This window comes from Rhinichthys klamathensis, unplaced genomic scaffold (genome assembly GCF_029890125.1).
Source record: "Rhinichthys klamathensis goyatoka isolate OS25496 unplaced genomic scaffold, OSU_Roscu_1.1 h1tg000066l_1, whole genome shotgun sequence".
Classification (NCBI taxonomy): Eukaryota; Metazoa; Chordata; class Actinopteri; order Cypriniformes; family Leuciscidae; genus Rhinichthys; species Rhinichthys klamathensis.
Window position 1 is genome coordinate 1,195,425 of NW_026606609.1, and position 121,896 is coordinate 1,317,320.

At 39.0% G+C, this 121,896-nt stretch overlaps 2 protein-coding genes across 4 annotated transcripts; one reads left to right on the forward strand and one right to left on the reverse strand.

Annotated features, from left to right (window-relative positions):
- Positions 1 to 39,647: 39,647 nt before the first annotated feature.
- Positions 39,648 to 89,445, reverse strand: soga1 (suppressor of glucose, autophagy associated 1). Of its 2 annotated transcripts, none has more exons than XM_056250019.1 (14): positions 88,308 to 89,445; positions 86,427 to 86,651; positions 75,747 to 75,905; positions 58,799 to 58,861; positions 56,819 to 58,132; positions 54,178 to 54,306; positions 51,485 to 51,598; positions 51,145 to 51,375; positions 50,249 to 50,395; positions 49,958 to 50,125; positions 43,561 to 43,821; positions 42,182 to 42,252; positions 40,645 to 42,094; positions 39,648 to 40,531 (listed from the first exon to the last, which is right to left on the reverse strand). In XM_056250019.1, the coding sequence occupies exons 1-14, from the start codon at positions 89,157 to 89,159 to the stop codon at positions 40,379 to 40,381; spliced, it is 5,337 nt and encodes a 1,778-aa protein (XP_056105994.1). In that variant the 5' UTR covers positions 89,160 to 89,445; the 3' UTR covers positions 39,648 to 40,378. The 2 variants fall into 2 exon arrangements, with proteins under 2 accessions (XP_056105994.1, XP_056105992.1); XM_056250017.1 differs by having other exon boundaries at positions 49,958 to 50,128.
- Positions 89,446 to 94,122: 4,677 nt separating this feature from the next.
- osbpl2b (oxysterol binding protein-like 2b) lies at positions 94,123 to 120,728 on the forward strand. Of its 2 annotated transcripts, XM_056250020.1 has the most exons (15): positions 94,123 to 94,230; positions 109,963 to 110,072; positions 110,655 to 110,723; positions 111,057 to 111,180; positions 111,433 to 111,508; positions 113,055 to 113,189; positions 113,358 to 113,455; positions 113,639 to 113,821; positions 114,059 to 114,166; positions 114,248 to 114,337; positions 116,902 to 117,028; positions 117,685 to 117,807; positions 118,270 to 118,393; positions 118,502 to 118,592; positions 118,683 to 120,728. In XM_056250020.1, exons 2-15 carry the CDS (start codon positions 110,036 to 110,038, stop codon positions 118,783 to 118,785), a joined length of 1,488 nt encoding a protein of 495 aa, XP_056105995.1. In that variant the 5' UTR covers positions 94,123 to 94,230; positions 109,963 to 110,035; the 3' UTR covers positions 118,786 to 120,728. The 2 variants fall into 2 exon arrangements, with proteins under 2 accessions (XP_056105995.1, XP_056105996.1); XM_056250021.1 differs by lacking the exon at positions 110,655 to 110,723 and having other exon boundaries at positions 94,124 to 94,230.
- Positions 120,729 to 121,896: the final 1,168 nt, after the last annotated feature.

Sequence of the window (121,896 nt, forward strand, 5' to 3'; positions counted from 1 at the left end):
GCATTTCGCGCCGTTTCAGTGTGGATGACAAATTTTTGGAAAACGCTTGAAAACGCTAGTGTGGACAGAGCTTTTTGAAATGAGAACGCCGTTTTCAAATGTATCCGGATTAATGTAGACGTAGCCTTGGATTGTTCCACATTTGGCCAGATCTTACCCACTGGAGTTTTAACTTAACCTGTTATTCTGTTTCAAATACAAACATACGTGGCAGTGAAATGTCTGAGGTCGCGTTGAGAATTTGAGATTTAAAATCTACACTTTGAAAAATTATATGATCAATAAGTTATTACAACATATGTTTTTACATTGCTTTAACTTATCAAAATAATTTAAGTGGGCCCCTTTTATGAAGTCTTGATTTTGATTTTGGGGCATATTAGAATATGTTTTCATGCTTGATTGTTCAAAAAATGCATTATTTTTCACATATTTTACATTATTACAGCTCCTCTCTCCCCAGTCTGGTTGAACGCGTCGTTTTCGATGAAGCTCCTCCTTCTGAAATACGAAATGTGCTGTGTGTTAGCTGGCCCAGTGTGTTTTGAGTGGCAGCGTTTTGCGCGTGTTCGGGAAATGTCCTGCCCCTTCATAACCGCGAGATCTACTCTATTAATATAAATAATAACAATGGCGAATCGATTCAAGCCTGATTCAGACCCTGACAATGTTAACGAACAAGAGGAGCATTCGGAACGGATTTCAAGCACAGACTTTGCAAGCACTTATATCACAGGACGTTTAAGAGTGGTATATTTTCTTTTTCTTTTTTTTTATGGATATGATGTTATCCACCATTTAATCATATTTGTCGGAAAACTATGGTAAAACAAACAGTAATCGATCACAAAATCATGGATAATTTTCCTAAGAGGCGGTGAACAGTCTTACAAAAGCGAGTGCTTACAAAAGCTACAGTAAACACTATATCAATACTGTAATGTTAGTTAGCAGGCTAGCGGAGGCAAAGCTTTACATCATATATATTAACTACATAAAGCTTATAATTGGAACTGTTAATAGAAAACACATCTACAAATAATCAGACATACTTACAAGTTGCGATCCATAAACAACAGATTGTCTTGACAAAATGGGAATGGCTACATCTTTCAGGAGAAGCTTTTGTGCGTATAGCCTGCATTGTGCTCTCTGCTGGAAGCTGTTCTCCATCAAATGTGCAGCACACAGAGAAACGTTGAGGTTATAATGTTCAGGAAAAGTGCTACAAATGAATTTTAACCACTCTAAGTTCGTCAGCCTAAGTACAAATTTTTTCTGGGGTGGAAAATCAACAACAACACTCTTAGGGCCCTTTCATATACCCGGCACAATGCAGCGCCAGGCGCTACGCAAGTGTTTTTTGCTAGTCTCAGCCTGATGCAGTTATCATTTTCATGTCCTGCGCCACATTGTTTAAATAGCAAATGCATTTACACCCATCTGTGCGCCCATGGGCGTGCTAGTCTGAAAAAGAGGTGTGTTCAGGCGGATTGATGCGGCGTGTTGCTATTTTGAAGCAACTGAAATAGACTGCGCCACTTACCAACTGAAACCTGGTCTAAAGTCAATGGCGCAATATTCTTTTTGTTATTTAAAGAGCGCGTTAGTAATGTGCGCCTATAGGCGGGTCCACAACGTGCGTACACTCTGCTTATTAAACACAGGGAAGCGCAGCAGCACACAAACATGCCAAATATTAAAAATAAAAGGATTACAATGTAAAAGATTATTATTGTGTACATAAAGATATGGTGGAATCCGGCTTGTCCAGTAGATTGTCTGCTTTCGCGCTTTAACCTCGCGCACGAGCAGATCCGTTTGCGCTCTGGAGGTGCGTTCGGTCTTTCCACTATCAAATTCTGTCATGTTATCAGCGAATCTGCCATGGTGCGAGCGCAACTGGCATTTAAAGGGAATGGGAGATGAGACTGTGATTGGTTTATTGCACGTAAAGCCCAAAACACACCCATTACTCATTAAGAGACAACCCTTTTCAACCATGCGCCGGGCTCGCCGACCTTTTTTCCCGTCGTTAAACTTGCAAAAGTGGATTCGGACATGCCCTAAGTGCACTTGCGCCATGCGCTTTAGACCATGCACTTAGATCGTTAAAATAGGGCCCTTGATCTCCTCTAGCGCAGCTTAACCAGGCCTCGCCAACTTTTTGGAGTATTAAATATTACGTGGGCGGGGATTATTTAAATGACGAACATTATGACTTCATAAGATCCGGAAAAAGTGTGTTGTAATCCAAACGAGCCATTCGTTGTAGTTCTTGAAAAGTGGATTCTGGTCAATAAAATATCTCCCTTGGAGTGGACTTAGAGCTTTGTAACCTTGGAGATCTTTTTTATGCTCAAACAGCAACATTACAGACCAACTAAAATTGAAGTGGAAAAGCATAATAGGACCCCTTTAAGCAATGTTCCAGTTATACAAGATTCAACACATTTTTTAAGTCAGTTTAATGTAATTTAAGTTGAAATGACTTAAAAATCCGTGTTAATTGTACTTAAAAATTTAAGGCAGCAACATTTTTTACAGTGTAATTTAAACCTGGACATAAATATTAAGTGCTCAATGCTGTCATTAAAGCAAAAGGGAAACATACCAAATATATTTAGAAAATTCACAGAATTTCTTTACATTTGCAATGATTTGATTTTTCTGTTATATTTTTTAAATGTAACACTATTAATGATATCTGCCGCGTCTCCTATCCCTTCTCGCTCTGAAACTGTAAATTATTCTGCAGCTGAAGGGTTGATCTGCCACTGTGGGATGATGGTTTTTTGGGCAATTAGCAGATTGTGTGAGTGTCTGTAGCACAGATGTGATTCCTGAAGCAATGGCCTTTCATTTACGCACATACAGGCTTGTGTGCTGGGTTTGATTCTCTTTCTCTGTGTCTCTCTGTCTCTGTATCTCTTTTCACCAATCTGTAAGACCTTTATGATTGTTTCTAAAGAACAATAATAGGCACAAAAGCAGAGCTGTCATACGATGTGGCGCAGATAGGGGGTGCTGCAGCTCTGAGGTTAAGTTTCTGTGAATGATTTTTCTTTGTGTTTGGTTCAGGGTAAAAGAGAGAGGGAGGGATATGGAGCTTAAATGGTGCCAACTGGATGAAATAACAATGTTTAAAATTATGGGCTGACACTTTGAAGAATTACTTGATAACAGATGCTGCATTTTCCATTTCTCCTCTCTGTCTCTCTTTCTCTCCTCCTGTGTGAAGCGAGAGCATTTTTCACAGGTCAGATCAATCTTTCATCTTTCGGCCCCCTTCAGCGTCTGCACACAACACATTCACAGCAGAAATTCCCAGCAGCAGTGCCAACGGCGCTCATGTGCGCAGATATTGTGTTATGGGTAATCCTTGATATCACATACGAGTCTCTTAGAAACTACAGCATTTATCTCAGTCAAACAAAAGGCAGGGCTGGTGATAGATTGCAGTTAGAGGAGCTCACCCGTGGCAGCATGTCCTTACATGGCTCTTATAAATGCAGCGCTGTTGTTCTTCTCACTCGCAGACAGCTAGAGTGTATGGGGTTTATGCTATTCTGTTGATGTTTTATTATTCTGGAGGTGATGTGAACTCTGTTTTGGCTAGATCTTTGTCTCACTATCTCTTTCCCTCACTGTCTGCTACACACACACACACTCACAAATGCATCAGATCTCCTGCCCTGCGTGTCTAGAGAATGCCAGGCTGTTGCCGTGGCAACCAGGATACGTTTGTGCATCGAGCTCCTCCATCCCTGCTGAGCCCAGCAGTAAAGAAAAAGAGCAAGACTGTATAGCACAACACCGGCGGAAAAACACAGAGAAAGACCCACATGGGAGAGACATGGGAGACCTTCCCTTTTAGACTGACTGCAATTATATGGATTAAATATAATAATTCTCTTCTGCCCATTGCCAATAAATTGTAAATTATATGAATATCATGTGTGCATTTGTTAATGTGTGTGTATATGTTTATCAGACTGCTGTAATTATGATTATAAATATGTTTCTCTCTTTTTATGTGTGTCTAGATACACACACATAAAAATAAATGAGATGTGTATGTATATATGTATATATATATATATATATATAATTTTATAGACAGAGAGAAACATTAACAAATGCACACGTTTATATGAAGAATATATTAGAATATTGAATATTGAACAGCATGACAGTAACAATAGTTGCTTTTATTTACATGGGTTTTTTTTGGGTGATATTTACCATTGCCGGCAATATGCTATTGTTTGAAGAACCTTGCCATGCATGTTCCATCAATATGATCATTTATATGGTATATGGTAATATTTCAAGTTATCCCCATCTTATACCAATAACGTACTTGTATGCTATAGTCAAACTCCAGTAACACGCAAGCCTCCATCTAAAAGATACAAACAAATCACACGCCACCCCCATGATCTGCCCATTTACACTGGAGTGACATTTAGCCCTTATAGCCTGGGGAAAATCATAAAGCTTAATAAACGCTGATGCAATTTCATCCTCTGTCAACTCAGTGCTGCGAGAGTGTTTGGTAAAACACGTCAGCTCCGACTGAACAAATGGCCACGGGCAAAACTCCGAGATGAGAGCCATCTCACAGCATCAATAAAGTACGACACCACCTGTCTGACAGAGATTTATGACATGACAGAACCAAAGCCTGGTAGATCAACACCTTCAACCATTTTACAACTGCTTACATTGTATTTGTGAAGTTGCATTATGGATTTGATCTGAATATGGGCTTTTAAAGACCTCCCAACCGCTCTGTTTATCACAACAGTCTGGAGCCGTCAGCTGAGCCATATGGCTGTGCAAACAGTCTCATCCAGGCGGATGGGACTCGCTATTTCCTATTCAAGTCACTTGTCGCAGTGTCTGTGTGCTATTCAGATGCTGCTTGTTGAGGGGAGGAGGCGGATCCCAGTCTGTCATTTTCAGCATGTCACCTAATTATTATTGCCGTATGAATTGCCATTTGTTTTGATGAGAGGTTTGCTTGAAGTTTCATGTTGTCTTGTATTGGGGATGTCATTGAAATTATGGCAGTCTCACAATCTAAAGCGAGTTGCCATGAGATGTATAACTGTCTCACTGTCCTGCTGCTGGAACTGAATTCTTTAAGGGTTAAATATACAGACACAGTGAGCCTTATAGACCTGTCATGCTGTCCTCTCCTCCCTCTCGCGGCTGTCCTTTTGTGTTCCCTTTAGTCTGCTTTCCTGGAGTGATACAGTGCAAGGTCAGCAAAAATAAAGCTGAATGTTTTACCCTCACTCACCGTCTCTCTCCTCTCTCTTCCTTATTAAACAGCTTTGACTTTCTACTGAAGCTGTGCGTTTTAACATGCACTGGAAGGCTTTTTGCACAGAACCATGGGAAAGTCCTAAAACATATCCAGCATCAGCCCAAAGCTATATTAAACTCAAGTGTGCACTACGCTATGGTGATGATTCATGAAAAGGTGCCTTACTGTAAGGAGTAACACAGAGGAAAAATAACAGTTTGAATGATCAGATGGGTTGGAGTTAGTTAAGTGAGGAGCTCATGCGGGCAGACAAGTTTGAATCTGGCTAGCAACATTTCCTGTACCCTATCATTTCATTTCCTCTCTCTATATTCCTTACATTTACATGAGTGGTTCTCAAACTGGGGTCCGTGAATCACTGGTCATCTGTGAAGGAATCCAAGTTGATTGGAATAAATTATTATAATTGACCTATAAAGGTCAACATTAACTTATTAATCAATTAATTAGCTAATTGTGTTCAGTGTTGTTATCGTTAAAACTATTAAAAGTTGAGAAAAAAAAGCTGAAGTAAAATAAAACATGAATATTAGATGAAAAACGTAAACTTAAAAAAAAAATTTTCTTGGCAGCTAACTAGTAAGTAATTACTAAATGATATATATATATATATATATTTACATTATTAACTTCTTTCTTTATAAATTTCTTTCTCAAAACTGAGTTTTGATTTCTATGTGATCGGTGTTTTCACACATGATCATTGGGTGTAGGTCATCGGTAAATGAGTGTGGCATGTAGAGAACTGTGTTTAGAGTTTTGCAAAAAGTTTGTTTTTCAATTTCAAACTGAGTGTAAAGCGTGTAATGTGCTTGCAGTTTTGCAGACTTGGTCTGAAGATTAGGTACATGAGTGAATGGTTTCACTGATGGGCCTCAAGTTCCACTTTTAGTGTGTAAGCAATTTGAAAAAAACTGTAATGACCTGTATCGTGAGCCTTGCCTTGTGTACCCACAAACATATATTCATGTATGGATATTAATAACCATAATGACGACATTTCAGAACAAATGAACTGCTGCTGCTGATACATTGCTTCTGAGGGAAGATACATTTCCATCCAGTTGTGTCGCTGCATGATATCTTCTGTGAATTCCTTTGGATTCTGTTGGGTGAAACTGGCCAGGCAGTCTGTGGTTTAATTCCTCTCTCAAGCCCTGCCTAGCACTGAGATACTTGTTTTTGTTTCTCTTTACACAATAGTAGAGGTCGGAGAAGTTTACCTCTATATGTTTCCATTTAAGGAATCCACCTTGCATCGTGTAAACGCAGTGTCCTTTGCTGTCAACATCATCATCCATCTTTTTCTAGGAATGTAGGATCCACACAAACTGTCCCTTAGACCTGGTGCAACTATAAATATGAATGCCTCCAAAAACAATTCATGATGAAAAAGTTTTTGGGTGCCTTCCAACCACTAGTAGCTTTGTATTGTTTGAGGAGAATCACACTTTGAACTCTTCCCCAAGTGAACATGAACACAAAGCAGCACGTTTGTTTTGTTTTCGTCTGAACGCAGCTGTGTGTGATTCTGAGGGGCATCAAGGACACATTGATGCTTTCAGCTGCTGAATAGACATGATTTTGCCACACGCTCTCTTACATAACTGAATACAGCAGCTCTTTTGTCTATGGCAGGGGTGAGGTCGATGAGGTCAGTGCTCAACACACACAGGACAGGACACAACGTTATCTGCAAGACAGAAAATAAAGATACAGGCATTGCCCATCAGCAGAGCCAGACGGAAGCTGCGGACTTTTCTTGCATTTTCTGCAAATGTGCAAAAATTGTTCCTTAGGGGTACAGCAGCTTGTCACTGGGGCAATACCCATCTTACACAGTACACATCTTTGTACCTCAGCTGCCCCTAAAGGGTGCATATTAGTATTTTAGAGTAGTAAAATTAGGTATAACTATATGAACCTTTTAGGGGTAAATAAGCTCCATCCACACACAAAATAGGATCAGCCTTTTTAAGCCAGTACATCAACATCTCTCAAAATGGGAGTGGGGGAAGGGATTTCGACAGCTGGATTGTTTGCTGTCGGTTTCTGTTCCCCCCATGTTTCTTACACAGTGAGATTCTAATATTTATCGAACTGATACTGATTAAGTGGTCCTGATAGCCTAGTGGGCACTGGGCAGTGCACTGACATTTGGCACTGATGGGCTTTGGGGCGACCAGAGTTCTAGTCTTGGCTCGTTACTTTTTTTCTTGATCCCATAATGTCCTATCATAATTAAAGGCAAAAAATCCCAAAAAAATATTTTTTAAACTAAGCTCCATCCACACACAAAATAGAATCTTTCTACAGCTGGATTGTTTACCATCAGATTTCTGTTCCCCTCCATGTTTCTTACACAGTGAGCTTATAATATTCATCAAACTGATGTTTATTAATTGGCCCTGATAGCCTAGTGGTCAGTGACATTTGCCACTTTTGGGCTTGGGTGACCCAAGTTCAAATCCTGGCTCATTGTTTTTTCTCTTGATCCCATACTGTCCTATCATAATAAAAGGCAAAAACTCAACAACAAAAAAACATTCTTTAAACTGATGCCAGTTAAGCTCCATCCACACACAAAATCGAATCAGCCTTTTTTTTTAAGCCACTACTTCAACACTCTCATAATGGGAGTGGGGGAACGGATTCCGACAGCTGGACTGTTTGCCGTCGGATTATGTTCCCTCATGTTTCTTACACAAAGAGATTCTAAAAAATGTATCAAACTGATGCTGGTTAAGCTCACATACAGAATAGAATAAACATCCAATAAGCCACTAGATCAACACCTACCATAATGGGAGTGGGGGAACGTATTTCGACAGCTGGTTTGTTTACCGTCAGATTCTGTTCCCCCCATGTTTCTTACACTGTGAGGTTGTAATATTCATCAAACTGATACTTGTTAAATGTCCCTGATAGCCTAGTGGTCAGTGCACTGACATTTGGCACTGATGGGCTTTGGGTGACCCAAGTTCAAATCCTTGCTTGTTTTGTTTTTTTCTTGATCCCATACTGTCCTATCATAATAAAAGGCAAAAACTCAACAACTGATGCCAGTTAAGCTCCATCCACACACAAAATAGTATCAGCCTTTTTTTTTTAGCCACTACATCAACAGCTCTCATAATGGGAGTGGGGGAACGGATTCGGACAGCTGGACTGTTTGCCGTCGGATTCTGTTCCCCCCATGTTTCTTACACAAAGTGATGCTGGTTACCACTAAAGCTGCTGTACCACTAAATGTACAATTGTTGTAAAATCTGTGGAAATAGTTTTGAGCATAGTAACATTGTGCTGAGAGTACTATACATTTATTGGCAGCTGAAATAAAAGGGCTCAGAAACATACTTGAACTTACCATAGGAAATCCGCATGTAAACCTGACCAATAGTGTCTAATTACACTCTCGTCTAGAATCAAGTATTTCCAAATTCTAAAGTTACCTGTTTGTTTTTGGCACAAAATAAACCAGAAGAACAAAACGAAAAACCCATAACAAAGCAGGACAGAAAACCAAAAGAAACACTTCCTGTGTATCTATTTACTGCTCATACAGTAGATGTGCTGATACATTAAAAATTTCTGCATCAGTCACACATAAAACCATCACAAAACCTCAGAATTGCTTGTTTGGGGTTTTGGTAAGTGCTGTTTTAAATGAGTGGGGCTGATGATAGCTCACGTTACTGCTCAAACCACCATCTCTCTCTGTCCTGCTTTAATGTTTGCTTTGTAGTTTTGGTAATGGGTTGTTTGATGCGTGTGTGAACAAGTGCAATTCCCTGTTAATTCAAAACCACGTTAAGAGTTTGACTGGTAATTTATCAATTAATATGTGAGCTTTTCTCTCTCTCATCGCTCTTTATCTCTCATCATCTCTGTCAATTCAATGCAGTACTGGAAGTCACTAACATAAACTTTAGGCAATAGAGAACATATAAAGAACTACATTTGCAGGTTTTCTGAAGAAAACGTCAATGGCACTTACCAGTGTGGTTGCTAAGGTGTTCTGTGTGTTAGCATGTTTCTGTGCGTTTGTGAGGGTGTTCTGCACAACCAGAGGCTGTAGTTCCAGGACCCTAGTTTTCTGTGACAGCGCCACCTACCGAACTGGATCACCAAAAACACTAATTTAACCCCTTTCGCGGCAAAGATCACAGACGGCCCCAGATTATTGTTGTTCAACATTCTTTACTCGTTAAAACATCACACTCTTACTTATTTGATCTGGACAAATTGAGCATCATTAGAAAGATTTAAGCCTCCAGCTTCGATAGTTGACCCCTGTTTATGATAAAACTGGTTTGCAGTGACATTCATTTCTTAATTTATGACAGGAGTGCAAAATTATTAATCTGTAATCTGTGCGTTATTTTGAATAGAAATCATCACTCATAAAGCAGTCATTCACGTCTTCTCCGGTTTATTTGTGTTCACATACATGCAATATACAGCATCCACCAGGGCTCTTAGTCCAATGGTGCGCATATTTGGAGAAATAATGATTTATCATCACGTTTGCTAAATCTTTTGTCATACAGAATAACATTTATATTCATTTTCCACTGAATTATGCGATCTGAAGCTCAAACAGTGAAGTCGAGATCTGTGTCTCCTCTTCCTGATTTGCGTCAGTTCTTCTTCTTTTTCTTTTTCCTGGCGACTTGCAACCGTATGGAGCATTATCGCCACCTACTGTATCTTATTTGCGTCAGTTATGATCCCAGCGCTCTCTCATTTGCTGTACAGCTGTCAATCATCTCACGTGGTACAATAACGTGACAATAATCCTGCCCTTCTGCATTACGCGGTCCTGTGTACACTTCCTCATTCTGACCTTCGTGATAACAAAGCTAAAGACACATCTCTTAACCTGAAACAAGAAGCTAATAAATGCACGTTTTCGAGTATATGTGGTATGTGTGTGATTTTCGTGCGATTTTGGGTATTTTCATATGAATAAAGAATGTTTACAGTATTGCTAAGCAAGGTGTAGCCATTAGCTGCATATAAAATGCTAAATATAACATATTTCAACATCTTTTTTTGACTTAAAACCATTTTAAACTGCGACCGGAATATGATACTCGATGGTGATTTAAAGTGAGCTTTAAGTAAAAGTGTAATATTAATCTTTTAAATTGTGTCATGTAGCTTGATGCTACTTTTCCTGAAACCGCAGCCGCCGCTATATCATCCAGTTCGGTAGGTGGCGCTGTCACAAAAAACTAGGGTCCTGGAACTGCGGTCCTGAAACTGCAGCCTCAGGTTGTGCAGGAACATACTACTGGTTCTGGTGGTTGCTAGATGGATGTGTACTAATTTAAGGCCCTGATATGCAAGCGAAATCGAAGAACAAAAGGATGTGACGTCATTATGAACAGATCCAAGTTTGTTTAGTGTTTGTTTCAGGAATGCAAAACAGCTTGCCAAAGTAAACTTTCCGGAAAAGTATGCTCTGGCTGGTAAGCACCTTCAAACTACCATTGGTCCGTGGCGATTACGTAATAGGTAGGTGTGGCTCTGAGGCTCTGCCTTTTACTTACTTAGCGACTTAACAGATTAGCGACTTTTCAGACACCTTTCATTATTGTTTTAAAGCGACAAATCTAGCGACTTTTTGGTCTGCTGGTTAATGTGTTGTCAGTCACTATATCATACGCTTTCCATTGTCTGGTAGAAAATATGTAAATGAGAACATTTATTGGACATTCGACAATATATTGTATTTAAATAGAGCATGTGAGCACTGATTAGGGGAGAAAAGTGCTGACAGTTGGCGCATTACATCATCTAGCGATATTTAGCTAGTTTTTGAGCAGTCTTTTGCTACTTCCCATTGAAAATAGTTGCCAATAACACTGGTGGAAATCTTCTCCGGGTTCATTTCTTTTGTTCAGTCTGTCGAGGTCAGACGTCCACTATGATCAGATGCTTTCTTTACTGTCGTTTTCTCACTGATGTCATTTTTTTGTTGTGTGATTATTTTGTTATTGAAAGGAAAGCGTGCATTCACTCTCAGCAGTTTGGGTGGCATCGGATGTTCTCTAACAATATACTGGTCACGTATTTAAACTTCTTTTTACCCCGAAGCGAAGAACGAAAAATAACTTTACCGTGAGTGTATTAGGGCCTTCAAGTCAAAAGAGTCAAGTCTCTATGATATTCTGGTTTTTAGATATGGCTTGAGTTCTCCCTCAATGTACAGTGCGTATACAATTTTTTTTTTTTATCTTCAAGGTGAACATTTTAAATGCAATCAATTTGAATTGTAATAGAAGACCTCTCCACAACTACAGACCTCAAGATTTTAATTGCAAATGACATGCTGAACTTTAAAATTTAGCGGATTTGAAATACCCTTAAGCCTACGTGTGAGCAATAGTAGTTGTGATATAAATACCTGAACAAAGTTCAGAGAGGCTATACCTGCAAATAAATCCCACAAACATCAGGACCTGAATGTATCTTTTAGTGAGATGGGTGTAGATCAGTCTGTGTCTCTGGCCTTTCCCCCTGAGATTTTAATATTTAATAGTGTTCTGGCTGATCAGAGAGCAGTCTGCTCCTATAACTCGCCTGATCGTAATGCTGTGAACGTCTGACCAGCTCTGATTGAAACTGAAGCCTGGCTTTAATCCACAACATTTCACCTGTCAGTCTGCACCGTCTAGGCACTCTCTGTGCCTCCCTGGAGCCGTTGAGTTACTTCACGCTGCGCTCTGCTAGATGTCATGGCTCGTCATTTTAGACTGTTTGCGCATTAATCACTTTACGTTTGACTTCCGCTGTGCCAGCCTACAATCACAAGATATTATTTACACAATACTCATTTACACATGCTGTTGTGACGGTTGGATATAATAATCTGTGTTGTTGACACACCTGCCGCTCAGATGATGTCATGAAATGAAATCCAATGAAATCCTGTTTCTAAGATTCTAGTTTGGGACAGATCATTTTTTTCACAAGGGAAGATTTTTAACATCTTTCTCTGGTTTAACTGCAAATTTATGTGATTTCTTTTTATTTTTAGCCTCATTTATCTATTTATTAATGCCTCCCACTCTACTCCATCAAGGAATAAAAAATATATAATTTGAAGAGAATGCCTCTCTACTACAGTAATTTCAGAGTCTTGATGTTAAATGTAATCTTCTCTCATCTTTTAGGTAATTTTTCCATCGAACCTCTTGTTCAAACCTGGAGATATCTGTGGGTCTTCGTGGCACAGTCTTACAGTGGTTTCGTTCTTATCTGACTAACAGATGAGATGGTTCAGAGTCCGTATTGGTCATCATTCCTACTCTAGTATGTCTCTTAATTGTGGAGTCCCACAGGGATCAATCCTCGGGCCGGTATTGTTTACCCTGTACGTGCTACCTTTGGCTCCCATTTTTAATAAGTACAGAGTATCCTTTCATCTATACACTGATGATACCCAGATCTATTTCCCCTTAAAACATAATGATAAAAACAGTTTACAACCACTGTTAGCCTGTTTACTATAACTCAAGCTTTGGGTTTCCTAAATTTAAAATGAAAATAAAACCTTAATTATTCTATTTGGGCCTAAGGAAAACTGTGGTGGATGTTGACCATTGTTCTCTTGCCCCATATGAAACTGATTGCACGAGAAACTAGGCGTTCTGTTTGATCACAACCTAAAATTTGCTAAACAGATCAAAACTGTTGTAAAATCACAGTGGTTTTTTTTTCACCTTCACCAACTCTCTAAAGTAAAACCCTTTTTATCCCAGCATAACTCCCAAACTGTGATGCACGCTTTTGTAACCTCTCGTCTAGATTATTGTAATTCACTTTATTATGGTGTCTCTCAGTCTTCCCTCTTCCGTCTACAGCTAGTGCGGTTTGCAGCTTCTAGACTCCTCACTGGTAAGTTTGAACCGGTAACTCCTATTTTATCTGCACTGCACTGGCTACCTGTCAAATATAAAATCGATTTTAAAATTCTAAAATCTCTGGTTTTCAATACTCCTTGGCCATAGGTTTAAATATTTTTTTTACTATTGTTGTGTGCTTTTTAATTTTGGTAGTTTTATTTTTCTATGTTCTTAGATTTAGTCTTTTCTGTACTGCACTTGGTTGTTTTTAAATGTGCTTTATAAATGATTATTGTATTGTATGTTCCTTTCATTTTCGTTTCAAATCTTTCACTGACACACTAAAGAAGCTGAATCCGAAGCTGAATCATCTGTGTGTTTCAACAGAGGAGCTGCTCTGTGTGTCAGAGGGAAATCTGAAAGAATTGCAACCTATAGAAATGTGCAAACTCTAGAAGCAACCTATGTATCACTCACTCTTTCTTATAAAAATATAACGGCCTAGTTCACTGTAAAGTGCAATAAAAGTAGAAAAGTAGAAGCACCAATCAAGAATAAATGTGTAATTTCTTTATTCAATGACTGTGAAAAGATTTACCGTTTAATAAATCATAAAAATGATTCTTTGGGGTCTCAAAATAGCATCAATTAATCAGTCCCAGTAGTGAAGACACTCTCTCGGCTGAACGGGCACACCACGATTTCCCAGAAACGCCTCTGAAGTTTCAGTCATTAGGTCTGTCTCTGAGTTACAAGCCTGTATCGAACAGCCTGTGTGTTTTCAGCACTTCGTCTGATATTACAGACAAGTGCGCATGGAGGAAGATAGATGTGAGGAGCAGTCCAGCAGTAACATATCTTTACAGACTTATAGCTCCTATTGACTGCTGTGCTGAGTAATGACATTGTTAATGTCCGTGAGGGATAAAAAGCCAGGAAAGGGTCAAATTTACTGTCGAATAGCCGCCTTTCTGAACAGTGATGAAAAACCTAGTATTGATTCTACCTAGTTATCCTATACAGATTTACAGACACGCTGTTGTTTAAAGCACAAGGTGAAATGAGGGTAAGAGATTCTGCGCCTGTAAAAAAATCTCTCAGGATTACAGTATTATAGAGATCGCTTGATTTACAGCATGTTTGATCTCTCTCGCTTTATCCCATTTAACCGGTCGCTGTCTTTTACAGAACATTAGTGGCATTCAGTTCGTGTGAGCTTTTATGTGTTTGTCTTATAAATATTGTGCATTATTTTCTCTTTCTTTTCTGTTTAAAGACCGAGAAAAATAGGCATTAAAGTTTGGGGTAAGGTAAGATTATTATCATTATTATTGTTGAAAGTAATACTTTAATTTAGCAAGGAACCATTATTAAAAGTGACAGTAAGTACATTTATAACGTTACAAAAGATTTTTTATATATATATATATATATATATATACACTCACCGGCCACTTTATTAGGTACCCCATGCTAGTAACGGGTTGGACCCCCTTTTGCCTTCAGAACTGCCTCAATTCTTCGTGGCATAGATTCAACAAGGTGCTGGAAGCATTCCTCAGGGAGTTTGGTCCATATTGACATGATGGCATCACACAGTTGCCGCAGATTTGTCGGCTGCACATCCATGATGCGAATCTCCCGTTCCACCACATCCCAAAGATGCTCTATTGGGTTGAGATCTGGTGACTGTGGAGGCCATTTTAGTACAGTGAACTCATTGTCATGTTCAAGAAACCAATTTGAAATGATTAGAGCTTTGTGACATGGTGGAAGTAGCCATCAGAGGATGGGTACATGGTGGCCATAAAGGGATGGACATGGTCAGAAACAATGCTCAGGTAGGCCGTGGCATTTAAACGATGCCCAATTGGCACTAAGGGGCCTAAAGTGTGCCAGGAAAACATCCCCCACACCATTACACCACCACCACCAGCCTGCACAGTGGTAACAAGGCATGATGGTTCCATGTTCTCATTCTGTTTACGCCAAATTCTGACTCTAACATCTGAATGTCTCAACAGAAATCGAGACTCATCAGACCAGGCAACATTTTTCCAGTCTTCAACTGTTCAATTTTGGTGAGCTCTTGCAAATTGTAGCCTCTTTTTCCTATTTGTAGTGGAGATGAGTGGTACCCGGTGGAGTCTTCTGCTGTTGTAGCCCATCCGCCTCAAGGTTGTGCGTGTTGTGGCTTCACAAATGCTTTGCTGCATACCTCGGTTGTAACGAGTGGTTATTTCAGTCACTGTTGCCCTTCTATCAGCTCGAACCAGTCTGGCCATTCTCCTCTGACCTCTGGCATCAACAAGGCATTTCAGCCCACAGAACTGCCGCTCACTGGATGTTTTTTCTTTTTCGGACCATTCTCTGTAAACCCTAGAGATGGTTGTGCGTGAAAATCCCAGTAGATTAGCAGTTTCTGAAATACTCAGACCAGCCCTTCTGGCACCAACAATCATGCCACGTTCAAAGTCACTCAAATCACCTTTCTTCCCCATACTGATGCTCGGTTTGAACTGCAGGAGATTGTCTTGACCATGTCTACATGCCTAAATGCACTGAGTTGCTGCCATGTGATTGGCTGCTTAGAAATTAAGTGTTAACGAGCAGTTGGACAGGTGTACCTAATAAAGTGGCCGGTGAGTGTATACTGTATATCTAACAAAGAATCCTGAACAAAGGTAGCATGATTTCTACACCAATATTTAGCAGCACATATGTTTTAAACATTGATGATAATCAAATGTTTATTGAGCATCAGATCATCATATTAGAATGATTTCTGAAGGATCATGTGACACTGAAGACTGGAGTAATGATGCTGAAAATTCAGCTTTCTCATCAGAGGAATGAATCATATTTTAAAATATATATAAATTGTAATAATATTTCACAATATCACTGTTTTTACTGTATTTTCAAATAAGCGTCCCATAAATTCAAAATCATAAGTCGAATTTTGGGGAAAATTATATCAAACTAATCTTAACAAGCCACATGATTTGAGGTATCATTCATGTCTGTAACTCAAACGATGTCTGATGAGTTGCAGTGCACGCTCAAGTTTAATACTTAAAGGTTAAGAATAATTAGTAGTAATATTTAAGCTTTCCTTCAAAATAAATTTCCACTAATAAAATCTTGACCTTGACCAATGCAATCAGCTGATCTCAGCTAATTAGAGAGATGTATAAAAGAAAGAGAAAGTGAGTGAGAGGAATATTGATGTACCGGTACAATCTGTCTCTATTCCATAGAAATTCCCTAGTGAGTGTTCAGAGAAAGACAGATGAAATAAAAGAGAACAATTCCAGCTGAGAGATGTCAGTCCAGCTCTTGTGGTTCTGTTCTGTTTGTTGTTTGTCCATGTTGTGGAAGGTTGTACAAGATTTTAAATGCTACACATAAAATGCTAAATTTGAAAACTGCAAATGGTTTACATGCAGTTGAAATCAGGCGACAGTGGGTTTTTAGTCGGACTACAGTGTTTAAATGACATTTAATAAAGACTTCTTGTATTAGCATGACTGAAATCATATGTGAAATCAAAGTGCATAGTGGTGAAGGTCATAGTGACATTGAAACCCATTTGTGTTCACTGTCCATTGATCCTGGTAGAGTAATTAATTATACAGTACGTGTCCTTTTAGTAAAGGACGTATAAAGTAGTATTTGTGATTTTAGAGTGCTATACTGATATTTATAAAAGAAGTCATTAATCTTATAAATATATATATGACATTTTATATTGTCCTGTTGGATTGTGATTTGGTATAACAGTGACTGTGACTTTTTCTTTTTTCTTATCTTTCTTATCTTTCTCACCATCAATGCTTCATCACAGAAGACATACTGTATTTTGTCCTGCACACACACACACACACACATCCCAGAGATAAGGAAGTGCTAATGTTAAATACTGAAGAGCGTGTCTCTCATGTCCAGTGGAATGTCATGCAATCAAAGGTCAGTGACTGTCAGACAGGCCAGCAGACACACACACACAGAGAGAGAGACCTGTCCTCCAATCAGAGCTCTGATCTGACAGCATCACTAGTGTAGTGAGGTCAGGAGGGGTCGTGATTCTTCAGTGCATGCAGATGACAGGAGGATGAGAAAAAACTCTGAAAGAGCAGCTGGGTTTATTTTAGCTTTTTTATTTTGAGCTTTTCACTGCTGGCTGAGGGAATGTGAGAGAAAGGTGTGTGTGTGTTTCAGCAGTGCATTAGCTCAGCCCAGCTGGTGGTGAGGACGCTGTGGGAGGGATCTGAGGGGCGCTTGACATTTTCACTTCCTGTCCTGACTAAAATATGCACTGCGAAAAAGGTGTGCCATCTTATTGAACTTTAGTACAAGTACTACACAAACAAAACACACATGATGATGGCTCCCAAGAGAAAAGGGCAGACTGGGGAGTGTGTATTTTTTTGTCTCAAACCTTGATATAATATTCACATATTTGTCTAAAGTTGTTTAGACATTTACTGTTCAAACATTTGATTTTGATACAAACATTTTTAGTGTTTTTGAAAGAAGTCTCTTCTTTAGAGATTTACCTAGATTTACCTAGGCCACATCGATTTGATCAAAAATACAGTAAAAACAATCATATTGTGAAATATTATTACAATTTAAAATAACTGTTTTCTATTTGATTATATTTTAAAAAGTAATTTATTCCTCTGATGAGAAAGCTGAATTTTCAGCATCATTACTCCAGTCTTCAGTGTCACATGATCCTTCAGAAATCATTCTAATAATTGCTCAAGAAACATTCGTTATTATTATCATAGTTGAAAACAGTTTCATAGTTTTGTTAAAACCGTGAAACATTTTTTTTTTCTGTGATTAATAGAAAGTTCAAAAGAAAAGCATTTGTATTAGAAATATTTCACAACTATGTAAATGTCTTTACTGACAATTTTGTTCAATTTAATGCATCCTTGCTAAATAAAAGTATTAATTTCTCTCAATTTTTTTTACTGACCTCTAAAAATCTTATCCTGTAAATCTTATCCTAAGCTGTGTAAATAAATGAACTAACTCACACCCAGAGTGGATTGTAACACGAATAGAAAACATGGGCAAATTATTCTCATAATCAAATTTACTTTTAAAATATATATATATATATATTTTTTTGGTCCTGTAGAAGTACATTAGCACGTTTTACAACCCTTCCTCTCTGTGTAGTCATGATATTTCTTGGTGTTTTTACCTTGTAAATGAAATGCTAATGATTCATATAATACCAGTTTAACATATTCCCAAATCAAATTATAAACCAGATATGAAATTTGACGTTACAACACTCCCCGCTCTCCCCTACAGGAGTTTAACATGAGCATCTCTTGACAGAGTGAGAATCACACAAAAATAATGTCTTTTACATAAGAGCCTCATCAAGCGTCTAAAACTCTCTTTTCCTTCCCATGCACACCCTCAGATTCTCTTTCTTCTTCAGCCTGTCTTATTCACCTGTCACCTTTTCCACTTTCCTTTTCTTTGAGCTAAAAAGGCTTTCAGCGCCGATGTGTGGGCGATCATTTGATATATAAAAGTGCCAGATTACTAAGACTCTTTAAGGAGACTTCTCTCCTCTCTTATTCACTGTAATAATAAGAGAACAGCCCACACACATCCCATATTTCTAACAGTAAAAGAGTGTGTATACTGTTCCACCTCCTCATTGCTGTGTAGTTGAAGTGATGGTTGTATATTAAATCTCCTCCGGGTATTTTCTTCATCTCTCTTGATAGTCTCAGAGCTTAAACTTGACCATCACTCATGAATTTATAATCAGTCATGATAGAGCCAAGAGATTTCGACTGATACCTGTCTCTATTTTTAATGAGAATGTGGATCTGACGGCACTGGAGTTTGATTGGAGTGTGTATAAGGTTGTTACCCTGTGATTGACCTGTATGGCAATTGATGTTTTCTCTGTTTTATCGACACTTGTTGTATGGCTATACATAAATTAACCCCTTACGTATGGTCCACTTTGTGTTGACATCCTGATCACCTTACATGTACACCACTGTTCGTAAGTTTGGGGTTTTAAAAAAGGTCTCTTATTTGATCAAACATTCCATTTATTTGAACAAAAATACAAAACTGTATTGTGAAATATTGTTATTATTTACAGTAACTTTGTTTGAATATATTTATGTTTTATATTTTTATATTAATTGTATATTTTAATATATTCCTGTAATGGTAAATAATAAGTTTAATAATTTTTAATAATTTTTATTTATATAGCGCCTTTCCAGAGCTCAAGGATGCTTATGTCATGATTCACGTCTGTGTTGCCCTGTCTTGTCCCATGTTAGCAGTTCCCCGTTATGTTTATTAGTCTCTCCAGGTGTTTCTAATTAGCCCCACCCCCTTGTTATCTTGTTTAGCTTGTTTGCCTGTGTTTTTAAATGAAGTTCCTAAACGTAAGTTTGGGAGGAGTGAGCCAATCTAATCTTTCAATCAACAGCCCTGAGTATATAAGCAGCCACTTACCTCTCCCTAGCTAGCATCAGCTGTTCCAGTATCCCTCCACCTCCCCAAACTCCACCTTCATCTTAGGTACCTCGCCCTTTTAATTATCAGGTCAGAGCTTGAGTTAAAGCTGCTTCATTGAGCCCCTCTCCAGTGGACAGCAAGCCAAATAAGTTTAACCTAATATCTTAAAGATTTTATGGGCAAACAAACTCGTTAAACCTCTGTGCTTCAGTTGTTGTTTGTCGGTCGTTGTTACTTATTGCTGTTTGCTGTTCCTGTCCTGAGTTTCTTGTTCCGTTGTTTGCCCTGGATTACCTGTTTGTTTTATTAAAGTAGTGCTTGCATGTGGATTCTCTCTCCGCTTCGTTCCTACCTCATCGTTACAGAACGACCGACCAAAAGATGAATCCAGCAGCACAGATTATGTCTCTCCGTCAGGGAGACCGGTCCATAGAGGAATATATCATGGACTTTGTTGAGCTGGCACATTTGGCATTTTTCGATGAACTATGCCTAATGATATTTTTCCGTGGAGGGCTATCCGAGCCGTTCAGCTCCCTTATGCCACTTCTTCACCCTAGCTGGACTCTGAAACATTATATTGACTTGGCCCTGCAACTGAGCGGCTCAACTTTTTCTGTGAGTTTGGCGTCTGCCGAGCCTGAGCTTCTTCACGTCAGCCCTGCCGATCCAGAGACTGTTACCGTCACGTCTGCCGATCCAGAGACTGTTCACATCACGTCTGCCGATCCAGAGACTGTTCACGTCACGTCTGCCGATCCAGAGACTGGTCACGTCTGCCGATCCAGAGACTGTTCACGTCACGTCTGCCGATCCAGAGACTGTTCACGTCACGTCTGCCGATCCAGAGACTGGTCACGTCACTTCCGCTGAGCCAGTGTCTCCGGGCAAGATGGCCGTCTGTTCCTGTTCCCGAGGCGGTGTCTGTCCCTGTTCCCGAGCTGGTGTCTGTTCTTGTCCATAACCCTAGAGCCGCCTCCAAGAAATTTGACAGGTCCCTTGACAGGACCATGGAACCCACGCTGCCATGGCCTCCCGAACTGTCTGGACCGCCCTGGCCGCCTGAAGGGTTGTCTCCTTCCTGGCCGCCTGAAGGGTCGTCTCCACCCTGGCCGCCTGAAGGGTCGTCTCCTCCCTGGCCGGGGGGCAGTGTGTCCCTTGACAGGACCATGGAGGCCACGCTGCCATGGCCTCCTGAACTGTCTGGACCGCCCTGGCCGCCTGAAGGGTCGTCTCCTCCCTGGCCGCCTGAAGGGACGTCTCCTCCCTGGCCGCCTGAAGGGTCGTCTCCTCCCTGGCCGCCTGAAGGGTCGTCTCCTCCCTGGCCGCCTGAAGGGTCGTCTCCTCCCTGGCCGCCTGAAGGGTCGTCTCCACCCTGGCCGCCTGAAGGGTCGTCTCCTCCCTGGCCGCCTGAAGGGACGTCTCCTCCCTGGCCGCCTGAAGGGTCGTCTCCTCCCTGGCCGCCTGAAGGGTCGTCTCCTCCCTGGCCGCCTGAAGGGTCGTCTCCTCCCTGGCCGCCTGAAGGGTCGTCTCCTCCCTGGCCGCCTGAAGGGTCGTCTCCACCCTGGCCGCCTGAAGGGTCGTCTCCTCCCTGGCCGCCTGAAGGGACGTCTCCTCCCTGGCCGCCTGAAGGGTCGTCTCCTCCCTGGCCGCCTGAAGGGTCGTCTCCTCCCTGGCCGCCTGAAGGGACGTCTCCTCCCTGGCCGCCTGAAGGGTCGTCTCCACCCTGGCCGCCTGAAGGGACGTCTCCTCCCTGGCCGCCTGAAGGGACGTCTCCTCCCTGGCCGCCTGAAGGGTCGTCTCCACCCTGGCCGCCTGAAGGGTCGTCTCCTCCCTGGCCGCCTGAAGGGACGTCTCCTCCCTGGCCGCCTGAAGGGACGTCTCCTCCCTGGCCGCCTGAAGGGACGTCTCCTCCCTGGCCGCCTGAAGGGTCGTCTCCACCCTGGCCGCCTGAAGGGTCGTCTCCTCCCTGGCCGCCTGAAGGGTCGTCTCCTCCCTGGCCGCCTGAAGGGTCGTCTCCACCCTGGCAGCCTGAAGGGTCGTCTCCTCCCTGGCCGCCTGAAGGGTCGTCTCCTCCCTGGCCGCCTGAAGGGTCGTCTCCTCCCTGGCCGCCTGAAGGGTCGTCTCCTCCCTGGCCGCCTGAAGGGTCGTCTCCACCCTGGCCGCCTGAAGGGTCGTCTCCACCCTGGCCGCCTGAAGGGTCGTCTCCTCCCTGGCCGCCTGAAGGGTCGTCTCCTCCCAGTCTAAAACAGTTGTGCTGCTTAATATTTTTTGCGGAAACCTTGATAATTTTTTTCAGGACTCTTTGATGAAAGTTCAAAAGAAAAGCATTTATTTGAAATAGAAATATTTTGCAACAATGTCTTGACTGTCACTTTTGGTCAATTTAAAGTTTTTAAAAAAAATTAATTTCTTTAAAACAAAAACTGACACCAAACTTTTGAATGGCACTGGTTTTTTTTTTTACTTCTAAATAATATTAATAACAAATATGTTCAAAAATCAGCAGGACACGCAGTGTAAAAAGCCAAGGCACTAAAGTGAAGACATGTTCATTTTAATTGTTTCTTTATTTATTCTTATTTTGAATATCTGATGTAGTGTTATTTTGAGAAAAATTTAAAATACAAGGAAATATTAAGGACCGTCAAGGTGTCTTTATTATATGGAAGCATAAATGCCATGCACACTTTAGATTAGGGTTCAATTCTTACTATTAACTAGCTATGACTTCTGCCTCAAACTCATAATTACTGCTTATATAGTAAGCTTGTTAAGTTTAGGTATTGGGTTGGAGGGATGTAGAACATTGTCATGCAGAATAAGACATTAATATGTGATTTATAAGTACTAATAAACAGCCAATATCCTAGTAATATGCATGATAATGAGCAACTAGTTAATAGTGAGAATTGGCCCCTAATCTAAAGTGTTACCGAATAAATTTGCCTTCATCAGCAATGCATTATTCAGTTGTGTTCTTTTCTGTTTCTGTTTGTTATTAATCACTGTGATGTATTCATAATTAAAATCACTGAATGTTTGAGTGACGACAGATAATAGAATAAATAAACGCATTTGAAATTGCGAGTGCTATATTATATTTTGCATTAATGGGTAGAATGTAGTATATTGTACATTCCAGAGTGCTTTGGAAGTGTCAAAATGTTTTTGTGTGTGTGTTTTTATTATTCTGTTAAAAGCAATGTAGGTGTTGCAGATTTTGATGTGTAGGTGATTTTAGGGACATCAGGAGCACACTAGTGTGGAAGGTGACCTGACTCACTCACTTACTCACTCACGGTAATTGCTAAGGTGATGCAGCTATTTATCATATCATAACCACCACCAATGAACAGCCTCGCATGCACAGACGAATCCCATCATGGGATTCTCCTCCATTAGCGCCAGTGCATGCTGGGAAATATCTGCTGTTGTATCCTGCCACGTTGCTCCCTCCACGTTGACAACTGTTTCCATGGAAACAAGGACAGAAGGGAAATAGATGAGGGGTGCACAAAGAGAGAGAGTAGGGCTTATGTTCAGTTTGAGAGAAAGCAATCCATGGGCGGCAGTATTGAACTGTGAAGTGGCCACTTTTGGGTTTTCTTGAACAATAGATGTAATAATGATGAAGTATAGTGTCTGAAGCAGGTCAATGATTAATTATTATAATAATTAATTATTATAGAGTTATAATAATTATAACAGTCGATTCCGGAAGTAAAAAACTCTATTAATTTTCTCCATAGGGAAATTGATTTTGAATGATAACTTTAAACTTTAAAAGCAAAACAAGACAAAGGAGCTCTTTAGCTCCGCCCACTCCCATGAAACACTGTGAATGACGTAGTGTTACATTTTTGCAATAAACTTAGAATATATTGTTTTATCAACATTTGTAAAATGAAAAGTTTTATATTTCTCCGTTTTTAATTCGATTATGCGGTTCACTGCAATGCTTTCTTCGATTTTCAAATATTTCTTTGCTTCAAATCAAAGTCTGTAATGTGATTCACCTTGTAGCTGGTTGCAATGGTTCATGGCTTATAACGCTTTACCAAAGACTTTTTAAAAATCCCTATGGGAAAAAAATGAATGGAAAAAACACTCCCGGAAACCAACGCCGCTGAAAAAGGGGGCAGGACCTGTTGAACTCTATTGATGTTATTATTTTGCTTTATTCTTATTTGTGTATTTATTTATTATCTGAACGGCTCACGTTAAGATGTTCAACTTTATCATCATGAATTATTATCACCCTAAAATGTTTCCTTGTCACAAATGTTTGTAACAAAATGCTTTCTATTCTTCTAAGACTTCTTGTTTTTGTATGCATCAGTGTGCGAGAAAAGAACATGGTCTCTTTGCTCTAAAATTAGTTTTCACATGGGGTTTGGTTTCCACATTCTAATTAACACAGTGTGAATGAAACCGCTGCAGATGAAGGCACCTCCTGCTCGGTTTCCACACAACACACACACAAACACAGAATGGATTCCTGCTGTAAGTGAGAAGCTTGTGATCCTAAAAGTGTTGACACTGTGAATTCTGCTTTACCACGGATAGCTGAAACATCTGCTGCCTCCCTTGTTGGTGCAAACCCAAACAATAAATTTAAAGGGCATGAAAATTAATTACTGTAGAATCATCAGAGTCAGTGCTGTGAAGCAAATGATCTTCATTTTATCTGTAAATTCAAATGAGGTTAATAAGAGATGTTTGCTGAGGGTTAGTAAACAAAACAAGCCTAAACTGAACTTGAACTTGAACTAAACTGAACACAACATTTAATGTAAGATTTCAATCATAAATAGAGAGCAGAATATTATGGGACAGAAGTCCCCAAAGCACCAAAACAGCCTATAGCAACCAACTAGAAATGCAATTTTTTTTTAAAGTGTTGTGCTAAAGATGCTCTCTGTGGAATGTTCCCGGCGGTTTATGACACTGAAGGTGCAAGACAATGAGACGAAGAGTAAGAAAATGCCTGACAGAGAGAGAAACTTGAAATGATGGCTATGTTATGTTGGAAAAGTGTCTGAAACAGATTTGTAAGATACATTTCTGCAAAGCGTTTCTTCTTACGAATGAAATTTGTGTCTGAAGGAAGGGACTGGTACTTTCTCCTTGAATTTGAGTCTATGTACCACAATAACACCTGCAAAACATTATTGTGCTGATGAACATTTGCATGTTTGGAAAAACGTCCAATGCTACAGGAAACACAAATAGGGATTGTGTAAAAGCTTTAGTTAGTGAATGCTGGGTATTCCCCAGTAATGAGCTGTGAAGAGAGTGTGTGTGTGTGATGGATGGGAGAGTCTCCTGTCTCCTCTGCAGAGGTTGAGATTGTCCTACTTTATCAGAACTGTAGCTATCTCTCCTGCTATCTTTCTTCGTCTGTCTCTTTCTGTTATCAGCAATGGGCTTTAGCGTTGCTTGAGGTCAGGGGAGAATGGTGCGTTTTGTCCTGCTCAGAGACAAATACTACATTGACGTGACAATGACTAATGAGATTTCTGTAATGAAGAGAGGTTATTAATCATAGTAGATGACTGCAGGCCTGGTAGATGTTGATATCAGGGTTTCATTTGTTTGTTTTGTATTTGCATGTGTTGATGAAATGGAATTGTAAATGTGAAATTATCTTAAGATTTCACCCAGTACATAATTTTTTTTTTTTTTTTTTTTTTTATTTGCTTTGTCTTAACTTTATCATACACTGTAACAATTGCTTTCCGAAATTTGTGTTTGGGAATTATCTTTGGCCAGTTGCTTTCATAAATCTCTACTGTGATTGTGATTGGCCCACAAACACCTTGCATACCTGTTGTATTTATGGCAAACTCAGTAAACCTGAATTATTAATGAAAGGCCGATCCAAATAAAAAGATTAAATGCTTTTTACTGTCACACAAAAAAATGCTGAGTTGTTTCAAACCATGTTTGGGTCAAATATGGACAAACCCAACCATGGGGTTTACAATTTAATGCAAAAATTTAAACCAATGGGTTTGTCCATATTTGGACAAACATAGTTGTTGAAACAACCCAGCATTTTTTTAGAGTGCAGTGTAAACAGCTTTAAATCTAAATATTGAATGTCAATAATAACATTTTAACTTTTTCTAGATTTATGAAAATATCCAATAATATCCAGCAATGCTGACACAAAGAATAAAACTAGTACAAGGCCAAAGCCTGAAGAACAACATTGTTTTTCATAATTATAACAACGATTATCAAATGTAATACATATCAAAGAGTGGCTGTGTTTGTAACTTGTTCTGAATGACACTGTTAACCAGGTTCCTGTGTTTACAGGGTGTCCCTCAAGGCTCAGTTCTCAGCCCCCACCATTTTTAATTTACAAGCTTCTTATTGGACAAATAATCACATCATGGTTTCAGTTTCCTCGCTATGGTCATGACTCAACTCTACATAATAAATACAAGTTAGGAATATGTTATTATTTAATAAATATATTAGTGTTAATAATATCATAAATTCTAATTTAATATTTGTTTGTTTGTTTATTATTCATTTATCATAAATGCTTTGCAATTTATTGTAATTTAAAAAAACTATTAGCTCAAAACAAAAATCATACACTGAAAAGGCAAACAAAGAATCAAAACAAAAACAAGACACGCCAACAACACAGCGTGACAGAACAAAAGAATCAGCTCCCTCCTTCCTCTGAGCACGTAACAGTTGTGCAGAAAAAATATACTTACACTGTTACTCACCTTGGGTCGATAGTGTCCCTATACGATTTGTTACAAAAAATGAATGGGAATTGTGTTCCCTCATGCCCTTAGGGACGTAACAACAGCAATAATTATATATTCTATAAAAGAATAAGTGCAAAGCACCTTTATTTCGCAAGGTGGCAATGTCTTATACTCAATGATGAAGTGAAGTTTCACTCATAGTTACCGCAGGCAGAAAACAAAAGAATAGGAAGCATCAGTAGCAAAACTTGAAATGGCTCAGTGGTTTATTGCAGAGCAAGTACTGAACACAATCAAATATTACTGTCACTGTCACTTGATGATGGATCTGGTGAAGAAGCTGTCAGCGATCAAAATGTTGAAAATGATAGTTTTGAGAATATGTTTGAGATTGTGAATATGAGCCAGATGCTGAATGTACTGGAAAATGAGCTCTGACAAAAACAGTGATGATGGTATAAAACATCTGCTCAAACTGACCCCTTCCAAGCTCCAAAAGGTATAAATATGCTTTATTTTATTCTTCTGCAATCCTTACACTAATATCAGGAGAGTTTTATAGTATCACGGCAGGTAGAGATCTATCTTTGTTAGATATAGATCCAGGTTTATGTAACAATGCATGGTGAAACATACATTTAAGGGTTATTGTTATTATTGTTATTAATTTAATAGTAACCCAGGGCATATGCCTAGATTGAATGTGTAAGGCTGATTAAACGTATGATTTATGTAAGTGTAGATAAATGACTGGTCAAACTGGCGTGGTTCAGCAAACCATAACCTGGAAATGACAGAGAGATGGATGCATCACACAAGTAGCTTCATATGCCAGGTGGTTTTGTGACATTCTGAATGGATAGAAGGAGAGATGCATGTCTTTGGGGTCAAGGGTGGGTGAGAAATTCACCATCTGAATCCAAAGCTCAATGCTGCACTGTTTTGAAAAGCAGGATCGCAGAGTGAATTTGGCTTTATTTCATTTCAAATCTTTCAAAGGTTATATCTTCATGTCAGAGGTTAGACATGGCATAATGCAATTTGTCCTTCATGCCTGACTGGTTCGATAGAGACTTTGCGCTCATGAAGCTCTTTACACCCACCACTTAGAAAAGGAAAAGCTCTTAGCTACAGCATCACATACAGTGGCGTGCTGCTGTTCACTACTGAAGCATTCAGACCTCAGAAAAGACACTTTAGCAGGAGAATCAGCTTCTCTTTTCACTCTTCTCACTTGTTCTTTCCCTTCCACTCATCTCATATTGCACTCTACTCTTAGTCTTTTTGACTGAGTGGCCTTCACAGCAAATGACCCTTACTCGAATGAAAGGACAGTGTGGATTTGTGGATAATAACAGTTGTGTGTGTTTGTGGCGCTCAGTAATACAGTGCAATTGAAAGCAATTCAAATAGTCCAAAAAATATAGCACTTCCTCTATCGTCTTTAGTTTAATTGCATGCACAAATGGTAGGGGGGTTATTATATCTAATTCTGTATTTGCATATCGCACCTGTGTGTGACTATATTAGTATGTGAGTGACCAGGACAAGGAATGCCTAATGCATGCACAGCCTTGATATTTAAATGCCTGCGTTTACTTGAATTATGTATTTATAAATAACATCATGTCAGTTCATGCTCAAAGAGAGAAAGATATAGAAGAGCATCTGAAAACACATTAGAAAACATTAAAATGCTGTGAGTATTTTCCTTATGACCATTCCCTTTTGTGGATCTCTGCTGCGTTTCAGTCTAAATATGTCCACAGCAAACCTGTGATGAATTAATTATGAGGAACACCTGGCAGATCTCTCTACAGACTGTAGTCGGAGTCAGAAGAGCCAACACCATCACATAATCGCATACAGAAACTGTGCTAAAAAACTGTGGTGGTCAGTAAGTTTGTGTGTGTGTGTGTGTGTGTGTGTGTGTGTGTGTGTGTGTGTGTGTGTGTGTGTGTGTGTGTGTGTGTGTGTGTGTGTGTGTGTGTGTGTGTGTGTGTGTGTGTGTGTGTGTGTGTGTGTGTGTGTGTGTGTGTGTGTGTGTGTGTGCGCGTGTGTGTGTGCGCATGTGTGTTTGAGAGAAATGAGCGCTTGTATTCAGCAATGATGCATTAAATTGAAAAAAAGTAACAGTAAAGACATTTCATTGTTGCAAAATATTTATATTTCAAATAAATGCTGTTCTTTTGAACTTTCTAACTGACCTCCCTCCTTCATAAGAATCCTGAAAAAAAAATTTATAACGGTTTCCACAAAAATATTATGCAGCACAATTGGTAATACATTGGTAATAATAAGACATCTTTCTTGAGCGGCAAATGATCATATTAGAATGATTTCTAAAGAAAATGTTATTTCTGAAGGATTTACTGAGATGATGCAAGAAAAATAACATAAATAAGAAGGTGAGGGATTCCTGAATAAACATATACTGTATTTCATACATTTGTATGATGTCTAGAGATTCCTCTCATCAAATGTTTAGCAGTGCTCTGTTTCTCTAGATAATGTCCTTTCAGTGACTGTATGAAGCACAGGTGGTGTCAGCTAAATGCATTCTTTATGAGGGTCTAATGTACAGACCACCAGCGCTTCAAGATCCAGAATGAGTACCTGAACCAAAGATACTAAAATAGCATACAAACATTGCACGCATACTATTTCTGCAGGAGGTTATATAGTAAAAAATATTGTGAATGTATGCATAGAATACCTGTTTGCCACTTGACCTTTAATTTCCAGTGTGATAAATAAGTCAAATGTAAACTAATCGTTTTTTTATTTTTTATTTCCAAGACTACTGGGTGCCTCTTTAATGCTCACTTGTAACATGATGAGGTCATGTGTCAGTAATGTAGTGTACTACTGTTTAAAACATGTAATAATAGAGTAGAATTCCTACTGTTTATGGTATTCTGGAGGATCGTATTTCATATTTTGAATCCACGACTGAATGTAATGTCTAACATTATTTTGGCATGTAATATACACTTTATGCATATTTTACAACAAGATTACTCTGTGTTGAATATTTAATGCATTACACCGAACAAATGCAGCCATTCCTTGCAATCAATGTGAGGGTGAGATGGAAATAATGTGTTGCCCTATGTGATAATTGCATGAAAAAGTAGATTTCCTAAGATTCCCCTAGAGAGAGCAAAAGATCTGTCTCTTTCTGGTTCTTTCTTTTTTCCTTCTGCCACTTCTGCCATTGACCCAGATTTCCTGGCACAGCATGATGGCATTTTTGGCAAGAAACAGAGAGAGCGAGAACGAGAGGCAGAGACTTGAACACCGACAGAGGTTGCGTGGAGTTCAAACTAGTTTAATCCCTAAAAGTGATGTGGTTAACATGTTTGATGTTGTACCCTAACCTCTGGAGTGTAGTTGTGTAGTCTGTGTAGGGACCGGTCATGTATCTGCTGCACTGTCATCACACAATAAGAGCTTTAATTATGGGTTGATGTTAATTACCATGATTCTGTTTGGTCTTGTGAGGAGCAATGAGTCCTTTTCCTGTCTGGGACTCTCCAGATTTCTTTAAGTCTCTGTGTCTTATCTTTTAAGTCATCTGACCTGATTTACAATTTCAGTTTTATCAGCCTCTTTTACAAATAAAGTCTTAGTGACAACACCCACAGGAAAGACAAGTAGCAAATGTCATCTTTTTATTCTTCTAGACAACAATTACAGTAAATGGAGAGCAAATGGAAGACTCTCAGATTAGACTCTTGTGGTAAAATTCCCTCGTCTCACATCCGTCTTCTCTAAAGTTTCAGAATAGATCTCAACAATGTCTCAAAAAAGGGCTCAGATTTGCCAAAGTATGTGGCCAAAATGACGAATACTGTTATTACAGTATTATTTATATACTATTTTACTATTTGAATTAGCTTTGATTTTTATATTTAAATTTTTGATTTTTTTATTATTTTATAATTTTTATAGTATTTTTTAATATTACTTTTTTAATATTACTATTTCATATATACTATTTAGGTTTAATTTATTTTTATTTCCGTTTAAGTTCTGTTTTCATTTTTATTTAAATTCTAGGTAGTCATTTTAGTGCTTCAACTTTAGTGCCGAAGCGAATTTTTTCATTTATGTTTAGTTCGAATTTTTCATCTAATATTTATATTTTATTTCCAATTTTTTTCAATTAACAATTTTTTTTAATAATAGTTTTAGCTAACGATAACCCTGTCAAACCAACTCAAACATCTGAAATAATCTGAACTATGCTATTTGAATTATTTTATTTGTTGTAAAATAAAAGTACAAATAAAAAAATAAAAGGTTTTAAGTGAAATATCTGAGACTCAGATGTGATTACTAAAATAATAAACCCAATCTCATGAGAAAACGAAAAAATGTTACGAGGTGACAATTTCGTATGAATTTGCACAATGTGATTCATACAAAAAAACATGAATTTTAGAAACAAAGTATAATGAAGCTCCACCCCTAAAGCTACCATCGTATAAGCAGATCGTACTAAAACGTACAAATGAGATCATACAAATTCATACGAATTAGTCACCAATTCGGCAAAACGTGAAATAGTAATGAATTGGCATGAGATTGTGTTGAAATAAACCAACTCAGAACTCAAATGAAATTTAAAAAAATTGTTCCTCTGGGCATTTTTTTACACTTCTGCCTAACAAAACAGTTTTCAGTCCCAGAGTGGTCATGTGGCTATCAAGCTTATGTTTACTGAGTGCAGACTGCAGAACCTGCTTGTTTTCCCCACTTTCACCCTTAGGAAACGCACACCCTTCCTTCACATAGAGCGCTGTGGCCAAAACATACCTCAGTACAATCTCAGCGCACTTTCCCTCAGAGCGACGGGGAACGGAGAACGATATTTCCAGCTCAGGTTCACTCATAATCTGAGGCGACTGTTTGCCTGCATCCTGTGTTTGTATTTTATCCGCCTTCCATCAGTGTGACGGCTGACTGATGTGATCTGGCAGAGTAATTACAGCCGACTGGAACTGTTTCAAACGCACAAAACACACAGGCTTCATTTGATGCCTGCCATTATTTGTCTGCTTAATTCGTTTACCTTGTTGTGTGTGTCATTAATCGTTTGCTTGTGAACATATGTGGACCTCAGATGTAAAGCAGACTGCAGCAGAAACTATTTACTAATCACAGAAATACACAGGCTGCATGCCTGTATGTGCTTCTGCTGCCTCTTTCCTAAGTTTGCTGCAGTCAACAGGGACGCTCTCATTTCCCAGCTTTCCTCCTCCAGGATGACCTCTGCATTAGTGTAGAGTATGATTGATTTGGGTGGAGGGTTTCAGTCTCGTGGGATCTCTGCCTAGCAGGTCAAAGCACTGATAGCACTATAGCGGCTAAGCTTGAGAATTGGGTTTGGTCTTAAGGGGAGGTTTACAGCCTCGGCACTCTGGGATTTCAAGTACTGCTGCCTTAAATACATGATCATTAAGAGGAATCGACAGATATTTTACACAATTTATCTCACAGTTCTGACTTTATTACAATTCTGAGAAGAAATATCTGAACTGAGATATAAACTTACAATTCTCAGACTTGCAAGTTTATATCATGCAGTTATTTTCATAATTGTGAGACAAACTTACAATTTTGAGAAAACATATAGCCTAAAGCAAGTGTTTTTTGCTACTTTCAGCCCAACGCAGTTATCATTTTCACATCCTGCGCCACGTTGTTTCAACACATTCTCATCCCAAGGCGTCATCTAACTGACACTTTTGACCATGCGTCAACATGCCGACGCACATGGTACCCTTTAAGCGTCAATATGAGACGCTCATCCTCGGGCGTCATCTAACTGACGCTTTTGACCATGCGTCTAAATCCGACGCACATGGCACCCTTTAGCGTCAGTTAGATGACGCTTCCGTTATGGGTAGGTTTAGGTCTGGGGTAGGGTTAGACCACTAGGAGGCGCGTCTCATATTGACGCTTAAGGGGTGCCATGTGCGTCGGCATGTTGACGCATGGTCAAAAGCGTCAGTTAGATGACGCCTTGGGATGAGAACGGGCTGGTTGTTTAAATAGCAAATGCATTTGTGCCTATGAGCGTGCTGGTCTGAAAATGAGGTGTGTTCAGGCGCATTGTTGGCACTTTGCTATTTTGAGGCAACTGACATAGACTGGAAACTTATCTGCTCGTGCGCAAGGTTAAAGTGTGCGAATAGACCATCTACGGGACAAAGTGTACGCGTATTGTGGACCCACCTATAGGCGCATTAATAACACGCTCTTTAAATAACAAAAAAGGTTTCAGTTGGTCAATGGCACAATATATATATATGTTTGTTATTTGAAGAGCGTGTTGTGTTTTTGTTGCATTTACACTGTTGCAATTACACTGCCAGCAGGCGTCACCAGCATGTGGCAATTCGAGCACTTTTAAACAGTGAATCATTTTGCAATTAAACTAAAAGCTTCAAATGATTCAGTTTCAAAAAACGTAGCTTCTAGGCCTCTCACATTAGGCCTCTTCTCACCATCCCAACTGTTTCACCCTCCATTTTCCTCATGTTCAGGGACACAAAAATAGCTATTTTCTTGAACAAATAAACAATTAATAGCCAACAGCTTTTAGTTTAATTCGCAGCCTGACAAAACCACACTTGACAGCTTGTACGGAGGTCACTTACTTTGCAACCAGTTGATGGTTAGGAAAGAAAATGAAGGATGAATTTCAGTAAAACGAAGCTCAACTGATGACACACAAACTACAAATGAGTGCATTTGATTGGACAGAAATATGTGTACAACCATGTATCAGTGTGCATATGTTGTATATCTGAAGTTAATTGTGTAAACTTGTAGGGGTAGACTAACATATAGATGACCTCAGAACAAACAAATTGACTACAAGCCAGAATTTTGATAACAGTTTTCATTTGACAGGATCTTTAAGGTACATAAACTGCAGCACAGCTGCTTTATTAAGTATCAGCCATCTCGGAAAAAGCACACGCACATATTCTCCCAGTTAAAGGTGGGACTGTGTGTTATACTGTATCTACCTGATCAATCTGTGCTCTGTGAGAGAGAAAATTCCAGTGCAGGGGTTTACAAGATAAGCAGTATCACTCTCTTCTTGACCTACATATGGCCACCTCAGCCAAGCTACTGATTTCCATCTAATCAGGATGAGCTTACAGAACATCTGACTCAGCATCAGAGCCATTGACGAGCTTCACTTTGCTATTGACGGGTTTGTGCGGGAATTACAATCAGCTTGAGTTTGTATCCATCCTGTTACATTCAAAATAGCGGAAGGCCAGGGTTTCAGATTAATGCAAAATCTCTAAAGCTATCAGATATCATTGCTCCACACCACACAATGTTGTGCAGAGGACAATATTACAATTATTACTATGTTATTTTCTCATAACAGAGTGGAACTATTGAGCTTGTTGAGGCCAATGTTACTCCCTAACTGGTCAGAAAAAAACAAAATATTTTTTTAATTGTTTGATAGTAATAAAAGTATATTTGTGGCAACAACCGAGTCCCCAACTTGATGTAAAAAAAGGACAAATGAAAGTCTAACAATTACTTTGTTTATTAAACTATTATTTTAAAGGAGCAAATGCCACAACATATGGTCCACTTTAGACATGTTACTAACTATAAGTAACGTAGCAACTACATGTCAACTACCAGTCAGTGGAGTATTAGTAGACTCTCTGCTCAATATATGCTACCACTTTATTTTCATGCTCCTCCAAAAGACATTCTACTGACTATAAGTCATTTTGCAACTACATGTCAACTTATTCTACGAACCTGAACCCAAACACCTAACCCTAACCAAAGAGTTTACTAATAATAGTTAGTTGACATGTAGTTACTTATAGTTAGTAGAATGTCTAAACTGGACCATCGAAGTAAAGTGTAACCATAATAATTTAAGCAGAATTCCATGTTTTGAATCAATCTAACCCATTAAAGTAATGGTCTGATGAATGGTGAATGGAAAATAGCTGAAATTCAATAAATAGCATCTAAAAATAACAACATAAAATTCATAAACATTAATTTAACAAAAGCAAATGCCAGATATTAATTGTAAAATGTAAAAATGAACAAACATAACTCACTACACTGTTGTACTGTGAAGTTTGTCTTACGAATTTGTATGGGCAAGACAGCAGTGGTCGCAAAGTACACTATTACACAAAAGTGTGTGTGTGTGAGTGTGTGTTTATGCTCAGTGGAGAATGAAATGGAATGTATTATTGCAGTGCATCATAGCTTAAAAGGAAAAACCCCCATATGACATTCAGAGCCACAGCTTTTCCCTAATGGTTTCTTTTTCCTTTTTCTTCTCTGCCTCCTGCACTGATTCACACTATGCATGTTAATGCCAGTGTCATCCCACTGCGACAGGAAATCAGACTCTTTTTGAATGATGCAACTGTTTGGTCACATCCTGTCTCTCTGAATCTCTCTCCGCACTCACATTCAAATGTAAACTTGATTATTTTCAAAAAAGGAAAATCTTGGCGGACAGGAAAATGACCCTGAAGAAAATCACAGATGTTCTTCTCAAGTAAACCCGACTCCAAACACACATGCAAAAACAGAAATGATCTTGGGTTTGACTTCCATGGTCCTGTTGTCAGTTGGTGTGTGTGTGTGTGTGTGTGTGTGTGTGTGTGTGTGTGTGTGTGTGTGTGTGTGTGTGTGTGTGTGTGTGTGTGTGTGTGTGTGTGTGTGTGTGTGTGTGTGTGTGTGTGTGGGAAGAAGGAATCCAGCTGGACTGAGACTCACAGTCCACAGCTGGACATGAATATAACCTAGAGCTACATTTAACACACCACTCCGTCACTCTCTCTGCTCCAAAGGGGAGAGACAACAGTAATTACCTCAACCAATGATGCATCACTTTAAACACATTTATGCATGTCAAAAGAATGTGCTAGGTTAAAGAGTCGAAAATGAAATAGCTTGATGAGTGCAGATTGAATATGTAAAAAGATGAATCACAAAAAAAATACTCTTAAAGTAGACAATTTATATTTAATTTAAATGAAAACAATCTTTCTTCATAACATTCAATTTCACATTTCAGATAACATATAAAGTTATAGTATTCTCATTATTTATAAGCTAATGTTAACTTGTAAATTATGACAAGTATAAAATAATATTTGTGGCAACACCCACCCAGATGTAAAAAAAGGGACAAAAGAAAGTCTAACAGGAAATTTTCAGCACTTTTATTTTCAAAATGTTTCTATTTACACAAAATGTTCTCATGTTTTTAATTCAGGTGAGGAAAGGTACAGAATTCAAGCTCAAAGTTGGCAGAGACATTCAAAATTTCCTACACAAGGATAGAAAGAGTAAAAATTGCGTATTTATTTACAGTATATTTGATTTCAAGTTAAAACGTTTAGAAATGTTCCTCATTGTCCATCCGACATCATCTTTTTCATTCAAGAGATTTCAAATGGAAACAAAAAAAATATACACACATTCTCTTTATAATAATTTAGCAATTGATATTGACAACGATAAGCGACAAGGTGTTTTATATATTGCTAGGCATTGAAACAGGGTGACGTGATGGAGAACAATATTGTGAATGGAAAGGCCAATTAGAGAGCTGCTCCCATGAAACTCCTTTAAATCTAAAACCACTAACCACATGACCTTTTAAACTTCTGTCAATGGTTTAAGAACAGCTATAAAAGTGTCTAATTGGCTTCATTTACATTCTTCTGCTAAATTTGGGGAAACCATCAGTGGGGTTTGATGTAAGACTTCAGCATTGGAAAAAAATTGACTGGGAGCACTCAAACGAAAAGCTCCTAAACTAAGGTCATTCCCCCTGTTTTTTCAGAGATCATGTGACCAGTCTCAGAAGCGTGAATACCAAGACTAAACAGTTAAGGGACACTTGAAGGGACAGTACACCGTTTGTCTGATATATAAGTGAGCAAAGCCACAACATCAGACTCAATACAGGAAACATTCAAATAGGTTAAAATGGCTTATAAAGAAAGGACGGACTGATTACATTTGCAGATTTCACTTGTAAATATCCTCAAACTGCATTTTGGCTTCTGTAATCAATTACAATATACACAATAGATTGAATTTGCACTTCATTTAACTTTATGAATACAGACTTTGTCATTTTTGTCCTTTTTAAGAAACATGGGTTCTGTAGCTAATAGCAGTCTTCTGAAAACATCTTATTTCATTGCCATCAGTAGATGGTTCCTCAAAAACATACTTCTAACAGATATCTTGTTGCTTTAATTTTAAAAAGGCACTCTAGTGACCTTCAAAATAAAACATGAATGGGCTAAAAATGTAATATAAGATACAGTTTTGAGTTAAGAGGTAGCTGTGGGACATATGGCATGGCTGTGACAGATGAAGAGGTGACACTTTCTGGGATATAATAGGCTGGGTTTTTGTTTGTTTGTTTGTTTGTTTGTTTTTCTAGACACTGAACAATTGAGAAATGTCCGATTTATAAAGAGAGCTGAATCAACAATTCTTATGGCTCGAGAAATGCATACAAAAAATGTTTCCTCTTATGTTCTGTCATCAAAGCTAAGAAAAGCACCAGCAAAAAGGACTAAACTTCAGTTTCTGCAGCACCACTCCAACTGGAGATTTGAAAAAAGAAAAGAAAAAAACCTTACAAAGCAGACTTGACTTGGACGCAGGAGCTGCTACAGGGAGGCACACACTCGTATTTCAGTAACTGCATAGCTTCATGGACAAATGATCAGATTATGGATTATATTTTGGCTTTTGGGATTATCTGATAAAATCTCACTAATCTCAAAATCTCTCTATGGCCAATTAATTAGCATTCAATGTTTCAGTCTTAAACATGTCTGTTCATAAATGTGATATCTGCATAATTAGTATTTTGTGAGGGTTTCAAATGTGTTCTGTTAAATAGGATTATGGGTTTTAGTCAGGGTAGACGACATTCAATTTGGCATGATTGAGGCTGTAAGGGATTGACGTACACTCTGGCTCTGTCCCAAGTGAAACAATGGGGTGTATAGCAGGGATGGGCAATTTTGGTTGTGAAGTGCTGCTGTCCTGCAGCTCCAACCCTAATCAAACACACCTGAACAAGCCAATCAATGTCTTCAGGATTACTTAGGCAACAGGCAGGTGAGTTTTTTATATCAGGGCTGGAGCTAAACTCTGCAGGACAGCAGTACTCCAGGACCGGCGTTGCCCATCCCTGGTGTATAGAATATCCCATTTGTCATTTTAGGTTTCGGAAGGGTGCTCACAAGCTCCCCCTTTAAGCCACTATGCACCTTTTTGCTGAGCCAGCATTGATGCAGACAGACCCAACAGTCTAGTCAGCATTAGTTCAAAAACCATTTGAATCAGAAGACCGCAAGGACTTAGAATGATATTTAAAACAAAGTACAGTAGATTTAAGATTAACATCTCATTTTCCAACACACCCAATAGTAAAATCTATTAAACTGACTATCCCTAATAGTCTTGTTTTCATTCACATCAAATTAAAATTGACATCTACCCTAGGGGTGTAAGAAAAAATCGATACACTTGAGTATCGCGATATTTTATTTTGCAATACTGTATCGATTTTCAAAAACGCAATATCGATTTTTTTTTTTAGTTTACGTGCAAAAATATTCATACTATTGCCGTGGTTCGCGTTTATGTTGTGTTTAAATCCCTACCACTAGATGGCTAGAATGAGACGCACCACTAATGTCCTCGCCTACAGTGTCTATGATTTTGATTAATATGCGCGAGGGAGAGAGAGCAAGACAGCGCGCGTGTTGTTTGAAGACGTGAGAGTGCGCGCGCGCGGCCGGGGCGCTCTCTCTCTGTCTCTCTCTCTCTCTCTCTCTCTCTCTCTCTCTCTCTCTCTCTCTGCTCGTTTGCGTCCTGTTAAATTAATTAACCAATCATTAATACCATTGATCAGCCCTACCTAACGTGGATGTTTTTTCCACTAAGAAACAAACATTGTTATGTTATTTTGATTTATACTGTGAAGCTTTGATACAATTGTGAAAAGCGCTATATAAATATACTTGACTTGACTTGAATTGTGTTCGTGTTTTTGCAACACAACACGTGTTGGATGTACCCTGTGTACTAGGAATAGTGCAAGCATTTATTTATTTTTATTGACATAGACAGATGTCTTTTCTTTTTTCAGATTGCACACATGTGTGTATGTTATGTATTGTGACAGGGGCTATGTATTTTCTTTTATTAAGGCCTACTTGAGCATATACAAATTTGCTCACTAAGAACCTGTGAACCACAATCCCAAACTGGCAGTTTGATATTCTGTGTACTGAATTGTTTATCTAAAGTAAACTTGTTTGAATTTTATGCACATCATGTCTTTTTTTTTAAATAATACTTTCTAAAATTGTAGTCCTACTTTAAAAAAATCGCAATATATCGCCTTATGCACAGTATCGAAATATATCGCAATATATTGAATCGTGACCCATGTATCGCGATACGTATCGTATCGCCAGATTCTTGCCAATACACAGCCCTAATCTACCCTAACTAAGGTCCATTAGGTTTATTCCAGCATGATGATGGAGGATGGCGAGGTAGACAGTGAAAAAAAAGAAGAGGATTGCAGAAGATACACCCAGCAACAGTCTTCCGTAGTAGCAGGGGACGATAATAAAAAGTATAATAAAAATGACCGTTACACTTTAAAATTTATGAGGACATCCTAGCCAAGGAATGGAGATTTACATGTTAGTACTCTAATGTTCAAACACGTATACAGTACAAAGTACCAAAGAAAACAAAACAACTGCTATCCTCCTACTCTACCTCTACCAACGTGCTCTTCGTAGACATCTTCAGACAGCATAATAAGAATATCAAGTTTTAAATGGGACAGATTCATAATGCAATATGATGAATCATATCATCCAGTTCTATTTTAGATAAATCCAGGGGTATATTCTGAGTTTCATATTTTGGCTGGTTTGAAAATGGAACATGGTCCCAAGTAGTTGCAGAGTTTATAAAGTGGTTGAAACAAGCTTTGCTATTTGATGATTGTCTGTGGAGAACATGAACATAAAACCAAATTGAGACCATGTTGGTTTAAGGTGGCAACACTTTCCAGGAAGAAACTTTCTTCTTAACCATCAAAGACAAAAGTGGTCCATTGTAGACTTTTTAAAAAGGTAAGTTGTACATGAACTCGTAGAATCCATCAATTGCTGGTTATGGGACAAATTTACAGCTACTCCAAGCAATACTATTTGTGGGCAAGAGTAAGGGCCACTGGGCAGTTGTGATGATAAGTTTTACTCTTACTGAAGGCCATGTTGAGGTTCTTGGTTTGTGTAGTTCAGCTGCATGCTTTATGTTTCCTTGATATCTACATGAAATTCATTAAGACCTGGTGTCAACTTGGGTTTGGATTACTCAAGTTCTCCCATGGGTATCGAAATGGCTGGCTAAGCTGTCCTGTTGGCTGGATAAAGAACAGAGGAATGGCTGAGTTTAAGGAGAGGCCTGACTAAATGATTGTGGAATTCAAAGTCAGGACTGGCTGGTTTACACTGGAATGACGGACTAACAATGTGAAATCTTGACAGTGGAATGGTGGACCTAAAAGGGAGCTCTACTTTCTCCCCATCCTTGGCATTAAAGTGTGCTGGTTACACTGAGGTCTGGTTTGGAAACTCTCCAGATGCAGGAATTCTCCAAGGTCCCATTGTTGTAACCCTGAAGTTTTTTGTTTGTTTGTTTAAGATATGAAGTATGTGTGTTTGTTTTGTAGGTGTGTCTGTGTGTATTGGCGTATGTGGCAGTGGATTTGTGTGGCAGTTTGTGTGGTGTGACTGTTGATAGTTGTTTATTTTGTATAGTTTTTGGGAAGCGTCAGAAGAGGGTCATCCTCACTCAATACTGGTATCGAATCGTTCTTCAGTTCCCATGGATGACTCTTGCTCTCGGTGCTTGCACTGACCATGGGTATGTCGTGTGGTGGAGCGGGAGTGGCGGGCAAAACAAGAAGTGACGGTTTGTGAGTTGCAGTCACAAACTGAATCCTGCAATAACAAAAAAGAACTCAAAAGTTAAAATATTTACTTGATTCAGGGTTTATGCTTTGGAGGAAGAGGGAGTTTGTCTAACACAATTAGTTGTTCATGATTAAACTCACCTCCAAGGTACTAGAGCTTGTGCTCATTGCATCCTTTCCGGTGGCTACCAAATCGTCTCTTTGTGTTTTCATAAACCTCTTGTTGACGATCTTTGTGATATTGTCTGTGCCAATCAAGGCTCCAGGTAGGTATTCAGGCTTCGGTTCGTCCATTGTGCCCGCTGGCGCAGTCCTGGCGCAAACATTGGAAAGAAACTCCTGGACCATGCCATACTTCTGAGATCCCGCTTCTCCCAGACCGATACCTATACTAGGACAGGAGGGTTTCCCAGCGGCTTGTCTCCCTGGGCACTGATCTGCTTTCCATAATGATTCAACACTTCCGGAGTGTTCCACCACACTGAACAGACTGGTCAAGCCATCATTTAGGCCACTAAGCACTGGGCTGTCACGTGTGGTGGTGGAACGTGCCCAGGCAGAACCAATCTGAGATCCACTACGGTTATGCAGATTCCAGACACTGCGATCCCTTGAGGATGTTGAGGAGGTCTCGAGTTTGGAGGAGGAGGTGGAAACTCTGCGGGTGAGCTTAGGTGAGCCATATTTTGGTGAGCAACAGGGTCTATCTATGCGACTGTGCACTTTATCCAGAGATGAAGAGATCTGTCGGGAGCGTGCAGATGCAAGTGAGGTGGATGGACGAGGAGACCATGTTTTCCCTTGAAGGCCTCTAGTAGTTGAAATGGCATCAGTTTGTAGGCCAATGCTGACAAACTGTGCTGTCTGCGTTCCTGTACTAGAAACACCTACTGTCTGGCTCCCAGAATCTTTGCTGCACTTCCTCTCCAGGGAACTGGAACGAATGGCCTGTCGTACACAGTTTGTCATCTCCTTCATGTCATCGCTAAGGTTGCCTGAAATCTCCAGTCCATGGAAAGGTGCAGAACCTCCTGTCCGCCCTTCAAGCAGGTCTCTATGCTGCTGTGAAAGTGAGCTCAACCACTGCTCATAAGCGGATGAGGAAGTGGTGGATAAGGGTACGGACACAGCAGTCTGACCTGATAGACCTATCATGGCTGCATCCCTAGATGATAGTCCTTGCTGGGGATCCTGGTGGGCCTTTTCTTTGACTGGTCTCCTCTCCATTCTCCGCACTGTTGGAGGGCTGTAATAGATGCGAATGCCCGTCTTATCTGGAGCAGTGTAGCTTCTCTGGATGTACTCCTTGCTTAGCTCCAGTCCTGGGAAGCTGCTGTTCGAGTTGGTGCTTGGGCAGTCCCATGTCTTAAACTGGTCATGCTTTTCCAATATTGCTGAATCGCTGGTCAGGTACTTCCAATTCTTTTTGTTGAGATCACTTAAGTCAGTGCAAGCCAGAATGGAGGCCGGAGCAGTAGATTGGTGCTGTGCAACATTGCACTCTTTTACTCCACTGACCATGTGACCAGGAAGGAACAGACTGGTGTCCAGCAGACTCTTAAATTCAGAGAGGGCAGAAACCGATTTGGTCCTGTGACGAGAGAATGGAGATTATCATAAAACAATCACGTCTGATTAAAATGGGGATGCAATTTAGACCTTATGGAAGTCATTTTACCTTTGCAGTGCTGAACTGCTTGTGGCTACATCTGTTAAGGTTTCCTTCTCAGACATTTTATCATGAAGAGACTGAAAAAGAAATTATCTTTTTTAGTTAAGTTTTACAGCATGCCATGGTCATCCCCCCGCCACAGTACTCCCATTCATTCATGTGGTATTACTGAGTCAGACGATATTCTCTTTAGGAAATGAGGTCATTCAAAACAGCTTGTTTCCTCTGTGGGGGTAATGATAGTGGTGTGGTTCATCAAGTCTTTTTAAATGACCCAATTTCTCCCAATGAGGCATGTTATTAGACTTTTCTCATTCAAGATCTCATATGAAAGAAAGAAATTAGACCACAAAGAGGCAGAGATTGAAAGAAGGGGGGGGGGGGGACTATATTGTCTCATCTCTTTTTCCAGCCTTACTTACAGTCTGGTTAGTACAGACATACTGACCACACTGTTTCAGGCTTATTTCCAATTGGACAGCAAAAGCTGTGCACAGCCACATGGATTTTCTTCATTCTCTCATAACAGTACCAAATTTGTCTATTTTCTTTCTTTATATATATATATAAAATCACACACGTGTCTTATTCACATATATCTTTATTTTTATTTGACTATTTGTGTACTCTTGTTTGCTCTATGTACTGGAAACTGCTTCTGTCACCAAATCAAATTCCTTGTGTGTGCAAACATATTTGACTGATTCTGATATGCAAAACCAGCAATTCCAGCTGCAAGTGATGCAACACACAGGGAGTGTGCATGCCGGCGCTCTGTGGAAATGTTTAGAGATATTGTCATATCCTCCCATTATGTGAGGGGAGCCCTGAGTCAGTGAAGGAAGTGTGGGGATGAACAATGTGCAAAATATGTCATAATAACATTCTCACAGACCTATATAAAACAGATTAAAGGACTCAAAAATATGAAAGAAAAACATGAAAGCAGGGGAACAAGCTTTGGTAATACAAAACAAAGCTTCCCAGGCCTGTAATTCACTTGAAGCTTGACCATAAAAGTTATTGTTCACCCAAAAATAAAAATGCTGTCATCATTTCCTCACCCTCATGTAGTTCCAAACCCAAATAAGTTTCTTCTGTGGAGCACAAAAGGAGAAATTCTGAAAAATCTGATGCTTTCAGAATTTCTCCTTTTGTGTTTAATTGAAGAATTTTCAAAAATGTACAGAAGACTCTTATTCAACTCTTTTTGGTGTTTTCGTGTCTCCTGAAACTTGAAAGTGACCAGCACAATCATAATTTCTTTTCCTTTTGCATTCCACTGAAAAAGCAAGTCATACGGGTTTGGAATGAAGTGAAGGAGGAAAAAAACATGATAGAATTGTAATTTTTAATTTAACAAATCCTTTCAAATGACATCTGACCTGTGCGCCTTTGCTCTGGGAATCTCGCATATGTTGTTCCCATTGGCTTCTTTCCTGGTTGAAGTGCTCCAAAAGCTCTAGCCTCTCTCGGCTCCAGTTCTTCTCACCAATCTGCAGTTGTTTGGTGAGGTCCATCACGGCAGCGTAAGAGTCCGCCAATAAGTGTTGATGCTCCTCTCGCTCCTTCCTTAGTGCCCCCTTGAGGTCTGAAGAATCCTTTTCACTCCCAGCCACAGATGCCTTCCCCATCTTACCCTCCAGCTGATGACAAAGATAAAGTACAAAATGAGAGATTGAGATAAAAAGAGATTACTTGATGTTTCAGAACCAGAAGAGTAACCATAGAAACAGCCCAATAATACATACCCAAGCATTTGCTGATGCTAACAGCAGCACCATTCAGACATCATGATATTTTATAGATATTATACCATTAAAGGAGCTGTATGTAAGATTGTGGCCAAAACTGGTACTGCAATCACTTTCAAATTACTGTAGAGTGGTGTATCCCCTCCCCCTCCCCCTGACTTAAGGTTGCCAGATAGGCTGCAGGATCCAGCCGGAACGTGACGAGCTGCAGCTGTGGTAACTAGAGCAGAGCTGGCAACCCGGATGCCGCAACACTACTGACTTCGTGATTGGTCGATAGGTGGAGGGTGGAGCATCAGACCAAAACACAACATGACAACATCAACATCAGTTGAGGGCTGCAACTGCACTTTTTAAATGACAATATCCTGGCCGGACTACTGTTGTCAGTGATATAAGTATTTGAAATGTACATGATTTCTTAATGTCTAGTGATATATCAGGTCCATTTTATGATTAATTGAAATAAATTTCTTATATACAGCTCCTTTAAATATTCAGATCAAAGAGCAATTATATATGCTTAATTGTAAAAAGCAATAATTACATTTACTATTAAGAATAATTAAAATAGACAATTATTTTTCCGGGTAATATATTTTATTAACTGCGGTTTACAGTTAACATCATGAGTTGTATCAACCCTATATAATTTGCATTGGCAGTTTTACAACAGCTTCAAATGTGAGTCATCCCATTAGATTGTTATGATATTTGGTTATATTTTGTATTATGTTTCTAACAACAGTAATTATGAAGCCGGCACCCATTTATCGTATTTTGAATTCCTTCTGCTCTCTCAGTTGGAGCTGTAAATCTTTAGAAGTCATAAACTGCATGAGCGTATGCCAGTCAGATTATTAAAACACAGCCTGCTGGGAACTCATCAGACAATCAGTGACTAGCTCCTCATGGTAATAATGCCTAATGAGTTTTGATTTTGATGGCAATAAGAGGTTAATGGGTTGATGTGGTTTATTAAAGAGGACGAAAGATAGTTGTTCCAGATACCTTCTCATAAACCCAAATGATTATGAAAAAGAAAAATTATCCAGAAATTCTATTGTTTCTATCAGACTATTAATGTGGCTTTGCAGATTATTTATTTGATTCACCTTTGAATCGCATGATAAATTAACAACTGTGCAGCATCTTAATAATAGACGATGTATAAATTAATAAATGACGATGTGCAGCCTCAACAGAAGACTTCATTGCATTATACTTACAGCATTAATGGTATCAATAACCTTTCTTGTTAATACAGTGATAAATCATTTTCATAAATCAAGTGACAGGTTGTTATTAGTGCCACTGAGGTCACAGCTAATACCAGGGTTCCTACACATTTTCCGTTTCAAAATTCCATACTTTTCCAGACTCAAATTTCCAAACCTCTCTGTAGATTTTCAGACCATATTTAAAGTGCCCCTATTATGCTTTTTCGGATATTCCCTATCATGCAACGTGTAATGCAGCTATCTGCTAAGTTATGAAAACGAAAAAGCACACGTAAAAAAAAAAATTATTGTTTCTCAAAAGAAAGAATCGACTCTGAACCGCCTAAACGAGTCGTCAGGAATTCGAAATCTTACTTCCGTGACGGCTACACGTCACTGGGTAACACATTTGCCTAATGCCCACAACTATATTGTGTAGTTCTCCGGCTAAGTCACGTTAATGTTACATCAGTCATTCGGCTAACGTATGCACTATTATTAATAAAGTTCACACGTGCACCTCAATAAATTAGAAATATCAGTTTGTTGATGGACATACATTTGTTAACGCTGATGGTGAGGAATTACAGCTGCAACATCTCATAATTCTTCCAATGTTTCATCATCGGACAAGCGCTCGGATTGATATGGTAAAATCGACGTCATAGTTACTGTCGTTACAGTGTGTAATCACTGAGGACTGAGGAAGCCTCCGGAGCTGAACTTTAGTTATGGTAATGGTGTTTAGCTTCCGACAAGCCCTGGAAGTAGTAGACCAATCACACCAGACTGGACCGTCTGGCCAATCAGAGCAGAGCAGGCTCGTGGAAAGGAGGGATTTGGAAAGAGACTGAATCATCGGACAATTCGTTTGAGAATCGTTGAAAAATGTGGTGATGTACAATGTATATTATGAGAAAATGAAAGCGTTTGTTGTAGGAGATCTCCAAAGCAAAATTTGTATTTTCACCCCAAAAAAATGGCTTTAAGACAGTTATTTATATATTTTGCTGTAGTGTCAGTAGGAAATATCAGTTTACATTTCCAAACATTTATTTTGCCATTATAATAATCCAGTGAGATTTTTATATGCATAAGGAGTCTGACAACACCCAGTGTTCTCCACACGGAGATCTGATCTCACCATCATCGAGTCCATCTGGGATTACATGAAGAACTGCGGCAACGTCTCCAAGACTCTTGAAGAAATCTTCCTGAAAGCTATATGTGCAAGTGTCCGGACAACAGCTGTTTTAAACACAAAGCGTGGTCACACCAAATATGGTGTGATTCAGTTTATAGAAGCTAATTGATAAATAAAATCTATTTATGACATTATTTTGGAAAGCATCCTCACTTTACAGTGCCTAAAACGTCTCGCAGGACTGTAGCTTTGCAGGAAGGTTTCAAGCATCTTGGAGACGTTGCTGCAGTTCTTCTGGATTTAGTCTGTCTCAGTTTTTTTCTGTTTCTTCATGTAATCACAGACAGGCTCGATGATGGAGAGATCAGATCATATTCATACCGGCTCTTGTCACTCCTTGTGCATACAAAAAAATCTCACTGGATTATTACCATTAATGGCAAAATGAATGTTTGGAAATGCAAGCTGACACACTACAGCAAAATATATAAATAACTGGCTTAAAACTATTTTTTAGGGGTTTGAAAATACTAAAGTGCCAAAGACTTTTGCAGAGTAGTGTATATAGACTTTTGCATGCACACGAGAAACTTTATCGGGCCCTCGAGAAACTATTTACATGCGCACGGGATTTTTTTTTTTTGCATGCTTACAATTACGCATTACAATTTTTAGTTTTATATACTATAACCTAATCTATGTAGAAAAAGAGCAAATGTGCACATGAATTAATAGAAATATAGGCCTATTTGCTCCAAATTTGGCTTTCCTTGGGGTAGTCCTCTAATATCAAGGCCTAATGACCAATTTAATGCATCCTTTGTGGCGGCAGAGAAACCATGACACGAAATGGGCTGATGGCACAATATGGCTGTGTGCATTGTCCTATTTGCCAAGTTCAAGGGTCTATAAAAACACTGGTGCTTAAAAAAAAAAAAAGTAGTCAAAATTTGGCTTTCAATAGGGCAGTACATTATCCTATTTCAAGGCCTTAGGTCTGCTTTAACACATACTCTCTGGCGGCCAAGAAACCACACAGTGAAATGGGCTCATGGTGCAATAGGTGGCTCAGGCCCCGTCCACACTACTGCGTTTTCGTTTAAAAACGGAGACCTTTTGCTACGTTTGCACCTCCCGTCCACACTAAAACGGCAAAAACGGAGACCCAAAACGGAGAAGTTTAGAAACGCTGCCGATCCGTTTTTCGTTTTGAAACTCCGGAGGGCGTTTTAGTGTAGACGGGTCAAAACAGAGGACTTTAGAAACGATGACGTAGTAGAGGCTCCCGCTCGGCTCTATGATTGGGTGTCATCAGTCATGGCGTATATCTTTGCTAGCAGCTGTTGTACAAGTAAATTCTGCATTTTACAACGCTATAACTGCCTACATGCGCCCGAGTCAAGCTATTATTCGAGCGATCTGTGACAATTCCCGTGTGCAGCGGCGGCGTTGACCGTACATGGAGCGTCGGTTTGGGGTTAACCCAGAGCATGGTGGGATAATTTTATCAATGAAGTTGTGTTTACACCGGCACGCGCATGCCCAGTGTTGGTGAATGGTCACGTGATCCGCGTTTTCAGTCGTTTTAATGTGGACGGAGATCAATTCTAATACGCAGCTAAAATGCTGGTGTGGACGGAGATCGTATTCGTTTTAATTATCCGTTTCTAAACTAAAACGCAGTAGTGTGGATGGGGCCTCAGTGTGCATTGTCTACGCTAAGTTTAATGGTTTCTCATGCGCACACGAAAGTCTGCATATTTTTTTATTTTTGCAAAGATCCTTTTAGTGGCTCAAAACGCTTATAACCTGCATTTTTGCATAATGAATAAGTGCACCTTAAATTCATTCAGTCGTTTTTGACAATCGCTAAACAGCTACCATGAAAACACACTTGTATGATACATTTATTTTCATTAAATTCTTAATTTTCTATTATAGAAAACTAAATAGGGTCAATAGTCTGGAAATGCAAATATTTTTCCATACTCTGCTTTCTTTTTTCCATACTTTTCCAGACCTGGAAATTACTTAGATCAAATTCCATACTTTTCCATACTTTTCCAAACTGCGTAGGAACCCTGTAATACTAGAGTGTCAAGTCCCACCTCTTCCATTCCTCCCTTTATCGCTTGGCTTATTCTCTAAACCACAGTCTTAGAAAAACCAAGGAAGTGCAGTCAGAGAGAAAAGCTCTGTAATATCGACCTATCAGAGCAGTAATGGTGAAAGGGGCGGTCTAGTGTCATTAGGTTCTCTGGAGAGCATAGGGCTATTGCTTTAGGAGCAATCTAATGGTGTGTGTGTGTGTGTGTATACTTCTTTTTTTCAGCTGTAACCTTTACAACAATGAAGGGAGGAGAGTGCGTATTTTAGCTAATCTAAACACAACTGATTGCATGCCCCGGATCTCGACGCACTGTTTAAGACATCTACACACACTTGACTTAAAGCTGCAGTACCATTTCTGCTCCATTAGCAGCATCAAACATAATGATTATCCAAACACTCCTCATGTCTTCTATTACATTTGCTTATGTCTATTTTTTTGAGTAGCCTTGTCTAAAATGCACGTGCCACTGTATTATGTGTACCTGCTCTTTAAATATTTGTATTGTTATCGGTATTTTAGGCCTTCCAAAACGGTTTCGGCCAAAACCGGAATTTTTTTTTGGTGCATCACTACTTTATTTCTTATTTGTTTCTCTTCTTTAGCCTCTGTGTTTATCAGACTGATCCACAAACTGTGTCTTAAATCCTGTTCCTCCCCGAGCCCATTAATTAAGCCATTAAGAAGACTGCAGTCATGAATGTGTCTCAGTGCAGAGATATTAAACTCATCTTTCACCATCACGCCCTGCAACAAGCCTGTAAGCACACACTCCCTCTCACCCCCCCCCCCCCCCATTGAAATGCCACATTGCTGATGACACACTGCAAACAGCTCTCTTCCCAGACTACTGGTGCATGTCTTAAACCAACAGATCAAATAAAAAAAAATTACAGGTCACATCCAGCATCCTTCAGCCTGTTTGACAGCAAACTGATCGTGAGAAATCTGGCCTCAGTGTTCAGAATGAATCTCCCAAGAGGAATTACTGTAATCTGTGTATGTTAAATCAATGACTATAGCCCTGAGTGCAGGAGTAAAATTACCCACTGAGATCAATGCTAAAGTAATTACTTTACACATGCAGTGCAAATTACCTATAAAATGATTCACCTCTATGGACTCTTTTAGATTTTATTGGGACAATGTATTTAACAGAATTTTCCCACTCAAGTTTTAAATCCTTAACGGAAAACTCCAGCTGAGATACATTTTCAACAACTGTCCACTATCCTGAAGACACAGATTGATCTACACATGCCATTTACTTTTGGCTACAGGAATATATTGATTTAAAAGTCACTATAAGCTTTTATTACAAATTGATCTTTAAATTCCAAGCCATAAGGCAGGGAACAAACTGTATTTTCAGGCATTTCCTATGTTAAATGAGGACTATGTAAAATCTTGGCCATTTAATTATGGAAAATATGTATATAAATTCAGTCAAGTGAGGCCGAGGTCCAACATTTGCCTAGTTTTTGTTTCAATTGTCTGACTGACGAATGTGTCCCCCATCTATCAGGACCGTCTTGAGCGGACACAGCTGCTCACCTGAGTGATAATGCTCTTGAGTTCCATCCGTTCCACTTCCCATGATGCTTTGGCACGGGCAAACTGCTGTGTTAACTCCTGTGAACTCTGACGCTCCTCGCGCAGCTCAGCGCTCAGATCCTGTAGCGCCACCTTCAGGTCCGACAGAGTACTGCCGAATCCGCTAGGCTGCTGGGGGCAACAGGAGATGGAAATTAACTACTTTTAAATAGCCGTGAAGACTGGATTATTAGGACATCAAATCTAAAGTTGCAGAAGTACGTTGTTCAGCCAATCTCTGTTTTCACCCACCTGTGGGCAGCTTTTCTCTGCCAGGCTGTGCTCTTTGGGTGTAGGGTTGAGGGGTTGCTCCTCAGCAGCAGACATCTTGTTGTCTCCATAGTGGGAGGACAGCCCATCTTCCTCAAGCAGGATACGGAGATCTTTGACACTGTTAACCTGGGAAAACATATCAGCATTTACTTCAATAATATTTACAAAGTGCACTATCATTCAAAATGTTGGGGTCAGTAAGATTTCTTAAATCTTTTTAGTATGCTCACCAAGGCTGTATTTGATTAAAAATGCAGTAATATTGTGAAATATTTTTACAATTTAAAATAATTGTTTTTATTTTAATATATTTTAAATGTAATTTATTCCTGTGATGTTAAAGCTGAATTTTCAGCATCATTACTCCAGTCTCCAGAAATTATTCTAATATGTTGATTTGATGCTCAAGAAACATTTCTGATTATTATCAATGTTGAAAACAGTTGTGCTGCGTAATATTGTTATAGATAACTTGTTTCAAGTTTTTTTGATTAATAGAAAGCATCTATTTCTTTTGTAACATTATTAATGTCTTTACTTGTTCAATTAAACGCATCCTTGCTGAATAAAAGTACTTATTTATTTCCACAAAAAAACGTATTGACCCCAAACTTTTGAACAGTAGTGTACCTGAAGGACCATCAAACCAATTGCACCTTATAAACTAAACAACCACAATCCAGTTTAACCCTGTTCCAAATTTGAATGAATTGTGTCGTGTGGCCTTCAGACTTAGTAAGCATGTTCACATCGTTTCCCGATTTTCATGAAATTCCTTCAGTGAATCAACTGCTAAAACTATACAAACAGTGTGTGTATAAATAAACCTGATTTTGGCACAATCCATTATTGGTGAATTCCCCTTCAGCTCTCACCTCGAGGATATCCTTGCTCTCAGTGTCTAGTTTCTTGCCGAGTCTCCACTGTTTGAGGAGCCAGCGCAGCTTGAGGCTGATGAGGAGCAGGCTCTCTTTGAGCTGCTGTGACTCCTGCACCAGCAGGTTTCTCTCCTGACTCCACAGCTTCTGCTGCAGACGCGTCTGGAGGCTCAGGCTCTGTAGCTGGAAGTCTCTGAGGAGGAGGGCCTTCTGATGCTCTTCCTGAAGCTACAGAGAGAGACATTAAAATGAGTCTACAACCAATCAGATTTTAGGGTTAGGTTTGCTTTATTTGGATGTTCAGTCAGTGTTTGAGAGAGAATTAACATGTTTGCACCTGAGAGAGTTTATGTGTGTCGTTGTGGCGCGCATGTCTCTCCTGTGACAACGCTTCCTGCGCTCCCTGAGCCTTCTCTCTTGCCTCAGACAACTGAGTGTGCAGCTCACCAATCTGGAGAACAACATGAAAACGAGAGAGGGATTGAAAGTAATTGGTAAATTCTGTAGCTGCACGGTATTTGTAATATAAATAGACTGGAACCTTTTAAATGTCAACATTTTTCAGTGGCAATATAATAACAGTCTTTATAACTACATCAATTTAGATTAGAATCTGTCTGACTTCAAGAGTGCAGAGAAAACAGTCTGTATTATTTGTCTTTTTCCAAGAAAATGGATTCGAAGTTCCTAGACTAGTCACCTAGAATTTTTTTCCCCTTTCTAATTGTTTTGATATTTTGCATCCCATTTAAAGCGCCACAACTATTTAAGTCAGCAACAGACGTATCTCAATTGTGTCAAGTTAAAAATAGACCAACTTTTAAAAACAGGACTCAAGGACAAGTGTTGGGTTTGATTCCACCTTAGTCGAGTCAGAGTCATACTAAACAATGCTGTATTTCATTACGTCAATATCTTTTTTTTTTAAACCTTAACTTATAAAAAATGACTTCAATTTTAAATGTAACAAAAGCAAACATCTATTGCATTTTGATTTTTGATTTCACGCCATCTAATAATTGATATCCTGCTCAGCAAACTTAAACTCATGTAATGGAAGTTATGGCCGACTTGATTGTGACATTTCTGAGTGAAACAGCTTTTGAATGTAAAAAGCTATAGGGAGGGCTTGATTTATCCATCGATATTAATGTATGAATTCAAGGCAGAGGTGGTAATAGGGGTCACTTGGTGAATGGGAACAGCCTATTGGGACCTGAAGAGCCGAAAATGCAGTGGTAAGGGGATGGGGAGGGGTCAGACCTACAGTCTTTACAAGAACATCTCAAAATTTGGGTTTAATTTTTGAATGCATCTATGATTAACAAATTACATTAATGGAAGTTTATTGTACGGATCTATGTTTTCAAGTTGATGAATATTATGGCTGTATACACGAGACACACCTGCATATAATTACTGTATATTTCAATATTAACTATAGTAAAAAAATAAAAAAAACTATAGTAATAATTAGTATATAAAACATTAGGGATTTTTTTTGTTATCTCCCATGTAAACTACTGCTTAAAAGATGTTAGAAAAATTATTTTCCTTTGAAACTAGAAGCTGCCGCCATGTTTTAAATAGTAATAATAATTTCATTACAACAGCAAAAACTAATAGTAGCCTAACTCTATCAAGGACCTTGCATTCAACTCAAAAACATGTCTTGTGTAAAGCCCTCTAGGAAACACGTCCAATCTGGGTGAGGTAAGGAAACCAGTCTAAATATACAGGATTTCTTTTACAGAATTAATAGTTTTGAGAAAAAAAAGTTTTTGCATCCCTAGACCATTTCTACTCTAGCAACATCAGTCCAACATTGACAAGCCCTCCCTAAAATTTGAAACATGAGACCAGAGCTTGATCACAAGATCCCAGTTGTTTCTTTTTCTTTGTGAAAACCACATTTGCCAGTTATGGAAATGCTGGGTGATGAATTGTTTGGGTGGAAACTGTTGATGGCTGGAGGTTTCTCTGAAGTGCTGCAAGGGCGTTTAGCACAGCGTGCAGGACACCAAATCACATAATGCAGGCTTTCATGATTTAAAGCTTGGCATAATCGTGTCAATACTTTTTACTGTCTTCAGTTTAAAGACTGCATATTTCTCCGGAGTTTGTACTGTATAAAGTCTTGCACAAATTAAACAAATCACTGGCCATCTAAACTGCACCAAATTGAGGAGAAAAAGTAGGCCGTTACTGGGGAAAATATAGTGTAATGTAAGAGCGTAGTGGGATTAAAGCTAAACCATGTTGGCAGCGAGAACTATATTTGCTCATATCTCTGCATGGGTGAACAAGTCTTGTTTTATTTATGGATGCAACGGTACTTTTATATTTTAACCATATAAACATTCTTTTGAGTCTATGAATGTCCCATTTAATAGACTTTGCTGTCATCACTTAAACCCTAATTTCCCAATTAGGGTTTCAGATTTGAGTGACCAGTATGTAGTCACTAATCCTTCATTGTAGCTTCTGAGATTTTGCAGTTTACCAACCATCCAAAGAGAAACCGAGAGAACACCATTCATGGATGTAATATTTCCTTGAACTTGTTGCTCTACATTCTGAAAATGCCTTAAGGCCCGTCCACAACAAGGAAAATAACTATAAAGATATAGTTCTACAAATCATTCAAAATAAAAAAGAATAGCACACCACAACTATAATGATAACCGCACAGAGAAAAGATATTGTTGGAATCACTTTCAGAATTATTTTTTCCAGCTGATGAACGATAAAAACATTGACAGCCAATCAGAATCCATCTTGCTTTAAATAACTCGACAACAAAACTGCAGCGCGCTTAGATTAAACAGAACAACATCGTCCGCCGGTGTGGATGGATGCTAATATAGTCATCGTTCTTGGTGTGAACGAGCCTTTATCCATAAAAGATGCACAACATGCTGCCTCTGTTTTTGTCCAAAAGTGTTAGCTTATGTTTTGAAACAGAGCTATTGTGTGTACAATTGTAAGATGGTAGAAGAATTTAAATGTGTGTATGTTTTAGTCGCTCACCAGATCAGAGTTTGTTTCCTTTAAGTCAGATTCCTCATCTTTGTTGCTGTCTTTGTGGCTGTTGCTCTCCTCCTCTGCCTTGCATGGGTGAACTTTGACCTCACAGTCTGGCTGATCTCTAGAGTCAGGCTGTTGCATGCATGCATGGGCAAGTTAATGAAGGAAAACAAAAAAAACAACAATAAAAGACGAGCATGATAGAAGACAGACAAGATCAAGAAGAATATGATGAAGGAATAAAAAAAAGTTATGTGTAGTGTGTGTATATAAGACAGTGATGCAAGGACAGAACAGACAAGTGAGAAATGAAACAAGGGGGAAAAAAGAGAAAATGGCTCAATGATACCTATAAAACATCACCAGCAAATAAAAACTCACAAGACAATGAAAAGTATGTATAGGAAAAACAGTTTGGTCATTGTGGTATAAGACAAAATGGCAAAAAGAAACAAAACAACAAGGAGCGAAAGCATCATCTTTGGTTTGAGGAGGAGGAAAAAGTAAATGACATAGGGGGAAACAAAAGAATCATAACGAGAGGGAGAAGAAAAACAAAGAAAGAAATGTAGCAGCGACCACAGGTCATGGTGCCCATGCAGTGAGGAAAAAGAGAGAGAGAAGGAGGGAGGAAAGAGTCTGGATTGGATCTCAAGAGTTGGGCCTCTAATGGAGCCTAAATAAATGCCTGTTAGATTAAACCTCAAATGATTCAAAAAAAGAAAAGAAAAGGAATCTCTCTTTTTTTTTGCCCAATACAACAGTGTTATATTGGACCCCATTGACTTTCATTGTATGGACAAAATATCTTCTTTTATGTTCCACAGAAGAAAGAAAGTCATACAGGTTTGGAACGACGTGAGAGTGAGTAAATAAAGAGGCTAAGCTATTATCTGTCATGGGAAATAACGGTAACACATTATTTTGATGGTACCTTTTGAACATTATGTTGACTATAAGTAACTTTGCAACTACATGTCAACTAACTCTCCGAGTATTAGTAGACTGTCTCTGCTTAATATCTGCTAACTCTTTATCGTGATGGTCCTCCAACAGACATTCTACTGACTATAAGTAACTTTGCAACTACATGTCAACCTATTCTAACCCTACTAGTCTACTAATGCTCTACTAACACTCTAATAAAAGTTAGTAGACATGTAAGTGCAAGTTACTTATAATCAACAGAATGGGTTTAAGGGACCATCAAAATAAAGTGAATGAATGGATTAGCCAACTTCTTGTGATTGCTTAAATCACATGTGTCAGACTCCGCTCATGGAGGGCCACTGTCCCTCAGAGTTTAGCACCAACCAGCTCCAAAACACCTGCCTGGAAGCTTCTAGTAATCCTGAAGACCTTGATTAGCTGGTTCAGGTGTGTTTAGTTAGGGTTGGAGCTAAACTCTTCAGGACTGTTTGACATCCCTGGAAATAGTCTAGTCAAAGATCTATTGGAAACAGCCACATCCAAATTCTATAATACATTATTATACTAGTAAACAAACAAACTTATACTATTCCGTCTCATTTTAATCTAGACATAAAATACTTAGCCAATGCCAAAAAAGCAGATTCTTTAATCAAAATGGAAAGGAAAACTTTCACAACAAAACAGTTCTTATCACAATAATGATGATCTAACTCCATTAGAGGCCTAAATGCTATCCACTATGAAGCCTTATAATGCACTACAAGCATGCATTGTTATAGTGGTCGGTAGAGCTGCACGATTCTGGATAAATTGAGAATCACCTTTTTTTTCAGAGATCATGATTCTCCCACGATTCTGAACAGACAACTAAACAAAATAGCATGTAATTTACTAGAGGTTCTGATAAAATGTTAATTGCTGCAGTCTATTTAAAATGTTTAATTCATATGAATGAATTATTTAAAAAACTGTTTGAATGAATGATTCAATGACTCACTCATAAATACTTCACTTGTTCATTACTGGATGAATCAGTGTTTTTGAACAAATCTCTTGAATGAATGATTCAATGACACATAAATTTTTTAACAGTCACTTGTCACCACAAGTTACTTTCAAAAAGTGATGCTCTATTTTGATCGCTTCTGTAGACATCAGTGTTTATGTCTATAACTATAAACTTTTATCCCAGTACTTCTGATAACATGAATATTTGTAACACAGAAATAACGATACTGTGTGGTAGAAAAAACTGTTTATGACGCTGTTTCATACCTACACAATCATGACAACTGCTTATAAATCATAAAATTATCTCAAAACACCAAAAAAGAAAAGAAAAAATAGTATTGGACAAAAATATATTTCATTGATTTTACTCAAATAAAATGTATCTTAATGCCGCCCTCCGGGTCATTTTTGACACGAAGGTCCTGAGTGTGAGTCTAAAATGAAGTACCCCAGAGGGTTAATAGACGCATGCTAATGAATCATTGTCGTTTAGGAATGACATTGTGTGGATGTTCGAATCGAGATCACAATCTTTTAACGATTAATCGTGCAGCTCTAGTGGTCGACAAACCTTTCTAAGGGAAAGGGCAATGTAAATACAACTCAATCAAGCAAAGCAAAAAAGAAAATTGCTGATAAAAAAGACAAAACTCCAAGCAAAAAGGAAAGAATAAAGATGCAAAGGAGATTGGGCGTGTACCTTCTGTTGGGCCATGTTCTGGTTGAACTGAGCATCTGCAGGGAATGAGCAATTTGCTGCAGGGTCGTCCGCCTCAGACAGCAGGGGCATCAGGGACATCCCTTCCACACACTCCCTCTCTGAGGGCTGCCCCAGGGCATCCACCCTCTCACTGAGGGCCTGTAGCTGAGCCTGGAGGGACTGCAGTCTGCCATGCAGGGCCTCCACCAGGGGCAGCGTGGAGCTCTGGGTCTGGCTCTTCTCCAGCAGATCCGCTTCCGCAGACTCATTTGTTGTAATCTTACGATAGACAGCATCTGGTGTGACACTGGAGGGGTCGGGTGATGTTAGAAGCTGAATGGCTGAGGTAATGATTTGCGCTTGGTCGCGGATAGCGAAAAGGTCTTTTATGCTGAGGCCCTGAGCAGTAGAAGAGTGACTTGTTACTGAAAATGTAGGATTATTTTCCTCCAGAATATCGTGCTGCTCGTCGCCCACCGGGCCTTCGCGGTGCACCTGGCTGGGGACGCACTCAGCTGAGTCCCCTGCTTCGGCATCGGTTTCCAGCGCTGGACGTGCGGAACCCTGGTTGGAGGCCAAGTCACACCGTTGAAGGTTGGACAGGAGCACACGGTTCTCATACTGGAGCTTCTTTACTTTGCCATTCAGCTCTGCGATCTGCAGCCTGGCAGCAAGCAGTTCTTTATGGGTGGTTTCATTTAGACCGGATCCCTCATCTTCAGAAGCACCAGGAATGATTTTGGGTGAATTGATGGTTGTGGACGGCGACAGCTCTATCTCATTGACAGCGGGAAGCTCGGATTTGTAGTGGTTGAGCTCGTTCATCAAGAGCTTGTTCTGCTCTTCCATTTCTATCAGAGACCGCCGCAGCAGATCCGCCTCTTCTTCCACGAACTGTAGATGGCGCTGTAGCTCCATCACATTCTCAGACGTGGAAAGCAGCAGGTGACCCCCAACTCCACCCATGACCCCGACTCCACCCGGGGAATCCTGGATCTTCATGTCATCCATTTCAGCGCGAAGGCCGCGGTTCTCCACCTCCAACTCTACGATCCGTCGGCTTAGAAGGTTCGCCTCCTCTTCCACAAGTTTCAGGTGTACTTTGACCTCGGCCTCTCGGGTGTGAGGAGAGTCAGCGACCTCTTCGACAGTAAGTGTGGCATCAACCTCTCCGTACAAAGAGCGAAACTTTGACAATTCCTCCCTCATGGCCTCATTGTCTTTGACCATCTTGGTGAGTTTCTTGCACATGAGAGCTGACTCTTCTTTGGCGAAGTGAAGCTGGCACTTCAGGTCTGAACTGTCCTCTGGAGGCTGGAAAGGAACATTTGCAGAGACCAAAAAAACTGTTAACTGCTACAATATTGAACAATACGCTGTCCATTTATACCCTGTTTCCACCACCAAGTCTTAGCCAAGTCAATGGCTAAGGTGGGGTCATGTCTTCGCCACATTTGACTCGCCAAACAATTGCGACACACATGTGTCATGTTGCACAGTTACTCCAGACACCTTATTTTATTTATCCACCTGAATTTAGATCAAAATAGTTGTCTACAAAGATTGTGGTGCCTCATGTTTGAGGCAGGTTATGTTGCAGTGGGAAAGATTATGAGAGAAGTTTGCAGAAATCCCAGTATGATCCCTGCACCACTGCAGTGAAAAAAAGGTATAACAAGGGAATAAAGTTCTACATTTATAGCAAGAACAACTCGGGATCTTTGTTGTGATAAATGCATTATGACTGTTCAGTTATCACTATAGCACTGTACAAAGACCACTTTGAGCTTGATCAAGAATGTAAACTACGACCTTGACGGTCTTAAGAAATAATAGAACAATGAAAGCTTTATATCGAAAGCACCTGTTCTAAAAAATACAGTTTGCTATCAATGCTGTACTTTACCAGTTCTCTTTCAGATCATTATAATATTACAATAGAAGCAAAATAATTAATATTGTAGTATTCATGTGTATTACCTGAGGCGATGCTTTTTTGTCAGGTTTGTTGTTTGGTCTGGCACCTCTCTTCTTCTGAGAGTTCTAAAGGGGAAAAAAGGGATAAATTAATTAATATGTGTTACAAAATAAATCACTCTTGTTATCCCCCTCCCAAGCCACTGTACATCCACTCTGATATCACACCATCACTTCTATGTCGCACTCTGTGATATTTTCACTGATAAATCATCATTTGGCAGGAAACCAGCATGAAATTAAACTGATACACATCCAAATGTGAGTTATTGCATTGTTTCCATCAAATAAAAAACTACTACACTGCAGGAAATGGAGATAGGAGGAGAGAGAACAATCGATACATTTTAAAATAAATAGTTTAAATCGTGGATGCTGACTGATTAATACAGGTTTTCAACAATGATAAAATACACATTCACAATATAAAACAGCCTCTCATACATTATAGGAATGGATGAATACAGACAAACTGCTGCGAACAATCCAATTTTCACTTCCTGTCGTATGTGGGCTGACAGAATGGCACAGGTTAATGGAATCGCAGCTTTTAATGGTACTAAACTTCATTAAAATCAATAGATTTGTGCTGAAAGAAAATGAAAGCATTGACTTAGTGTATCGACCATTTTTGTGCCACTGTTTTTTTAATTTACTGCAGTTTGCTGAGTCTGTGGGAAAGAAGACTGAACATAATGAGATTATAGCAACGTCATTTATCCCACCGCTAACTCACACTGGCGCCGTACACAAAAGCTGCACACGTGAAGGCTGTATAGTATGTATATACATGCTATGTGAGGGTGTTATCCTCTGTCATTGACTCTTCCAGCACAAACACACTCACTCACAGTCTGCTCTGACGCTCCAAACAGCCATGATAAAATTTTATCTACTCTGCAATACTGATGCAATTTTGCATTTCTAATGCAATGGATGTGTGTCTATTTCGCTTTGTCAGTCATACTTGCACAATTTCATATGTGCAAAAGTGGACAAACAGTACATAGTGGTAAGGAGAGTAAAAACTGGCATTTGCGATAAAATTCATATTTGTCAGCTGGCCAATAACTTTATCAGGAACTCATAATACAGTTTAAATTGGACCTTTATGAACAATAGTCTGACACTCACTGATGTAAGTGACATGCGCAATTCAACTCAAAGACAATACAAACTGTCTACTAAAGAAAACATCTACCATGACTCATGTTTCTTTTAACAGTGGATGATTTACCAACAGAAGTTTTTCTAGGGTGTGCAAATACCTTCTTTTTCCCCCTCCAGAGCTCATGTGGCAACATGAAGGTGGACTGTTCCTTGAACTAAGCAACCAAAACGAAAATATGGGGAACAAAATCACAATATGTACAGTTACTAAAGAAACAGTCTCAGCTTGCAGTGTCAAAATTACCGTTGGTGTTTGTCCTAAGAACCTAAAATATATTTTTCAACAAAAATAATCGAAAAGTATTGAAATGTAAAACACTTTCACGCTTGTTAAGAAATATATAAATTTTCTGAAAACGTTTTTAGCTCAGCACCAATGGGAGTTGAATGAGAATCATACATTTTTGACCCTGGTCACAGGTTTTGGACAAATGTCAAAGAGTTTTCTTTTTTCATTGCATATTACTCTATGCAATGAAACATGCATAGAGTAATTGTTCACAAAAAAGATCTATAACATGCATTTAGAATATAGAGTTAATTTTCATGTCATGCCGACTTTACTAAGAAACATGAGGAAAGATGTCTACTCATGTACATTGCATAATTTTGCACTGCCAGCACACGTTGAAACTCAAAATCCAAGTAGTTTGTCATCTGATCACTGAATTGCTTATCAGCTACCTGAATTTCAACACCATGAAACCTAATGCAGGTACAGAAATCTGAGAACGAGTACACACACACACACACACACACAGGTCTATTCAACCGTGCCGTGATCTTGTGCCTGCTTGACTTATTCTTATGAAACACACTCTTCCTCTAACACAGGATGTAAGGAATAAGATGATTTCGTCACAGTTAGAATGAGGAATAAGTGTCACTGTATTAAACAAAATCCATCTATCCTAAAGGAACAATGGAGTCTCTCTTATTTCACCTCCTCATTTGACTGAATTATGAAGAATTGAGTTGACGGAGTGTGTGAAACTGAGAGGGTCTTTAAGTCACGCTCCACTTCACAAACTTTGTCCCTTAAAATCATTGTCAGTGGTGAGGATGGCCTGTTGCGTAAGAGAGACTCTGAGACACGAGGCTGGACAGAGAGCTGAATGTCTTCTTTTTTTTTGTCTGTTTAGACAGGGAACATCATTAGGATTTTAATCGTTTGAATCATCCAGACTAAAGATAACACCTGTAATGCAATTAAATTCAAATGGATGGATTACCTATTCTGACAATTAAAAATAAAGGAATAAAATGGCTAATCAGGAGAGCAGCTCATGTGTTTTCAGTATCTTAAATCAGCTCTAGTCTGTTCACAGTTAATCCAGTTCCACACAAACTTTCTGTGCATGTGCTCTTAATCTGAGCCACTTATAATGTGCATTTGGAACGCAACATGCTCCTACCATCTTCCCAAATTAGTAGGGGTGTAACGATTCCCTCATGTCACGATCCGGTACATATCACGATACTGAACTCACGATACGATATTATTGCGATACTCCAAGACATGAGAAAAGGTTAACAACATTTTTTACTGTTGATTAAAATGCTAAATTTGGTTTTACATTGTGTGTGTAAATGAATAGACTTGGACTTGGTGCTGAAACCCAAAGCACAGGACAATAGAGACACCAGAATAACAATATTCATGATTCTGAAACTGAAAGTCCTCAATTATTTTAGATGAATATGCTTGCGCTCTTTCACTGACTAGATATATTTAAAATAATGTAGACCACTTTTACTGGTAACATCAGACATTTGGCATTATCAGGACACACAAATATCCCCCCATTGCATTATTATACATTATATTCAACATTATATATAGTAGTTTAATGTCATACTGACAATAAAACTCTGAAAACTTGCATTTTTTCTCACACAGTAATTTTCATTTTGGGTGAACTATCCACGATACATATTGTTGCATTATTGTATTGCGATATATTGCGAGTGCGACACGATATATTGTTACACCCCTACAAATTAGTAATGAGAATCTTATAAACCACCTGATCCCTTTCCACCACAATAAAAGCTTAGTGCAGGGGTCCCAACACTTGGTCCTGGAGGGCCACTGTCCAGCAGATTTTAACCCCAACTTCCCTCAACATACCTGCCTGAAAATTTCTAGTATTTTAAATTTCTAGTATCTACTTAATCTTCTATTTCCACCAAAATGAAAGTAATATCAGCGACAATTTTTCTGTCTTAAATAACTTTAATGGACTATAAAATTCAAACATTTACACAAAATTGGATTAAAAATGCAAAATTAGTGGCACTTGCAGAGTAAAACAAACAAAAGGTCATGTGACAACAATGCATTGCGGCATTCTATGTAAAGTATTAGACTACTGTGTGAAATGTTTATCATTGCAAATGCGTTCTATTTCACATACTAATTAAAAAGTAGGCTGCATGCAGTGTATACTGCGCAGTGCTCCATAAGCTAGACATAACCGGAGAGAGTAAATCCATAGCTTTTCCTCAATTCCCAGACCGCAGAGACACGAGTCCCCGACCGCTCCAGACTATAATGGGTTCCCATGACAACGGCTTTTGTGAGCAGTTCCCCTGTAGAGTTCAATGGAACAAATTGATGAATAAATGGGGGGGGCGGAAGTTAAGAGAGGGGAAACAGGAAATCACAACCTTTCAAATCCATTTGACATGAGCAGGCCCCTCTCCTCCAGCACAACCAGGAAAAACAACTGCAGAAAACCACCGCGTTCCCCTCTTTCTCCCTTACTAATTGCACTAAAACACAAGGAAGCTTAAAGCCGAATCATTAGCATAGCCTTTTTCATGAAGCATCTGAGAGCCTGCAGGTGCTATGTATTTCCCACACACATTTTGTCATTCTGTACATGGTTAGGAAATTAGATATTCTGTCTCTTTGATCCATGGCAACAATGTTTTAGTTCACAACAGCAGGATGGCAGTGATAAACATTATGCCTTACACAAAGAGCTGTGAGAAAACCTCTATCAACCCAAAACATTTTCATTCTCCTTTAAATCTAAAAGCCGTATAGGACTGTTTTCCTGTCCACATTAATTTGAGGTAGCTCTAGAGTAGACCATGATCTACTACCACATACTTCTGTCTGTCCCACATGCTGACATTTGAGATGATGGCAAGTACTAATTGGGCCACACTTTGGTAGAATGGTTTTTTTACCGTTTATAATGTTAGCTACGGTAACTTTTATAGGCCATTTTTGCAATCTCTCTTTCATGCTTCTAATGGTGCATATACACTTAAATCAGTCATGCATACACACACACACACACACACACACACACACAGGTGCGTGCAGCTTCTCTGCCTGCCAGGTACAGCTTCTTGCATCTGTCAGCAAAATCACTGTTGTCATTTTACCAGTGCGGGCAAAATGTTTCACATATTGGGCTCATCCTGTGCTTGGATTACTTATTCAGGGAAAAGTTTTGGCATATAGCAGCATTTGCCTCTAGCTTTCTCACACTCAAGAAGAGTGACATATGCTTCTGTCCACCCGTGAGTGGGACAGTTCTTTTACATGCTTATCAGGCCTGAGTGTTAATTAGAGCTGGGAATCGCTTTTATAATTACACATGAAGCCCATGAGGGAAAAGCAGATATGAGTGTGATCTAGAACAGAGACGTAATGGCTGGAAATACTTCAGTAAGAATGGAGGGATAGTCAAAAAGGAAGTGAGAATGTGAATTAAAGAATCATCTTAATTAGATGACTTTAGATTGACATACGGAGCCGCCTGCTCTCGCTGTACTTTGATGTCATACACCGACCACTTTAAGTCGAACACACTTAAAGTGCCCCTATTATGCTATTTACAGGCTCCTATTTTTGTTTTGGAGGTCTCCTACAACAGGTTTACATGCATCAAAGGTAAAAAAAACTGTTTAATTTTCTCATAATATACATTTGCACATCACCACATTGTTAAACAACTCGTCGGATGAATCAGTCTCTTTAAATCCCTCCTTTCCGCAAGCTACTCTGCTCTGATTGGCCAGGTGCCCCAATCTGCTGTTATTGGTCAACCGCATATAGCACAACGTCGGAGCCTAATACCATAACTGAACTTAAGCTCCGGAGGTTTCCTAAAGCTCAGCGATTGTACACACTGTAAAGACGGTAGCCTAACAATAACGTTGATTTTACGATTATGAAACATTAACAAGTGTATGTCCATCAACAAACCGATGTGTATTTTTCTAATTTATTGTAGTGCACATGCAGGAACTGTATTAATAAAGGTGCATACGTTAGCCGAACACTAACCTGAATGACTGATGTAAGATAAACGTTTGTAAAACAAATCTTGCTCCATCCTTTATCTTTACTCACAGTAGTAAGAACGACAGACAATCTGCATCAATAGACACAGTTTTTAGTAATAGTGTCGCACAGCTGCTTAGCAGAAGTATTTCAGTAAGACAGTAATAACGTGAGTTAGCCGGTTAGCCGGAAACTTGAACAATGTAAAACACAAAACCATGAATTTTTGAACACCCGGTAGAAAACATATACATCAATAATTTACAGATTGTGATTTTGAGGAGCAAGTTGGTCAAAATAAACTAATATTTCAAGATCAAGGGTTTTGCGAATCCTTTGTTGAACTCTTAGATTTGAGAAGCAGTCGTCAGTAAAGTGACATTTGAGGGCTGGTCAAATTGTTCGCTGGTGGACAACGTACAACATAGACGGGCATTATGCAAATGTATTTTCTAGTGACGTAGAACCGTAACGCAAATGACTCGTCAAGGTCGTTCAGAGTCGATTCTTTCTTTTGGGAGACAATAACTTTATTTATCGTGCACTTTTGACTTTACAACTTTGCAGAACATTTACATTCACAAACAGCTATATTACAGTTAAGTCAGAGGGTGTCAGTTAAGTCTAGTTAAGTCAGAGGGTGCAGGATGATAGGTCCTTTACATAGACTGTAAAAAATAGGTCCTTTACATGCAAACTGCAAGCAAGTTTCTCTGAAACTCCTCCACCTCCCCCAGCTCCCCCTGCCTAGATCTGTTACATGCTCACTGCAGCGTGTCTGTATCTATAGTAGCAAGTCCATATTTGCTCTTTGAATTTTCAGCGTCATTACTCCAGTCTTCAGTCACATGATTCTTCAGAAAGAAAGATCTGGAAAAAAAAAACATACATTTACCCGCTCATAGACCCTCCCCTCGACGAAATCAGGACAAAAATAGTTGAAAGTGGACAAAAGAGACGGATTAAAATACCAGGTGTAAACGGGTATGTCTCCCTCATCCACTTTGATCCGATCGACCAAAATGCATATTAATACCAGGTTTAAACAGGGCCTGAGATGCATTGTAGGAACAAAGGCATAAAGGTCATTTGAGATGAGGAACACTGACCTTCCATCTCTTTCCGTTACACCTTCTACATGAACACATTATTAATGGGGTTGGGTATGAAAGGTCCATTCTGTCTCTTTCTTTTCTCTTCGGCTTGTGAGAGTTTAATCTCTAAGCTTCTGTTGTCTGCAAACTCTTCACAAAAAAAGCCTTGGCGCCTCCACAGCAGAGGGCACCTCCCTTTTTCTCTCGTTTATCCCTTCTTCCTTGAGTGCACTCCAGTACCACTGTGCCCACTGTCCAAATATCAAAATATCAACGTTCACAACATTCAAATTGAAAAATCTAATAATTAATTAAAACACTGTTGACCTGATCAGTCATCCCATGAATATAACAGGGTGTAGACATGTGAATTCATGTTGACAGTCAGCCATCACTTAAAACAGTGCGTTTTGAGCCATTTGGTGAAGTTCAAAAGATTAATGACTGAGAAACAGAAGAAAAAGGTGGTGAATAACACCTGTACTGAGTATGAGTTAATTGCTCCCAGGTGTGGGCCAATCAAATCTAACTATAGCAGCTTGTTTCTCATTAACACCACTGACACAGCAATCAAAAGCACTCCCGGCATGTCTTACATTGGGGATATATCCATAAAACAGAAAATCTATCCATAGCCTTAGAGGGAAAATTGACATAACACAAAAACTTATTTAAAAACATTTACATTTACAAAAATGATCATTTTTTGCCATACAAACATGACAATCTTGACCATTTTAATGAGAACTGACTATAAACTGGTTTAGAAGCAGCCTAAAGGAATCGTCCCCTACATCTTTGACCTGTCCCAGATACCAAAAAGCTTTGGATAGAGTATCTGTCCTTGTTTTCTGCATGAAAGAGAGTACAGGAGACATCCATCTCGCCACAGCCACATAAACTCCTCTTTGTCTTTGTATCTGGTCCTCCTCTTTCAGAGGGATTCAATCAGGGAGCCCATGCGTTCGTTAGAGAGAATAGCTAGCCCTTGACGCTCATTAGCGTGTCAGATTGCCAGCCGCATGCGCTCTGGTACATGAAAACACTCCAAACATTCCTCTCATTGCACACTTTGTTCTCTCATTTGTATTAAGAACGATATTTGGCATTCAGAGAGGGACGCTGAATCTGGAGCTGGTTTTTGGAATCTGTGGAAAAGACCGAAATAGGTCAAATTCCTCAGTTTACATCCATAACTAAGGATGAAAATATATGGGTAACATTTGTAGGTTTGTAGACATCTGAATGGTCTATTCTTCATTTTTGCATTTCCAGACAGTCTGTACTAGTCCTGAACTAGAACACATCACAAACTCAATTCAATTTTTTTTTCAATTTGCAGCAAAATATATCAGGAGATCCTCTCAAATCCTTAGAGGCTATATTCCAAATCTGAGAGAGAGAGAAAGACTGAGCAGGAGAAAATATAATGGACAAGTAACACACAACAGTACTATATCATGGGAGGGAGGTCTATAATACTTGGAGAAAGCTAGTCATAAGCATTTCCATTCGTCTCAATGGCAGTTGTTTGGCTGGACAAAGATTCCTCTGTAGGCAGGAGATTTGAAATCGGCCATCTTTGTTCATGAGCGCTCAATTTTTCAGCCAGGCTGTTTTGAGCTATTAATGTGTCATGACAAGGCTGGTAAACCTTATACTACATTATAATGAAATATTATGCCTAAATGTCAAAATACACATACTTTTGAAGGGTCATCAATGGAGAAAGATGCTTTATAGGCTGTAGTTAATGTATCTTCCAGGGGGCAAACAGTGCCATTGTAACAAACCATTGACCATTAGATGCACATTGAGATGGCTACAGAGATGGTGATGGGTGTAGAATATAATGCTCAGAAGGAAACGTTTCGTTAGCTATTGAAAATCATTATTAGATTATTGTAATGGTCAAGCATTTAGACGGTCATTATGGAGCAACAGTCACTAATCTAGAGCGCATCTGTTTCAATGGGCAACAGACATATAAACCAGATTATTTGTCCAAGAGCTGTGTAATTAGATTGTTAGGCATTTAATGGCTTGTTAATCAATCCCTTAGATAATGGCCTTTAGTACATAAATATAAATACATTTCACCTCAATTGGTATTGAATGTATTTGTTGCCAAATACCACTGAACTGTTTTGGCTGGACAAATGTAGTATAAATTCAGTATGATAGAATGATGATTCAGTAGTATGCATGCTGTATACGGAGTTCTATTGTAAATGAAGGCAAGCAGTAAGTGTAGGTGTGCACAAGCAGATAACACTCTGAATCCCACAATGCAATGCACTATGCTTTTACACCCTGGAGCAGATTTTCTAAGGGCATTTTTCATATAAATACTATAAACTAACACATCCATTTTGCATTTTTACAAATACAATATTGCGACATTTTTGTCCCTTTCAGTGTTTTTTCCCAAGCCCCTATTAATTTCTGAATGTATACTGTCCAGTAAGCACTACGATAGCACTCTATTCTAAATAGAGCTGTAGTTTTGCCAGCCAAATAACCTCAGGTTATTGGTCTAGACAGATTACATCGATAAGGTGGGCAGGTCACTGGGCTGCAGTAATAAAACCATTTTGCTGAAGAGAATCGCTGAAAGTGTAATTCTGATGTGATTAAGTGATCAATCTCAATCCCAGCTCACTTCTTAAGCCATTAAATCTAAAACAGAAGATCCTAACTACAATCACACTTCACAAGCTTCCCCAAAAGCAATGTAAGAGCTGTAATGAACGAACCTATCATATTTGAAGATGACACATAAATCTAACCACAGTATTCCCATTTTTAAATGTGCTGAGTCTGCAGCTTCCAACAAGCCATAGTGAATAACCCTTTCACAGATCAGTGAGGTGTATAGACAGACACAGATGAATATTGATAGTTAGTCTTGTGCAAATGCAATGAAGCGAGGACTGTTATCCGTGCTCTGTATAAATCAATGCACCAGAGTGCATGCGCACACTCAGTGTGTGTGAGTGTCATGAAAGTGGAAGATTGCTGGTTGACCCAAATGAAGTTCACTGGACATGACGTTCCCAAGAGCCTGGATGTGAGGAGACAGGTCTTATATAAGATCTGTCTCATACACAAAATCAAAGCAATAGCTTACTGATCTGATTAGGAAGAAAGCGGAAGATCAGAGATCTAACCAATTAGCTTCACCTAAGAGACCTTTGAATTCGATCAGACAGCAGGAAGAGCTAGTTGTGTTGATGTAATGATGTAAAGGCCTTGTATGTGTGTGTAAATCTGTTAAACGGGAGCAAGAACTCATCTTCTACACAAACATTGTGTTTGTCTTTTTAACACATCTCGCACAATATAAACAATTAAAAATATTTTATTGTGCTCAAGATTGCATTGTTGTATACACATGCATCTAATTAAATTAACCTTGCATTGAATAATATGGATTTTTTTAGCATAATCCATGGCAATGCAAATACATTTCGTTTAACCTCTGGGAAAGACGTGGACGGGATCTATACAATACACAATTGAAATAGCACTGTGGATCATCACAAGCTCTCTGTGAGAAAATCCCACTCACACAGTTGTTAGAAATATCTGTGGCACAAACACACTTAGTTTCAGTTGATTCTATAGGCTATCTTATAAAGCTGCTATTTATGGTCATAAAATACTATCAGAAACATAACTAAATACAAAAAAAGTCTTATTTATGGCCCTATGATTCCTGCAATGCAGATAACACAGATGGAATCCAGTCTTAAAATTTAAATGTACTGTATAACTCGGCATGTCACGTAATTTGGCAAAATTTGGATGAATACATAAAAAGTAGGGCTGTACACTTAATCAAATCGAGATATGAACTAGTGCAGGGGTTGGCATCGGACGTATAAATCTCAACTGTAATGCATTTTCATTTATTCTGCCAATGCTGGCATGCAGAAGGATAATCACTGGCACGTGAAAATAGCTAAAAGTATTTATTATAAAGTCTCTCAAACTTGCATGCGGACATACATTTTGAGGTAAGCATTCCTCGTATTCACACAGCCTGTTGTATTAAGTTAGGTAGCCTACTATGAATACTATTAAAGTGTGCGATTTTACCATTCGACAAACCATTCGCGCGACAAGTGATCATCCTTCCGTGTGCCATCAGGTTGCCGACCGCTAGCATCAATGTTCTGTGTGTGTGTCTGACTCTCTGTGTGAATGAGCTGTCTACTTAACATTCTTAAGCATAGATACACAGAAACTCGAAGGTCCTCTCTACAACCCACCAAAATGAAATTTCAGTTTCCCTTAAATCTATTACTATTGTACAGTACAATGTACTTCTCAAAGTAATAATAACAATAATAATTAGTGTATTACAAGTTTATAAAAAAATATGCCATCAAACAATAATAAATAAAATAAAAAGTATTCAAACAAGTTAGTATCTACTTGTGTAGATTATGTTTCAGGCCTACAAACAGACTGACACAGTAGGGAATAAGCGTTGTCCATAAACCTGACAGATCTAATCTTGTCCGACATGCTAAACTTCTTTCAAACAGCTGATCTCAGCTGGTTTCTACAGTTACAATCTTAATACATGACATGGTGCTCACCTAATGCAGTTTGTGTGGATTTGTATCCAGGAGACAACACTATTAGACCACCATTAAAAGCAGAAATAGAACAGCCAGTTGCTTTACACAAGGTGTGTGCTTGTGTGTTTTGTGTGTGTGTGCATGGGTTTTATAAATGGCCTACATGCACTGCAGCATTGTCACTATCAAATCTAATAACCTCCAACCTCAGTGCTCAAGAGCGTCTCTCTGTGTGTGTGTGTGTGTGTGTGTGTGTGTGTGTGTGTGTGTGTGTGTGTGTGTGTGTGTGTGTGTGTGTGTGTGTGTGTGTGTGTGTGTGTGTGTGTGTGTGTGTGTGTGTGTGTGTGTGTGTGTGTGTGTGTGTGTGTGTGTGTGTGTGTGTGTGTTTATCAGACTTAAGGGTCCAGACATCAATCAAACGTACATTTCCCTTTCTGCGCTTTCTTTGCCTGTCAGTTCTGCATAGTGCTGAGCTCAATAAAAAAGAGCTTGCCGCAAAATCACTCCCTACCAACATCATCTTATTGTTTGTTTTGTCTGTGCCATTTGTTCAATCGTGTAATTCTCAAGTGGAAGCAGTTGGAGATTACAAGCTCTCTGTCTGAAGTGTACAAACATCCACGCACATACAGAGCTAATAGGTGTTGGTGTGACACCAGAGCCTTGGGTTTAAGACGGATAATGGCCTCTCATTTCCCACTACAGTGACATAGATGTCAAATCAAGTAAGAACTGGCATCCCAGACCTTTTTAGAAATCCCCTTTTATCCCGGACCAACACGTTCCTCTGGTCTGATGTGACATTCGAAAATAGCTCTTATCCATTTAACGGCTCAAAAAGAAAAAGAGGAAGATATGATGAATGAAAAACAACAACAGTCATAGATAGGTGTGTGTTAGACCAGTCAATCCATTGAGTCCTGTGTGTGAACATGAGAAGCACAGAAAGATATCAGACACACATCTGCTCTTGCATTTAGTTTGCATAAAGCTGTAGGTTTGTATGACAAGCCAGAAAATATGTGAAAACTTGTTTTAGCTGGTTTGTTTAGATGGTTTATATGGCTGCAGTCTAACATGTATAGTGAAGTCTGGGCCTGTGTCCATGAATGTGTGTGTTCATGTGAACTGAGTCTTGCGTGTCTTGTGTATTATGTTTAATTTTTCATGCAGACTTTTACTAGAGCATGAAATCACCTGTCGTTTCCTGAGGAGAGAACATGTATCTGTATCTGGATGTATGTCAGATTAATCCAGGGTTTGGTTGGACTTCCTTTAATGTAGGAACAGTGAAGGTGAAAAAGTAATATTGGTGTTTGCTAAGGCAATCATCAATTTTACTATTGCTCGTACTCATTTATTAGGAATTTGGATCAAATAAAATATGGTCAACTATAATGAATTCTCATTTATTTACAATTACAAGTGTCCGAAAACATTTAATTCAGTATATTTTCATAAAGTATATTATTTCCATAATAAGTACTCTTCTTTTAAGTACTCGTTTCACAAGGTACCTCTTGGTTTTTGAGAAGAAAAAAATATCCAGGCCACATGTGTGCAATCTGTGCAAGAGTGTAAATGTGTGCGCTTCTTACTTGCTTTTATTCTCTATTGTTCCCATCATGTTCCAAATCTAGTCAAAACCTCTAATGCCATGTGCTTTGATGCTGCTGTATACACAGGTCAGACCGTACAATAGAGCGACACACAACAAACACAGCTGCCAGACAGACTCAAGATATCACAACCAGCAGCTATTGTGCCTCCATTTAACTCTCCTTCTTTGTGTTATTGTAAATATTTTTATCTTCAATGATCTACAAAAGGTTTGACAACATTCACTTTATCATGACTGTGTGTATTGTGTGTTCATGAATCTGATTCACTGCATTGAATTAAATAGAGCAAAAGTGCATGTTAGAAATACAACACTATAACAACAATAAACGAGCCCTATAATGTATAATGGTACATACCAGGGTTATTGGACCATTTATGTACCATAGTATTCTTCAAAGTACCTTGGAGTACCATGTAAATACCATTGTGATCATAGTAATATAGTGATCATTCACATTCAATACCATCAGGGTACTACAGGCACATTCCTTTTCTGAAAAGTAAATAGATTTGTCTTCTAATGACAAGGCGCTTCTATCTGGAAACGGATTCTTATAAAAGCTCACAGTGCTATGCTTACTGACCTATGACTGTTCTCGTAATCGTCAAATACCCTGCGAGTCAGCATTTCATTACTCTAGTTCTGGAAGAACAGAATCACATGGCCACCTGCTGAATCCCACATCATCCCTCAAACTTTCAGGAAGTTCTTGGAAAACTCTAAATATTCTAGAATGCTCAGAATTCCTCAAAATATTCCCATGCTTGTCCCTACAAAGCAAGCAAGCGTTTTAAAGTTTAAATAGCCCTGACGCATGACACTGTTCATCTCTGAGATAGTGTTTGTTTCCATCAGAGAGCTGACACTGAGTTCATGAATGCAGCTCCAGACCCTGCACTTCCTTCCTTTCTCAGGGTTTCCCCCTCAGAGCAAAACAAAGATACCAGTTTCCTGAAAAATATAAATAAAGATTCAGTCATCCTCATAGGACTGTTTCCTCTAGCACAGTCTAGAAAGGGCGAAGAACTGTAAATTAACAAACAAGCTCTCATTGATACATGCTGTTTGTGAGACACACTTGGCTCTGAATGATAAACTAACACATGAGCAGTGGGTTTGAATACGTACTTGGAGAAAGAAAAAGCTGTAGTAAAACTTCACTCTTATCCCAACCTCGTTTTTCCTGTACTGAAGCCTGTTAAACATCTATAAAACAGCCCCTCCACGTAGAGGCCACCATCAGAAGGCCATAAACACACAAACACACCCTCTTACACTCCCAGCAGCAGGAGAACATGTGAACCTAATCACCCGTGAGACTTCACGGCAGCTGCAGTGCCGATCGATACTCGTTCTGTGTTAAATGAAGTATTGAGAGAGAGTTTGAGAAAGAGGGATGGAGACCATAAAGGAAGAACGAGCGTTTGTAGGAAAGGAAAAATAGGATTTTTTGGGGGGTGGGGTTTTATCTAGGTAAAAAAAAAACTTTAAATCAGCAAGCCTTTATTTTGAGTGTTTGTTTTTGTGTTAGGAAGAAGGTCTTTGTTGGTGATCTGATGACATCAGCGTTGCCCACATGCAAACTTGCCTTTCTCACACAACAGGCCCAAAAGTCACTTCAATGACAAAATGATTCGTGATTATGGCTGAGAAAAACAAATTGCACATTTTCACAAGTTTCTTTTCTGTCCATTCTTCCTTGAATATCTTAAATGTACTCATAAGTAGCCTGTCCATAAAACACATTACAACCAAACAAAATTGAAAATAATATAAACTTTTAATTGTAAATTTAAATAAAATATAATCATATGTGATGTGTCATGCAGAGACTACTAGGAATGTCCTTTTACGGTTTATCCCCGTAAGTTATCGTACAGTCAGTCAGTCAGTAAGACCAGTAAACAGGTTTTTACTCTTGTGTTACAGGTTTTTTAGAGGGTGCCATTATTTTCATGAATATACTCATTTGGGGAAGACACAAGGACATCTGTGTGCTTAAATGGTGTTGATCCATGTTTGATCCATGATCAATCGTCAACAGGACCTTGATGAAGTGCATCGATTTTTAATTATTTATACAGAAATATAAAGGAGACCTAAAACGAGCACATCTTTGTGGGAAGTCGGTCCATTATACAGCTTAGCCGTCATTACACAAAAATATTTTTCAACCGACCAATCAGAAACAAGTATTCCAGAGAGCTGTCCAATCAACCTTAATACATCTCTTTCATCCTATACTGTTAACTAAGGGTACGTCAGCGTGAGATATCGTGTTCAGCCAGATCATCAGATCATCTTCTTTTACATGCAAACTGTCGTTTTCCCCTATTCTTTGAGTGGTCTTTTGTCAGAAAAGCTTTACTAGCTCTTCTCTAGAAGTTCAGTTAAGTATGAACTCTCGCTGTGTACCATAAGTGCCCGCTAGCTAAGATTTCAGGCCTCAACAACAGAGAGTGGCACGCATTCTGCCCTGGGCTTTCAGCCAATAAGAACGCAGAACAGACCTGTGGGCCGACCCATAGTGGTGCAGCCGAGCAAATCAGAGCACTGGCACTGACTATCACAGTGGTATACAACACCCCGTAAAATGATTCTCAAAGAAAAGAGTGAACCGACCAATAATGACCGTTGCTTCAAACAATAATGCTTTCATCACTTTCTGTCAGACATAGCTAATAGAGCACAGACCAACCATTGAGCCAACGCAGGCCATCCAGCCAACCATCTATTACCCAGAAGACAAAGAAACATTTATTACCAAAAGAATGCAGGCCAAAATAGAGAATTAACCAAACACAAGGAGCATGCTTTATGTTCCTCCTCGTTAAACTGTCAGTAGAGAAAATCTAATGCTAAATTCATGTGCTCCCCTTCCACCCTCAATCCCACCCACCCGAGCTGACATTTACACAGAGAAAGTCAACAGATCAGTACGAGCGAAGGGCTCTCAGCTCCTGTCGTAACACACATAGAGCTTTAAATACAGCGGAGCACTGCGCCTCAAGTTAAACGAAAGTGTCAACATCAAGAGTTCTGCCCCAAGCCAAATCAAGTACAACATAAACACTTTTCCTTTCTAAAAGCTTCCCAGGAGCTCCTAATAAAGCCTTTTCTGAAAATCTGAAACTAATTAATGATCCCATTTATCCCCAATTACTAGCAACTTCCTACTAATCTCACACTAATAAGCTAAAATGGCCAAAAATTGACAGTTCCAAATCCAACTCCAATATGTGACTTGTGAACTACTGTATATTAGGGGATGCACCAATATCAAAACATTTTGGCTGGCCTGATAGCGATAACCGATAATTCTTTATATTTGAAAGCCGATAACCGATAATTCTTTATTTTTGAAAGCCGTTAACCGATAATTCTTTATATTTGAAAGCCGATAACCGATAATTCTTTATATTTGAAAGCTGATAACCGATATATTGGCCGATAAATCTAAATCCAAGTTTTTATATAATTTTTGAGAGCCTGACTACAAAAACAAAAGTCTCACTATTAAATCCATGTCCCAAGCACACAATTATGTTCTCATTATTATTTTAGGTAGCATATATGACAGACTTGCACTGTACATGTTGCAATTAAAAAAGTATTTTCCTTTTTTTGAAGTGATTCCAATCATATTTCAAGCAATTCAAAACCATCATGGCGAACAGTACACATCTGAAGTGTCTCAGCTGAAGGAAATAATCCATTATTTATCGGCCGATTACGCTAACATTCAAAATGAACATACTATATCGGCCAATACCGATATGGTGGCCAATATATCGTGCAGTCCTACTGTATATTATTTGATGGTAAAAAATGGTTTATTGTGGTTATTATTATTAGTTATTCTAAGGCATGCATCTTTGTTTTTATGATGAATGATACCTCAAATCCTTCGGTTTGTTGATGAAAAAGTGTGCTTTTACACTTCTATGTCATCAAACTTACGGATTTTGCATGCTGACCATGAAAAAAACATGGTCAAATCTTTTCATTTGAGCCAGTAAGTAGCCACCTAGCAATGCCCAATACCACACAGCGACACGAACAACCTGAAGATGAACTTTAGCATCCACGAAGCAATGCCCTGGTAACCACCAAGACCACCCTAGAAGTAGCTTTCATTGGTTTCATATTGCATAACAGCAGTTTTCCTCACCTCTCTGGCCTTCTCCATCTCAGCTTGCAGGACCTGCTTGGCCACCTCCAGATCCTGTAGTTTCACCCTCAGCTCCTCGTTCTCCTGCTCCAGGCGAGATCTCTTCTTCTCCACAGTGTCCAGCTCATTGTGCACACGGATGGACACATCCTTCGCCACCTAAAACAACCACAACAGTTTTTAAATATGGTGTGTTGAAATTAAGATTATTCTTTGAAAAAAAGTAACTCTGCAAATCTCACTAGGACACTCTTTTAGCTTTGCCAGTGAAAAGTATTGAAGATGGCTGGTTCATACGTTTATGATTTATGTCTTCCTGAAGGTGGTAGAAAGCTCATTAAAAGCGGTTGATTGTAAAGCTGCACTAACTTTTAAGGAGGCAATTATCGGTGTTGGGCAAACAAAGACAGAGAATTCGAACACATCTATAATACCACATGGTGTTTGGACCATTGTAGCAACACAAGCCCATTTTTCATTACTGACAATGTCTGTATGTTTCTAATAGAAGACATATAAAGGAAGGATGTCGGTTTGTGTGCGAGGAATGAAGAAAAGAGAGGGCAGCAGTCACTGAAAGGGGTAAATGGGGACTGTGAGGGGGTATGAGGAGGAACACAGTCCCTGTTTGTGAGTTGTGCTTCTTGAGAGAGGGTTCTCCTCTCTCTCTGTGTCTGAACCACAGCCAGGGTGCAGCTGGGTACCCACAATGCTCCTCTGTACCAACACCACGCTCTAATTCATATCAGATCCCTCCATCTCTCATTCTTTCCATTTATTTATCTCACCAACAGCCTCTCTGCCTTGTTCCATCAATCTTTCCTTCAATTTCCTTCCCGCGGAGCAACTAACTAAACGTAGCAACACTACTAACTTGCTAGCTCGTTTGTTTGTTTTTAATTTAATGCTATTTTTTCCCCAAAATGTTGTGCTGTAGTGTTTTAGCTTTCCTGTAGCTCAAACAGTAGAGTGTTGCCGCTTTGAACAGTCACGGGTTCGATTCCCAGGGAAAGCAAGAACTGATAAGAATGTAAATGTGTACCTTGAAATGCAATGTATGTAAAATGCATAAATGTAAATGTAAAATGTAGTGTGAGGAAACTGTACAATGCTGTTTTGATATGAATCACTTTTGGTATAAACATTCTACAAAGTTCTCCGAATATGCACAGTATATATATTGTGAAAAGTATATTTAGAACATATAATATATACCTAGCAGAATAAGTGTGTTATTATGGTGGTTATAACTACATTTTTAAAATTCAATACGATTTTTGATGGCAAATTATATCAAAGATTCATACAGTTATTGACTGTAAAATATAAAGTTATCAAAACACAATCTTTTAATTCCTGAAACATTTATTTATTTAATTTCTGTTCTGTTCTTTTAAAATAAGTTCTGGCAACCACATCTTTTAGTTCTTAAATATAGAGAGATTTATACAGTTTCAATATTTCTAAGAACAAACAGCCAAGCATGAAAAAAAATCTGTCACAATTCATAATATAGTAGAGTTTGTTTCTAAACCACAGGCCCAAGGTTTTATGGTAATTGGGGCGTCTGTTGTCATACAAATGCTTTAATTATCAGAGCACCAAAAGTGTCTGTTGGCTCCAGATTATTTGCATTCACTCCTCCCTCCATTCTGTCTAGACGCCACCCACCTGCCTTTGACTGACAATGTTGTTGCTTTTACATGCAAAAAAAGATGGACACCTATAGATGAACAGGGAAAGGGGTAGTGAAGCACAGCAATGCCGTATGTGTGTATGTGTGTGTGTGTGTGCCTTGTTGTCCGCCCCTCTCACCACAGCCTGATGTAGAACAACAAACTGCCAAATCTGCTGCACCATTTGACCAAACACTAAAATCAAAGGAGTGTAATGACCCATCAAAGAATATTTGCATGTGCCCATGACTGTTCATCAGTAGTACTTGAACAAATATGTAAATGGCTCTGTGGAATTTGTTTGTCTTTGATTATTTGTGTGTGTGTGTGTGCTCCTCTCTGGTCCTGCTTTTCAGGATTGCTCCGCCTCTCTGCTGTGCAAACGGTCGTTTTAAATGACTTCCCTCCAGATCTGTATCTGGTTGCATCTGCGGGACAGATGCCCGGGCACATTCACACTGTAACCTCAACCTTACCCTATTTAGAAAAAAACAAACAAGCTGCCCTTCGGTTAATCTCTATAAACACACATGCAGCTCAGATGAGCCATATGAAGACAGTCCAAGGACACCAAATTCGGTCGTTGAAAGAAACCCATTAACACAGTTGCTACTACATTTTTAAATGGATGGACACACTTTAAATGCATCTGCCAGTCCATTTCTGCTTCCACCCATATGTCACTCTCGAGTTATTTTTACAAATCCTGCCTTTGCAACCTAAAAGCGAGTAGCAGAGTCAGCATAAAATTGCATTTGCAGACCATTTTACTTACATAATGTGATGCATTTCTGAGTGAAACTGGAAATTACTGAGATAAAATATAGGGCGCGTAAATGGAGTCTCCAGCTTTTCAATTTTTTAAATTGAAGTTATCTCAAATGTACCTCCTCTAGAGTTTCTCTGAGCTTCAGATCTGGGCTTTAAGTGGGGCTTTGTCTTGCTCCATGGCTGTTTGAGTTGACTTTGACGTGTGAGTGCAGCACATGGATGATTATGCATGTGCACTCCTCACATAGATGATAATGAAGGGAGAAGGCAGCCAGTGAGGTTTCCTGGAATCCCTTGAGTGGCTTGACCGAGAGTGGACCAAACCTGCTTCACACTAAGATGTTCATATGTGCCTCTTTCTCCCCTCTTATCTCCAGGATGCTGCTGCTAAGCTGATATCTAAACAGGCGAAAGCCAAACTGACCAAACAGTATTTATTTGCTTATCAGCATCTGTCACCCTCACTTCCTCTTTATTATTCTCATTGTGCTCAGAGGGTAATTTTATTGCTCAGAGGTTGCTATTTTAAAGCTCAGGACACTTAATGCATGTCTCATTAAGCTCAAAATATACTTTAAGTTTTGCACATTCGCTAGGTTATACATACAGATATAAATTTCATCATCAGCATAAAAACATAAACGTTGCTCTACAACGTACATTACACATTTTGAAGCTATGTTTTTTTTTTTTTAAGTTTCTAATAAGTAACCAAATAAAAACATTTGGGGTGTGAGTGTGTCCAGTTTACATTATAGAACAAAATGTCCAAGTATCTTTGAGTTATGTATACAAACCGTATTTTAATTTTATAAATTGGAAAAACCCTATCATAAAAACCCATAGGAAAATCTCAAGGGAACCACTGGTGAATAAGTCTTCCCAGCTTTTGATTTCACTACTGCACTCTATTACCAATGCATTATGTCATAGAATTTAACATCTAACCTAGACATTTAACCAAAAATCCATTGACTTCAGGACGATGGAACCGGAAGGGCTAAAATGTGATCTTGTTTCTGGGTTTTGGCCGACAAAAACACATCATCCCTGCACCGCTCTATTGGTTGGTCCAAAGGGTGGCATCACTAGCCCAGCTTGTTGTTTCACAGTCGAAAGAAAGAAAACCGCAACAACAATAGACGGCCAGGTTGACGAGAGCTTGTGTGAGGGGGTTGCAGAATACCTGCAAATGTAGTTTAAAAGAGTACACAGACATTTGTATTGCTCATAATTGGAGTCTACTTTAAAAGACTATTCGTTTTGCTGCACGCATAGCTACACTATGCATTTGCGTCAAAACTGAAGTATACTTTGGAATTTAACTCATTTAAGTATTAACTAAAAATAGAAGCAATTTAGACAATTTTGGAGATGTAAATTAAACTAGCAGAGCTGAGATCATTTGGACTTGGATAAATCTGATACTTTCTTCTTGGAAGCAGGAGACTTACACAAACATCCTCCATTAAGTCTGAGCGTGAGCAGAAATATTTAATGACATCCATGGTACGATTTTAACTCTTTTCCCCCCATTGATGGAAATTTCCATAATTTATGAGACACCGCTTCCCCGCCATTGACTGGGTCTGTCTGCGGACTGCAAGAGAGGGCGTAACAGGAAGTGGGCATAACTTGAAGTGGGCGTAACTTGAAGTGGGCGTAACTTGAAGGGGGCGTAACTTGAAGTTTTCCAAATCACACAGAACCACACGATATGTCAAACTCAAAATGAGATGTTGTCGGCAAGATGCCAGCTCGTATAGAGACAACGGTAAGAATATTTTCCCGAGATAACTGTGTAAATCGAAGTGTATAAGTCATATTGCGGCTTTTTACATTGCAGCAAGGGCAGAGCAAAGCGTTTTGAACTTTGAGCTTGTCAATCTGTCTCACTGAGTGTCCCACAGATGCCAGCAGAACAACACAGTAGTAGATGGCCCTGGAGTGATCACTTGCCATTATTAAAATGTAAATGCATGGGTAAAATGGCACCTAATAGATGTAAATGCATAGATGTCGCCTAATTTATTCTTTTCTATACCAGTTTACGACTGTTTCCTCTTAACTTTTTGTGCAGCGGTGGTGCTTTTGAGTGAGGATTCCTCATTTGTCCTCCGTCCATGTTTGGGCCTAAGTTCTGATTAAAGTCGAGGTTCTAGTGCAAAAATTATTTTAATAATCATAATATAATAATCTACAATAGACTAATGCTTTGTTTTAGACAATAAGTGTTTCTTTTAATTTCACATTTTTCTTGCTGTGGTGGCACAACACTACTAAAATGAATACTGAGGAAACGCTGCTACCAGAACATTTCATATAAAAAATAAATAAAATCTGAACATGCTTTACATATGAACCCGTCTCTTTTTTTGTCAACAGGTGTGGTAAACTGGAACACATTTTCTCTAATCTCCTGTTGCATTCAATGCAATTCTCCCTACAAAGAAGGTGAAACCTACAGGGGATGTGGACAGAGGGGGAGACTACAAAGATTAGATGCTACTGTTTTTATGTGGCTGGGGGCAGCTGATTTTTTTTTTTATCTGATTTTTAATTGGATGTAAATGTAAGGCTGCAGCAATAGCCCATAACAGACAATATTAGTGCCAGAACATATTAGATTGGGTTTGCATAAACCCTCATTGTGTTGCCTTTCAATCAAAGATTTTGTTATGGGTGTGCTTGTTGTTCATTTGTCTCAAACGTATCATAAGATTTGTTTGTCAGCGGTGCATTTAGCTGTATCAGGCATACAATTAGACATCAAAAGATGTTTAAAATTATTTAAAAATAAAAAATAAAGCCCAATTCCAAAAGGATATATTAGTGCTTGCTCCACACTCTAGTTGAGGTGGGACGAATAATTGATAAAACAATACATTGCAATATGTTTTTTTGCAATACATTATCAGTACCCTTGCACTAATGCAGATTGCAGCTTGCTTTACTGTATACCAAAACAATTTCGGTTCTTGAATAGCTAAGGCCCCATCCACACTACTAAAGGGGCGTAACCTGAAGGGGCGTAACTTGAAGTGGGTGTAACCTGAAGTGGGCGTAACCTGAAGGGGCGTAACCTGAAGTGGGCGTAACCTGAAGGGGCGTAACCTGAAGTGGGCGTAACTTGAAGTGGGCGTAACCTGAAGTGGGCGTAACCTGAAGGGGCGTAATTTGAAGTGGGCGTAACCTGAAGGGGCGTAATTTGAAGTGGGTGTAACCTGAAGTGGGCGTAACCTGAAGGGGCGTAACCTGAAGTGGGCGTAACTTGAAGTGGGCATAACCTGAAGTGGGCGTAACCTGAAGTAGGTGTAACTTGAAGTGGGTGTAACTTGAAGTGGGCGTAACCTGAAGTGGGTGTAACTTGAAGTGGGTGTAACCTGAAGTGGTCGTAACCTGAAGTAGGTGTAACTTGAAGTGGGTGTAACTTGAAGTGGGCGTAACCTGAAGTGGGTGTAACTTGAAGTGGGTGTAACCTGAAGTGGGCGTAACCTGAAGGGGCGTAACCTGAAGGGGGGTAACCTGAAGTGGGCGTAACTTGAAGTGGGCGTAACCTGAAGTGGGCGTAACCTGAAGTGGGCGTAACCTGAAGTGGGTGTAACTTGAAGTGGGTGTAACTTGAAGTGGGTGTAACCTGAAGTGGGTGTAACTTGAAGTGGGCGTAACCTGAAGGGGTGTAACCTGAAGTGGGCGTAACTTGAAGTGGGCGTAACCTGAAGGGGCGTAACTTGAAGTGGGCGTAACCTAAAGGGGCGTAACTTGAAGTGGGCGTAACCTGAAGGGGCGTAATTTGAAGTGGGCGTAACCTGAAGGGGCGTAATTTGAAATGGGTGTAACCTGAAGTGGGTGTAACTTGAAGGGGCGTAACTTGAAGTGAGTGTAACTTGAAGGGGCGTAACTTGAAGTCTTGCAGGCTGCAGACAGATTCTATTGGAATTTTCCAGCTTTCCGTGTTTTCACTTTTATACGGTAGAGGGCGCTGTGACACTTCTGAAAGAGTACTGAATCTCCTGATCAAAGCACATGTGAAGAAGAAGCAGAAACAAGCGATGTCATATGAAAGCAGATGCTTATGTAAAATAATGCGATCATCACCAACATTAAACAGCATATAAATCAAAACTGCCTATGTTACAGAATAAAGTGTCAACCCAGGACGAGGTTTAGGACTGTGCAAGCATTAGGGGTATTGATGGACTCGATCTACTCCATCTATGGTTTGATCATCGTTCTGAATGCGATCTGGATGTAGTCTTTTGATAAAAATGCGATTTTCTCAGCTTTTTTGCTTAAAATATTGCTTTTTTAATGAAACTTACCCACATTCAAGTGTGGATGAAAAAAAGAATGCATTAAGCTAGAATAAAACTGTTTTTTTTGTTAAAGCAGAGGCTCTGTTCTTTCTTTTGATATATTGCATGTTCAGATATTCAACCTGCAAACTGTATAACACAGGCGTTGATTATAATAGGAGTAATAAAATTTTAATGCGGTAGATTATCGAGATTTTAGGAACAAAAGAGATCTCGTTTAGATCGTTTTTGTCTCCTACAGCTGTAATCTCTGTCTCTGTTTCTCAGCTGTTGTTTTGCATGAGCACATGACTGGAGAAGAAGCTCAGATGGGTAACAGAGGGAAAGAGGAAGCTACAGACCACAGTACTTCTCCAAATCCTATTTAATAAGCCAGAGCAGCTGATGAGAAGGTGTGGAGCTGTTTTCCATCCTTCCCCTGACAGATCTGGGAGACGCTGCTCTCACTGGATGAGAAATGAGGCCAGTGCTTCAGAGAGCAGGAAATGGTGCAGGGATCTTACAAACATTCAAATCCTCCATCAACCCTTTTCACCCCTACCCCCTCCTGACCATGACATCATCCCCTCCCCCTCGGTCCCGAGAGACCAAAGCAAGATGGGAAAAATTTGAACATGGGAAACTCTTTTATGACAGAGTAAGTCCAAGGGGAAAAAAACATTTGTCTTGCACAGCCTCTTGGTCAGAATATCACTGACCTCTGAATGAGGTTTTTTCTTTAGGGAAACAACCGATAAGTGGGTCATGTGCGTTAACATCTGGGCCTTAGAAAGTTAAAGTATCACAAAAATCAAGGGTTTTACTTAACATATAGAACATAAGCCAGTAGATCCAAATCTACCAACAGTCTTGTCAATGGATAATAAACAATGCAATGAATACATGTTGTGTATTCTAAATATTCCATTTTAGAATTTTCTAAATGTCATCATTAAATTGTATTTTATATGCGTGCAAATATATAGCTGTATGGTAATTACATGGTTCTCCACAATGGCATCATTTTGGGGCAGTGGATTTCACATAATACAATATTTTTTAACTCAAATTAGTATTTGAAGTCCAATCTTTATATATTTTGGTAAGTAAGCCAAAAAACAGGCAGGGTAATGTATAGTGAGTTGGTCTATCGCAAAATAATCCATGACTGGATGATATGCTCAACATCATGGTCCCTTTCGGTTAGTTTTACCGTTACCTTTTTTTCTGCTAGTTTTAGGTCATAATGTACAAAACAATCAATAGAAACAAGATGCATATTGCAAGAATCCTCAAGGTCATTTTCACTACAATCAATAACTGATACAAAAATGTCAGCAGTTGTGTTTGTATCAAACGAGAGAGAGCATTGGTGTTAAACAAGAGACATGAAAGTCGGCTGAGCGGTCTGCCAAACAGCATAGCCATGGACGATGGTGAATATTAGGAAATATCTGACCAATCAGTCATGAGTATATTGGTTTTACACTGTATAGGCCATCCGCCACTGTAAAAATTAACTAAATACTGTAGCATGTGTGACAACTATTCAAAGTATATTTCAAAGTACTGGATGTAGCACTAGTTATCTTCATAAGCCTGTAAGGGTAGAAGAAAATCTGAGTTAGCACTTAGATCTACACAGTGCTTTGTTGCTGTGCTAAGCTGAACTTAAAGAAACAATGTTCTTCCTCCTCAAAGCATAGTGTGTCTGTCACAGCGGTGGCAATGGAGTATTTCAACCAGTTGAATGCACAAGGGCTGCGAAGATCAGTGTAATTTGACCTGGCTGTGCCGGTAGCGTGGGGAGACAATTGACCCTGTGTTAGGAGACTCCTGTCACCAGTTAAAGAATTCAGCAGAGGCCGTGATGTTTTCCTCCAGACACCATCCCCCTTGCCTTGCCTCATCGATTGTGTGTTAAAACTTCTGCTCCTTACCAGCTGTGTCCTGAGTAGTAAAACTTAAGTATGCGACAATGTCACTTGTTTAAGACCACCATAGTCAGCCTCAATAGCACAAAGAGCCACAGCATTTGCTTGGCAGAGGAAATCACTCTCCCTCCTTTTCATTCCCTCTGTTACTGTATACACATCAGCCATTTAAAAGACGAATACAGACAGTGGGGATGGGAATGACATCATGGTTATTTCTCTTTCCTCTGACAGACCAGATAAAGGAAGTATTGTGTCCACAGCCATGTGAGACAGCTGCCTGTGTGGTGCATGACATGCAGGCTAAAGCATGATCTTACAGTCTACTGGAGACATTTACATCATTGGATATGTATATGATTCACTTATGGGATTCAGAAGTACTTTAAAAGAATATGCTTAAGTCCAAACTGACTGTAATGATTTCAGACACTTAATTCCATGATATTTACAATTAAATGGAAGTGTATTAAAGTTAAATTTGTCTTATTCAATATATAGTTCATATTAAAAAAAAGTACTTAAGTACATTTTTATATGTCATTTCATAATTACTTCTATTGTTCTTGAAATGGTTCAAGTGTACTGTACAAGCATTTATGGTGAACTAAAATCTACTTTGATGTCTTTGAAACTCGTGTATTTAAATATATTTCTAATTACACATTTGTAATGATGAGGTTGCAATTTAGTACATTTCAAATATATTAACTTTAAAATATTATATTAACTTCAACTGTGTGCAACTGGCTTTTTACTTCGCTTATATTACTTGCAAGCACGGCCGCATTAACAATAGGGCTAGGCGGGGCTAAAGCCCCGGGGCCCGAACAAGGAGGGGGCCCGTGATTGGCTGTGGATCAGATAGGCCGACTACTAGCCATCTGATTAGCCAAAGCCTTACCACGCAACGCACCCCACAAATTAGCCCTGTTATTTAGTAGCGCTTTGCCGAATATTCCATGCATTATCATGGAATCATTATCATTAATATAATAGTGACCGTTCGCAAAGACCCGCCTTTTTTAGTTACTGTGTGACAAGCCAGGCGGCTCGAGTCACATACATCATGTTCTCACTCACGCACTGAAAAATACATCGCGGGGCAAAGACTAACGTTACACAATTGACTACGAGAGAGAGTTCAGAGCAGCTTACTGTTGATATGAAACAAAGTCTCAACTTTCAAATATTGTAATTTAAATAATTTAAACAATACCGTTTTCAAGTTCAAGTCCACCGACGTTCATCTACTGACAGCTTTGTTGTCAGACAAAATTGCGTATTCGGCGTTATGATTGGCCAGGTCACCTGTCAATCAAACCCCCGTGGGCAGCAGGACAGGGCATGGTGAAATGAAACGTCACGTTTTAATTTAACATAATACATTTATTAATAAACTTGTGAACGATCGACCTGCTGCTGCACATAGGCCTATAGATGGCTGCCTGGAGTGCCTGCGCCTTATTAGAATATAGCTACGCATCAACCAATAAATCGCCTCCACCCTTCACTTCATTCTAGAGTCTAGACTATTTTTTAAAACACAGCGTCATCGTCGACCCCACAAATTTTCGGTAAGTTTGATTATTAACTTGATGGATGTTTGATCTTGCTTTTTGTGTTTGATCAAACTCTATATTCGCCTAAAGGGCTGGCGATAATATATCCGGTAGAAATATGTAAATTTTGCTGAGACATCATGATGTAAGTTTATAAATTAAATGCGTTTTTAATCATTGTGGTTTGGATACAAATTATCCAATGAGTTGCTGGGCCCTGCAGTAACTCATAGCCCCGGGGCCCAGTGAGCTCTTAATGCGGCCCTGCTTGCAAGTACAGTTTCTAAAAAACAAACTGTTAAGATTTGAAGTGCACTCAAGTACACTTTTTTCTTTTTCACAAGGGGTAGTTCAAATGCAAACTCAAGCAATAACAATCAGTTACCTAACAGAATATGATTGGTAGGTTTTATCTGTAATAAATATACCGTGCCGCACTAACCTTGACATCTTGCTCCAGGGTGCGGATAAGCTCCCCGTCCACATGTCCGGTCTGGGCCACGCGGATACTGCGTCTCTCTGCCTTCTTCAGGCGGTATTGCAGGATGCGGCAGGTCTTGTTGGCCTGATCCAGCTGCTGTCTGAGCTCCTGGAGCTGATAAACATCCTCCTCCATGTACATGTCCCTCATCTCCAGCATCTCAGAGCGAAGCTCCTCCATTTCATCCTGATATACACACAAACAAACAATGCATCATTTTAGAAATCACTATGCATTTTGCAAGCTTTTTAAAAAAACATATTAGGTTTAGATGATAAAATATCTACCCAGGTAAGTCTGGACTGCCATTGGCACCCTTTCAAAAAATGCATATGATGCCCCTGACCTTTTATCAAGTGTGGTGTGAAAACCAATATATGCATCAAATTCATTATGCTGCATTATGATTTTCCTAGAGACCCTAGAGTTTGCATAATAGCACGATGTTTACAACGCACATGGCTCTAAACACAAATAAACTATTTATACCTCAAAGGGGTAAATGCATCCCACTGATAGATGCTGTGGGCCACCGCGTGCTGTCACACATTTCCAGTGAATATAGGTCAACTACTGCAGCGCGCGTCACGTGCTCAGCGCGCGGATAAACAATGGAGTGAAAAGTGGGCGCGGGCGCAGTGGACTGCTGCAGCATCTGTACAAACAGCTGCATTACTCAGGCAACACGAGTGCAAGAGCAACTAAACACTAGCCGTTTTTAATGCTGATATATTGGGCATGTCAAATGAAAAAGATTTGGTTTCGTCATGGTCTTCTGATAGTTTATGAAAACCGAGATTACAAAGGAATCACTGTTCAGCTCATAGTAATTCTGTGGAAAAGACAAACCCATCTAATAGTAAACAAGGACCTTAAATATATGCCTTGCAACATAAATATAAAATTAGTATTTCCAGTTTTATGGGGAACACACTGGCACGTCTGCCTTAGGAACAATGATAATGATATAGGGCAGTAATACAGTGACCCTCCAACTAGTTTCCACCAAATACAATAAGAAACAGTTATTGTGATACATTTCATCATTATAAAAAAATCTTAGTTTCCAGCCATTTATCATCTCACAGCAATTTCTGTAATTTCTACTCAGTTTTATGAATTTATGAATTTGATTTTCTTGATTCAGTATAGGCTATCAGTTCTAAGTGGCCTTATAGTGTTTAATTTACCACTTTTATATGTTTTTTTTTTATTAATAAGGTAATTCAGCATTTTCAATCTAGTTGGTTGTCATAATCATGAGCATAAAAAAATTCTTGTTTAAGCTGCTTATACTAATATTGCACTACAGTTTCACTGTTGTAACTACAACAGTGTTACTATAGGCTATACTTTGGGGAATTTTTTTTTAGAAATTCTTCAAATGTTCTGAAAAGAACCCCTTGAACCCCTTTTGCATACTATTTTGGTTCTAGTTGGTTATTTTGAGGTTTTGATGTTGCATTATGTTCTTGAGATCAATGTTTTTGGTTTTTGGCATCAGCCAAAGGACTAGAATAACATCCAAGTTGTAACCTTAAACTGAGCAATATGACATTTTGGCAGAAACAGTGGTAAAGTGCTATATGACACCATTGTTGGTTTAACTTTTAAAAAGTAAGTTATCTGTTTTATTTAAAATTTTGAGTTAATACAATGAAGGAGATTGGTTTAATAAATAGAAACTCACAATATTATGTTATTTGAACCACATTAATTAACTAAGTTGATTTGAAAAAATATTTAAAAAAAAGTTGTGATAACAAATCATGAAAATATATGTTTACTGGAATCTTTTATGTTTAATTTTACAATAATAAAATAATATAATCATTATCTTACCTTTAAATAATCATTTTCCGACCTGAGTTCCTCTATTTCCCTGATTAATTCCTCGTGCATCCCGTCCATCAGCTCCTCGGTCAGGTCCGAAAACGCCAGGGAAGTGCTGGCGAGCATCCTGCTGTCGAACGAGGTGAGCGAGCGCTCGTCGCCGGGAGAGACGCTCCCCTCTACGGTCTCCATTCCCAGCGAGAGTCGCTCTTTCTCCACGCTGGTCTTGGTTTGACCACTCTTGTCCAATAGTCCATGTTCTGCTGCCGATTTATCACCGTCGATCCCCCCGCGACTGCTGGTCTCGGTGTCACTGCTGAGCGCGTCTGTGGAGACCTTGTTCTCCTCGGAGGCGCAGTCCGAGAGCTCGGAGCTGCTGTCGGTGGCTGAGAGTTTCCCCGGAGCGCAGCCGGAGTCCTTGCTTAAATCATCCGATCCGATGCTGGCGTCCGAAACTTTTCTTCGAGCGCTTTTGTTGGACTTCGCGCTGCTCTTCTGAGCACCGGCCGCGGATAGCGCGGGCTTGCCGGTCGGTTTACTCTTCTCTGTTTTCGTTTCTTTCCCGGTGTTAACCGGGCTGCGTCTGGACACGCGGCCGCCTAAATATATGGCTCCCGGTTTAACGCTCAGCGTCGGCGTGCCGATACCTCCGCGGATTTTAGTGAGGGACCACCCGGGCACATCTTTGGGTCTCGCTGGAGACGGTGCCCGGTGTGTTTTCTTTTTCTCGTTAACTTGCAGCGGCTGCACAGGCGGCTGTTCTGGTTCGCCGGTGCTGCTCTCCATTTTCTGCTTTTGCCTCTTCTCCTTCGACGAGACAAAATGCGTCGGGGAACCGGTGTCAACCTTTGTCTTGGTCATTCATTCCGTTTACAAGACACGAATGAAGCTGAAATGTTACCTCCACTCCCCCCCCCCCCCAAAAAATAAGAGTTGAACTGGTAAACGCTTCACAACAGATCAGCCGACATCAAAACCGTTGAAAATCCACAAGAAAATGTGAGTGCTTGGATTGAGATTCTTCGATTTTCTTTTATTCACCACGTCTGCGAGATATTCTCCCGTGCGCGCCCTCAGTCGTGAACCGCGGCTTCTCCTCTGCTGAGTGTTAGTGAGCTTTAGTGAGGTTTCTTTCTTTCTCCCCGCCCAGATAGCGGCTCCGAGCCTCCGACCGTGACGAATGGAGAGCCTCGCGCGCAGAGCAGAGCACTACTGCCACCAACACACGACGCGTGAACTCTTCATCTCATTCGAATGGGTGTTTTCCCTGCAAAAAATTACATGATCAAAAAGTTATGACAACATATGTTGTAACATTGATTTTTTTAGGCATAGGCCTAAATTTAAGTTGAATTGACTCAATCATTGTTGATTCAAGTTGATTGTATTTAAAAATTTAAGGCAGAAACTTTTCTTTACAGTAGCCTAGCTATATTACAATAAAGTGTGAACTATAATAACAGTCATTTGCGCTAACCATTCATTCACTGATTCAGCACACGCCCCGACCAATGTATTCCGATTCCCAAACGAATAACTCGAATGAGTCGACTCTTTTAAGCGAATCATTAGCAGAATGTTTTGTCCGATTCCAACTCGAATGTTTTTTATGGGTCGACTTTCTTTAGTGAATCTAGAACTGACAGTGCGACTAATGTAGGCATATATTCCCAAACAAATTACTATTATTAGACAGCTGTTTTGGATGATGTAGGCTAATGAATCATTTTAGTGATTTCCCGAAATACAGTAGGCTAGTAGCCTATTGAGTCAAGTTTTATAAAACTTTAGTAGTAAGGGTTCTTTTAATCTTTAAAGGGTTAGTTCACCCAAAAATGAAAATTCTATCATCATTTACTCACCCTCAAGTTTCTTTCTCTGATGAACTCAAGAGAAGATATTTTTAAGAACATGGCAATCAAACAGCTGAAGGTGAAGCTATATTGACTTCCATAGTAGGAAGAAAATACTATGTAGTCAATGGCAACTGTCTGGCTACCGACATTCTTCAGAATATCTTCTTTTGGTTTCAACAGAAGAAAGAAACTCATACAGTTTTGGAACACCTTGAGGGTTAGTAAATGATGACAACATTTTCATTTTCGTTGAACTATCCCTTTAATTGTTTCATGTCTCCCCAACACAGCTGCATCTGTATGGCCAAAACAATAATACAGTATTTCTATCTACAGTTTCTAGCCTATTTATCTACTTTCTTGGCTGATTCAGGAGATACCGGGCCTAGCTGTCATATTTTTGACAATTAGTGAATATTTCTCTTATGTTGATTTTCCAGTCTTGGCAAAAAAAAAAAAAAAAAACTATCGATAATTTCCATCATTACTGCCTAAGAAAAAAACATATCATTAACAGCCTATTTAACATAATTGACCTTTTGACCCCCGCAAATTGGGTAAGTTGTTACAATGGGAACCTTCTGTTTCTGGTGAATACCACTTTTTTGAAATATGAAATACAATTGGAAAAAAAAACTTCCTTGACTTACTCTATATTTTATTTGTATTAGCAATAATGTAATATTGTTGGCTTTTAATTGTATTAATGTATGTGGTTTTATTGCATTTATACTTCATTAAGTGTTACTGTAGCCAATTAAAATAAGCATTTATACCATTGTCTCAAAATATTACATTTACTGAAATACAACCCTTGTGACAACTAGCCCTGATCTACCCTGTATATCTTTTCTTCTGTGCTGAAAACGGCTTGTCTCCAGCAGTGGGAAGGGAGGCTGGAGGATGAGGCAGGAATGTGAGCACGGGTCACATGCACCAGAATTAGTCTGTAATGATTGCTTCATTCAGAGACTGCACTCCTGGCCGAACACTCGGGCCCCTTCTGGGACCCCTCACACAGGTGGCGCTCCCCGAACTTCACATGAGCTCACAGTTAATGGGTTTACCCACAAGAACACCCTGCTGGAGACAGGACAGAGGAGCTGGTTGGGATCTGTGCTAACGGAGGCGTTCATTGCCACATGAAAGAAGGGGATTTGTCCCAATCCTCTTTAGACAGAGAGTCTTCACTTGATCTTTTATTGATCGATTGATTCATCCACGGTTGGTTCATTCCTGTGTCCATGCAGTGTTTTATTTTATTAACAGTGGTGTTGTGCTGTTTTATTAACAAATAGAGCAAATTACATCTTACATTGTAAAATCTGTTGGGATAGATCCTGCAAGAAGAGCAAGATTGTTGGCATTATTTGCCACGACACTACTGACAAAACAAATTTATAGTAGTATTTCTGAATGGATAATGGAAAATGGACTGCGTTTATTTCCTGTAAGACAGCAATTATCTGTGCGGTGTTGAGACGTTTAGGGATTTTGTTACTGTTATGGCTGTCAGCAGCCTTGCCACACTAGACTGAGGAATGCAAAACCCACAGGGAGACAGACATTATCTGCTGGATATCACATATTCTACTTCGTGGTGGGCTTAATTAATGTACAACAGTATTTTAGTCCCCTGTCCTATATACTTGGCCTAAATATCTGTGATAATGATACTAACAGGTTTGCCTGCTGTTGTTGCTCATGTCTCTGAGGAGGGAGGACTGGGACCCCGCAGTCCTCTCGTCTCCATGTAATGGTTGTGGTGGCGACAATGACGAAAGTGGATTCATAAATCCTTATTGGTCTTGTCTGATGAGAAATGCATCATCTGTACTGACTATACATACACATAGTTTTACTTAAGAAATACTTTAAGAAAAAAAAAGATAAATTATTTAAAAATAATAGATTTTTTTTTTACTTCATTTTATTTTAATTTAATCATTATTTTAACTAAATACATTTTTTTTAAACAAGTAAAAGCATGGTAGTAGAAAATTAAAGAACATGCTGTATCAATCTAAGATTTGGTGTCAATAAAATAAAATAAAACCGAAAACCCACAGCATTTTCATGTTTTCTTAGTTGTGATAATTGTTACTATAAAGATGCTTGCGTCCCTGTGTGTGTGTGTGTGTGTGTGTGTAGGTTGTTAATCAGAATTTTCCAAAAGTTAAGCATCTAATTTCCATGACCATTTGTTAAATATTTTTTATTTTTTTGATAGATGTGTTGGTCCAATTTTGGTGTTGTTATGAAGGATAATAGGTTTCTTAGCTATTTCTGTTATAGAGTAGACATTAATGTTCAGTGTGCATACAGCAATTATATCTTGACACGGGTGGATATTACAACATCTGTGTCAGAATAAAGTAGAAAAAAGCAAATCATTCAACAGATCTTCTGTGTGTTAATTGAACCACTAGTGCCACCTTATGGCCACATTAAGCAAGCACAACACGATTATCACTTCAAAGGTTGAAACAGTGGCAGAGGATAATAAAAGCACAGACACCTTAACAAAGAAATTACCCTAATCTTATACCATAAAATGTATTGTATATACTGTGTTATGCCAATCGTGTTTTACATTTGCTTTGATGTTACTTTTGTCTGACCGTGATATAAAGATTCACTTCCCACAAACTGAGTCAGACTCATGCATCAGTGATGAGAGGGCAGTTCTTTCTATGCAAGCAGAAACAAAGCCATGTTGTAGAGGGTCAGTGGGTGTAATTGGCGTGTGTAATACTGTATGAAAGAGTCCATTTTACTGTAGTCCAGTCTTTAGTCCTCTGAGATCTGTTGGAACAACACTGCAATAACTGTAACCCTGATGGCAGACAAATCGGCAGGATGGTTTTTGATGAAAAGTTTATAATTTGCCCCTTCCATCATGTTTTATTGCTGACAGATGACTGGCTGGTCTGAATGTGTGGCTTTAGGCTCTAGACAGCACAAATGTATCACATAACTGGACAATACAGTGTAATACAGTGTATTTTGGCCAATATCTCAAAGCGATTTCTGGGTTCAACCTTTCAGGGCTCTTCCTCTTTGTCAGCATCAGAGGCTTCCAACACACACACACACACACACACACACACACACACACACACACACACACACACACACACACACACACACACAATAAGGGCAATTAAGCAGTGAGGTCAATGCAGGTCAGCTGTGCTGCTGGGAACAGTGTATATCAGTGACGTCTGCCTCATTATTAACGAGAGACGTAAAACAAAATGAGAACATTTATATTTTTAATGTACAAGCTTTTAATTACGCTAAGTAATTTTCATGCTTTCATAGAGATTGCAATATTTGAGGATCATAGCATGCAAGCAGGTCTATTTTAACTGGTTTCTCTGTACTATTTTACATTTCCGTCAATGGCCTCTGGTAATGACTGATGAACGTTATGAATTTCTTGGAATGAACATGCTAAAATGAATCAGGAATAGCCTGAAAGGTGGTTCATAGAACAGACTGCAACATATGCTTATACATTTGATATGTACAGTATACAGATACGTTCAACATCTGTATGTGCTGTTCGGTTCAATATCTTGAAGATAACGTGTAATAAATGACTGGAATAACCTCCTTAAATTTTTAAGTAAAATCAACTTGGATGTTTAAGTCATTTCAACTTAAATCTACATTAAACTGACTTTAAAAAATGAATTTTGTAACATAAAAAAGATGACTTATTTTGATAAGTTAAAGCAATGTAAAAACTTATTAGTAGGTAACTTATTGATCCTATAATTTTTAAGCGATATATATAATGAATTCAATTAAATTACATTAACCCAAACTCTTGTTTGGGTTAATGTTAAATTGTTGAGTTTAACATTATTGTGCAACTACAATGCAAAAGGTCTTGCCCTGACGTAACCAGTCAGGCGACGAAATGCACGCAATATAATTGGCCAAGAGACACGTCAATCAAATCGCCCATATCGGTCTCTTCCGGCTGAGTGTCAGCAGCAGCAACAGCAACAGCATCATCATCATCATCATCCCTGTCCGAGAGAAGCGAAATCCAGCCATCATCACAGGTACCCGATTGTCTTCTTTAAAAGTAGCTCTTTGGACTCTTTCACAGCACTAACTGAGGTTTTAAAGCAATGCTTTCCAGCGGACGCAAAGCTCTCGAGCCGTTAACTTAGCAGTAGTTAGTTTGGCAGTTAGCTGGAGCTTTAGCCTGTTAGCATCTGTTTACAGACTCCGGCTGCTCCTCGTAACATAGCGAGCTGCTGTCTTCCTACACAACATTGTTGAGTGAACAGCGATCACTGACAAAACCCACTGATTTACCTATCTGAACCAGAATAAACCCCCAAAATGCTGTCTAGATAGGCAGCTCACTAGGATTTAGGACACAGCCCTGATTTGTCAGAGTGTCAGCTGCTGAATCTTGTTGGTTTTGTTGTGAATTGTTGTGTAGCATTGTCTTTTGATTTACGTTAGAGTTTTAGAGATTGAAGCCTTTCGTGTTGAGTTTTAGGGCTGTTCAGCTGTCATTTCCCCAGCCTGATTTCTCATTAAAAGTAAACTGACGTTTTGTGAAGGTTTTGCTTCCAGATATTTGCATCTGTTTAAGTGTGTTAACATATTCTGCTCCGACATGAACGAGTTCGTGTTGTTCCCTGGGGCTTTATACACCAGCATGTTACACATCTGTAACAACTTGCTGATCTTCTTTACTAAATTCTCTTTCTTTCTTTTCTATTTTCTATCTTTCTTTTATTATCTTTACATATTCTTTTCTAATAAGAATGACTGGTTTTGGCCTGTGGATTTATCAAATGGTATGTGTGTATTAATGTTTGACTTATTTGCATTGTCATATTGACTCGTGTAGGTTTCATGGCTTTTAATTGCAGCAACAGGGTTTTAATCTGCGTTTCATATAAAGAAATGTCATAGAAGTTGTCCGTTACCGGTGTTAAAGTGGGTAAAAGGGTTCAGTAATGTACAGTGGGCTTTGCCACATGGACAGTTGAGCAGTTATTGCTTTTTCAGTTCCTGAGGTGTTATGTTGTGTGTAGCTTAGGGCAAGTAGACAGATGTAGATGAGTATCAGGCCACATTCCTGAGAGTAAATCAAGATATCACTGCCTTGTTTTATGTGCGTGCACATGGAGATTCCCAACACCGCCTTGACTTGCTAACTAATGTGTCATTGTCAGGTTAGGTATGTGAATACACCTTGCCCAAGCAAACCACATTCCTAAGGTGTCAATGAAACTGAGTATCGCAAGAGTCTGTGATTCATTCCACTTCTGAAAACTTGTGGGTGTTTGTGTGTTTACTGTTTACCTACAGTCACTTTATTAGGCAGTCGTGACCTTTCGGATATTGCCTCAACCTCCTGTACCTGACCTTCACAAATGCACACAGATTTGGAATGAAATCAATATTGACAATTCTTATTTTATCATGGAATATTGCTGTATTTATTTTAAAGTCCTCCTGTGGTGAAAATCAAATTTTTAATGTTGTTTATATGTCTATGTGGTGTTATTAATATGCCTTAAGACAAACCATGTGCAACCACACCATTTTGTTGTACACCATTGCAGAGTTTTTTCTTTTTTAAACTGCAGTGAACCAAAGACAGTCTCAAAAACGCGGTTTGAAATCGCTGGTGTTTCTGATGTCACAAACTAGCTTGTAACCAATCAGATCAACGTGCCGACGGGCTTCAGCATATCATTAATTGGGAACTAGCAGGGGAGTCTTGGGAGAAGCCAGGTTATCCCAGTATATTTTTTCGTTGATATGAAAAATTGGGTAGATTTAGCAATATAGCGGGCGTATCGGCCTAATGTATATTATGTTATGATGAACTAACTACAGTTAGGTCCATATATATTTGGACACAGGCACAAAATTTTTTTTTTCAGATATTTACCAAAACATATTCAAGTTATATAATGGATATGGGCTGAAAGTGCACACTCTCAGGTTTAATTTGAGAGTATTTAAATCCAAATTGGAGGAAGGGTTTAGGAATTACAGCTCTTGAGAGTAGCCACCCCCCTTTTTCAAGGGACCAAAAGTAATTGGACAATTGAATCAAAAGTGGTTTCTTGGACAGGTGTGGGCTATTCCTTCGTTATTTCTTTATCAATTAAGCAGGTAACAGGTCTGAAGTTGATTCTAAGAGTGGTATTTGCATTTGGAATCTATTGCTGTGAACCTACATCATGCGTTCAAAGGAGCTCTCCATGCAAGTCAAACAGGCCATCATTAGGCTTCAAAAACAAAATAAATCCATCCGAGAGATAGCTGGAATATTAGGAGTGGCCAAATCAACAGTTTGGTACATTCTGAGAAAAAAAGAATGCACTGGTGAGCTCAGCAACATAAAAAGGCCTGGACGTCCACGGAAGACAACAGTGGTTGATGATCGCAGGATCCTCTCCATGATAAAGAAAAACCCATTCACAACATCTAGCCAAGTGAAGGACACTCTCCAGGAGGTAGGCGTGTCATTGTCAAAGTGTACAATCAAGCGAAGACTTCACGAGAGCAAATACAGAGGGTTCACCACAAGGTGCAAACCATTCATAAGCATCAAGAATAGCAAGGTCAGATTAGACTATGCCAAAAAACATCTAAAAAAGCCTGACCAGTTCTGGAAAAGCATTCTTTGGACGGATGAAACTAAGATCAACCTGTACCAAAATGACGGTAAGAAAAAAGTATGGAGAAGGCTTGGAACAGCTCATGATCCAAAGCATACAACGTCATCTGTAAAACATGGTGGAGGCAGTGTGATGGCATGGGCATGCATGGCTTCCAGTGGAACTGGATCACTGGTGTTTATTGATGATGTGACAGAAGACAGAAGCGGCCGGATGAATTCTGAAGTGTATAGGAATATACTGTCTGCCCAGATTCAGCCAAATGCAGCAAAGTTGATTGGAAGGCGCTTCACGGTACAGATGGACAATGATCCAAAACACACCGCAAAAGCAACCCAGGAGTTTTTTAAGGAAAAGAAGTGGAAAATTTTGCAATGGCCGAGTCAATCACCTGATCTCAACCCGATCGAACATGCATTTCACTTGCTGAAGGCAAAACTAAAGGCAGAAAGACCCACGAACAAACAACAACTGAAGACAGCTGCAGTTAAGGCCTGGCAAAGCATCACAAAGCAGGAAACCCAGTCTTTGGTGATGTCCATGAGTTCCAGACTTAAGGCAGTCATTGCCTGCAAAGGATTCTCAACAAAATATTAAAAATAAACATTTTATTAGTGATTATATTAATTTGTCCAATTACATTTGAGCCCCTGAAAATGGGGGGACTGTGTATAAAAATGTTTGCAGTTTCTAAAATGTTTACTTGATATTTTTGTTCAACCTCTTGAATTAAAGCTGAAAGTCTGCACTTCAAATTCATCCTGATTGTTTCATTTTAATTTTATTCTGGTGGCATACAGAGCCAAAAGTGTGAAAATTGTGCCTGTGTCCAAATATATATGGACCTAACTGTATATGCCTTTCTCCACTGACGTGCTGAGTTGTTCAAAGCGTTTCTGATGATTGTTAGAAGGCAGCGGTCAGACTCTGAGATGAGGAACAGGATACAGGAACATGGTTTGTGTAACATTAGCAACACATTATTAGCTAAATGAAGCAAGGGTGTAGAGTTACATTCAAGCTATTTTAAAGCTGCAGTCCGCATTTATTCCTCTTTGTCGCCATCTCTGTTCGAAATCTGCAATTAGTCATTCGCGGAATTATCAACTTTACGTGAGTTGTACCTCGACACGGCACAGCGCGGATGAACACAGTGTTTGAGGAGAGTGTGCAGCTGTCAGTCACCGCGCCGGTGTGGATACTGGCATTCAGAATCACAGATTATTCTTTTTGGAAGTATGACTAACATAATAAATTTCACCGGAAAATGTCATCTGAACAAGTAAGAAACATCCACTTTTGTTCTGGTTCTGACATTGCAGTAAATCACGCTGATTAAGTCTGTAGCCACATTGAGATGTGCCTTAATTAGCTCAAATTATGCATAGGGAATTTTAATAATTAATCATGAATATGATTAATATATTGCATATTACAGTTAAATTATCGAAATTGAAAATAGATCGATTGTATGTATGAATGGTAAATCATAACGAATTATAATTCCTCATTCATATATCAATGGTCTCATTACAGATCGATTATATGAGACAACTTTAAGGGAATTAATTTAGTTTATCAAACAATCGGTTTGTCCAGCAAACAGCCGTAAGATTAACTTACCAACTTCTCAACAAGGTTGTCCCTTTTTATAAACTCCAAGAAATCTCAATGTTCCGGCCGTGAACATTAATTTTCTCGTGTTTATAAAATTTACGTTACTGATATAGTAACAACTTGTAAAGCTTTGTAGCTATGAGATATTCATTTCATTGACTTGTAAATGAGCACTTCAGGATCAATCAAGAATATGGTTTTAATAATTGAAACTACGGATACAGAATTCTACATTTGAACACAGGATACATGTATGTACAGTTAAACAGTAAAACTAACGAGACAGACGAGTAACAAACAGGAGTGAGAGAGAGAGAGGTTGCGAGGGAGAAAGATTGGGAGGGAGAGAGAGAGAAAGAAGATGAGAGATCTTCTGGTTTGGCAAAATTCATCACAGACACAGAACCTTTTTAGACACCAAGAATCAACAGATCTTAAATAAGCATAGTAAAACGGATACTTGCACAGGTAAAGCTCTTTGGTGGGGCTGATCTGAAAAAGGCGTGTGCGTGTATCTCTGTCATGTGGCTGCCGAGCGTTCGGGTTCGTCCAGCGAGCGCGGCGTGTTTGAATGTCCTTGTAGGTGAAGCTTGCCAGTCTGGCTGTGTTCATTTTCTTCGCGAGAAGACATGAACAGAGGAGACTTCGAAAAAGATAAATAAACTTGAAGAAAACAAAAAGAGAAACGATGGATCATCACACTAAGGCGAGGTCCAGATGCACGAGGAGTCACATGATGAAGAGACGAAGAGCAGGAAGAGCCAGGGAGTTTAGGCAGAGAGTTTTCAGGAAGCTTTCAGAAGCGTTTCAGAAGGGGACAAGGGAAGCTCGGCGCGTCTCTTTAAGGACACTTAGGTTCACGCCTCTGTTTGCGCGAATCACACATGACCGTCCGCGGATCTGGAGCGGACACAGTTCTCTTTGTCCTGTGGGGGATTCCCACTTGACTGACTCGTGAGGAGATTGTATATGAGCGTTCGGCTCCTGAAATATGAAATGTGTAAAATAATGCACCTTACTTCATTCTGCTATCGGAATTCGGCTCCGTTAGATTGAGCGAATTACAGACATATCAGACACGTCACATGAAGATTATCGGAATATAGAGTTACATTCATATGCAGAATTACAAGCATCTTTAAAGTTTGCTTAACACACAATAAAATTGTCAGTACTTCCAGTATGGCATGTGACGACATCTAAGCACAAAAATGAATACATTTAAAACATGTAGAGGTACTTTTCTCTGAATGTTCTCAGATGTGACGTAATGACTCAATATAGCTTATACTAGCCGAGACTCTTCTTTATGTGTACAGATGTGACGTAATGACTCAATATAGCTTATACTAGCCGAGACTCTTACTTAAGGTGTACAGATGTGACGTAATGACTCAATATAGCTTAAACTAGCCGAGACTCCTTCTTTGTGTACAGATGTGACGTAATGACTCAATATAGCTTATACTAGCCGAGACTCCTTCTTTATGTGTACAGATGCGACGTAATGACTCAATATAGCATATACTAGCCGAGACTCCTTCTTTATGTGTACAGATGTGACGTAATGACTCAATATAGCTTATACTAGCCGAGACTCTTCTTTATGTGTACAGATGTGACGTAATGACGCAAAGACACAGGGCCTGAATTTCGTTTTGGAAAATGGGGGGGAAATCCCCCCTTAGAAGATTCTCATGGGGGGGATTTTTTTTTTTTTGAGGGGGAGAAAGGGAAAAGCATTTTTTCCAAACAAAATTATTACATTTATCTTGCCTAAATGTTTGCGCTCATTGCATTTTTACAATGGGGTAATATTGTTAAGAATTTACACATCACAAGGAAGCTTGATTTAAATTGTTTAATTAAATTGAAAAAAGTAGCACAAATAAATACAATAGAATAAAGATACAAATAAAGAGAAAAGTTTTTGAATAGGTCTAACACTAGTATTCATATACAGATACTGAATAAAGTAATCAAATGGAAAATAACACTGGGTAGTATTTTAGTCCTGAATAAATTAAATACATAGCTATTAATCCTGATTCCTTTAACCTTAAAGCCATCTTTGGTTGTTTTGACAACAAAATTAATGACAGACACATGTGGCTGCCGTCACTTTAAGAGCTAGTGCACAGATCCTGTGTTCATTATACTGGCATGCGTTTTATGCTTATTAAAGACAAAACCGACTATATTTAGAGTATAGCCTACTCAAAAAGACCGAAATTGACAATTTTGCATGTTAAAGCAATATAATCCGCGAAAAATAGTTACTGGCCAGCTGTTTTTGAGGCGGATTTTCTATGAATGTGCGCATAGAAAATAATCTCTCAGAGAGCGCGCGAACACTTAATTAGTTTAAAATCGCTTGAATGTTTAAACTGGTGAGACTTAAAAAGACTTCAGTCACGATGCACTGCTGGCCCGATTGTGCAAGTGAATATTCCGTCATGTCCCGACCTTACAGTCTATGGTCCCGACTCCAAAACGCGAGTGTGTATTATCGCCGCAGCGCTTGATGCCTGCCTTGCACAACACATTATGAGAAGAGATAGAAGACGCGCGCGGCACAGCTGAACACTCACGCTGTTTGTGAAATTGCGTCTGGAAGATAGTTGTTAAAAGAATGATTTGATTTTATTATCTGTGTGGATTACGATTGCGGGAATGATTAGAATTATGCGCAATACCCGCAATCCCGCGCCGAAATTCGAGCCCTGAAGACATGCTCGAATCTCCCGCGGAAATCCACCAGTACCACTGGAGTTAAAAACATTATTACAAGCTTACCATTTTGAATCGAGCTAAAGCAAGCAGATAGTTTTGAACACTGGCTGGTTATGTATTTTCTCAAATATGTATTTTGGATAATTTTTAACCCAAAAAAAGCTACGGACAGCAGCTTTAAAGGGGTTATATAATGGTACATGCACTTTTTGCAAGTTGATTGTACTGAAATGTGTGTTGGCAGTGCCTGTACACAACCATCATATAATGATAAAAATTCATCCAGTGTTTTTGTTTTAATCTCCTTATATGTTTTCCCCTGCCTCAAATCAAGCCGTTCGACCGTGTGACGTCACACGGTCGGAATCCCCTCCCACGATTGTTGATTGACAGCATCGTTTCAACACAGACCCGCCCTCGCTCGTGAGAGCTGTCAATCATAGTCTGCGCGGACCGGCGCGGTCATTGTTTATATGCTGGAGCGCTGTCTATGAGCAGAATGGCGTCTAAGCGATTGTAGTGTTCTGTTCTTGGGTGTAATAACGAACACAGTCATTTTAATGTTCCTAAATCCGAACCGCTGAAGACGCAGTGGCTGAGTTTGTTTTCGAAGGGAATATTCCCCACGAGCAACGTCAATGCTCTCATGTCTGCGCGAATCATTTCTCACCAGACTGCTTTATAAACGAGGGTCAGTATTAGGGCTGTAGTCAACCAAAGAAATCCTTAGTCGACCAAAGTCCTGTCCTGCGCAAGGATTAGTCGACTAAAAAAATAAAAAAAAATAAAAAAAAGACGCGATGTTTTGATTGAACATTTAACAATTGTCATAGAACATGTATAAAACAACAACGAAAAAACATCAAAAATACATAAAACTATGATAATAATACAATTCTTTGAAAATTAAGTGATTTTTTTTAACTGCAAAGTGAGGAGCACTGTCCTAGGTCTATAGTAACAGTCACAATCGCGCACCTGACCACACCACACGCTACACAAAATATAACTGCTATCTGCCACAATGAAAAATCCTAACAAAAGCTCTCGTTTACAGGCTGTATAATATATTCTTCTTTACTTGTCTTTCAAAGCTATGGGTTAACTTTTGTCCAGCCGATCTGGGAGTTTTAAAACAAACACAAAAAAAACCCCAAAGAGCCTAAAAAACAATCCTAATAATAATAGGCTGTATTGTAGGACCGCATATAGGTTTATTTTCGTTTTGTTACATTATTTAGGCTATTTTCAAATGCGTCAAGTGTACAAATAAAAACAAAAACATATCAAGAAAACACAATCTATTGAGTCAGCATGATAAAGCCGTTAAAGGGACTGCTCACGTCTTTTGCGCACTCAAGTTCGATTTCAAATGTAGGCGCGCGGTGCGCGCTCATGATGGAAGCAACGCGGTCGCGGTGCGACGCGCTCTTTTTTTTCCAAGTGCGTCCACGCCGCATCGAGATAAAAACATAGTGTATAAAAACATAAAAACCGAAACAAGTAGCGTTCTAACTGAATGAATACAGCTAAACTACCTATATCCCTTACTGAGCGCGAAGCAGCAGCGCAGCCACAAGTGCGAACCGAGTGTTCTATGTGTGTGCGCTAAACTGTGGCGCTGTTACAAAATAGCCTAAATTAAAGCATTTAAAGTTGGGGATAAACCATAGGCTAATTATATTTAGAATACAGTAATATATAACTGCTTATAAAGGAATAAATATCAAGGAGTAAATCATTGAAAATTTCTTTCTATTGGTAAAAAAAAAAGAAAAAAAAATGCAACTGGTCGACCAAAAAGAATGTCAGTCGACCAAGACGGCATCGACCGATTAGTCGACTAAACGACTAAAGTTGACAGCCCTAGTCAGTATAAAGCTGGTTTTGCTAAGAAGCTGCACCTGAATAAAGGATCGGTACCAACTATTCGTGTTCCTGCTGAACCTCTAGAACAACTGAAGTGAGTGTAACGTTTTATTAATCTTTATATTAATATTTATGTTAATCTTTGCAAATCGCTAACTGGACGCTTCACTATGAATGTGTCTAAGGTTTACACTCAGGGTACATTACGGCATGTTTTCTATGTACGACGTTCTCAATATAATTCATAATCCCACGTTTATACTGAACAACGCGTTATGGTTTTTATTGTGTTATTGTGTTACAAACGGTGTATGCGCAGAACAGAGGGGCGGAGTCAGCGAAGCTCATTATCATGTAAAGTCATATACACTGAAACGGCATGCTGAAAACAGAGCTGTTTTTGACCAGGTAAAATAAGTGTTTTCTTACAATACTAATGAGAATTTTTAATTAAAGTATATTACAAACTTTTAATTTAGACCCTAAAGAATCATACTAGCTTGTACAAAAATGGCATTATATGACCCCTTTAAGGCATGAACTTCATGAAGAATATTTTTTTTCAAAGGAAAATTTTTTGTGATCAAAGATGAGTTTTAAGGGATACAATTGACTACAGGGGTACATTAAATGATTTATCCATTCCATGCACGTAATTATTATAGTTCTATGCCTTCATAATCTTTCATCAAAATACCCCCCCCCCCCCCCCCCCCTCCCTCTTGCAGAGACATCTCTTCTCTTCTCTGTTGACGTGTTTACTGGGGCAAAGGCGAGACAGCCTGTCACTCACATGACATCACAGCAGTAGCGAACCACAACCATCCAATCAATTCCAGATGGACAAAACCAAGTCCTACTCTACTTTTTTTTTTCTCTTGTTCGAGAAGTCATAATAGGGAAGAAAAGACTAGATCGTAAATTCTGTTTCATGCTGACTTTATGTACATTAAGCACAATAAATGCACAGTAAATTCTGCAGATTTACCCCCAAATAAGTGCAAAAAAGCATCCGACTCTATCTTGGATTCCCATCACATTTGTTCCTCTTTTCACAAATTTGTTCTGAGAAATGTGCCAGCACCTCTTTTAAAAAGTGTCAAGGGAGAAGGCGTACATAATCATTATGTATTTTGGGTTTGTGTGTATTTGTGTGTTCCAGGTTTTTAATTTCTACCCTCTGGTCCAGCCGCTCAGGATTCTGTTCAAATGCAACAGATTGTGTGCTGGGTCTTGTAAAACACTGCACCTGAGTCTTTATTTTTCATGCGGACATATTGTGCCTGGTTATCAGTTGCCACGGCACCGGTGTTCGGTCGTCTCTGATCCCATTCAGCTCGCTCCCGGGAACCCTGTTCGCATATCAGAGATCATTACTGTAGCACAACACAGTGTCTCGGGGGGCGGCTGAGACGTCTGTGTTATTTTAACATTTCATCTGATTGCAGAACACTTGTTTTCCCATGTAGGTGAAAGTGCATCAGAGATAATGTATCAGATTCTGTTGAAAACCTTGAGCAATAGTCTCTCTCTGGCTTTGTCTCTCTTGTTTGATTTCAGGGGACTGATGGTGTCTCCCTGTTGACCCTTTGCTTATTTTGATATTGGCTCTAATGTGTGTTAAACGGGATAGTTCGGGAAACGGGAAAAATCATATTTCTGTAATTTGCTCTCTCTCATGTCATTCAAAACCTGTATGACTTTCTTTAATGGAGAAAAAGTCTCCATTAAAGGGTGATCTAATTTCCGTTCAACTCTAACAATCACAATTCAATAATCCGGTTGCCATGGTTCAAAAACAGCTATTTAAAAAGCCATTTCTTGCATATGCATGGGTTTTGATTGCATAGTTGCACATCACCCTCTACAGCGGACACTAGTACATCATCCTGAACACTCTGCCACCAAGTAGCAAGTTTATGTGGATTTTTTTTTTTCTTCTCCAAACCAAGATGGCCGACGCCCAGTCAGAAATACCAATTTGAAGAGGAATATCCATCCATTCGTTCTATCCTAGAAAACTCTTGCAGGTAAAAAAAAAAAAATGTTGTAACATCTAGGGAGTCATATCATTGTTACATTTTCCAAGTAGGCCTATTGATTTTAGATTGGGTGGAAATTCTGATTAATCCGTCGTCCTAAATTGGACATCATGCATCATTAGTTATATTTCAGCTACAATTCACTATTACTGTGACTGTTCTTAAAAATGCCTCATCTGAAGCAACTTTCTTTGGTTGTAAATAAATGTATTTGTGTTATCAGAATGTAATTTGCAGTTCAAAAAAGTAATCTGATTATGTTATGCATGTTACTTGTATTGCGTTACCACCCCGACACTGATTGCTATTTTTTTTTCTTCCACGGTCTTAAAACATCAATTAATAAATGTAGGCTAGATTTCAGCTACTGTAGAAATACATAATCAGAATTATCAGCTAATAAGGTTAAATCAACATACTCTGGTAAATTGGAGGGAGCATACGCATTTTCTAAATAGTGTTACTGTGTTATTACTCTATTATATTTAATTCAGTATCTTTTTAGTCCAGTTAAAACCAAAAACACATACGGTCTACTCGAATGTCTACTCAAATCTCTTTGAAAAATATGTGTAAAAAACCCCCAAAAAGTCCAGGTCTTGTTTTTCATGCCCTAAGAGCAATAAAAACACATGGGGGAAAAAATCCTTCCTGAGGTTGTCATAATTCATGCATGAAAGGCTTAAGAACATTCCACACATTCACATCCCTTTTCTGCTTTAAAACGGACCGCCTGCATTTTTTGAAAAACGGTTAATGTTAAGAGTTGGTGTGACCGGTTGGTGTGACAGACAGCTGAATGTTGTCCTCCATGCTTAAGTTTGACTCATTTCCTAACTCTTTGATTTACTCATGACTCGTCTGTGTGGCCTGACCCCTGACCTTTGCCCTTTAAAAACTCATAAATAACCTTGAGTTTCGCCTGATGGAAACGAAGCGTCACATGGTTTGGGTCATTAGAAACCAATTAGCCCTTGCAAAATGGTTGAGATGCTTTTGAATTGCTGTTTGAAACTTGTGAACAATGAGTTGATTTATTGGTACAAGGAAATAGGGCTGCCAAATTTACAATTTGAATTTCGAATATTTGTTGAATTTAAAATAAAAATCCATATTCGAATGCAAAAACGGATTTTAGGTGTGCACCAGCCACCGAATGATGTACGAGTCGTTGTGTTTTTGTTAACCTATATCCAGTTGAACCCTCTAGATGCTGCGCTGTGGCATTGTTCATTCAAAACATTCCAGAAATAGAGAAGCTCGAAACCTAAAATCCTACCCCCCAACCCTAAACCTTTCCCTAAACCCCCTTCCATGAAATTTCATTCCACTGCATCTCATCTGTGCGATCTGTGCTTCGGCTCTTTGTATTAAATTATGCATAAATATACATAATGCTAATTTGTTCATAATTGTTTATGCAATTTATGAAATTTTATGAGATTTATTAACATTAAACATTATGCACTTCTTCTTTTTTTATAAACAGTTGGGGTTGGGGTGCATTAATATTTTGTTCACTATCTAGAGCAGGGTGGCCAGTGTCCCGTTACAATGCTCATTATACCATGTCCTTACCAAACGCGATGCGATAAGATCCCAGCGACAAGCAATTTGTCTGTCCACACAAATGACACAACTACGAGATGCGACAAAATCTATCAAAAATCACAGCCAATCAGAAGAGTGTGTAGGCGGAGTCTATCTGCAAGTACACTGCACTCTCAACCAAATGGATAAATACATAATCAAATTCATAAACATTAGACCATTTTAACGATTATTAAAAATACTGAGTGACTGATACAATCTTTGTCATAGAATACACTTGTTTGTTCACACTGAGTTCACAGTTTGTTTCTTGTTTCCTTTAATTTATTTTCAAGATCGGATTTTATCCATTGTCGGTGTCAGTATAGCGATAAAGGTCACGCTAAATGATATTCAAACTCACATTAGATGTTTTTAACATGAAATAAAGCACATAAACAGTACCTGATAATTTCGGCATACTTTGTATGTTGTTGTTGTTCCTGCCGCGACGTTGCAGAAATAGAAACATTTCTAAAATAGAATCGCTGCGTATCACCATCATGGCCGATTTGGACAAAAACTCTGATTAACATGGAAAAGAAGCCTTTTGTTGCCTGTCGTGTCTGGTTAGGACACAGTGTTATATTCCCAAATGAAATGTCAGCAAATGGAACTTCTACACAGATTCGCTAAAATGAAAGTCGGCAAGAAATGTTTCTTGTTTTGTAAATGCGTGTTATTGCATCTTATTGTGAACAGTTTATCCATGTTTAGGTTTAAAATATTTATTTGACCTCATAATGTTTAAACAAAATGTCATAACTGGATCATCCAGTGGTAACGACAGACTTCTCTCTGTTGATACAGGACTTCTCCAATCATTAATTCCGCTTTAACTCTGTGCCTTTCTTACAATTGACTACAATCTCGCATTGATTTGAGTACAACGCCCACATGTCAAAACTGATGGATACACAATGAAAAAAATCTTCTTCATACTTTAGTTTTTCTTTTTAAACTTTTTTTTTGCTATTCCGTTACACTTGGGTGTGTGTCATCATAAGGAAGAAATTATCTGTTGCTACTTCACACTATTTATTCAGAGTTCACTAAAACTTTTGTCATGCACTGACCAGGTTGATGGTAGATTATGGAACATAAGCGAAATACAACTTGTGTTAATAATCTATTAAAGCTGCTGTAGGTAACTTTTGTAAAAAATATTTTTTACATATTTGTTAAAACTGTCATTGTCCCGACAGTAGAATATGAGACAGATAATCTGTGAAAAAAATCAAGCTCCTCTGGCTCCTCCCAGTGGTCCTATTGCCATTTGCAGAAATACACGCTCCCGGTCAGAAACAACCAATCAGAGCCAGGAGGAATGTCTTAGCAGTGTCAATCACGCTCGTGTACGCGCTGATCACACCCCTCTCTTGCACAGCGCGAGCCGTCGTTCAAACTCAAGATTGCCGGCGTGCTGCAGCTGTGCTTATGACGGAGAAACAACCTAAACTGCCAATTCTCGAGTGACACCTGCTCATAAAACAAAGAGGTAAAAGGAAAAAGACTGATGACGATAAACAAGCGAAAAAGAAAGAATTACACAGAGCCCATTGACTCGGTGTCAAAACTCTAGCCGCATAACATGTAGATAAAATGTCACGCACTCTGCTAAGCAACAATTGGAACCTGCTAATTCACTGGCTTGTCATGTTGTTGAAATAATGTACTAGCACACCTTATCTAGCATTATATATCGCTAAAATAATTACTTCCATACTGTAACGTTAGTTAACGTTATATTAACGTTATCTTACTAGCTATTTATAACCTATAAGTTATAAATAGCTAGTAAGATAACATTAATATAACGGTAACTAACGTTACAGTATGGAAGTAATTGAGAGTGCAACGTTATAAAGTTACATGTAATCTATTGCAAAATACATAATGATTTCAGGACCAAGTTTGTAGTCAAAGTATGGGCAGGCCATGTAAAGCATATTGTTGACGTTTAGTCCCTATTAGTGAATGTGCCATATAACTTTTTATCCGCCGTTATGGGTGGCCCTGTTTACTAGCCTGTGCGTTCACGACGGGCTCCGCTGTGGAGGACGAGCTGTGGAGGGAGGGCTGTAGCGCAGCAGAGAGCAACGGGGTGGGACCTGTAAGTTGTGCTTGTTCAAATTTTCAGGCTAAGTCAACGTTTTCTCAAAACTCCCTACTGCAGCTTTAAGATTTATAACGTTTTTCTAAGGTATATTGGGTGCTTGCTTATTTGAAGATACTTCAGTCATTGTTAGTCTAATATGTTTCTTTTTGTCCATCAAAATGATAGCACATTTCTATCATTATGGACCCCTATTATGGACCCCTAACCCTAACTATGAGCTGGAGTAATAGTGGCACTTTGCTTAGCAAACACCACTAATGAATTGTCAAGGTAATTTGTGGAGTGATTTGTCATGAAAGGTATTTCCTAAAGTTGCAGAATGGTTGGTGGCACTTCTCTAAATAAAATGTCTGAGAAGGTTTATTATTAAAAAGCAATAAACGTTATGCAACATACTTGTTGGTTGTCACCTTGATTTGCATATTTGTCCTAATAGCGAGTCGGCTCATTGACTTTGCTATCTCAGAAAATCTTTTTGCAAACAAGAGCCACAGGAGACACCAAAGTAGTCACGATAGTTGAAGAAAGTCTTGAACTGGGTAATTAGCAATGGGTACTGCTTGATTTGTCTTCGCTTTTCATGTTACTTAAAGACTTCAAAGTCGTCCTAGGGGTGTAATAAAGCTGTTAGTTGCTCTCCAGTAATTTGTGCTCCGGGAATTCATTAAGCCTAAATGGCAGTCTGCTAAAACAGACCGAGAGAGACATTCAGCAAGCGTCCTTTAACTACTCAATGGCTTCATACATTTGCATAGCTGGCTAATAGACTTTAACCGTGAAAGAAGCGTTCCCTCAGGTATTGTCTAGACTGAGATAAGGCCGTCCTGCGTGCGTCACAGTACAGGTCTGTCTCTCAGCTTGCACTCTTTGGATGGAGATTGTCCAAAGTTCAGTTCTATATCAAATAAGTTGCTGCATACAAGCCCATGGGAGGAGACCTGCAGTGGCTCCACCTCTCATTTCAAGAGCAGCCGGCTAGTTTCAGTCAAACATGATAGATGAATGGATGCATAAATGAACTAAGGCTCTAAGATCATTGGAGTAAAGGTGAATGATGGGATTTTTGTTTTTCCTATATGGGAAGCATCAAATGCCATCTTAAAACTATTGTAAGCTGTTTTCTTGTTCACGAGTCTGGTTTTGATATTGACTATTGTCTCTTTGCAGGTGTCCCTGTTTCCAGAGACAAGAAAGAGAGACCATGTTTTAGAGACCTTGTGCTGTCAGCCCATTCTCTACAATGAACAATGAAGACGAGTTCTATGATGCCGTCACAGGTGAGAGACATTTCGGGATGGTAGGGCTCCACAGTTAATCAGAAAAAATAATCAATAATATAATATGATTTGAAAGTGTCCATTTGTCTACTCCTGCTGCTTTTGCATTTTAACCAATCACATACATGAATGTATCGCCAATGGATGGATATTTGAAAGCAAAAATGTAGCTCTGAAATTTGAAGTCCTAAAGAGAAATAAGTTCAACAACTTTGTCCATGTAATGGCACCTCTGTGACACAAGCCAGTCCGGAGCTGTCGCGTGTCATGAAAACATTGACATTCTCTCAACGCTGTCTGAGTTCACACACAGCAGTATTAAACAGCTGTGTTTTCTGAGGACCGTCTCATTTGTCCCCTATTGTGAGTGTTTTGGCCACTGTTGACTTAGGCCCTCAGCCGTGTGTGTTTGTTATGACAGAGCGTTTGCAATGCGGCGCGCCAGTCTGGTGTCGGCTTACCGCAATCTGTTGATAACTTCAATTATGTAGTGCTGCTTTCAGATGGTCTGATGGCTTCTGTCATTGTGGAGATGAAAATAATGTAATGAATAAATAAACAAGGCGATATGGACTTTGGCAGGTCATTGTGCTGGAAACCTGAAGCCTGATATCATATCAACCAAGTCGCTCAAATCAGGTGGTACAAAACGTGAGGAACCGCATTTTATTCCATGTTATTAAATCGTTAATAAATGCATGTTGATATCAGACCTACAGAAGAAATGTATAAGTCTTCTGCATTTAACATGTATGGTCAATTTTAGTGGAGAGATTTTATTAATGGCAATACCGTATATATGTTTGATTACAACTGATAATATTTTATAAATAACTTCTTCACTGTTCTTTTTATTATTATTAACATTATTGAAAATTAAATATCTTGAACACTTATTTAAACACTTATACTTTGTAGACCAAGTTTCAAATATATTTAAGTTGTGATTTGTTTAAGTTGTGATAATGTGCTTGTGTGTCTCAGGCTTGGATTCAGATGAGTCGTGTGAAGGCGCATCAGAAGCCAGTTTTAAAGACGCTGTAGTGTATGACGGCGGTCAGAAGAACAATGGAGCTGTTCCTCAGGAGAACGGAATTAAGAAGCGCAGGTCCGGCCAGATTCCAGTGCCGTGACCCATATACTCGTTATTATTCTCTCTCTCTCTCTCTCTCTCTCTCTCTCTCTCTCTCTCTCTCTCTCTCTCTCTCTCTCTCTCTCTCTCTCTCTCTCTCTCTCTCTCGTTATTCTTATTTTCATCTTATGTTTACAGTTCATTCTCGTTCATGTATAATCTTCACATCTGTGCATAGTTCTACAGTTCAATGCATGTTTATGAACAAGAATTCTTCTGCCCTTTTAGGTCGTCTCTTCCTGCCCCTATGTTCTCCAGAAATGATTTTAGTGTTTGGAGCATTCTCAAGAAATGTATTGGACTGGTAAGGATAAAAAAATTAATAATTCTAGTAGCAAGTTCAGCATATTAATTATGAGTGGATAAAGAATGGATGGTCGACAAGCTGATTAATGTCTATTAGTGAGGTTAAGTACTTGCTCACCATGAAATAAAAAATGGACAATTCCTTTTTTTTTTTTTATGGAATATTGCAATGGTCACTATAATTGATTGATCCGTGCATGTCAATATTATTTTTTTCATTCGTGTGCCCTCTGAATCAAAACATTCTTCCAATCAGTTTTCAATCAAGGACAAAATCAAGTCCTGTTTCTTTTTCACTCTTATAGAGCTGGTAAGTCCCGCCCATCCGTAAAACTCCAAGTGGACCTGTAGGTTGAAAAAGCGTCAATGCAAGTGAATGAGAGAAAATAATTATTTTCTGATCCCGTTTGAATTGTGCCATGAATGTGAACATATGTTGTCTGTGAATTTTTTATATCATTTCTCATGTAACGAGTTTGACAGTATATTGTATGATTCTTTGGCTAGCAGTTGTGGAATAGACATAACGAGAAAGACTACACGTCGCATATGTGACGTCACCGCATAACACATTTTCCCTCCACAAATCACGGTGCGATAATCTAAGGAATTAGATCGAGATGCCTGTGTGTTTTGTACCCAAATGTCACCATTCAAACAAAGGCATGTTTAGCGGGATCCGTGTGCTAGTGGTGGTGACGTATATCAAACGCGTCGAAGGCAGCGAAGAGTTGTAGTCCACAAAGTGCTCTCACACAAAGTCTAACTGTATGAAAATTCTACCCGCTAAATTGTAGCATTCTTTACACGAAAAATTATATAAAAAATTCACAGATAACATTCACATTCATTGCAAAATTCAAACGGGATTAGAAAATAATTATTTTCTCTCATTCACTTGCATTGACGATTTTTCAACCTAGAGGTCCAGCGGGGTAAGCGGAAGGGGCGGGACTTACCAGCTCTATATAGATCACGCAATAGGGAAGAAAAGACCATCGAATTTTTCATGTCATGCCGACTTTTATTTTTTTATTACAACTTCTCGGAGAGTGTTAAATGGTATAGGGCGAAAATAGGTATCGCGATATATCGTTAGCGTGAATTCTTTTGACCGTGATAATCGTGTAGTAAAAAGTCTGATATTGTGACAGCCCTAAAAAGAAATCCTCTCTGAGAAATCCATCACTTTCAGCAATAAATTAAGAAAAACTGTCAAAACAAAAATATTTCAATGCTTGATTTATGTACATGCAGTCGCATCTCACTGTTTTTATGATGACGTGAAGTTGACTGTTTAACGTTTTAAAAAACATCTCAAATCGTTCTTTTTCTATTGATTTGCACTCCATCCCGCTGTTTTTGAATGCAAGAATGTGTCTAGGGCTCCCTTAAGAAACACGTCTGATCACTGTCTAATGGACATAACCCTAAAGCAGCGTTCCTTAAGGGCGACTAGTCAACCAGTTTGAAAATGTGTTGTTTGGCACAGCCTGTAAAGACGTTTGGTCCTGCTCAGCCTGTTTGATTGTGCTGTATTCCAGGAGCTGTCCAAGATCACCATGCCCATTGTGTTCAATGAGCCCCTGAGCTTTCTACAGAGAATCTCTGAGTATATGGAGCACACATACCTCATCCACAAAGCCTGCTCACAGAACGACTCTATAGAGAGGATGCAGGTGAGACAAAATCACAAAATAACCGTACAAAATTCATACTCTACACGGTTGAGTAGATATTGATGTATAGTGCGTCATTTGGGATGCAACTCAAGTATATGCAGCACAGTTTTGTAATATTACAATCCGGCCTTTAATTTGACATGGTTTTTCTGTCTTGCTCCTAAGACGGTAGCTGCCTTTGCTGTGTCTGCAGTCGCTTCTCAGTGGGATAGAACTGGAAAACCTTTCAACCCGCTTTTAGGAGAAACCTACGAACTCACACGGTAAAGAAACCTGCAGAGCGCTTAATTACAAACTATGCTGATAAGATTTGAGGATGTCGATAAACATTGGTTAGATCAAGATTGCTCTAAAGGGAAACTGTTCTTTGTCATTTATGTAACTCTGCTTCTTCTTCCCCTTTAATGCTTCCTTCCTCTACTCTTGTTGGCTTCTCTTTCACTCAGAGAGGATCAGGGTTTCAGACTGATCTCAGAGCAGGTGAGTCACCATCCGCCCATCAGTGCGTTTCACACTGAGAGTCTGACAGGCGACTTTGTGTTCCACGGCTCCATCTACCCCAAACTCAAGTTCTGGGGCAAAAGTGTGGAGGCAGAACCTAAAGGGACCATCACGCTAGAGCTTCACAAGTGAGTGTGCCATGTTTATGTGCACACACATGTACAGACCCTGATATTCCCTGATATATAAATATATGTGTGCACATCAACTGCTATTTTTGTGTTCACGAAAATGTCTATTGATTGTGTGAGTGAGATTTTCCTTGGATGAGTCAGTGGTATCCTGGTTTGATTTGAGAGCAAAGGGTTCTGGGGTTGCCGAGTAACGGCCTGCTCACATTCTTGTGTGTGTGTGTATCCTCACAGGCATAAAGAGGCATACACATGGACGAACCCCTTATGCTGTGTACATAATGTAATTATCGGTAAACTGTGGATTGAACAGTACGGCAATGTGGAAATCGTCAACCACAGGTAAAGCTTTTATGACACATCTATTCTATTGTGAATTCACATGGATGTTTTGAATGATTAGTGTGACGTGTGATTGCTTAGTACTGGAGAGAAGTGCGTGCTGAACTTTAAACCCTGTGGGATGTTTGGAAAGGAGCTGCACAGAGTTGAAGGTTACATCCAGGATAAGAGGTGAGATCCCGACTCACACTTTTCACATTTTACTGGACTGCGTCTATGACCATGAACCGTTTAAATTATGTAGATCATGTTTAAAGAACTTTTGTAGCTATAGTGATTTAAATGTGCCAATATTTCAGTGATCTTGGTCTTATACTGACACCTAGCAGCATGGATAAAGCCTCACACAAAAGAGCAAACATTTGCAGTTATCATTTCCATAGAAATGCACTATTTGCAATCAGTTACAATTGATTTATTCTGTGAGTGAGACTTTAATGAGAAGGGGATTACTTAAGGGGCTTTCTCACCGGGTAGTTATAGGAACTAGCCATTCCCCCGAGAACTAAATTTTCCCCCTGGGCCATTTTCCTGGTTGCATTCGCACTGCCAGTAGGAACTCTGAAGTAACGTAAGGCAGCCAACAGCGACGTCTTTTAAGTGCGGGCGCAAACAACTGGAGGACGGTGGACGTCGTGATCGGAGCTGTTTTTGTTGTGTCGTGGGTTTTGTGATAATGGAGATGGAATGTAGATGTATAGTTATGCGATCGAAAAAACAAAAAGGAGGGCTAAGAGTAGGGTTGCCAATTGTTCCGTATTAGCTGGAACTTCCCGTATATTGGGCCTAATTGATTTGTCCCATATGTGATCTCCCTTGTCCCGTTTACCGACTGTTAATTTAATGGATCCTTGCTGAATAAAAGTACGCTATTACTCTCTTTTAATTTCTTTCCAAAAAAAATTAAAATTCTTACTGACCCCAAACTTTTGAACTGTAGTCTATAATGTTACAAAAGCTTTCTATTTCAGATAAATGCTGTTATTTTGAACGATGGTGTGTGTGTAATGTGTCTTTTTTTTTTTTGTATGACATTAAAATTATTTTTAGAATTAAATTGTACATAAATAGGTTAAGCAAAACAAATGTGTTTATGTCCTAGAACCTTTTAAACATCCTTAACTGCATAACCTACACTGTGTGGTACAGTACAAATATTTTGAGTGTCCCTTATATTCCTATAAAGAACCACGATTTTCCTTTTCTGAAGTTAACAACCCTAAGAGACTAAAAATCTCCTACGATAACTTGCAATTCTACATATCATCAAGGCTGAGAAAAGAACAAACGCCGTTAGGCGAGAGGTAAATGCTATTTATCGCTGTTTTCCATGTTCGTGGAATTAGCTCCTGGAGTAAGTGTATGTAAACTGTGTTTACACAGCTTTTTAAAAATGACAGGTGCCGGTGTTTCACAAGCGTTCGGCCAATCAGTGTACACTTACGTCACTGGTCACTATTGATTTGACTCTACTCTGAAAGTAGGAGCTAATTAAGTTCCCCCAAAAGGCCTTTCTATAACTAAAATCATTACCAGTTCCTGCGGCGCAAACACACCAAAAACGGGTACTTCCGCCTATAGTTATGGGAACCATGAAAACGTTACTTCGGTGCGAAAGCTCCTTTTGAAGTGGCATTTATCTGATCAAATGAGGTGACTCGTTTCAGGTTAAATTTTATTAGGTTGCTAAAATGACTGGAGTCATATAAGTACTATTAATTTCTTTGTGTAAAATTGTTTTCAATGAGATAAGCAATGATGACTTTTTAAGATCGTAAAGATTACAAAGCAGTTAGACCTCTTTGACACCCATGACATTTGGAATGAAGTTAATAATTAAGGAGCGATTTAAATCTCTGGCGGTGCCAAGTCACTGTACTGTTGGTTGTAGTTGGTGTTTCTACTCCACTGCAGCAAGAGCTCGATCACTGTCCCGTTGGCAGTCGTCGCTTTGCATCACTGCTCATTTGCATAATGTTGAACTTTGATTTCTGGTTAAAAATGAAAGGTTTACTTCTTTTTTTTTTTTTTCTGTTGATGCAAATTGCTTTCTGCGTGAATGGCCATCTCTATGGCTGATGTAGACCTAGTTGACCGCAGCGCCATCTTTGAGCTTTAACAGGAATGAAAGCGAGGCTGTGAGGGATAGACAGAGATCTCTTCAGTGGGCTGTACTGTTATTTAATGTGTTTTTGTTTTTTTCTGCTGACAAAACACTGCAATAATATCTTTCCAAGAAATTTCCGTAGACAAAAAACATGAGCTGTGGAAAATTATAAGTGATCTAGAAGCTTTATACAGCTTTTTACAGAGGATGCCATTGAAAACACGGCAAGTCTGTCTCTCACAGGCTCGCTTTCATAGCAGTCATGGCGCTGCGCTGAAGAAGATCTATGGCTTCCAGAAAAAACTATTCTGAGAGACTTAGGAGGACGACAACAGCATTGCTAGATGTAATACACATGAAAGGAATATTGGTTCTTTTTCATGATCTAAACCAATATCTGCTTCAGCACATCTTTAACTAAAGTAAAAAAGCACTGTTGTTGTTGTTTGTTGTCTGTATTAAACTAAGTAAGCTGAGTCATAATTGGAATCTGACTCAAAATAGGTACAGGAAGTCTTTATTCCCACATCCATTTACGTCTGATATTAAAATATTTTTCAAGATCAGCTTTCTTTTATTTTACAGTACCTCAAATAGTCTTTCTCCTCTACATGTACTTTGCTTGCAGTAAGAAGAAGCGCTGTGTGATCTATGGGAAATGGACGGAGTGTATGTGGAGCGTCGACCCACATGTGTACGAGGCCCATCGGAAGCTCGAGAAGAAGGGAGCGACGGACACTAAGAAACAGAAACAGGTGTGAAAGATATTAGCAAGGCTAACAGTTGATCTCTCATGCTGCTTTAACCCCTGATCGCTCTCTTATCTTTTATCATATCCTATTTATTTACTTTTATACATGGAAGCAGCTCTCCTCTCTGTGTTCATGTCAAGGTAACGGATGTAGACTAGTGTCAGTAGGTGTAGACGTGTATAATTATGAGATCGTCTAGTGATTCGGGCACATTAGAGAATAATGGAGTTGTTTTAGGGTTACAGAACTGTTTGCATTGGTAGGTGTGTAGTTTAAATATGTGCTAATTTATGTACAGAAGAGCGGTGTGTAGGTGTAGAGAGAGCAGGTGTGTTAAAATACTCATCATGCCTCAGACCTTTGACTCTGTTCAGCTTTTTGTCAGTTCCTTTTGGTCCCATTGTACAACAACACACCCAGTTTATGGCTGTATTTGACAGACGTCTGAGTGTGGGAGATTAAAGGGACAGTTCACCCTAAAACCAAGATGCTACTTGGTTTGATATCTTATCTAATGCAGTGAAATTCATACATTAAGTGTGACTAAATGGTTTTTGGGGTCCACTGTATGCGTTTCTGCTTTTCCTGTCTGTGGGGAATCAGTGTGAAAAAGGCTATTGTCTTGTCTGAGGGATTTAAATGTGCGGTTGCACCAACAGGAGGAGCCAGAAGCTGTCAACGAGGATGCCGATGAAATGCCTGATGTACAAGAGACTGTGGCCGTGGTTCCTGGTAGCACATTATTATGGAGAATATCATCTAGACCGCCTCATTCGGCAGAGGTACATGCTGTTATATTCATGAAGGCACACACAATGCGTGAAAAAAAAACAGTTACACCAACTGATGATTTCTTAAAAGGTGAACTTACAGACCCCAAACTTTAGAACAAACATTCTTACAAATTAAAATAACGGCTTTCTATTTTATTATATTTTAAAATGTGATGCAAAGCTGAATTTTCAGCATCCTTACTCCAGTCTTCATTGTCACATGATCCTTCAGAAATCATTCTAATATGATGATTTGCTGCTCAAGAAACATTTATTATTATCAGTGTTGAAAACCGTTGTGATTTTATAAATCTTTAAAATGTTTTACTGTCACTTTTGATCAATTTAATGCATCCTTGCTGAACTCCTTTAAAAAAAAAAAAAAAACTGAGCCCAAATTTTTTAAACTGTAGTGTAATCTCATTTTAATTATTTGTTTAGTTGATTTGAAACCCCTCTGTTCACTTCTAGATGTATAACTTCACTAACTTTGCCATGACACTGAATGAGCTGGAGCCTGGCATGGAAGGAGTGCTGGGACCAACAGACTGCCGCCTACGGCCTGACATCAGAGCCATGGAGAACGGCAACATGGGTAATAAAAAGTCTTTTTGTTTTGTTTTTCTTTTCTTTCTTTTCAACAGCGCCTCCTGCTGTTCATACATGCTAAAGACTAACATAAAGCTTTCGTGTGTTTGTGCAGATGAAGCCAGCAGAGAAAAGGAGAGACTGGAGGAGAAACAGAGAGCAGCTCGTAAGGAGCGGGCCAAAGATGCCGACGAGTGGTCCACAAGGTTAGTACTACTACACTTTCCTGCTTTTTCCATGTGTGTGTGATTTTTTTTTTTATATGTGCCATATCTTAACCTCTCTGACCATTTTAGGTGGTTTCAGTCAGGCACAAACCCATACACAGGATCACAGGACTGGCTGTACACTGGTGGCTACTTTGATAGGAAATACACAGACTGTCCTGATATCTACTGATGAGGAGGTGCAAGTTCAAAGGGCAGAGATTTCGTCACCTCCTTCCTCACCATGCACCATATTGTACCCAACCCGAAAACAATAGCGCTTATGCTCACATTAATATCGTGCGGCCACCATCTTCAGCACTTGCGTTTATGATCGAGCTTTTTGAATTGCCCTTTGAAAGCATCTTCTCTCACATCATCAACCCTGTAGGTTTTATCAATGGAGGAGAGCGCCGAAACAGCAGTAGGAGAACAGATCTGCTTTTGAACGGTCAAGCCTCATCAGAGCTCCAGCTGGTTCACGGTCAGTGATGCTGGAGCTCAACGTAGTTACATCACATGAAGTCACCGATAAAATGTGACGGAGTTGCTTTGGCCGTTTTCCATGTACAGTAGGCGTTTAACAAACTAATTCCAGATGTTTTGAGTTGGGCTAGCACTGAGCCGCCTAAGACCTCGGATCCAGCTGTACATAGAGCGTGAATGTGATCAAGCATTAATTAAAAATTACAACACTTATAATGTTTAGTGAATGATGATGAATGTTAATAATGATCTCTTTTTGTGTGTGTGTGTGTGTGTGTGTGTGTGTGTGTGTGTGTGTGTTAGTGGCAATTAATGTTAAAAGCTATCGATTTTTTGTTTTGTTTTAATTGGTACAATATTTTGCCTTTTGGATTCGGTTTCAGATTAAACTTTACCCAAAATATCCTCACCATGCGTTCAATATTGGTGATGTGTTTTAAAAATAGCCTCAAAAGCTCTTTTTTTCCCTTCTTTTTTTTCACTTTGTGGTTCCCGCAGAGACTCATGGGATGTAAAATAGGCTGATTGTACTGAGTTTAATAAGGTAAAACTAGCTCTGTTGACATTGTAAATGCACAATTTTCATATTCCACAGTTTTTATAAGGTATCGGTGTCACACTAAATTGTTCAAGCACTATCCGTTGAATTTGTTTTATGAAAAGTAGGGTTTCATGGGTTGTTTTATCCATCAGCATTTGCATTTGTTATCGCTGCTCTCAAACATAGACATGTACATTGTGTATTTGAGAAAACGGACTAAATCTATGCAACCCATCAAACTGCTCAAACACCCCATAATATTTCAGTCTTGATGAACGTATGGAATGGCGGCTTATATAACATGCATCTCATTTGAGAGGATATTTCCTGCCTATAAATGCCATAAAGTATTTTACGATCTATACATATTCTCATTCAGACAGCTTCCTTTCGTTTAGAGATGATCTGAAGTCAAATAAGCGGGTTTGAAGCACAGTGATGCAACAGTTGCTGCTCTTTTCAAGTACACACACATACACACGTTTAGTTTCCCACAGTGCCTGACTTTGAATGCATATGTTAGTCACTAATGCTTAACCTTAAGCGGTTTGTTCTAAGCACCTTTTCCCTCGTCTAAGTACTAAACATCAATAGGGATGTCAAAATGTAGTCACCATTTGTTAGATACACACCTGACATTCAGTACACTACTTGTTTTGCATCCTTTATTGTTATCTTTTGCTTCATTAAATGTACATTTGATCATTTGAAAACTAGCGTTATGAGACTAATATTACACAATTAAACTATAGATTTAATTTTTATGTGGCTTTGTGTGAGTTCATTGTGTAAGTGGAATGATTAAGCGTCCCTCTTGTCGTATTTTCAATGTACGGATGTCTGTATGTTCCAAGATGTTGCACATAGATTTCTAGCAATCATAAGCACATGGCTCTTATTTTGTGCAATGATTTATTTTTATAGTATTTAATTTTTTGTTAAAAGGTGTCAAAAGGTATTTTACTGTGAGATGAGGCTTGTACTTCATTTGTGAACAGTTTGCTTTGGAATTAAAGGGGATGTCATTCTGGTGAGAACAAATTCTACTAACTGAAATTTTAGTTTGAAAATGTTGATTCTTTTGGAATAAAAAAAATGACATTGATAAAGCTCTCTCTGTTTCATTCCTTTGAATGCTGGAAATCTGCAATACTGCCTTGGCATATAGTGCTGTGAACTTTGGTGTCATTTAATTAGGATTTTTTTTTTGTGCCCATCTGGTAGGGAAAAATACTCATTTCTGTATCATCTTTTTATGGATTATGTGGCAATAAGGTGCAGTATATAGTCTAAATGTTACATTACAATATAAACTAAATAAAAACTTTTTTGCCCACTGTTGTAAAGGAAGTTTTAAATCACAAAATATATAAAGAAAAACAGGTCAGAGGTGATGTTCGCTGACGCGTTTCATGGTAACTAATTATGGCATAACATTGTAAAACAATGAACTACTTAATGAAAGCACATTGATATTCAGTAACATAATAAACTCAAAAATGAAGCTGAATTGTTCCTTGTGTTGTCTTCATTTAAACACTTCAATACAAAAAGCTTCTTCTAAACATATGACTGAAATCACGCAGCAGTTGTGTGGAGTTTGAGAGTTTGTGTGTTCATTCAGTAACAACCAACCCTCTAATGAGGAGTTCTAGCACACACACACATGTGTAAATAATATGGGCATTGGGCAGGTTGTTGTAAATATCACTGGGAAGAGAAATGTCTATTAAAGAGGGGGTTTTCAAACGGGTTCAGGGACACACTGGGGTTTATGGTTTCAATCTGCTTCCTAGACTGTCTAAAGTTGGAAAACAATAGATATTGCAATTATTTTATTCTACTTACACAGTAAAAAAACATTGGGTTATTTTTTTACCCAAAGGAAAAATAAAAAAAAATATTAAAATAATGTCATAAAGTAAAATAAATAGTTAACTCAACTGTTGGCTCACTTTTAACCAAATGCATTGTTTTAAAATAACCCACATTTCGGAAGGTGGTATACCAAAACATAGTTGGGTTACTTGTTGGGTTATTTTAAGCCAAAATTATTAAGTGAGTATACTGACCTTCTTTTTTATTTTTTTATTATATAGGCTAATAAAATAAATAGAGGCTAAATGAGAATTGAGTAAAAAAAAAAAGCAACAAATTTGCATAAAAATAATGTTGTTGTTTTTTAATTACTATAATTAGGCCTATTAGTTGAATTAGGCCATAGTTGAAGAATATTGGTCTTAATAATATTGGACCAAAGATCTTTGGTATTATTTA

Excerpts from the sequence above, each read along its gene's own strand:
- soga1 (XM_056250017.1), bottom strand. The coding sequence starts at position 89,159 with ATGACCAAGACAAAGGTTGACACCGGTTCCCCGACGCATTTTGTCTCG. Across the intron at positions 50,396-51,144 it reads AGAGCAAGGATATCCTCGAG|GTTAACAGTGTCAAAGATCT; the intron begins GTGAGAGCTGAA and ends ATGTTTTCCCAG. Across the intron at positions 43,822-49,957 it reads TCAAGAGCATTATCACTCAG|CTGGAGGGTAAGATGGGGAA; the intron begins GTGAGCAGCTGT and ends CTTTGTCATCAG.
- osbpl2b (XM_056250020.1), top strand. The coding sequence starts at position 110,036 with ATGAACAATGAAGACGAGTTCTATGATGCCGTCACAG. Across the intron at positions 117,808-118,269 it reads GACCGCCTCATTCGGCAGAG|ATGTATAACTTCACTAACTT; the intron begins GTACATGCTGTT and ends GTTCACTTCTAG. Across the intron at positions 118,394-118,501 it reads CATGGAGAACGGCAACATGG|ATGAAGCCAGCAGAGAAAAG; the intron begins GTAATAAAAAGT and ends GTGTTTGTGCAG.